Here is a 136,771-nt window from a genome sequence, read left to right on the forward strand (position 1 = left end):
CCAGGCCTTGACTACTCTTTTGGAGAAGAAATTGTTCCTCATGTCCAACCTAGACAGAGGCCTGGAAATCAGAAAGATTCCTAAGTTCCAAGGAGAGCTTGGAGTATAAGAGACTTAAGTTAGGAAAGGGTCTGGAGATGCTTGGGAAGGGAGGTCAAGAGGATTCATGGGGGAAGCAGAAGGACCTCTGTGAGAGCTGCACATGTGGGACTGTAGTCTGCAGGAAACTGAATTTTGCTGGTCATAGTTCAGTGACATCAGGGCCCTGAGGAATATTGACCCTGTTGTGTCTAAGAGGCAGTTTTGCAGTGACTGGGGGAGTTTGTCTCATGGGAGTTGATGTAGGCTGGACAATCAGAAAGTGCTCTGGTCAGTTCATATTCCTACCTGGTAGTATAAAATCATCCTCATTCAATTTGCAGGACCCATCATAAAAAAAAAAAAACTTTACATAGAAATGTTTCTGTCTTACACTTAATGCTTAGACTGGAGGATCTTACAGGTCTTTCCCAACATAAACAGTTCTATGAGGAGCAGCTGAGGAAACTTGGGGTTGTTTAATCTGGAGAAGAGGAGGCTGAGGAGAGACCTCATTGCTCTCTACAACTCCCTGGAAGGAGGCTGGAGTGAGGTGGGAGTTGGTTTCTTCTCCCTAGTATCAGGTGATAGAAGGAGAGGAAATGGCCTGAAATTGTGCCAGAGGAGGTTTAGGTTAAGATTAGGAACAATTTAATCCCTGCAAGAGTGGTCAGGGATTGGAACAGGCTGCCCAGAGAGGTGGTGGAGTCCCCATCCCTGGAGGTGTTGCAGAAACGTGTGGCTGTGGCCATGGTTGTGTTGGGTTGATGGTTGGATTCAGGGATCTTAGAGGAACCAAAATAATTCTAGGGTTCTATCCACCCTCAATTTCAGTACTCTTTTGGGTTTGCCTGGCAGGTCAGCCTTGCTGCTTCCTCCTGCCCTTTTGTGGGATTTCTAAATGTGATTGAAAATGTCAAGCTGCAGAGCAGTTTGCAGCAACAACTGGTGGAAACTCAGTCCTGCCTGCTTGGGCAGCATCACTTTTCTTGTGGTTAGTGTTGGAAGTTGTCAATTGAGGTGCTTTATTTCTTATCCTTTAGGAGATGGCTGCACTCCACAAATGGGTCTTAAACCTCAGAGGGTTGTTGAGCAGGGGCCCAAGCAGCTGAGCCAGGCTGGAACACAAAACCTTGTGGGGCTGAAGTTTGTTCTGATGCTTTCTGTTACTGTTTACAAAGCAGCAGGGAGGAATGAGCCACTTCTGGGAGGGAATGGGGCTGGGGGGATGCTTATAAACTCTGAGCAGCCACTTTGGTCATAGCTTTCATTCAACAACACAGAAGCATGGAGGGAGGGTTGAGTTCTGCTCCAGCTTGTACCTGAGGAAATGGAGCTAGGTGTGTTTGGATGCTTTTAGAAACCCTGCTGATGGTTAAAGCCAGTCACAGATTTTCCTACAGCTTTGTAACCAAACCATTGCAATATTCTAATGCCTGGCAACCAACAAGAGATTGCAGCTCATTATCCTGCTGTTTACAGTAAGCAAGGCGGGTGGCTGAAGAGGGATTTTGCAGTATTTACTATCAGACCACTTTAAAGCAGGTGTTTGCATACTTGCTCTCCTCTGGAACACAACTTCCTCATGGACCTAAAGGCTGAGAGTGAAACCCTGCAAGCAGGCAGCTCCGTGGTGCTTTAGGCAGAAGGTTTAGGCAGGATGTTGAGCTCTGCCTGGTGATCTCCAGGTGAACTGTGAGAGGTAGAGCTGCTCAGGATCCCCTTGCCCAGGCAAGTGGTTAAAGAGGAGGAGGAGGTGAAGGCTCTGAGCATCCTGGAATAGCAACTGGTGGTCTGACTCACCAGCACTTTAATCAGTCAGGCATTCTATTTATTTTTACTTTGGAACTCTTAGATAGACAAGGGAAGGTGTTTTGGTTTTTTCTCCCTCTTAAACACGTTCACTTACAGCAGCACTCGGAGTGGTTTAAGGTAGGGAGGTGTGGTGACTGCTACAGCTCTTTTTTTTTTTTTTTTCTTTCCCTCAGTCCCTTTGACAGAAACTGAAACTCCTCTTTGCTGACAGCTCTGAGCTTGTTTAAATAACCATCCCCCAGGCCCATGCCACAATAATGTGCCTCAAAGTGACACAGCCAAAACCAGAACCATCTGAATTTCAGTTCCATCTGAGACAGGGGCAGGTGAGGAAGCTCGTCGATAGCACCCAGACAGAGCAAGGTTTTGAAAGGGGTTCCATGTGCAGATCTACTCCTTGGGCACCATAAATTCAGTGTGATTGGTGTTTCTGCCAAGTGTATCTTGATTTCTTTGCTGAGATGTGTGAGTTTGGCCAGGGTGTGATGTCTCCATGTGCTGATTTCATCGCTCCTACCCCAGGCAGGTTCTCTGGCCCGCAGACTTGGCACTTTTCTCAATGTTGTTAGGTCTGAAAGGTCCTCAGAAGGTGGTGGATGTTCTTCTTCTCCCTTGACATCCCCTGCTCTAGCCATGCCTAAATTCCTGGCTCATCCCAGCTGTTGCCCTGTTGGGGTGGTCAGCAGAGCAGCATTGCTAAAAGGCTGCTTGTGTTGTGTTGGTACAGCAGTGGCAGCTGCAGGGAGAAGGCTTAACCTGAGCTGATGTGTTGCTCATAAAGCTCTTCTCAATAAGGAAGTAGGAAACCTCACTGAGACAACATGATTTGGCTTCTCTTTTATTTTTTTTTTCCTCTTCAACCCAAATGTCAATGTGAAACTGCTGCTGAACACTCACACTCCAGCTGGGAGGAGAAATCTGCATGCTCTGAAGTCTTTTTTTTTTTTTTTTTTTAATCCAAATTTATGGAACAATCCACTGAAATTCTCCAAAAAGCCATTGGCCCTTAAGGGAGGATTGACCAAGGCAGACCAAGCAGGGACATAGAATGGTTTGGGTTGGAAGGGACCTCCAAAGCTCATCCAGTCCAACCCTCTGCAGTCAGCAGGGACATCCTCCACCAGATCAGGTTGCCCAGAGCCCTGTGGAGCCTGACCTTGAATATCTCCAGGGATGGGACCTCAACTACCTTCCTGGGCAACCTATTGCAGTGTTCCAGCACCCTCCTGGTTCAGAACTTGTTCCTCACATCCAATCTCAATCTGCTCTGCTCTAATTTCAAGCCATTGTCTCTTGTTCTATCCCTGAAGGCCTTTGCAAACAGTCCCTCTGCAGCCTTCCTGGAGCCCCTTCAGGTACTGGAAGGCTGCTCTGAGGTCTCCCTGGAGCCTTCTCTTCTCCAGGCTTGACAGCCCCAGTTCCCTCATCCTGTCCTTGTAGCAGAGCAGGTCTGCCCCTTCTGTCATCTCCATGGTGTCCTCTGGACCCTCTCCATCAGGTCCATGTCCTTCCTGTATTGAGGGCTCCAGAGCTGGACACAGCTCTCCAGGTGAGGTCTCCCCAGAGCAGGGATCCCATGTTCTGCTGTGCTGTGGAGTCTTTTCAGGACTGGGCAGGTGCTTGCATTACTTTTTTTGCCAGCTGTGAGCCTCTTTCTGTATACCTGGGAACTTCATGAAACACAGGAATGGTTTTTAAAGGTCCCTGCTGCAAATAGCTTCCAGTTGAAATAATAGAGTCCCCAAATCCCAGCATGGTAGGGGTTGGAAGGGACCTCTGGAGCTCATCCAGTCCAACTCCCTGCTGAAGCACCCACAGCAGCTTGCCCAGGAGCACAATGCCCAGGGGGGGTTGGAAGCTCTCCACGCAAGGACACTCCACAACTTCTCTGGACAGCCTGCTCCAGGCCTCCAGCACCCTCACACCAAACAAGTTTCTCCAGTTCAGGTGGAACCTCCTGGATTCCAGTTTGTGCCCACTGCCCCTTGTCCTGTTGCTGGCACCACTGAGAAGAGGATGGAGAGGTTGAAGATGCACTGGTTTAGAGAATCACAGCTCACAGGATGTCAGGAGTTGGAAGGGACCTCTGGAGAGCTTCCAGTCCAAGCCCCCTGCCAGAACAGGACCAGAGAATCCAGCACAGGTCACACAAGAACACATCCAGACAGGGCTGGAAAGGCTCCAGAGAAGGAGACTCCACAACCTCTCTGGGCAGCCTGCTCCAGGGCTCTGTGACCCTCACAGTGAAGAAGTTCCTCCTCATGTTGAGGTGGAACCTCCTGTGCTGGAGTTTCCATCCATTGCCTCTTGTCCTATCCCAGGGCACAACTGAGCAGAGCCTGTCCCTGTCCCTTCCTTCCTGACCCCCAGCCCTCAACTATTGATAGACATTGATCAGATCCCTCTCAGGCTTCTCCTCTCCAGACTGAACAGCCCCAGGGCTCTCAGCCCCTCCTCACCTGCTCCAGTCCCTTCAGCATCCTGGTAGCTTCCCTTGGACTCTCTCCAGCAGATCCCTGTCCCTCTTGAACTCGGGAGCCCAGAACTGTATGCAATGTTCCAGGTGTGGTCTCACCAGGGCAGAGCAGAGGTAGAGGAGAACCTCTCTGGCTCTGCTGGACACACTCCTCTTGATGCACCCCAGCACATTGCTGTCCCATGGAGAACAGGATGTAGTGAGGATGTTTGGAAGGATCAGAACTTGTTGTGTTAATAATATTTCAGTGCCTCCTCAATTCTGCCTCCTTACAGGTCCCCACTGACCTTCTCCAGTGTGTTAGCACAGACATTAGCTGAAGCAGGAGCTGCTGTAGACATCAGGCTGCTGGGTCCATGGCACAGCTGCTGCTGTGCTTGGCTGGTGCCTCCATGGCACAACTGCTGCTGTGCTGAGCTGCTGCCTCCATGGCACAACTGCTGCTGTGCTGGGCTGGTACCTCCATGGCACAACTGCTGTTGTGCTGGGCTGGTACCTCCATGGCACAACTGCTGTTGTGCTGAGCTGGTACCTCCATGGCACAACTGCTGTTGTGCTGGGCTGGTACCTCCATGGCACAACTGCTGTTGTGCTGAGCTGGTGCCTCCATGGCACAACTGCTGCTGTGCTGAGCTGGTGCCTCCATGGCACAACTGCTGTTGTGCTGGGCTGCTACCTCCATGGCACAACTGCTGCTGTGCTGAGCTGGTGCCTCCATGGCACAACTGCTGCTGTGCTTGGCTGGTACCTCCATGGCACAACTGCTGTTGTGCTGGGCTGGTACCTCCATGGCACAACTGCTGCTGTGCTGAGCTGGTGCCTCCATGGCACAACTGCTGCTGTGCTTGGTTGGTACCTCCATGGCACAACTGCTGCTGTCCTGAGCTGCTGCCTCCATGGCACAACTGCTGCTGTGCTTGGCTGGTACCTCCATGGCACAACTGCTGCTGTGCTTGGTTGGTACCTCCATGGCACAACTGCTGCTGTGCTTGGTTGGTGCCTCCATGGCACAACTGCTGCTGTGCTTGGCTGGTACCTCCATGGCACAACTGCTGCTGTGCTGAGCTGGTACCTCCATGGCACAACTGCTGCTGTGCTTGGTTGGTACCTCCATGGCACAACTGCTGCTGTGCTGAGCTGCTGCCTCCATGGCACAACTGCTGCTGTGCTTGGTTGGTACCTCCATGGCACAACTGCTGCTGTGCTGAGCTGCTGCCTCCATGGCACAACTGCTGCTGTGCTTGGTTGGTACCTCCATGGCACAGCTCTTGCTGTGCTTGGCTGCTGCCTCCATGGCACAACTGCTGCTGTGCTTGGCTGGTATCTCCATGGCACAACTGCTGCTGTGCTGAGCTGGTACCTCCATGGCACAACTGCTGCTGTGCTGAGCTGGTGCCTCCATGGCACAACTGCTGCTGTGCTTGGTTGGTACCTCCATGGCACAACTGCTGCTGTCCTGAGCTGGTGCCTCCATGGCACAACTGCTGCTGTGCTTGGTTGGTACCTCCATGGCACAACTGCTGCTGTGCTTGGCTGCTGCCTCCATGGCACAACTGCTGCTGTGCTTGGTTGGTACCTCCATGGCACAACTGCTGCTGTGCTTGGCTGCTGCCTCCATGGCACAACTGCTGCTGTGCTTGGCTGGTATCTCCATGGCACAACTGCTGCTGTGCTTGGTTGGTACCTCCATGGCACAACTGTTGCTGTGCTGAGCTGGTGCCTCCATGGCACAACTGCTGCTGTGCTTGGTTGGTACCTCCATGGCACAACTGCTGCTGTGCTTGGTTGGTGCCTCCATGGCACAACTGCTGCTGTGCTTGGTTGGTACCTCCATGGCACACCTGCTGCTGTGCTGAGCTGGTGCCTCCATGGCACAACTGCTGCTGTGCTGAGCTGGTGCCTCCATGGCACAACTGCTGCTGTGCTGAGCTGGTGCCTCCATGGCACAACTGCTGCTGTGCTGAGCTGCTGCCTCCATGGCACAACTGCTGCTGTGCTTGGCTGCTGCCTCCATGGCACAACTGCTGCTGTGCTTGGTTGGTACCTCCATGGCACAACTGCTGCTGTGCTTGGCTGCTGCCTCCATGGCACAACTGCTGCTGTGCTTGGCTGGTATCTCCATGGCACAACTGCTGCTGTGCTTGGTTGGTACCTCCATGGCACAACTGTTGCTGTGCTGAGCTGGTGCCTCCATGGCACAACTGCTGCTGTGCTTGGTTGGTACCTCCATGGCACAACTGCTGCTGTGCTTGGTTGGTGCCTCCATGGCACAACTGCTGCTGTGCTTGGTTGGTACCTCCATGGCACACCTGCTGCTGTGCTGAGCTGGTGCCTCCATGGCACAACTGCTGCTGTGCTGAGCTGGTGCCTCCATGGCACACCTGCTGCTGTGCTGAGCTGGTGCCTCCATGGCACAACTGCTGCTGTGCTTGGAGCTCATTCTGTGAACACTTTCTGGTTTACAGCTCTGAGAACAGCCAGCACTTAACCAGGGTGAGAGTAAAGCCTTGGAGGAGATAAGGACCAAGGACCCTGTAAGGCCTCTGCAAAGGGCCCCTGGTGGGTTAGGAGTGGAGCATCCCCCTCTGTCTGATCACTGCTCCTCAACCTCCCCTGTCCTTGAAATGAGGAGCAGGAGGAGCAAAGTCAGACGTATTGAGGTCAAGAGTTAGAGCTGAACCTAAGAGACCTGGATGAGGGAGAGGAGGTTGTGAAAAGCAGTTTGGGTATGGCCCAGCCACCCTCCAGCTTGATAACCTGAGCCTCATGCTGCACATCCAGAGCTCAGGTCTGGAGTGGTGGTCAGTAAAAGGCTACAGCTCCAGTGTGTCCCACGTGGGTGAATCCCTTCCTTAGTGGCTGTGCTCTGGAGTCTCAGGTGCCCATTTACTGCTCCCAAGCTTCCCTTTTATGTACAGCTGCCCTGTGAAGGGCTGCACATGGCCTAGCCCTGAGACCAAGTGTCCAGATTAACAAGGCTGACAGATGCTTTGGCCTCCCTGCATTGTCCCTGCACCAAGAGCACAGAGATGGGGAGGAACAAACCCCTGCACCACTACAGGTGAGGGAGGGACCTGCTGGAAAACAGCACCATAGAGAGGGGCCTGGGAGTGCTGGGGGAGGAGTTCCACATGGACCAGCTATGTGTCCTTGTGGCCAAGGAGGCCACTGGGGTCCTGGGGTGCATCAACAAAAGCATCACCAGCAGGTTGAGGGAGGTTCTGCTCCTGCTCTACTCTGCCCTAGGGAGGACACCTCTGGAGTATTGGGTCCAGTTCTGAGCTCCTCAGTTCAAGAGAGTCAGGGAACTGCTGGAGAGAGTCCATCAGAGGGCAACAAAGCTGCTGAGGGGCCTGGAGCAGCTCTGTGAGGAGCAAAGACTGAGAGCCCTGGGGCTGAGAGCCTGCAGAAGAGCAGCCCCAGAGGGGAGCTGAGCAATGCTCAGCAAGAGCTAAAGGACCTGTAGAGGGCAAGAGGCTGGGGCCAGACTCTGCTCAGTGGTGCCCTGGGACAGGACAAAGGGGCAAGGGGCACAAACTGGAACCCAGGAAGTTCCATTTCAGCAGAAGGAGAAAGTTGTTTGGTGTGAGGGTGCTGGAGGCCTGGAGCAGGCTGCCCAGAGAGGTTGTGGAGTGTCCTTGTGTGGAGAGCTTCCAACCCCCCCTGGCCACTGTGCTCCTGGACAAGCTGCTGTGGGTGCCCTGCTCTGGCAGGGGGATTGGACTGGATGATGTCCAGGGGTCCCTTCCATCTCCCACCATGGTGGGACTCAGGGATTCTCTCATTCAGAAGAGGGAAGCTTCAAAGGTTGTGCTTCAGAAATTCTTCCCAAGTCCTGTTTGTTTGGGTTTTTTAATTTTATTTTTGTTTACTCCCCACTTCTGCCAGCCACACTTTGTGGTAGGTACCACAGACAATAATTGAGGTTTTGATTCTTTTAAGGCCCTGAAAATTGTGTAGCAGCAGTTAAACCCTGGGCTGGGCTTGCAGCTTGGGTGCCCCCACACAGCCCTCGCAGACCTGAGTCACACATGAAGCCAGCGGGGCCCTGGCGGCTGCTCTGAGGGCACCTGGCCCACAGGAGCTGCCACTTATTTTCCCCTCAGCTTCCCAGTGAGGTTTGTGCTTTGTTGACTTTAATCTCAGGAACATTTCCTGGTTGCTCTTTTCCATTCTGGACTTGCAGCTTTGCTTCTCCCCCTGCCTGTGTCTTGTGGAGCAACTCTGTAGAATTTGCAGTGCCAGGGATGGAGTCGAAGCCTTGAAGGTCCTTGAAGGTGAGCAGAGGGGAAAGGAGGGACAGAGTTAATGCAAATCAGGAGAGAGTGAAGATAAAAATAGCTCTGGAGTTGACAGTTTGGTCACTGGTGGCTTGGGTTAGTCATCTGGCAGGCTCTCCTGCTGCTCCTCCGAGGGATTATTTTACAGCAGTCAGATTTGACATAATTTCTGTGGAGGAGAGGCAGAGGGCTGGGCAGACTGAGTGGGATACTGTCATCAGCTTCTTCTGCACAGCAGCTGTTCTCTGTTTAGCCACTCAATGGAGTCATTGTTGACTTGCCTTGTGTACCTGCCAGGTTGTTAGGTGACTCATTTGCACATCACACCAAGGTTCAGGCACTTGGCTCCCCACGCTCCCTGCCCCAGCCTGCCGTGGCCCTTTGGAGCTCAGTTTGGTGTTTTCCTGATTGAGCTCTGTCTTGCCAGCAGTCTGGTGGAGTAAATGTCCTGTTCCCTCAGGCAGGGGAAAAAAAGGAAGAAAAAAAAGAAAAGCAAAGCCCTGGTGCAGGTTTAAGCAGATGAGCCTCCAAGATGTGCCCCAGCGATGGCTCTGAGGTCTTGGGTTTGCTGCTCTCTGTCACAGAATCACAGCTGGTGGGGGTAGGAAGGGACCTCTGAGATCACCAAGTCCAACCCCAGGGTCACCCAGTGCAGGTCACACAGAACACATCCAGGTGGGTCTTGAAAGTCTTCAGAGAAGGAGACTCCACAACCTCTCTGGGCAGCCTGCTCCAGGCCTCCAGCACCCTCACAGTAAAGAAGTTTCTCCTCATGTTGAGGTGGAACCTCCTGGGTTCCAGTTTGTACCTGATGTTCCTTGTTCCATCACTGGGCACCACTGAAAAGAGCCTGGCCTTCATCCTGACCCCCACCCCTCAATCCCTTTGATCAGACCCTCCTCATCCTCTCTTATGCTGGCTCCATGGTACCTGACAGCAGCTCCTGTTTGCAAGGGCTGCTGAGTTTTCCTGGGTGGTTTAATGATGGAATTGTTCCTTTTCAGCTTTCCACTTGAGCTGTGAGAGGGTCACCATGAGGAAGTGACCTCCACAGTTGAGGGACAATTCAGCATGTCCTGCTTAAAAAGAAAACAACTGACTTAACTTGCCCAGAATCCATGGCAGTGGGATCAGGAGCAAAACCAAAGCCATGCTTCCCGTGGGCTCATGCTCAGGGTGGTTGCAGGGATCCTCCTAATCTCCAAGGATCCTCCTAATCTCCAGGGATCCTCCTAATCTCCCAGGGTCTTCTAATCTCCAGGGATCCTCCTAATCTCCCAGGGTCTCCTAATCTCCAGGGATCTCCTAATCTCCAGGGATCCTCCTAATCTCCAGGGATCCTCCTAATCTCCAGGGATCTTCTAATCTCCAGGGATCCTCCTAATCTCCAGGGATCCTCCTAATGTCCAGGGATCTCCTAATCTCCAGGGATCCTCCTAATCTCCTGCTTTTCACCCCCCCAGTACAGCCCCATCCTGTCCTGTCCCTCTGGCCTTGCTTCCAGTGCTTCTTTCTGCTTCTCACCCCTGGCTCCTTTCCACCTTCTTCAGCACTGCCAGTTGGCCAGGGTTTGGCCCATGCTGGGACTTGTTTGGAGCTACATTTACACTCCCTGGTCAGCCAGCAGCCCTTGCTGATTGACTGCCAAGCAGAGAGGTCTTCTCCAGCACCATCGCTGTCCTCTGCCCTGCAGCAATTTGTCAGAGCTCTCCTTGGCTTCACTGAGGGCTTCAGGAGTTACTGATGATGGAGAAAGAAGGGAAGCAAGGGAGGAATTGTAGGTCACAGGCTTGAGAGCAGCCTTGAAGAGAAGGCCTTAGGGGTGTCAATCGGTGACAAACTCCCCAGGAGCCAGCACTGGTCCCTGGCAGCCCAGCAGGGACTCAGCTGTGTGCTGAGCTGCATCCAGAGCAGGGAGAGCAGCAGCACAGGGAGGGGATTCTGCCCTCTGCTCTGCTCTGCTCAGAGCCCACCTGCAGCACTGCCTCCAGCTCTGGAGCCCCCAGCACAAGAAGGACCTGGAGCTGCTGGAGAGGATCAGAGGTCTGGAGAACCTCCCCTGTGGGCACAGGCTGAGAGAGTTGGGGCTGTTCAGCCTGGAGAAGGCTCCAGGGAGACTTTGGAGCAAACTTCCAGTACCTGAAGGGGCTCCAGGAGAGCTGGGGAGGGATTTTGACAAGGGCTGGGAGTGGCAGAACCAGGGACAATGGCTGTGAGCTGGGAGAGGAGAGACTGAGATTGGAAATAAGGGAGAAAATCTTTCCAGTGAGGGTGGGGAGAGACTGGCACAGGTTGCCCAGGGAGGCTGTGGATGTCCCCTCCCTGGAGGTGTTCAAGGCCAGGATGGATGAGGCCTTGAGCAAGCTGGGCTGGGGGGAGGTGTCCCTGCCCATGGCAGGAGGTTGGAGCAGGATGATCCTGAAGGTCCCTTCCGACCCAACCCATTCTGTGATTCTGTGATTACCTTGTTTCCTTGGAAGGAAAAATGAGAAATGGATCTGAGGGTGACTGAGCACAAGGGAGAAAGCAGTTAGCAGATTTTCTGTGGTGTGGAGCACGTTGGCAATCCTCCCAGCTGCCATCTAGGGGAAATCTTTCATGTCTTCTCTCTCTCTTTTGGAGTTCCCTCTTCTATATGTCTTTACTGGTTGTATTTCACCTACTGCAATATATCCAGAAATAAATCCCTCTTTCATACTGATGCGGGCTCACATTTTTAGTACTGAAAGTAGTCAAAACAATTCTTTGATTAACCTATTGATTATTCAGCTCCTCAGTGGGATGCAGAGCTTTGGTTCTTCAGCTCCTCAGTGGGATGCAGAGCTTTGGTTCTTCAGCTCCCCAGTGGGATGGAGAGCTTTGGTTCTTCAGCTCCTCAGTGGGATGCAGAGCTTTGGTTCTTCAGCTCCTCAGTGGGATGCAGAGCTTTGGTTCTTCACCTCCTCAGTGGGATGGAGAGCTTTGGTTCTTCACCTCCTCAGTGGGATGGAGAGCTTTGGTTCTTCACCTCCTCAGTGGGATGGAGAGCTTTGGTTCTTCACCTCCTCAGTGGGATGGAGAGCTTTGGTTCTTCAGCTCCTCAGTGGGATGGAGAGCTTTGGTTCTTCACCTCCTCAGTGGGATGCAGAGCTTTGGTTCTTCACCTCCTCAGTGGGATGGAGAGCTTTGGTTCTTCAGCTCCTCAGTGGGATGCAGAGCTTTGGTTCTTCACCTCCTCAGTGGGATGCAGAGCTTTGGTTCTTCAGCTCCTCAGTGGGATGCAGAGCTTTGGTTCTTCACCTCCTCAGTGGGATGGAGAGCTTTGGCTCTTCAGCTCCTCAGTGGGATGGAGAGCTTTGGTTCTTCAGCTCCTCAGTGGGATGGAGAGCTTTGGTTCTTCACCTCCTCAGTGGGATGCAGAGCTTTGGTTCTTCAGCTCCTCAGTGGGATGCAGAGCTTTGGTTCTTCACCTCCTCAGTGGGATGGAGAGCTTTGGCTCTTCAGCTCCTCAGTGGGATGGAGAGCTTTGGTTCTTCAGCTCCTCAGTGGGATGGAGAGCTTTGGTTCTTCAGCTCCTCAGTGGGATGGAGAGCTTTGGCTCTTCAGCTCCTCAGTGGGATGGAGAGCTTTGGTTCTTCAGCTCCTCAGTGGGATGGAGAGCTCTTGGCTCTTTTTTCAGCTCCTTGCTCTGAGGTTGGGTAGAACCTGGACTTGGTTTCAATTCTTTAGTTACCTTCAGCAGTCTCCTAAAACAGAATCATGGAACTGTTGAGGTTTGAAGAGCCCTTAGAGATCATCAGGGTTTGAAGCTGCTTCTGCCTGTGAAGGATTCTGACAAGTGATTTGTTTTGGGGTTTGTTTCTCTGTTGTTCCCAGTGACTCTCTGAACCTGTGCAATGGCTGTGATGGGAATTACCTGCCAGGGAGCTCCTGATCCAGCCTTCAAGCAGAAGAAGGAGCTCACAGCTACCAAGGGGCTGAATGAGACAGCAAGTGAAAAGCAGAGCAGTGTTTGCAAAGTGGAAGATTCAAAGAAGGTCATCTTCCACAGTCAGTGGAAAATCCTCAATGATGTAATCACCAAAGGAACAGCAAAAGAAGAAACAGAAGGAGGCTGTGCATCAATTTCTATTATTGCCCAAGCAGAATGTAAGTAACTGTGTGGGCTGCTGCTCATTGAGAAAAAGGAATGTGGCATGCAGGATGAGATTTCACTCCGTTTGCACTCCTGCAGAGCTGAGACAACATCTATTTGTAAGCCCCAGTGGAGTGGAGCTGGGGACACATCCCAGCCTCTATTTAGGAAACTCATGAAACCTCCTAATAATGTGGCAGCATCCACTGAATGAGGCATAAGTACCAGAGCAGCATGTGGCCCTTGCACCTCACCTGCTCGGGCTCTAAAGCTGTGTCCTGCTTGGTCACCTCTGCTTGGCTGACTTCTGAAGGGGATTGGAAAAGGAGTAGGGAGGGAACAGAAGAGAACCAAACTAAAGCTGTCACATGGGAAATAGCTGAAGGATTAGGAGCAGGTCCAGAAGAGGCCACAAAGGTGATCAGAGGGCTGGAGAACCTCCGCTATGGGGGTAGGCTGAGGGAGTTGGGGCTGTGCAGCCAGCAGAAGAGAAGGCTTCAGGGAGACCTTAGAGCAGCCTTCCAGTACCTGAAGGGGGCTACAAGAAAGCCAGGAAGGGACTTTTGACAAGGGCTTGGAGTGGAATGGATTTAAGCTTGAGGAGGGGGATTTAGACTGGAGATTAGCAAGAAATTATTTCCAGTGAGGGTGGTGAGACACTGGAACAGGTTGCCCAGGGAGGTTATGGAGGTGTTCAAGGCCAGGTTGGATGAGGCCTTGAGCAACCTGGGGTAGTGGGAGGTGTCTCTGCCCATGGCAGGGAGGTTGGAACTGGATGATTTTGAGGGTCCCTTCCAAGCCAACCCATTCTGTGAACCTAGGAATCCAGGAGGCAGGGCCAGCTGTGTGCTGCTGGGGCAGGAGGGAGCACAGTGTGGGTGATGTGGTGATGAGTCTGGCTCACTGTTGGCTTTAGCAAGTTGACAGAGCTGTTTCTTAGTCCAGTTGTTACCAGGAGAGACTGTCTGCTGCTGAAGACATCTATTGATGCTCTTTTCTTTCCTACAGGTGAGAACAGTCAGGAGTTCAGCCCTACCTTGTCAGAGAGATCCTTCATTGCTCACAGCAAGCGCTACAGGTGAGAGACCTCTTACCTGAGCACCAGCCCTTGCTGCTGTGTGCTGCCCTCTCCCAGACCACCCTGCCTCAAGAGTGTTTTTCCCACAAACTAGAGAAGAGCAGATTTAGGTTAGATGTTAGGAACAAGGCCTTCACTATGAGGGTGGTGGAACACTGCAACAGGTTACTCAGGGAGGTGGTTCAGGCTCTGTCCTTGGAGGTATTCAAGGTGAGGCTCAACAGGGCTCTGGACAACCTGATCCAGTTGGGGATGTCCCTGCTGACTGCAGAGGAGGTTGGACTGGATGAGCTTTGGAGGCCCCTTCCAGCCCAGACCATTCTATGGTTCCTGTTTGGATTAACTTCTCTCTCAGAGGCCCAGGAAGAGTTTGTCTTTCCCTAAACATCTTCCTCCCAACCCTTTTCTGTTAGGAGAAAGCAGAAGTCCTTCCAGTATCTGAAGGGGGCTACAGGAAAGCTGGGGAGGGACAGGACTGGGGGGATGGAATAAAGCTGGAAGTGGGGAGATTCAGACTGGATGTGAGGAAGAAGTTCTTCCCCATGAGAGTGGTGAGAGCCTGGAATGGGTTGTCCAGGGAGGTGGTTGAGGCTCCATCCCTGGAGGTGTTTGCAGCCAGGCTGGATGAGGCTCTGGCCAGCCTGCTGTAGTGTGAGGTGTCCCTGGCCATGGCAGGGGGTTTGGAACTGGATGATCCTTGTGGTCCCTTCCAACCCTGACTGATTCTATGGTTCTAAGTCTAAGCACAAACCACTCAAAGCACCTTGCCTTGTGCCTGCTGATTTCCTGCCCCTTGGAGCCTTCTGCCTCTGTTTCTGGGTGGTCAGATTTGGTTTAAAATGATTCAGTGATTTTTTTTTTGTTTGGTTTTTTTTTGTTTTTTTTTTTTTGGTTTTTTTTGAGGTTCATAGGTCTGAAGTAGAAGGGCTCCAAGGGAAATTTTTGAGTCTGTTTTAGCTGAACTGCCCTGATGCTTTTGAAACCACATTGCACCATCCTCTGAAAAGCTGTGGGGAGCTTCAGCTGCTGCTAGAAGTAGTCCTGAGAAAAGGGAACTGCTGCTTTTCTGGGGAGGATAAACAAAAGGGCATGAGAGAAGAACCTTTGCTTAATGACAGCAGCAGCAGCAGCAGGGCTGTGAAGAGAGAGTGAAACTGGAAAAGGGAGAGAAATTGTGACAGAAAAACAGAGACCTGGGGCTTGCTTTTCTGAAGTCATCTGGGAGAGAGCCTCTGCTTCATGAAGGAGTTGTGGCCTTGTGGGGCACTCACTGGAGCTTTACTGAGCCCTGGGACTCTAGCAGGCAGCTCCAGCACCCTCTGAAGTGGGTGACTGAGATAGAGGGAGCTGGGTACTGCCTGTCCTGGCAGCTTGCAGACACTGAACCTGGCCTTGCAAGGGCTGTGGTCTGACACTGCCCTCTGGCTTGGAATCACAGAGTCATAGAACTGGTTCTGGTGGAAAAGGCCTCTGAGCTCATCCACTCCAAGCATCTACCCAGCACCACCATGGCCACTAAACCATGGTCCCAAGGGCCATGGCCACAGGTTTCTTGAACACCTCCAGGGATGGGCACTCCACCACTTCCCTGGGCAGCCTGTTCCAACCCCTGACCACTCTTGCAGGAGTGAAGTTGTTCCTAATCTCAACCTAAACCTTCCTTGGCACAATTTCAGGCCTTTTCTTCTCTTTCTATCACCTGACACTAGGGAGAAGAGGCCACTGCAGCCTCCTCCCAGGGAGCTGTAGAGAGCAATGAGGTCTCCCTCAGCCTCCTCTTCTCCAGGCTGCACACCCCCAGCTCCCTCAGCTGCTCCTCCCCAGTCCTCTTCTCCAGACCCTTCCCCAGCTTTGTTGCCCTTCTCTGGACCTGCTCCAGCCTCTCAATGTCCTTCTTGCACTGAGGGGCCCAAAACTGAGCCCAGTACTCAAGGTGCAGCCTCACCAGTGCCCAGAACAGGGGCATGATCTCCATGGCCTTGTCCCTTGAACCCACTGAAGAACTACAGCCTGAACCATTTCTTAGGGAGATTATGTGGGACACAGAGCAGTTCTGTGGCTAGGTTCTGGTCAATGTGTGATCCATCAGCTAGAACCCTGCTTAGGAGATCTTCTGGAGCTCAGTGGGGCAGTGAGGCAGCAGGAGAAGAGAGAGGGCAGTGGTGCTGTGAACACAGCACAGCTCAGTGAAGGCAGGGGAGCAGAGGAGAGCTGCTCTGAGCCAAGAGAGCAGCTGTGGTTTCTTCATTTGAAGATCATAGGGAGGTTCTCCTCCCCCTCTGCTTTGCCCTGATGAGGCCCTACCTGGAATATTGCATCCAGTTCTGGGCTCCCCAGGTCAAGAGGGACAGGGATCTGCTGGAGAGAGTCCAAGGGAGGGCTACCAGGATGCTGAAGGGCCTGGAGCACTGCCTGGGGAGGAGAGGCTGAGAGCCCTGGGGGTGGTTAGTCTGGAGAGAAGGCTGAGAGGGATCTGATCAATGTCTATCAATAGCTGAGGGCTGGGGGTCAGGAGGGAGGGACAGGGACAGGCTCTGCTCAGTTGTGCCCTGGGATAGGACAAGGGGCAATGGATGGAAACTCCAGCACAGGAGGTTCCACCTCAACATGAGGAAGAACTTCTTCACTGTGAGGGTTCCAGAGCCCTGGAGCAGGCTGCCCAGAGAGGTTGTGGAGTCTCCTTCTCTGGAGCCTTTCCAGACCTATCTGGATGTGTTCCTGTGTGACCTGCCCTGAGTGATCCTGCTTTGGCAGGGGGGGTGGATCAATGATTTCTAGAGGTCCCTTCCAGCCCCTGCCATTCTGTGCTTCTGTGACAGGAGCACTTTTATTAAGTACACTTCTGACACCAGATTGCATTTTTACCTCCCCTGTGTCCCCTATAAATCATAGACACAAACTGCCTGAAAGCAACCTGGAGACCTTCAGTGCTTTTCCCTCTGCACTGCCATCTAATCCCTGCTGTTCCTTGCAGGATGTGCAAGTGCTGGGAGCTGTGATGCTTTGCTTCCTCCCCACACCCCCATATTTCCTTCTTGCAATGCCAGATTTACTGCTCTGCCTTGCTGCTGAAGCTGCAGAGGCAACATTGGAAGGCAAGAAGTGATGGCATCATCCTCTGCTTGTTAAAGCTCAGGAGGAGGAATTGCTAATCCTCACTCCTGGTCTGTGGGTGTTAGCTGGGGGTGGGTTTTCACCATCAGAGCTCAGAGACATCATCCATTATCTCCTGGAGGGTAGAAGGATCTACAGAAGGGCCTAGCCAGGCTGGATCAATGTGCCAAGGCCAGTGGGATGACATTCAACAAAACCATGTGCTGGGGTCCTGAACTTGGGGCACAACAACCCCATGAATGCTCCAGGCTGGGGGAAGAGTGGCTGGAAACTGCCTGGTGGAAAAAGACCTGGGCAGGGGTTGTCAACAGCAGCTGAAGATGAGGCAGCAGTGCCCAGGTGGCCAAGAAGGACACCAGCAGCCTGGCCTGGAGCAGCAATGGTGTGGGCAGCAGGAGCAGGGCAGGGATTGTGCCCCTGGGCTGGGCACTGGGGAGGTCACTCCTCAAATATTTGGTTCAATCTTGGGCCCCTCAGTCCAAGAAGGATATTGAGAGGCTGCAGTAGGTCCAGAGAAGGGCAACAAAGCTGGGGAAGGGTCTGGAGAAGAGGGCTGGGGAGGAGCAGCTGAGGGAGCTGGGAATGTTCAGCCTCATTGCTCTCTACAGCTCCCCAGGAGGAGGTTGCAGTGGGGTGGGGGTTGGGCTCTGCTCCCAAGGAGCAAGTGATAGGACAAAAGAAAATGGCCTCAAGTTGCACCAAGGGAAGTTTAGGTTGGATATTAGAAGAATATTCACTGAAAGGGTTCTCAAAGGCTGGCACAGGCTGCCCAGGGAAGTGGTTGAATGCCCATCCCTGGATGCCCTTTAAAGCTGCAGAGGTGTGGTGCTGAGGGCCATGGCTGAGCTCCAGCCTGGGCAGCCTTAGACAACGGTTGGACTGGAGGATCTTTGTGGTAGGTTACATTCTGTCCCGAGCTGGAAGCTCAAACCAGGACAATCTTAAAGGTCTGTTCCAAGCAGAGCAGCTCTGTGATTGTGTTTTGCTTTCCCACAGCCGCTCAGACAGCCTTGACCAAATCCCCAACAATGTGGCCCACGCCACGGAGGGGAGGATGGCACCGTGGAGAGGGAGGCACCGCGGCAGGACGAGGAAGAAACGGCACAAGAAAAGATCCAAGCTGAAAATACAGACAGTGGCTGCTGGCAGGAGAGCTCCCAGGACTCCAGAGCAAGAGAGCTGCACTCCAATTCCTGTCCAGGTGAGAATCCTTCCACTTCCCTTTGGTCCTCTTGGGACCCCTGCAAACTCCTGAGCAGTCTTGGTGGAATTTCATGTGGCCATGGTCAGGTTCCACCTCAGCTCTTTGGTTTTCTTTTCTAGGAGGATGAGTCCCACCAAAACAGTCTTTACAGAAACAGTTTTTGGGCTTCAGAACTTACCAAGGACTTGGTTTATAATCCACTGCCATTTGAGAAAGCAGAGCAAGTGCTGTCCACACTCAAACCCCCTTCCCCCAGGAGCCAGTACAAAGCAGAACTGCACAAGCTGATAAGCCCCATCCAGTGCCTTAACCATGTTTGGAAGCAGCAGTCCCAGAGGGACAGTGTCCCACAGCCTGAAACTCTCCATCCTTTTCCCTACAACATCATACCCCCTCATCTCCCACACCTGGACAGCCCTCTGCATGCCAGGAAACACACTGCTCTGGAGACTTACTTCCATGGTGACCTCAGCTCTCAGGACAGCCAACATCGCTTCTCTGGCCTCAACTTAGAGTACAGCTTCCCCAAATGTGCCACCCAGTCCATCCCAACCAGCTCAGACAAGATTTCTGTGGAAGAATACTTGGTGGATGCCTTGAAGGGGAGTGTGAGCCTTGGTGAGCCACAGAACTTAGCCAGCCTGGCCAAGACGTGGGGAGGAGGTGGCCTGGACCCGAAGGAACAGTTTGATGAAGCAGATGAAAATGAGGGGGTGCTGCTAAATGAGGTGAGCCTCTGAGCCCACACACCCTGTGGAAGGCTGCAGAAGGGATAGAACCTGCAGCCATGTGCTAGCTTCTGGAACAAGCCTGCATCTTCTGAGTGGTTCTTGCCCTGGTTGGGTTTGTTTCCTGAAGGGTGGCTCTGCTTTGTTTGCTCCCTCAGCACACCTGCCTGCTTGTCTGGGGGAGGAGAGGCTGAGAGCCCTGGGGCTGTTCAGTCTGGAGAGGAGAAGACTGAGAGGGGATTTAATAAATGTTTATAAATATCTGAGGGTTGGGGGTCAGGAGGGAGGGGACAGGGACAGGCTCTGTTCAGCTGCACCCTGGGACAGGACAAGTGGCAACTGATGGCAGCTGCAGCACAGGAGGTTCCACCTCAACATGAGGAGGAACTTCTGCACTGTGAGGGTCACAGAGCCCTGGAGCAGGCTGCCCAGAGAGGTTGTGGAGTCTCCTTCTCTGGAGCCTTTCCAGCCCTGTCTGGATGTGTTCCTGTGTGACCTGTGCTGGATTCTCTGGTCCTGCTCTGGCAGGGGGTGGGACTCCATGACCTTTGGAGGTCCTTTCCAACCCCTAATATCCTGTGACTCTGTGAGCCTGTGCTTACTGCCCTTAGAGATGTCTTTGTTTGTCTGAGACAGCCTGGTCCCTTCAGGTGAGAAGGCTGCCAGGTTTTATTGGCTAGAAGTGACCTGGACTGTGACACAGAAACCAGGGATGTGTAGATTATGAGGGTGCCAGAGCCATGTCTGCTGCCTGGGGTAGGAGGCCAGCAAGTTCCCCCTTGTGCCTTGCCAGAGGCAGGGCTGGGGCACAGCAAGTGGTGGGAATTTGGAGGATGATTCATTTTTCCTGAGCTGAGCTGTCCCTTGCCACCTGAAACACCTGAGGAGGACTCTTCCCTGGAATCAGTGTGACCCTGTCAGCGTTGCCAGTGGAGTTCAGGTGTCACTTACCTGCCTGAGAACATCCCCACTGAGACCTGAGGCACCATCTCACTGTGCTGACCGTCAGAAGGTTCAGCTCACACACAGGTGTCTGCACTTACTGCCCTGAAGCTCATTCTGTTTGTAGGATGTAGCTTCATGGTGAGATCCTGTGTGTCAAAGGAATAGTTGGGAGCTCCAGAGCTGTCCAAAGGCTGGGGGCCTCTCTGTGCAGTGCTGGGGTGCACTGCTTCAGGTCAGACAGAGCCCACACAAACCAGGTAGCTCCTCTAAGGTCGTTGCACCTCAAGTCCATGGCAGAAGCCCTTTTGTGGAGGGATGTTTGGAGGTGTGGAGGTGGAGGTGTGGTGAGATGTCTTTGTACTTTCTCTGTAAGCATTGCTGGCTGTCTGTGGAGCTCCACAGCTGCCTCTTCCTTTCCTTGCCTCATCTTCTGTTCTGGTTTTCACTTCCAGAAGCTAAAGCCAGTGGACTATGAGTACCGAGAAGAGGTTCACTGGACCAAGTGCCACGGGTCTCTGGGCATTGGCTCCTTTGGAGAAGTGTACAAAATAGAGGACAAACAGACAGGATTTCAGTGTGCTGCCAAGAAGGTAACTGCCTGGGAGGAGGGGAGGGCTTCCTCACACCAACACACACAGGGAGGAAAAGGCTTCTCCCTGTTTAATCTTGGCAGGAGAGGTCTTAGGGATGTCTATAAATACCTGAGGGGTGGGTGTCAGGGTGAAGGTGCCAGGCTCTTTTTGGTGGTGCCCAGTGATGGGACAAGGAACAGCAGGGACAAGCTGGAACACAGGAGGTTCCACCTCAACATGAGGAGGAACTTGCCCTTGTGGGCAAGAAGACCACTGGGGTCCTGGGGTGCATCAATAGAAGCATCACCAGCAGGTCGAGGGAGGTTCTGCTCCTCCTCTACTCTGCCTTAGGGAGGACACCTCTGGAGTATTGGGTCCAGTTCTGAGCTCCTCAGTTCAAGAGAGACAGGGAACTGCTGGAGAGAGTCCAACAGAGGCCAAAAGATGCTGAGGGTCCTGGAGCAGCTCTGTGAGGAGCAAAGGCTGAGAGCCCTGGGGCTGAGAGCCTGCAGAAGAGCAGCCCCAGAGGGGAGCTGAGCAATGCTCAGCAAGAGCTAAAGGCTGGGGGGCAAGAGGCTGGGGCCAGACTCTGCTCAGTGGTGCCCAGAGACAGGCCAAGTGGCAAGGGGCACAAACTGGAACCCAGGAGGTTCTGTCTGAAGAGGAGGAGAAAGTTGTTTGGTGTGAGGGTGCTGGAGGCCAGGAGCAGGCTGTCCAGAGAGGTTGTGGAGTCTCCTTCTCTGGAGAATTTAAAACCATCCTGGATGCATTGCTGTGTGACCTGCCCTGGATGATCCTGCTTTGGCAGGAGGTTGGACTCAATGATCTCTGGAGGTCCCTTCCAGCCCTAACATTCTGTGGTTCTCCTTCCAGCTGCCATGAGCTGCAGGTACCTTGCTGCACAGCTGCAGTGAAGTGTTCTGTGCTTGTGTCCAAGGGGAGACTTCAAGGTGACAGCATAGGGGGAGAAGAAGCAGATGGAGAAACCTGTGTGTGCACAGAGGGTCAAGAATCCCTTGATTCTTGGGATCCAGAAATAGGTTCCTCTGGCCTCCTAAGTGTGCTTGAAGGGATCTGGGGTTTGGCCAGGAGAGCTGAGACTTCAGAAGAGTTGTGAGTGTGTTGCTGGTGGCTGTCGGGGAGAAGCGGCCGTGGGAGTCATCTGCTTATCTAACTGTCCTCGTTTTGGACATGGCTGGTGCAAGCAGTGCCATGGCAGGTGTTCCTCTGCTCAAAAAGGAATCAAGCAGGGAAGAAAAAAAAAAAACATACAGTGAGGTGTCAGTTAGAGAGAATTTTCCTCTCTGCAGTGAGTGCCACAGGCAGTGCTGGCTCTGTGTCAGGAGGTGCTCCTGTTACGCACCACAGAAGAACCACAGAATGCATCAGGTGGGAAGGGACCCTCCAAGGTCATCTTGTCCAACCCCACTGCAGTCAGCAGGGACATCCCCAACCAGATCAGGTTGCTGAGTTTGACCTTGACTGTCTCCAGGGATGGGGCCTCAACTGCAGGTGCAGCCAAGGATGTGTATTTCTCCAGCAGTTGGCTTAGCAACCTCTTGTGCACCAAGATCTTGTCTTACGATGTGAGAAGTGTGTGGAATCTAACTGGAGTTTGGGGCTGTTCAGTCTGGAGAGGAGAAGGCTCCCAGGAGACCTTCTTGTGCCCTTCCAGGATCTGAAGGGGGCTACAAGAAAGCTGGGGAGGGACTTTTTAGGCTATCAGGGAGTGATAGGACCAGCAAGAATGAAGCAAAACTAGAAGTGGGGAGATTCAGATTGGATGTCAGGAAGAAGTTCTTCCCCATGAGGGTGGTGAGACCCTGCAAAGGGTTGCCCAGGGAGGTGGTGGAAGTCTCATCCCTGGAAGCTTTTAAGGACAGCCTGGATGTGGCTCTGAGCAACCTGCTGTAGTGTGAGGTGTCCCTGCCCATGGCAGGGGGGTTGGAACTGGCTGATCCTTGAGGTCACTTCCAATCCTGGCAATTCTATGCTTCTGTTGACCTGCAGGCAGCCATGGGGGAAGTCAGGGGTGGAGGCAGTGTGACAGTGCAAGATGAGAATGTAAACTGGTTTGAACTTAGCACCTGAAGAGCTTCATCACCTCTGAACTGATGTTTCCCACTTTACTCCCACAGCAAACTTCAGCAAGTGTGTGGGAAGCATTTGTCTGGAGTGCAAAAGTGTTACATGCAAACAGAACTGGGGCTTGTGATGGTCAGCTTAAAATGTTTGCTTTTCCTTCTCTGCCTTGGTCTCAAGGTGATGTGGTGCCTGTGGAAAGTCATAGAATAGCTTAGGTAGGGAGAGACCTCAGAGATCACCAACTCCAACCCCCTTCTCAGCTGGGCTTGGTTGCCCAAGGCCTCATCCAGTTCTGGGCTCCCCAGTTCAGGAAGGAGAGGAAATTACTGGAGAGAGTCCAATGAAGGCTACAAAGGTGCTGGGGGGCCTGGAGCAGCTCTGTGAGGAGCAAAGGCTGAGAGCCCTGGGGCTGAGAACCTGCAGAAGAGCAGCCCCAGAGGGGAGCTGAGCAATGCTCAGCAAGAGCTAAAGGAGCTGTGGGGGGCAAGAGGCTGGGGCCAGACTCTGCTCAGTAGTGCTCAGGGATAGGACAAGGGGCAGTGGGCACAAACTGGAACCCAGGAAGTTCCAGCTGAACAGGAGGTGAAAGTTGTTTGTTGTGAGGGTGCTGGAGGCCTGGAGCAGGCTGCCCAGAGAGGTTGTGGAGTCTCCTTGTGTGGAGAGCTTCCAACCCCCCCTGGGCATTGTGCTCCTGGGCAAGCTGCTGTGGATGCCCTGCTTTGGCAGGGGTTGGACTGGATGAGCTCCAGAGGTCCCTTCCAACCTCACCATGCTGGGATTAAGTGAGAAGCTGGTCTTTCAAAATATCCATTCTTTTTTCGCTCCTAATTAATGGAGGATTTTAAAGGATGCTTCTGCAGACCAGCACCACATCTTCTCAGACCAAACTCTCAGACCAGTGAGTTCTGAGGTGCAGGTTGGACACCTGGCTGCAAGGTGCTTCATTTGACATCAGTAACTGTCTGGAATTAGTGCTGCCTGCTGGGGCTGGAAGGGGACTCCCTGACCTCTCACCACCATCCATAGTGGTTTGAGCACCTGCTCTCCAGACTCTTGGGATTCAACAAAAGCAGCTCTGGCTGCACTGCTGACAGTGCAGAAACATGAGACATCCTTTTCCCACCAGCCCCTTCATGACTCATGTTTTCCTTCTGGCCTTTCACAAATTCTTGCTTTATTTTGCTTGGCTGAACTTAATAAATAGAGGTTTTCTGTGACCCTTTTTCTGTGAGCCAAGAGGTGAGAGTGGCAGTCACTGCCTGTGGCCACATTTCATCTTCCCTCCTGTTTTGGGGGAGTTTGATTTTTGCCAAGTACTTCACAATCCTTAGATTGGTTTATTTTTTTTTTTCCTTCTTCTTCTCCCATGAAAGCAGAAAGCTGAAGTTATCTGTTTGAGGTGTTGAACTCCCTCTTGCAGGACTTGGCCATAAGCTGGAGGTGAATCTTCTTTGGCACAAATTCACTCTGACACACTGAAGGTTTGGGACTCTGGTTGGCCTTGCTCAGAAGTGTTCTGAGACTTCCCACTTAGAATCAGAGAATTGTCAGGGTTGGAAGGGACCTCAAGGCTCAGCCAGTCCCAACCCCCCTGCCATGGGCAGGGACACCTCACACCACAGCAGGTTGCTCACAGCCACATCCAGCCTGGCTGCAAAAACCTCCAGGGATGAGGCTTCCACCACCTCCCTGGGCAACCTGTGCCAGTGTCTCACCACCCTCATGGGGAAGAACTTCTTCCTAACATCCAATCTGAATCTCCCCACTTCTAGTTTTGCTCCATCCCCCCCAGTCCTATCACTCCCTGACACCCTAAAAAATCCCTCCCCAGCTTTCTTGTAGTCCTCTTCAGATCCTGGAAGGGCACAAGAAGGTCTCCTTGGAGTCTTCTCCTCTGCAGACTGCACAACCCCAACTCTCTCAGGCTGTCTCCAGAACAGAGCAGCTCCAGCCCTCTGCTCATCCTTGTGGTCCTTCTCTGGACAAACTCCAGCACTTATTGCTCTACCCAGAGGTTTCTGCTGAGAAAGGTTGTCCTTGTCCCCTGCTGTTACACAGTGTGGGACATCCTGACCCCAGGGTGGGGAGGGAGGATTCTGTTAGGATTCACAGAATCAATAGAATGGCTTTGGTAGGAAAAGATCATTGAGTCCAACCATTCTCTAACTCTGCCAAGGCTGCAGCTAAACCATGTCAGTGTCTTTTGCACACCTCCTGGGATGGGAATTCAACCACCTCCCTGGGCAGTGTTGAGAATCCTTTGAGTCAAGAAGTTCCTTCTAATCTCCAACCTAACCCTCCCTGGCACCATTTCAGGCCATTTCCTCTCCTATCACCTGAGACTAGGGAGCAGAGCCCAACCCCCACCTCACTGCAACCTCCTCCCAGGGAGCTGTAGAGAGCAATGAGGTCTCCCTCAGCCTCCTCTTCCCCACACTAAACACCCCCAGCTCCCTCAGCTGCTCCTCCCCAGTCCTCTTCTCCAGACCCTTCCCCAGCTCTGTTGCCCTTCTCTGGACCTGCTTCAGCCTCTCAATGTCCTTCTTGCAGTGAGAGGCCCAAAACTGAACCCAGGATTCAAGGTGCAGCCTCCCCAGTGCCCAGTCCAGGGGCACAATCCCTGCCCTGCTCCTGCTGCCCACACCAAGGCCACACCAGGCTGCTGGAGGCCTTCTTGCCCCCTGGCCACTGCTGCCTCATCTCCAGCTGCTGTCACCCAGCACCCTCAGGTCCTTTTCTGCTGGGCAGTTTCCAGCCACTCTGCCCCCAGCCTGTTGCATTGCAGGAGGTGGCTGTGAGCCAGGTGCAGCACAGGTGCCCTTGCCCCACAGGCCCTGTGCAGTGCCTATTTGTCTCCCCAGGTACAAGTGGAGCACTTCCGTGCGGAGGAGCTGACGACCTGCGCTGCCTTAACGAGTCCCAGGGTTGTTCCATTGTATGGAGCTGTGAAGGAAGGACCTTGGGTGACCATCTTCATGAAGCTGATGGAGGGTGAGGAATGAGCAGCCACAGCACAAGCACCATTGTCACTGTGGGATGCAGTGGACATTGTCCTCCTCTTCCTCCTGTCCCAGTTTGCCATCTGTTCCTTCTTTGGTGTATGCAGAACGTTCCTAGTGTTCTCCTGGGTGTGTGCAGCCCTGCTGGGGTGTGGCAATGGTTCTGCCTGGGGGGAAGGACACATCTCCAGTCCTGCCTCACCCCAGTTCCAGGTTCTCACTCAAGCTCAGCTCCATCCAGCTGTTTTTAACTCTCATGTTCATTGGCACAGCACCGTATGAAGTGTTTTGTGCTGGAACAGAGGACACTGGCTCAGCAAACCTGGATGTTTCCATTGCCTGCTGCTCCTTTTTCCAGGCAGGAGCATGGCAAACACAACCTGTGAAGGGTCACCCTGGGTGTGATCAAGCTGACATGATCACAGAGTAGTGCTTTTGATGCCAAGCACCATTATGGAATGGGTTGGGGTTGGAAGGGACCTTAAAGATCATCCAGTTCCAACCCCCTGCCTTGGGCAGGGACACCTTCCACCAGCCCAGGCTGCTCAAGGCCTCATCCAGCCTGGCCTTTAGAATGTTAGAGGTTGGAAAGGACCTCTAGAGATCATTGGGTCCAACCCCCCTGCCAAAGCAGGATCACCCAGAGCAGGTCACACAGGAACACATCCAGGTGGGTCTTGAATGTCTGCAAAGAAGGAGATTCCACAATCTCTCTGGGCAGCCTGCTCCAGGCCTCCAGCACCCTCACACCAAAGAATTTTCTCTTCATGTTGAGGAGGAACCTCCTGGGTCCCTGTTGTTCCTTGTGCTATCACTGAGCACCACTGAGAAGAGCCTGGCCCCTTCTTCTTAACACCCACCCCTCACGTATTTATCTCTGGAGCTCAACACCCCTAGGGCTCTCACCTTTGCTCATCACAGAGATGTTTCAGTCCCTTCAGCATCCTTGTAGCCTCTGTTGGACTCTCTCCAGCAGTTCCCTGAGCCTCTTGAACTGAGGAGCCCAGCAATGGACACAATACTCCAGTTGTGGTCTCACCAGGGGAAGGAGAACCTCCATAGACCTGCTGGACACACTTTTGATGCACTCCAGGAGACCATTGGCCTTCTTGGCCACATCCACTGCTGTCCCATGGATAAGTTGCTGTCCAACAGGACTCCAAGGTCTTTTTCCATGGAGCTGCTTTCCAGCTGATCAACCTCTCACCTGTGCTGGTGCCTGGTGGAGTTCCTCCCCAGGTGCAGGGCTCTGCATTTGTCCTTATTGAACTTCATGAGGTTCCCTTTGCCCAGCTCTGCAGCCTGGCCAGATCTCCTTGGCTGCCAGCTCACCCTGACAGGTGTCAGCCACCCCTCCCAGTTTGGTGTCACCACCACACTTGCTGAGCGTAGACTCAATCCACTCCTCCAGGTCACTGATGAAGATACTGAACAAAACTGGAGCCAGTACTGATCCCTGGGGAATGCCACTGGGCACAGGCCTCCAGGTGGACTCTGCACTGCTGATCATGACCCCCAGAGCTCTCTTGCTGAGGCAGTTTCCAGCCCACCTCATGGCCCAGGCACCTAAACCACTTCTCTTGAGGTTACCTATGAGGGTGCTATGCCTTGAACACCTCCAGGGAGGGGACAGCCACAGCCTCCCTGGGCAACCTGTGCCAGTGTCTCCCCACCCTCACTCTCAAGAGTTTCTTCCTCATCTCCAGTCTCAGTCTCCCCTCTCCCAGCTCAAAGCCATTGTCCCTCATCCTGTCACTCCCAGCCCTTGTCAGAAGTCCCTCCCCAGCTTTCTTGTAGGCCCCTTTCAGGTACTAAGCAAAAAGCTTCATGAGAGGGCCCAGAGTCTGTGGGCAGGAAGAAATCTGGGAATAAACCCCAGGAGCAGATCCAAGTGTGGGAGATAAGAGCTGTCAGACCTGGCACTCCTCATCAGAATGAAGGAGGAATTCTGGTGGTGCTGGAAAGAGGACAAAGCTAAGCTAACCTGAGCTCTCTGGGCTCCTTTCTAGGTGGCTCATTAGGACAACTAATCAAACAGAGTGGCTGCCTGCCAGAGGACAGAGCCCTCAGTTACCTGGGCCAGGCACTGGAGGGCTTGGAGTATCTTCATGCTCAAAACATCCTCCATGGAGATGTAAAAGGTGAGATGATGCCCAAGTGCCTTCTTCCCTTTCTCCTACGAGAAGCAAACTGCTGGGAGGTTACTGAGGGGCAGAAGGTTATTTGCCTGGGTTTCAGCTCCACATTTGAAAGCTTAACTGAGCTTAACTGAGCTTAACTGAGTTCCAACCAGCTGGACCCACTCTGTTTGTCATCCCTTTTTCTGCCATCCAGTGGCTCTGACAAACTCTTTGCCCAGGCTGCCCCTGCTCTGGGGTGCTGAGGTCTCCTGGGCAGATAACTGGCAGCTTCTGAGTAGAGATGATTCTAGTTGTGTGCTTGCTTGCACCAGTGGTGCTCCAAAGGAGTAACAGACCTTGGGCTGGGCTCTGAAAAATTGCAGTCCTCTGGGCTTTTGCCTTTTCCTGCATCTCAGTGGGCAGAACACAGAGGAGACTAACTGCAAGCTTCTTGTTGGCAGCGGAGAACGTGCTGCTGTCTGACGATGGAAGCAGAGCTCTGCTCTGTGACTTTGGTCACTCTGCTCACCTCCACCCTGATGGCCTGGGGAAGTGCTTGGTCACAGGTAAGCATTTCTCAAGAGCTGTCCTGCTGGCTCAGGCTGGGATGGTTTCCATCTTGGCAGGAGGCTTTATTTTCCAGGCTTGCTCTTGCTCGTGGTATCACTTCTGTTGTTGCTGTTTCTATGCTGTGGCCACTGCCAGCTGCAGGGAGCTGAAGGGTGGGAGCTGGGCCTCAGCTCCCAGTCTGTTGCAAGAGTCACAGAATGGTTTGGCTTGGAAGGGACCTTCAAGATCATCCAGTTTCAACCCCCTGCCATGGCAGGGGCACCTCCCACCAGCCCAGGGCTGATCAAGGCCTTATCCAACCTGGCCTTGAGCACCTCTAAAAAGGGGACAACCACAGCCTCCCTGGGTAACCTGTGCCAGTGTCTCACCACCCTCACTCTAAAGAGTTTCCTCCTTAAACCTGATCTAACCCTCCCCTTTTGCAGTTCAAACCCCTCACCCTTCATTCCATCACTGCACTCCCTGATGGAAAGTCCATCTCCAGCTTTCCTGCAGGCCTCTTTGTGGAGCACTGAAAGGTCTCCCTGGAGCCTTCTCTTCTCCAGACTCATCAACCCCAACTCAGCCTGGCTTCACAGCAGAGGGCTGCCAGCCCTTGCATCGTTTCTGTGGCCTCCTCTGGACCTGCTTGAGCAGTTCTGCATCTTTCTTTATGGCAGATCCCTAGGCAAGGTTGGGAGGTTGGGTCACCTCCCTGTGGTCCATGGTTCCATGCAGCCCAACCTGTTCCAGCATCTCCCCACCCTGACTGGAAAGAACTTCTTTCTAGTAATGATGTCAAGGTTCAGGGAAACCACAGCAGAAGTGCAAAGCCTGACTCTGGCTTGCTGTGTGACCTCACTGAACAGCTGGCACAGAATCCTCACCTCCACCAAAGCAAAATGCCTCACTGGCTCTTGGGCAGTTGAGCTTTACAGAGCTTCCCAAGGCAGCTGCTGCCAGAGGAGGGTGGGGTTTGTACCACCAAGCTCAAGTGGAGAGGGTCTTGGTTTGCCTCCCAGATTTGCTGGGAATAGTTGATAGCTGCTGCCTGTGTGAGGGATGAGGCTGAGGAGAAGATGAAGCTTCTAAGAGCTGGGGGTTGGGTTGAGGTGGCTCATTCCTTACTGAAACTGCAAAGACAAGGAGGCTGCCTTGGCCTTCCCAGCACATTGGAGCAACTGTGCAGTGAGTTCTCCTTTGAATGTTTTTAGGGAACTACGTGCCTGGCACAGAGACTCACATGGCTCCAGAGGTGGTGATGGGCAAACGCTGTGACTGCAAAGTGGACATCTGGAGCAGCTGTTGCATGATGCTGCACATGCTCAATGGGTGCCACCCTTGGACCCAGTATTACAATCACCCCCTGTGTCTCAAGGTGAGTGACCCAGGGAGGGGAACCTCAGCTCATCCAGGCCAACCCCCTGCAGCCCCCAGGGACAGCCCCAACCACAGCAGGTTGCTCACAGCCCCAACCAACCTCACCTGCAATGGTGCCAGCCATGGGGCAGCTCCCAGCTCTCTGCCCAGCCTGGGCCAGGCTCTCAGCACCCTTACTGTAAAAGATTTCTTCCTTAGATCCATCATAAATCTCCCTTTGGTTTTAAATTGTTGCTCTCATCCTGTCATTGCACTCCATGATGAAGAATCCCTCCCCAGCTCTCTGCTGGGCCCTTGAAGCACTGAGAGGCCACCAGAAGGTCTCCCTGGAGCCTTCTCCTCTCCAGGCTGCCCAAGCCCAACTCTCTCAGCCTGGCCTCCCAGCAGAGGGCTTCCAGCCCTGCCAGCATTGCTGTGGCCTCCTCTGGCCCTGCTGCACCAGGTCCCTGTCTGTGCTGTGCTGAGGACTCCAGAGCTGCCCCAGCACTGCAGGGGAGGTCTCAGCAGAGCACAGCAGAGGGCACAATCCCCTCCCTGCCCCTGCTGCCCACACTGCTGGGGATCAGCCTAGGACAGGGCTGGCTGTGGGCTGGCAGCACTCAGTGCTGGCTCCTGTCCAGCTTTTCCTCCAGCATCTTCCCCAAGTCCTTCTCCAGAGGGCTGCTCTCCAGCCCTTCCTCCCCAAGCCTGGACTGATACCAGGGGTTGCCTGGACCTTGCCCATGGCCTTGTTGAAGCTGCTGAGGTTCACATGGTGCCAGCTCCCCAGCCTGTCCTGAAGCTTTGCTTTGGACACTGATCTTCCCTTACACCTCCCAAACTGTTGTGTTTCACATCTGAGGGCTGTTCCTTTTGTGTCCTGCTCATGACTTCATGGTGACTTTTTTAGCCAATACCAAAGTCTCTCATTTCTGTTGTCAGTTCAGTTGGAGACTCTCAGGGTAGGAAGAACCTTTCTGAAATCAAAGGAAGCCTCTCTGCTCTAACCTCTTTCACTTCCTGTTTGTTACACAGATAGCTAAAGAGCCACCTCCTCTGAGGGAAATTCCACCTTCCTGCAACCCCCTCACTGCTGAGATTATCAAAATGGGTCTGGAGAAGGAGCCTGTGCAGAGAGCATCAGCCTCAGAACTCAAAACCAAGACCAGTGTCGCTCTTGAAGAAGGTAGAGTTGGCCTCTCCCTAAAGCTTCTTCTCTGCCCTGGTGCAGTGGTCAGCTGCTGGCTATGTCCAGGTGATCCTGTGGGCACTATCCCTGTGCTCAGCACATCACCTGCACAGGCTGCAGCTTGGATGTCTGCTTTGGGGGTTGATAGATCTTGGCTGGGTTGATGACTTTTGCCCACAGCTGGCTGTTTCTCACCCAAATAAAGAATATTTCCCTGTGTGCTGTCACCTGCTCCCTCTGCCTTCCCCACTTGAAGGGACAATGTTGAGCTTTATGTGGGTTTCCTGAGGCTGTTTGCTGTGCCTGGGCTCATGTTCAGCCAAAGCCTCAGCTGCATCCAGTAAGCTCAAGCCTGGTGAGCCTGGAGCAGCAAAACTGGGAGCAGAGGTTTGTTGCATCCTGACATGGGGAGAAACTTCTTTGGTGTGAGGGTGCTGGAGGCCTGGAGCAGGCTGCCCAGAGAGGTTGTGGAGTCTCCTTCTCTGGAGACTTTAGGACCCTCCTGGATGTGTTCCTGTGTGACCTGCCCTGGGTTATCCTGCTCTGGCAGGGGGGTTGGACTCAATGATCTCCAGAGGTCCCTTCCAACCCCTGCTGTTCTATGATTCTATGACTGTAGCTCATCCTTGTGGCCCAGTCCTGCCTCTAAGATTGTCTCTGAGTAATTTCATCTTAGTCCTGCTGACAGCTTCTGCAGAGCAGCAGGAATTTATGGAGGAGATCTTCTGAAGGAGTCAGGCAGTTTACAGCAAGATACAGCTTGAACTTGAACTGTGAAGGAAAACGTTTGCCTCCTGTTTGTCTTTATTTGCTGATGTTTGTGTGCTTTTTGTTGTTGTAGTGGGAGGTGTGACAAGCCCCTGGAAAGGTGAATACAGAGAGCCCAGGCATTTATCTCTGCACAAAGAAAACAATCCACAGACCTCCCTGTCCCCTCCAGTGAGCCCAGTTTCTGAGACTGCTTCTGACCCCAAACTGCCAGACAAAGTGTCCTGTGCCAGCCCAGTCCTACCACCACCATCTCTGGAGCAAACAGAGGAGGTGGAGGAGACCCCTTGGAATGTGTGCAAGGAGTTACCAGAGACCTGGGATCCTCCACCTCTCTCCTCCACTCCTCTCCCCCTGAAGAACTGCAGCCATGTGGAGAGAGCCACAACCATTTCAGAGCAAGAGCTTCAGCAGCTGGAAATAGGTGAGCAAGGGGCTGTGTGGGGACTTCAGCCTTTGCCCCTGGAGCCTGCTGAAGCTCCAGCTGCTTTCCTTTGGCCTCCTGACAGTTGTCTGTGGGGTTTGAGCTGGGATGTCATCTTGGTCACAGTTCCCCTCTCCTTACACAAATTGCTAAAATTACCAAAGCACTGAAACATGGCACAAAGGCAGTGGTCAGGGTTTCCTTCCACTCTCTGAACAGTGGCAGCAAACTGAGAGGAGCAGGAAGCTCTCCAAACCCAGCCAGTTTCAGACATCAACAGTGCCTGCAGCCCCAGCTTCAGCTGAACCTGCAGATTTCCAGGTGGAATTCTTTTACTAAAGGCCTAAACCTCCTGGATGGGAGAGGTCAACTCAAGCAGTGCAGTTAAACTCACTCTGCAACTGTTTGTTCTGGGCCCTGCAAATCCCACAGCCACCAGCTAATGGATTTGATTCCCAGCATCAGTCTAGAGTGTGGAAACCAGCAGGGTGAAGATCAGTGAGCAGTGATCAGCAACAGGGCCAAGGGCTGGGTCCTGCACCTGGGTCACAACAACCCCCAAACTCCAGGCTTGAGGCAGGGTGGCTGGGAAGTTGTCTGGCAGAAAAGGACCTGGGGGTGCTGGGTGACAGCAGCTGAAGGTGGCCAAGAAGGCCTCCAGCAGCCTGGCCTGGAGCAGCAGTGGTGTGGGCAGCAGGAGCAGGGCAGGGATTGTGCCCCTGGACTGGGCACTGGGGAGGCCAAACATTGAGTCCTGGGTTCAGTTTTGGGCTTCTCACTGCAAGAAGGCCATTGAGAGGCTGGAGCAGGTCCAGAGAAGGGCAACAAAGCTGGGGAAGGGTCTGGAGAAGAGGGCTGGGGAGGAGCAGCTGAGGGAGCTGGGGGTGTTTAGCCTGAAGTAGGGAAGGCTGAAGGAAGACCTCATTGCCTCCCTGAAAGGAGGCTGCAGTGGGCTGTGCTCCCTAGTCTCTGGTGACAGAAGGAGAGGAAATGGCCTGAAATGGTGCCAGGAGAGCTTCAGGTTGGAGATGAGGAAAAATTTCTTTGCTGCAAGAGTGGTCAGGGATTGGCACAGGCTGCCCAGAGAGGTGGTGGAGTGCCCGTCCCTGGAGGTGTTCAAGAAACCTGGGACCAGGGTTTAATGGCCATGGTGGGGCTGAGTTGCTGGTTGGACTGGATGCTCTTAGAGGCCTCTTCCAACCCAAACAGTTCTGTGATTCTATGAATCCACTTGCACTGCCCCAGTGTAACTCAGCCTCTGATATTTTCATCTCCTATTTTCTGGTCTTTGTAAATAAATGGAAAACTTCAAGCCTGGAGAAAAATGTCTCACAATGTAACTTGTGATAGAGCTGAGAAATGGCATCTGGGGGGTTGCTGAGGGCCACCTGTCCTCTCAGATAGCTTTGGAGCTCCAGCAGCTCTGTCAGGGCTGGGTGTGAACAGTGTGAGGCACTGCAAGAGCTGCTGTGGATGGGTCTAGAATGAAGACTGGTGGGTGGCATAACAGGCAGGAACTGGGGAGGTCTGGGAGCTAGTCCTGTCCTTGGCACTTTGCATGGCACTGCACAATCCAGCTCCATCCTGGCCCAGTTCCCTCTTTGCACAGCAGTGGCCACAGCCCCCCCTGAGCCTGAGGACTTGTGTTTCACAGACACTCACATCAGTGTTCATTAAGTGGTGCTGAAGAGGGGAATTGATTGGTGTCACAGTGATGAGAGCAGGGAGGCATGGAAGGAACCACTGGGAATGGCTTCAGTACCTAAAAGGGGCTACAGGGAAGGGCCTGTGGTGAGAGGAGAAGGGGAAATGGTTTGAAACTAGAGCAGGGGAGATTTAGATTGGACATTAAGAAGGAGTTCTGTGCTATGAGGCTGGGGAGACACTGGACCAGGTTGCTCAGGGAGGTTGTGGATGCTTCATCCCTGAGGTGTTCAAGGCCAGGCTGGATGAGGCTTTGAGCAAGCCTGGGCTGGTGGGAGGTGTCCCTGCCCATGGCAGAGGGGTTGGCACTAGGTGATGTTGAAAGTCCCTTCCAACTCAAGCCCTTCTGTCTTCCTTCTCTTTCCTTTTGCTTGCAGAGCTGTTTCTGAACAGCCTCTCCCAGCCCTACTCTCTGGAGGAGCAGGAGCAGATCCTGTCCTGCCTCAGCATCGACAGCCCCTTCGTGTCGGATGCCAGCGAGAGGGTGAGTGCTGATGGGTCCTGGGCTGGGGCACCCCCTCTGGGCTCTGGAACCTCTGACCAGGGGGCACCTGAAGTTACTCAGCTTTGTTTCTTGGTTTTGACACTTTTTTACTGGAGAGCACCTTGGGAATCACAGAATCACAGACTGCCAGGGGCTGGAAGGGACCTCAAAAGCTCACCCAGTCCAACCCCACTGCCAGAGCAGGGTCACCCAGGGCAGGTCACACAGCAACACATCCAGGGGGGTTTTGAGTATCTGCAGAGAGGGAGACTCCACAACCCCCCTGGCCAGCCTGCTCCAGTGTTCTGTCACCCTCACAGTGACAAAATGTTTCCTCCTGTTTCCATGGAACTTCCTCTGCCTCAGCTTCCACCACTGCCCCTTGTGCTGGCATTGGGCACCACCCAGCAGAGTCTGGCTCCAGCCTCTGGGCACTCACCCTGCACATCTTTATCAACAGCAGTGAGGTCACCCCTTAGAAGAAAGCTTTGCTCTTGGCCACTGAGTTGTTCTTTAGTTTGCTGCCCAGCACAGATCCCTTTCCTCCAGTTGCTCTCCTCTGCTGTATGCTCATAGTGAGCATCAGATGTGTGAATCTGGAGCATCTCAGCAGCCTGAGGAAGAAGCTGAAGAAGCAAAGATGTCCCTGCCCATGGCAAGGCCTTTGCAACTTGATGATCTTTAAGGTCTCTTCCAACACAAAGCATTCTGTGACTCTGTGGTGAGCTGCTGGGCAGCCCAGGGTCGTCTTCCTGGCAACAGCCACTGAAGGGATGTTTAGAGAACAACCAGAAGAAGAGGCAGAACAAAGACCCTGCTCTTGGATGTTCATTCCCAGATTCATTCTCACTCTCCATGAGCTCTTCTTTTAGGCCATGCCTTGCAGTGACTGACACACTCTGAGTTACTTAAACACTAAGACCAAGGGCAAGGTCCTGCAGCTGGGTCAGGGCAATGCCAGGCACTGATACAGGCTGGGCAGGGACTGGCTTGAGAGCAGCCCTGAAGAAAAGGCCTTGGGGGTGCTGGGGGAGGAGAAGCTCAGCAGGAGCCAGCAGTGAGCACTTGCAGCCCAGAGAGCCAAGCAGAGCCTGGGCTCCAGCAGGAGAAGTGTGGCCAGCAGGGCCAGGGAGGGGATTCTCCCTCTCTGCTCCACTCTGCTCAGACCACAGCTGGAGCTCTGTATCCAGTTCTGGAGCCTCTGTTCCAGGAAGGATCTGGAGGTGCTGGAAGGTGTCCAGAGAAGGGCCACGAGGATGAGCAGAGGGCTGGAGCTGCTCTGGAGACAGCCTGAGAGAGTTGGGGTTGTGCAGTCTGCAGAGGAGAAGGCTCCCAGGAGACCTTCTTGTGGCCTTCCAGATTCAGAAGGGGACAACCAGAAAGCTGGGGAGGGAGTTTTTAGGGTGTCAGGGAGTGATAGGACTGGGAGGGTGGAGGAAAACTAGAAGTAGGTAGATTCAGATTGGATGTTAGGAAGAAGTTCTTCCCCATGAGGGTGGTGAGACCCTGGAACAGGTTTCCCAGGGAGGTGGTGGAAGCCTCATCCCTGGAGATTTTTAAGGCCAGGCTGGATGTGGCTGTGAGTAACCTGCTGTAGTGTGAGGTGTCCCTGGCCATGGCAGGGGGATTGGAACTGGCTGAGCCTTGAGGTCCCTTCCAACCCTGACAATTCTGTGGTTAATTTTCTCTGCTCTGGGGTGTTCATGAGGTAAGGAGCACCAATGGCAAGCACTGAATGAGCCTTGCAGAACCAGAAAGGACAGAAGCCCTTCAGTCACTGCTTTCAAAGACAGAAGAAGTTCAAAATCCTTAAGCCTACCATCTGCAGGAGTCACTTCTGACTGCCCTCAGCTCTGCTGCCTGCTCCTGCTCCTCTTCGCATCCTTTCTGACGGGTCTGGGCAGAGTTCTGGGCAGCATTGGCTGGTGTGCAGTGGGGGAGGTGATCCTGCTGGTGTTTTTCCCTTGGATCTAACCCTAATGTTTAATTTGACTTTTCAACTGGTGCTTTACCCCTGGGTTGGTGTTGTCAGATTGACCTTCTGGGCTGACTCTGAGCTAGTGGAGACCTCTCCAAGCAGCACAGCACTCTTGGGTCTGTGCTCCTCGGGTGTTTCTTGTCACTTCATGGCAGCAGAATTTTATCTGATGCTTTATTCTCCTGTCACTGACTACAACCAAACCCTCTGTTGTCACCCAGCTCTTCAGCTGGTTATTGGGTTGACTGTTGAGAAGATCTTCTTAATGCCTTCAAGCAAGGGGCAATGGCTTTGAGCTGGGAGAGGGCAGATTGAGACTGGAGATTGGGAGGAAATTCTTCCCAGTGAGGGTGGGGAGACACTGGAACAGGCTGCCCAGGGAGGCTGTGGATGTCCCCTTCCTGAGGCCAGGCTGGATGAGGCCTTGAGCAAGCTGGGCTGGTGGGAGGTGTCCCTGCCCATGGCAGGGGTTTGGAATTGGATGAGCTTTAAGGTCCCTTCCAACCCAACCCGTCCTGCGATGCTGTGAAACTGTTCCTTGCTCTTCATTCCCAGAGGGCAGGTAAATGCTTTGATAACTCAAGGCCCAACCTTACATCCCTATGGATTTCTGCTTTTGTTTTTTTTTTTCTCCCTGAGGTTATTTTAATGTTTTCATCCCATGCAAGCTCAAAGAACCAGAGAACCATTTCGCCTGGGGAAACGACCTCAGAGGGGATTTTGAGCCCAACCATTCTCTACCTCCACCAAGCCTGGTGCCTAAACCCCAACTCCTTTCCTTAGGGAGCCTTTGACAAACTTTGTGCTCGCTTCTGCAGAACTCCATGAAGGCTTCTCATAGCTTGAGGGACACGATGAGCTCTGGGATTCATTCCTGGAGCAGCCAGGCAGATGGGCAGAGCTTCAGCTGGAACAACCTGCGGAGCCGCGGGCGGCACACGGACACTCCCAGCTACTTCAACGGTGAGTCTGAGCTCCTCAGCTCTGGGTACACTCCCAAAGGTGCTTACAGGGGCTGCAGCAGGGAGTCCTTGAGCTCCTCTTATCCTCTTCAGTTGCTGTGTCAGCACAGACCCTAAAAGCGAATGAGTTGTGAAGAATGGCGGAACAGTTTGGGTTGGAGAAGATCTCCCAGCTCGTGGAGTCTGACCTCCAGCCCAGCACTGCCAGGGCACCACCAAGCCATGGCCCTCAGCACCACATCTGCACAGTCCTCCAGGAATGAGACTCCACCACTGCCTTTCCCTCGGCAGCCTGGGCCAGGCATGGACAACCCTTTTGGGTTGAAATTGTTTCTCACATCCAACCTAAACCTCCCCTCGTTCAGCTTGATGCCATTTCCTCTCTTCCTGTCACTTGTTACTGGGGAATAGAAACCAACCCCCACCTTCCCTGGCACCATTTCAGGCCATTTCCTCTCCTTCTGTCACCTGAGACTAGGGAGAACAGCCCAACCCCCACCTCACTGCAACCTCCTCCCAGGGAGCTGCAGAGAGCAATGAGGTCTCCCTCAGCCTCCTCTTCCCCACACTAAACACCCCCAGCTCCCTCAGCTGCTCCTCCCCAGCCCTCTTCTCCAGACCCTTCCCCAGCTTTGTCTCCCTTCTCTGGACCTGCTCCAGCCTCTCAATGGCCTTCTTGCAGTGAGAGGCCCAAAACTGAACCCAGGATTCAAGCTGTGGCCTCCCCAGTGCCCAGTCCAGGGGCACAATCCCTGCCCTGCTCCTGCTGCCCACACCATTGCTGCTCCAGGCCAGGCTGCTGGAGGCCTTCTTGCCCCCCTGGGCACTGCTGCCTCATCTCCAGCTGCTGTCACCCAGCACCCTCAGGTCCTTTTCTGCTGGGCAGTTTCCAGTCACTCTGCCCTCAGCCTGGAGCATTCCTGGGGCTGTTGTGACCCAAGTGCAGCACCCAGCACTTGGCCTTGCTGAACCTCATACAAGTCTGCTCCAGGCACAGGTGGGTGGAAGATGCTCAGGTCTGTGTAAGTCTGGTGAAAACCAGAGCAGTTCCTGTCTGGCTCAGCTTTGAGCAGCTGCCATGTGTGAGGATTGAGGCTTACTAACCATAAATGTCTGCAAAGTAGTTTTGAGGGCACATTGTGCAAGCCCATCCCTCTCTTCAGCTGCCTCGTTGCTAAATCCAGCTCAGCTCTGTGAGTCACTGTTGTCTTCTGCAAGCCTCCAAAGCTCAGCAGAAGACCTACCCAAATTAAATTGCTTAATGACACCACCAAGTCCTTCAGCTGTATCTGCCTTGCAGTCAGGTTTTGTCTGTTGGGCTGTGAAGTCACCAGGATGCCTCCAGCAGAAGCTAACAACTCCTCTTGCATGTTGCAGGAGTGAAAATCCAGATCCAGTTGCTAAGTGGAGAAAATTTACACATCAGGGATTTCCACAGGACAAAGGTGGGAGACATTGCCACTGGGATAAGCAGCCAGGTGAGACACCAAGCTGGGAGCTGAGTGCAGCATTTTGTCTGAGGAGCAATTCCTTCTGTAATAACTTAAAACCAGAGACCCAGAAGTCCATTCAGTGCCCCTGAGGACACATTTCTGCAGCAGGAGGGTGGTGAGAATCTGGAATAGGTTGCCCAGAATGGTTGTGGATGCCCTGAGCCTTGACAGAATCCTGACATAAATTACTAGAAAGAAATTCTTTCCAGTCAGGGTAGTGAGATATTGGAACAGGTTGCCCAGGGAGGCTGTGGCTGTCCCCTCCCTGGAGGTGTTCCAGGCAAGGTTGGATGAGGTCCTGAGCAAGCTGGGCTGGGGGGAGGTGTCCCTGCCCATGAACTGGATGAACTTTAAGGTCCCTTCCAACCCAAACCATTCCATGATTTAGTGACACAACATCAGTGCAGCTAGGAGTGTGATACCAGAAGGTGTTTTCTGAATCATAAACCATTGCTGATTGTCCCAGGGACCACTGGGATCTCCATCCAGAGAGATGAGTCTCCACTTTCTGGTGGAGTCATAGTCACAGAATCATTTAGATTGGAAAAGACCTTTAAGATCATCCAGTCCAACTTTAACCCAACTCTGCCAGCTCACCACTAAACCATGGCCCAGCACCACATCTCCCTGTGATGCAACTTAAAAATCCTTCTCCTCAACCTGGAGAAGAGAAGGCTCCAGGGAGACCTTAGAGCAGCTTCCAGCACCTGAAGGGGCTCCAGGATTGCTGGGGAGGGACTTTGGATGAGGGCTGGGAATGGCAGGGTGAGGGACAATGGCTTTGAGCTGGGAGAGGGAAGATTGAGACTGGAGAGGAGGAAGAAATTCTTTAGAGGGTGGTGAGACACTGGCACAGGTTGCCCAGGGAGGCTGTGGCTGTCTCCTCCTCTGCTGCAGGTGTTCAAGGCCAGGCTGGATGAGGCCTTGAGCAAGCTGGGCTGGGGGGAGGTGACTCTGCCCATGGCAGGGAGGTTGGAGCTGGATGACCTTTAAAGTCCTTTCCAACCCAAACCATTCTGTGGTTCTATGACCTCCCAATTCCTTCTCTCCCTAAAGGAGAGTCACTCCCTGGCTGTCTCCAGGAGCAGCACTAGCAGCTAAGGAAGCAGGGTCATGGCTGGCTGTGATGCATCTCACTTGTTAGGTTGGAGGAGCTATTGGCAGGCTCCAGTGAACCTCACTGTGGGGCTCTTTGGCAGTTCCTGAAAAAAACTCCTGCATGTTTGTGGGGCTGTGACTCAGCTGAGTGGGAAATGTGGTGATCATCTCTAAACAGAGAGCTTGTGGAGATCCAGCAAAGGTTTGAGCAGTGCTGCTGCTCCTTGGCAAGCTTTGCTCCTTGGGCAGCACAAAGCAAAACTGCAGCAGCCTGAGAGGAGCTCACAGTGCCCCAGCACAAGCACCTCAGGAGCCACCAGCAGTGAGCAGAAGCTGGAGTGGGGCAATTGAGCAGCAAGGTGAATGCTCCCAAGAGCATGTGGGAGATGCTTGCTTAGGAGAGAGCTGTGGGATGAAGGCTCTGTTCCAGCCAAAAGCAGGGCAGGAGGTTAGGATGTTCCTGCCAAGCACAAGCCTCTCTCCAGGAGCTTTTCATAGAATCACAGAATGCTTTGGGTGAGAAGGGACCTTTAAAGCTCATCCAGCCCAACCCCCTGCAGCCCCCAGGGACAGCCCCAACCACAGCAGGTTGCTCACAGCCCCAAACAACCTCCCCTGCACTGGTGCCAGCCACGGGGCAGCTCCCAGCTCTCTGCCCAGCCTGGGCCAGGCTCTCCCCACCCTCAGTGTCAAACATTTCTCCCTTCTCTCCATTCTCAATCTCCCTCTTTCACTTCCCAACCATCCCCCCTTGTCCTGTCACCTCAGGCCCTGCTCAAAACTCTGTCCCCAGCTTTCTGCTGGGCCCTTGAAGCACTGAGAGGCCACCAGAAGGTCTCCCTGGAGCCTTCTCCTCTCCAGGCTGCCCAAGCCCAACTCTCTCAGCCTGGCCTCCCAGCAGAAGGCTTCCAGCCCTTTCTGAGGCCTGTTCATACCAGCATTTCCTTCCCTCTACTGCCTGCACCTCCTCCCACTGCACCCTAGAGCCTCATGAGTGCTTTCCAGAAGCTCACTGAATGGGTGGCTGGAGCAAGCCCAGACTGTTGGCTGGCTCTGACAGGGGGATGTGATGTCGTGACAGGGACTTGAACTGCTGCTCAGATCTGTTTGTTCTGCTTCCCAGATCCCAGTCCCTGCTTTCAGCCTGGTCACTAAGGAAGGGCAGCCAGTTCACTATGACATGGAGGTCCCTGACTCGGGGATCGAGCTGCAGTGCACCCTCGCCCCTGACTGCAGCGTCAGCTGGAGCTGGCGAGTCAAGCACGGCCGGCTGGAGAACAGGCCCTGAAGACACTCCTGCCTTGGAGGGTTTGACCTTGTCAGAAGAAGGAATTGCAGAAGCTGCCAAGCACCCCTGCCATGGAGCACCAGGAGCAGTTGCTGGTGTTTTGTGCTGCAGTAGGATAGTGGTCAGCAGCTCGCTGCTCTCGGGCCTCACTTCTGTTGTCTGCTCTGATCCGGTTCCAAGACACCTCCTGAGCTTAGATGTTCCCCAGAAGAGTGGGAATGACTTGTTTGGGTGTGAGTGTTCGGTTGAGCTTAAGACTGGTGGGTGGAAATTCCTGCTTTTCAGAGGAATCTGGTTGTGCTTTTCAGGAGAAGAGGGGGATGGGGTGAGAGCTGCTGTTCCTCAGCTGCCCAGGTGAAGCCGGCAGCTGCTGGGCTTGCCCGAGGGAGGAGGTTCAGAGCATCTTCAGTGGTTGTGCTGAGGGGAGCTGGCTGACTTCCTTGTGGCTGGAGGAGAAACTTCAGGTTTCTGTAGGCTTTGGGTAGCATCCTCTCTACCTCAAGCCTTTTGCAGGGGGAAAGTCAACAGCAGTAAGTAGCTGGGTTCTTGGTTTCACCTCCCACCCTTCCCCGCAGGCGCTTCCTCCTTCAGGCAGCAAAGAACTTTGTTCCCAGAAAGAGCTTTGCCTGCAGCTCTCATCTGCAGGTCCCCTCCCAGCTCAGGAGCTGCTGCTCACTCTCTGGTGTTGCTGCTGGCAGGTGGGACAGGAGAGGGGCTGGTGTTCCCTGGTGGCAGGGTGGAGGGCTTGCCTTCCTCCATCCTCTCTGCACCACTGACCTGGGACATGGGGAGGTGAACTGCCCCAGCCAGGCAGCTCCCCTTGGAGGGCCAAGGGGCAGCAGTTCTGTCAGCTTAGACAAGGTCTGAGTGTGGAGCTGGCTGGTGGAGGCCAGGACCCCAGTTGTGTGTGGTGTGTGAGCCCAGCCTGTCTCCACCACTGGGGGCCTGGCCCCAGGCTTCCTGCTGCTCCTCTGACAGCAAAATGTGTAGAGGGGATGTGGTGGGCAGCTGGGCCCAGAGCACCTTCAGCCCTGAACTGGTTTGTACTCATTTGTGAGTTTTTTGGAGTATGCTGAAACTGCAGGGGTCAGGTTCAGATGGGGAGAGGGGGGACAGCCCTGCTGCACCCCAGAACAAGAGCAGGGGGAGGAGGGAGCTGTGGGGGTGCTTGTTCAAGGCTGGAGGTCCCTGCACACCTGGGCATGGCTGTCCCTTGATGCTGTGCAATGGCTCTGCCAGAGCCCTGCCACTGCAGTGACCTCTGTGCAGGGACTGCCTACCCCCAGCCTGAACAGAGGAACAGCTCCCAAAAAAAAGCGAGGTGGTGGCTCCAGGCTGCTTCTGGGGGACACCAGAGGGCAGGGATGTTGGCAGCTTTCTCAGGTGAGGTTCAGTTAGGAAGTAGCTGGGACAGGTTCCACTCTGGTCCTGTTTGAGGACCAAAGCTCCCTGAGCAGCTGCTGCTCTTCCCTTTGGTCTCCCAGCTGGTTTTGATGCAGCAGGCAGAGCTGAAGTTGGGATGGAACCAAAGAATGGAACTCTTGAGGGAGACCTGAAACCTCTCACCACTGTGGGTGTAGTTTTTATAGCACTTTTTGTTCTGAAGCACTTAATCCCTTGTCCAGAATAGGCACCGAATTGTGTCTGAGACACCACAGGATGAGCTTTTAGTAAACAGTGAGCACATTAGGCACAGCTCTTCCAGGAAGGAGTGGGGGGAAAGGGGAGGTTGCCTCCATTTCTTTTGTTCACATGCCTTAAGCTACTACAAATTGTAAGCTCTGGAGCAGGCAGGATGAAAAAAGCCTCTCCACAGGGTTCCCAGGAGCTCCTGAGCAGACGTTGAGAGCAGCACCAAGCAACCTCCCCACGCCTGGCATCCTTCTTAGGCTTCCTCTGGGGAAGGAGGAGGTTACATCTAGGAAGAGGCTGTTGGTGATGTGACACAGAGCTGTTGGTGCCACATGGCTGCTGGGGACGAGTCAGTGCCAGAGCCTGGTCTGCTCCCTTCCCAAAGGCTGCACCTGGTGGCTTTGGCTTCGATGGACCAGGGGAGGTTTGTCCATCAGTGTTAGACTCCCAACAAGGGTGGGAGGCAGCAGCCCACTGCTGCCAGGACTTCTGAGCTTCATCTGTAGCATTAACCTTCATCTCAGGCCACCTACAGGGATGGGTGAAAGCACTTAACCCTTGTGAAGCCAGAATGTCTTTGGTGGGCAGATGGAGATGGCCAAGTTCTCCTGGCCTCTCGCACCAGCACCTCCCTACTGTTTCTTTTGTCCTTCAGTCCTATTTTGCTGCCACCTCAAGTGAGAAATGGAGGCTGCAGATTTTCACCTCCCAGTCTCCTAGGTGACAGCTGGGCCCCAATGGGTGGGGAAGATGCTGCTGCTCATCCCACAGGCCAGTGGTGCTTTCTTCCCACCCTGAGATCTGCTTCTCCTCCCAGGAGGATCTCCAGGGCTTCCATGGCTTTGCTGCCTACCAGCTGGAGTTCTCCTCAGCTCTCCCATGCTGCCAGGAGTTTGCTCTCCGTTGGGGTGGTCATCTTGGTTGTGACAAGCACCCAAATTCCAACTTGCAGATCAAGGCTGGCTGGGCAGCACTGACAGGAGAGGAAGTCAGGAAAGGTTTTTGTCATCCGTGCCAGAATTTGGCCACAACTGTGTCTGATGACCTAAGTGGTCTTTAGTTCTTAGAGCTGAGGCTAAGGTTAGGCTTAGAGCCCTACTTGTGGGTAGGGAGGACAAATAGCAGTCAGGGTGACAGCCACCAGTGGCTCTTCTCATGTAGCTCCTTCCCAAAGGCTGGGAGAATCCCTGTGGGCAAAGCAATGTGAGGCTGCTGGTGCCTTTGGGCTGGGCAGTCCTGGGGTGGGTGAAGGTGCTGGGATGGGCTTGTGCTGATCCAATGACACTTTATAAAACTGTGATTTCTTGAAATTAAGGGTTTGGACCTGCATTTTCACAGGGAAAACCACAAAAAATAAAGCTGGGGAAAAACAAAACAAAACAAAAAGCTTCTTTGTTCTCCTTGCTGGTGGTTTGAAAGTGTCCTGGAGGAGCAGGAAGGGAACCCTGGCCTGGGTGAGCTCTGCCTGGTGGCACCCAAGTTTTACGGGGTGAATTTCTGGCTGTGAGGACAGATCTGAGCTCAATGTTCTGCCATCTCTGTCAGCAGGCAGATTGTTCCTTTTCCTCCTCCTCCTCTCCCACTGCAGAGGGAGTTGCTGTACTGGGAGCTGCTGAATCTTGCCCTCAGCAGTGGGAAAAGTAGGTCTGGGATGGAGAGGGATACCAGGACAGGCAGGGAGAGCTCTGGAGACTCACCCACACCTGTCAGCAAGTCCTGCTGCTGCCTGCTGGGGCAGGAGCTGTTTGTCTCCACTTGGCTGATGTGTTGCTGTTCAACCAGCACCACGGACCAGAGGTGTGCTGGTGGCTTTGGGGTCACAGCATCAGAGGCTCACAGGATGTTAGGGGTTGGAAGGGACCTCCAGAGATCACTGAGTCCCATCCCCTGCCAGAGCAGGGCCATGGAATCCAGCACAGGTCACACCCAGACAGGGCTGGAAAGTCTCCAGAGAAGGAGACTTGGGGTCATGTCAACCCCAAGCTGAGAGGGGGAGGTTGGGTAGCAGGTTCCTGTGCTGTGAACACAGAGACCAAAGCAGATGTCCACCAGCACAAGTGGGTGTTTGGTCACTGGCCTTGCCTGTAAAGATCAGCTTAGGGAGGCACCAGGCCACCACGAGGTGATCTGTGAGGACTCAGGACCTGAGCATCCTCTGCTGACCTTTGCCCTGGACCTTGTGCTGGATTTAGCCTCTCCCTGAGCCATTTAGTCCCCCACACTGTGGGTGGCAGAAGCTGTGGCCTCCTCACCCAGGGAGCCCAGCAGAGACCCACAGGTGGGGTCTGGTTGCCTCGTTAGGGACATTTGTGTGGTAAGAGGTGGCAGTGCCCTGTGGAAGAGCCTCAAGGTCTGGCTTTTCCCTCTGCTTTTCCTTCCTGTTGCCCTGTGGCCCTCTCATTCCTCATATTTTCAGCCATTAGATCAGCCCTGCCTGGAGGCTGCCAGAGCTGAGCAGAGCCTTGCAGTCATGGGCAAGGCAGAAACTTAGCAATGCTTCCACTTAGCAATGCTCAGAGGAGCTTGGTCATCACTCCTGGCAGCTGTTCCTCTCAGAGGTCACATGTTGAGAGCAGAGCAACAGGCAGAGCCACAGAATCATCTTGGTTGGAAGAGACCTTTTAGATCATCAGGTCCAGCTGTTAACCTCTGCCAGGGCACCACCAAACCATGGCCCTCAGCACATCTCCACGGCTTTGAAACCCCTCCAGGGATGGGGACTCCACGTGGGCCAGGCCTTGACAACTCTTTGGGGGAAGAAATTGTTCCTCATGCCCAATCTGAACCTCTCACAGTGTAACTTGAGGCCATTTCCTCTTGTCCAGTCACTTGCTCCTTGGGAGAAGAGCCCAACCCCCACCTGGCTACAACCTCCTCTCAGGGAGCTGTAGAGAGCAATGAGGTCTCCCCTCAGCCTCCTCCAGACTGAGCAACCCCAGTTCCCTCAGCTGCTGCTCACCAGCCCTCTTCTCCAGACTCTTCATCAGCTTCTGGACCTGCTCCAGTCCCTCGCTGTCCCTCCTGGAGTGAGGGGCCCCAGGATTTGAGATGTGGCCCCTCCAGTGCATCCCTCCCTCCACCCACTGCAGCATCTGCCCCCACACAAGCTTCTCACAGCCACACTTTGTCCTTAGAGTTGGTTTATTACCAGGTCTGCTTTAGATTTTCCAGGCTCTCCATATATAAAAATAATGTCTAGAAATCAGCAGGTGAGGATTTACAGCTCTGGCCTGAAGGCATTGATAAGTTACACAGCCAGGTCCCTCCCCTCAGATCCCTCTGGAGCCTGGGGGTGACCCGGAGCCGGGTGGCGTTTGGCAGCTTTAATTACAGCAGGAGCAGAGGCTGCTCAGGCTCTCAGCAAGGACCTGCCCTGGTCCAAAAGCTGGGGCTGGTGAGGACGTGGGTGGCACCTGGTGCCCTCAAAAAGGTAGGTGGCACCTGGTGTGCTCCAGAAGGCAGGTGGCACCTGGTGTCCTCGCAGCTGGGCGGGCGGGGGCCGAAGCAAAAGCACAAAGAAGTTAACTGCAACAGAGCAGAGCATGGATTCACTGCTGGGCAGCAGGGCAGGGGAGGATCCAGTCCAGTGCCTTGTCTGGAGGCTTCTGCAGCTCCATAGGTTGTGTCCTGAGGGGCTTCAGCAGTGACCCTGCAGCAGCTGGAATCAGGGGGGGTTGAGGGGCTGGAGCTGCCCAGCACCTGATGCAGGTCACATCCTAAAACTGCTGCCTAAAGCTCCCCAAGGTCACTGTTGTCCCCGAGAGGCTCCAAGGGGCAGAGTTGGGAACCACCTCATACAGGTTTGAGGGCAGCAAATCCCTGAATCTGCTGCTGCTGGGTGCAGCTACAGAGCCTCCCCTGTGATGGAAGAGCTCAGTGCTGCTCACCACAGCTTCAGCTGAGACCCTCTGTGGGGGTGTTCCAGTCCCTGTGGTGAGGAACAGCCCAGTGCTGCTCACCACAGCTCTGCAATCCTGGGGAGACCCTGGGGTTCCAGTCCCTACTCCCACATCACAGAGAAGTTTTAAGGAAGACATAAAATGGCTGTAAAATAGCACCCCTGCCAGCTCCTGGGGTTCGGGAAGTGCCCAGGGTGGAATCGTTGCAGCAGGCTCCTTGCTGCAGAAGAGAAGCAGCTTCCGCCTGCTCAGCTCTGCAGCAGAGGACACGGGGCTCAGTGGGCAGGAGGAGCCAGGGGAGGATGTGCAGAGGCTGCAGCACCCCCGGCTGACACCCTCCCTGCAGTGGGAAATCCAAGGCACCAGCAAGCTGAAGTGGGGCCCAGCAGGGCTGACCCCCAAGCCAAGCATGGAATAGAGCAGCTCTGGGATGGGGATGGGGGATGGGGCAGCCTCTCTTTCCCTACCAAGACAAGGTGGGGCCCATTCTATGCTCCCCCCTCCCTGGTCGTACCCAAGGGGGTCCCCGGGGAGGCGCCCAGGGGCATAGCTAAGCAAGTGCCACGGATCCCTGCGCCGGACCCGAGGGCAGGCAGGGTGGGAGCGGGCACCGGCCCTGTGCCCCGCGTCGGCCCGGGCTGCTGGGCTGGCATCCTCTGGTCCCTTCTGCGTCGGGAGGAAGGTCCTGCCCTGCTCCTGGTGGCTGCAGGGCCGGTGCCGGTCACAGCGAGATGTCCGGCGTCGTCTGCAGGCTCTGCCCCCCGGGCCGCCGCTTGGCGCTGCCGCGGCTCTTGTCGGCTCTCCGGTAGGGATTGTTCCGCAGATCTGCACCGGGACACACGGCAGAGGCTCAGCTCCGCCTGCCCACCCCGACCGGCGGGCACCTGGTCACCCACCACCCCCGGGGTCACCCATCTGGGGACCAGGATGCTCAGGAGAAGTCCGCGACAGAGGCAGCAGGGACAGGAGGAGCAGCAGCATCTGCCGACGAGCAGCCTGCAGGACCTCATCCCTCGTACCCAGCGCCGTATCCTGGGGCTGACGCCGTGCTGCCCCCGGGGCTGGCGGGGCAGAGGAGGGTTGATGATTGTTACATAGCCCGGGGCGACGAGGGGCCGAGAAGCCAGGAGGGTGGCACCGCCTGGCAGCCCCTGCCCCGCCCCCCTTACCTACAGAGGACTCTCCTCGTTGAAGCTGACGTCGCAGAAGAGCCTGGACGAGCGTTTGCCCGTCCGAGCCGTGAAAGGAACAGATTTCAGAGCTGAGCAGAGCCACCCAGAGCGAAGCCAGGAGGAGGAGGAGGAGAGAGAAGGAAGAAGCAGAAGAGGAGGAAGAGCTATGAGACAGGGCAGAGAGTGCTTGGCAGCTGTGCTAAGTCCAATGCCATCTGGGATGGGAAGGTGCCACAGGTAGGTTTGGTCCTCAGGATGGGGCTTGGTGGCCCTCCAGCTCCAGACTGCGACAGTGCCTGCAGCCTCCCATCACCAAGGGTCTCTCCAAGGGCTGTGAGGGGACATTCACCTGAAATGATGTCCTCGATGGCTCCATCCTTCTCCTCGTAGATGAGAGGCTCCTTCACCAGCTGCCTCTTCTTCAGCTCTGCAATCATGTCCATCTGCTGCCGCTTGGCCTTCTGCATGGGCAGCTGTGGTTGGGGACAGTCAACAGCGTTTGCACTCAAACAGGTGGGGCACCCCTCCCAGCCTGCCCTCACCAGGACCTGCTTGGCCCTTCCCCATCATGCAGAGACATGTGGGACCTTCACCTCGGGCTGCTCCTCGTGGGGGCTGCCGGATTCTGCCTCTTTGGCTGCAGCTTCTTGTTTCTTCCACAGCTCAATGTCCTGCTCTGCTTTCTGGGGGAGGCACAGGGAGTGTGTGCTGAGCTGGGGGAGCTACTGCTGCAGGACTGCAGCCCCCACACTTCCTCCCCTCAGCAGCCCCCAGCTCAGCCCAACCCAGCTCCAGCACCTCCAGCCACCCCAAGGGACATCACTGAGCCCCAGGATCTCTCTGTCCCATGAGCCCCCAGCCTCATGTGTGGCTTTTGCTGATTACCCCAAGGTGGGATCAGACCCCCCCCTCGACTTCACATCTCCTCCCCACCCCCAGAAATGGGTTCCCCTCCTACCTTGTAGGCTCTGATGAAGCGCATGAACATGGGGAAGAAGGTGGTGGGGGGACTGGTCTTGGGGTTCTCCCCAAAGTACTCCACAGCTGCCTCGTATGCCTCCTGCGGGCAGAGACACCTTGGTCCCTGGGGCTGGGGCCCAGCAGCAGTGCCCCATCACCCACCACCTCTTTCCAGCCTCTCCCACATCACCATCCCCCTCCATATCACTCCCAGATCTCCTGCTGGAGCCGTGTCCCAACCAGGAGCCTCCCTCATGGGGCAGAGGCATGAGCAGAAGGCACCCTGGGGTGCCCCCACACAGCAATGGAGGGGCTCAGTCCTGCCCCACAACCCCCAGCACCCACCTTGGCAGTTTTGCTGTCAGCCTGCAGCTTCTCCATCACCTCAGAGTTGACCTTGAGGAAGTCCTTGAGCACAGGGCTGTCATCCTGCCGCATGAACTCCTTGCGGGTCAGCTCCATGCCCTGCTGCAGGCTCCGCACGTCCTGCAGCACACCCTCCAGGGAGACTGCGGCAGGGGGAGAGGTGCCAGGGTGAAGGCAGGCTTGGAGAGTTCCCATGCCAGGGCTGCAGCCCACCAGGATGCCCCCAGCCCAGTGCCCCTGGGCTACCTGTGCCTGCCTTGTCAAGGAAGTGCAGCTCGGCGTGGAAGCCGCTCAGCTCTGGGTACTTCTCCGTCACCACCCGCACCAGGTAGTGCAGCAGGGTCTGCTTGCGGTCTGTGGACTTCATCTCCAGCAGCTGGGAGACAGCAGTGTCAGCCCCAACCCACAGCCCACCCTCCCCACCTCCCCCTGCTCAGGGCAGGCTCTGGTGGCCCTCCATCCCCATGGCAGGTCCTGCATCCCTCCATCCACACAGCTGGATCGCAGCTCACTCCATGCCCATGGCTGGTTCCCACATCCCTCCTCCATCCCCAGCTGCTCCTTGCATCCCTCCATCTCTCCATACTTGATCTCTGCATCCTTGCCACCCCACAGCTAGTTCTGGTGTATCTCCATCCCTTTAGCTCTGTCCTATGCCTCTCCAAACCACAGAGATGGTCCCTCCATCCCACCATTTCCACAGCTGATTCCTGTGTCATTCCATCCCCAGGACTGGTCTTTGCATCCCTATAGCTGTTCTCCATCCCTCTCCAAACCCTAAAGGTGGTCTCTGCATCCTCCATCCCCACAGGAGGTTCCCATGTCCCTCCATCTCCACAGCTGATCCTGGTGCCCCTCCATCCCCATGGTTGGTCCCTGGGCAGTGATAGGGCCAGCAGACAGGACACCAGGACACAGGGACACAGGACACCAGGACACAGGGACACAAGACACAGGACACCAGCACACAGGACACAGGACACCAGACACAGGACACAGGGCACAGGACACCAGCAGACAGGACACCAGGACACAAGGACACCAGAACACAGGGACACAGGGCACAGGACACAGGACACCAGGACACAGGACACCAGCAGACAGGACACAGGGCACAGGACACAGGACACCAGGACACAGGGCACAGGACACCAGCAGACAGGACACCACGACACAGGGACACAGGACACCAGGACATAGGGACACAGGACACCAGCAGACAGGACACAGGGCACAGGACACAGGACACCATGACACAGGGCACAGGACACCAGCAGACAGGACACCACGACACAGGGACACAGGACACCAGGACGTAGGGACACAGGACACCAGCAGACAGGACACAGGGCACAGGACACAGGACACCAGGACACAGGGCACAGGACACCAGGACATAGGGACACAGGGCACAGGACATCAGGACACAGGGACACAGGGCTCAGGACACCAGGACACAGGGACACAGGGACGCAGGGCTCAGGACACCAGGCAGCTCCAGGCCAACCCTACCGCGTCCAGGCTCTGCAGCCGGAAGCCGTAGGCTGCCCCACGCTTGCTGCTGTTCATGTAGTTCCCAAAGGCCAGGACGATCTGCAGAGACAGGAGTGGCTCAGGGACACAGCCTGGCACGGATGGGGCACCCCAGGGCACCCATCCCAGCCCCACATCCCCCCCGTCAGGGCCACCCCACCCCAAACCGCTCACCTCGAGGATGTTGCGCAGTTTGCTGGAGGACTTGAGGGACATGGAGGCGGCGATGATGGCATTGAGTTGCTGCGGGGGGGCAGGAGAAGCTTCGTGAAGCTGCCGGCAGGGAGGCCGCCCCCCGGCAGACCCCCGCGGCCACCCCCCAGCACAGCACCCACCGGCATGAGCAGCTGCGCCGTGTCGCCGAAGCTGCCCAGGAAGATGAGGACGTTCATGCGCTCGGCCAGCCGCGGGATCTTGCTGAAGCGCATCATGAACTGATCCTCCTCGGACAGCTCCCCGGCCGGGCGCTGCTCCCGCTCGAACTTTCCCAGCTGCGTTCGCTCGTACTCGGTGGGTAGGAAGCGCATCAGCAGCTCCAGGAAGTCCAGGCTCAGGGCTTGCTGGTCGTACCTGTGGGTGGTGGGAAACCCCCAGCACGGTCAGACCCTGCAGCAGGTCCCTCGACCTCCCCCCTGTCACCCACACCTGGTTCCCATCTGCCCTCCAGCCCCCTGGCTGGTCCCTCCCTCCAGCTCTCCGTGTCTGGTCCCCACACAGAATCATAGAATGGTTTGGGTTGGAAGGGACCTCCAAAGGTCATCCAGCAGCACAGGCTGGTGGTTGAGTCACCAGTCCTGGAGGTGTTTAAAGGTAGTTTGGATGTGGGTCTTGGGGATGTGGTTTAGGGGTGAACCTTGTAGAGCGGAGTTCTGGGTTGGACTTGGTGATCCTGAGGGGCTTTTCCAACCTGAATATTTCTGTGACTCTCTGATTGTGTGGTTCTGTGGTTCTGTGATTCTGTGACCAGTCCAACCCCCTGCAGTCAGCAGGGACATCCTCCACCAGCTCAGGTTGCCCAGAGCCCTGTCAAGCCTCACCTTGAATATCCCCAAGCATGGAGCCTCAACCACCTCCCTGGGCAACCTGCTCCAGTGTTGCACCACCCTCCCGGTGCAGAGCTTGCTCCATCCCTGTGTGCCCACAGCTGGTGCCATCACTCCAACCCCAGCACACCCCACACTGGCCTGTGCCCAGTCTGCTCCCCACCACAGAGCAGGGGCACTCACGTCTCGATGGCAGTGCAGATGTCCTGGACGCTGCGGCCGCCCTTGCGGAGGGTGATGGCCAAGTTCTTGGCTCGGTTGGACTCCATCAGGGTCACCTTGCTGGGAGCCTTCTGTGTGGCCTTCGCCTTGAGGGCACTGATGTCCAAGCCAGGGCCCTGTGCCTTGGTCTTGAACTGCTCCTCGAAGTCACTCATGTCCAGTTCCTGTGGGGACGCAGGGCTGAGGGCACGGCAGGGAGGTAGCACAGGACATGTGGGTTGAGGATGTGCCCAGAGGACCAGTACAGGGCAGAGAGCCCCAGACAACCAGTGGCAGAACAAGAGGACACAGTCTTAAGCTGTGTCAGGGGAAGTTTAGGCTCGAGGTGAGGAGAAAGTTCTTCCCAGAAAGAGTAATTGGCCAAGAGATGTGCTGCCCAGGGAGGTGGTGGAGTCACCATCCCTTGAGGTGTTCAAAAAAAGCTTGGATGTGGCACTTGGAGCCAGGGTTTAGTTGTCAGGAGGTGTTAGGGATTAGGTAATAGGTTGGATTTGATGATCTCTGAGGTCTTTTCCAACCTGGTTGATTCTGTGATTCTGTGAGTGAGAGGATGACAATGGAGTAAAGGGAAGAGGTCAAGATGAAGGGATGAGGACAGAGTAAGGTGAAAAGGACAGGGACAGGACAAAGACAGGGACAGGACAAGGAGAGGGACAGGACAAGGAGAGGGACAGACCAAGGGGATGGGGAGAGGGTATGGAGAGTATGAGGCCACCAGAGGATGAAGATGAGGAAGAAGGCACAGACAGCACACGAGGATGAGGATAGAGCAAGGGGTCAAGGATGAGGTGACAGGAGAAAGATGGCAGATCCCACACTGTGCCCCTCCACGGTGCTGACACAGATGGGTACAAAGTGGGCATGGGGCAACCTCAGGGCAGGTGCTGCACGGACTGGGGCCCTGACCCAGCCAAGCACCCTGCCCCAGGACCCCCCAGGCCTGCTGTGTCCTCACCTGCAGCACCTTCTCGTCGTTGAGCTCGGTGAAGACGGTGCCATCGATCTGGCTTGGCTTCAGTGCCACCCAGTTGAAGACAGGCATGCGGAACTTGGTCTGGATGGGCTTCTTCACCTTCACTGCAGGGTGACCAGGAGGGGGCACACGTCATGGGGTGGGGGCGTCCCAAACCCACCCCAGGGTGTCCCCAGCCCTCACCTGGGGGACATCCCCACCGTCCCTGGGCCACACTCACCTGGACCACCAGCAGGGTTGGGGGCACCTGGCCCATCTGGGATCTCCCCACTAAGGGGTGGGGGTGGTGGAGGTGGGGGGACAAGACCTCCCAGCCCCCCTGGGAGTGGGGGTGGAGGGGGTGGTATTTGGGCACCCGGGAGTGGAGGGGCTGGAGGGGGACAGGTGCCCGTGGGCAGTGGAGGGGCAGGAGGGGGTGGCGGGGGACCAGGTTCAGCCCCTGGCAGCGGTGGCGGGGGTGGAGGGGGAGGAGCTGGAGGGGCAGGAGGAGCGGGAGGGGGAGCTGGGGCTGGATCCGGAGCTGGAGCATCTGCAAGGGAAGAAGAGGTGAGTGAGGTGGTGGCACAGCAGCACACAGTGCCACCAACACATCTCCTCTGCCAGAGAGTAACTCGGGGTCCCTGGGCACATCCCCATGCCCCCACCTCAGTTTCTCTGCCCAGAGGCATTCTGTCCCCACCGGGCCGGGGACATCACAGGTTGCCCTCATGCCCCTGCCCCATGCCCCCGCCCCACGCCCCTGCACCCACGGTACCTGTGTCGGTGACGGTAGTAGCAGTGGTGGCAGCGGCAGCGGTTTCGGCGGTGGCCGCAGCCTCTCCGGGAACCGCGGGGGCTGCCGGCGTTTCTATGACGACCGGGACGATCTCGATGGCGACGTCCCCGTCGGGCCCGCGCAGGATCTGCACCAAGCCCTTCTCCTCCAGCTCCACCAGCCGCCGCTCCAGCGCCAGCCGGTAGCAGTCCTGGGGCTGCGGGGCCGGAGGGCTGGGCGGCCGCGGAGGGCTCAGCTGCTCCTGCGGTGGTCACAAGCCCAACTTCATCACCGCCGTCCCCACCGCCGCTCCCCTCCAGTCCCGCTCCCACCGGCACCCATCCCTTCCCCCCGCAGCGCAGCAGCTCCCCTGGGCGCTCACCCGCAGCGCCTCCAGCTCCCGCCGCGCCTGGCTCAGCTGCTTCTCCAGCTCTGCTATCTTGGCCATGGAGTCGTTCTCCGCATGCTGCAGCTTCTCCGTCAGCTGTGGGGGACGAGGTGGCATCCCCTCAGCCCCAGCCCTCCCTCCGGGCTTGCGTCAGCAGCCCCTGCCCACGGCGCCCACGTCCCACCTGGCCGATGTGCTCCTGCAGCTCCTCCATGTGCTCCAGCACTGCTGTCTTGGTCTCTGAGTCCTCCAGCATGGCCCCCACGTCGAAGACGTTGTCCAGGTAGGCCTGGATCTGCACCTGCAGCTTGTCGCTCTCGGTGAGGCGGAGGCTCTGCCAGGGGACAACCGGCGGCACCGTCAGGGCCCAGGCGGTACCCCCCCGGGCGCCCAGCCAGCCACCTCCAGCAGCAGGGCAGGGCCACCCACCTCCAGGTACTGGTCCAGCCCCAGGTGGGTGAATTCATACTGCAGGAAGACTCTGAAATTCATGTTCTCCACTGAGTGCACCACGATGTTGATGAACTGCATGCAGGCCACCTGCAGGGTGGGGACAGCTTCAGCACGGCCACCAGCACAGCCTGGTGGCACAGATGTCCTTGGCAGCATGGTGCCCTGGGGACTGCACAGTGGATCAGTGCCCCTCAGGGAGATGGTTCCTCTGAGGAACACGTGGTGGTCTCACAGCCCTGGGGACACGGGGAGCTGGGGAAGGACCAGCAGCTCAGCAGCCCTGGGGGACATGATGGCCTGGGGACAGTGTGGTGGATCTGCAGCCCTTGGGGACATGATGGCCTGGGGACAACATGGTGGCTCAGCAGCCCTTAGGGACATCATGACCTGGGGACAGCATGGTGGCTCAGCAGCCCTCAGGGACATGACGGCCTGGGGACAGTGTGGTGGCTCAGCAGCCCTCAGGGACATGATGGCCTGGGGACAGGATGGTGGCTCAGAAGCTCTTGGGGACAAAATGCTCTGAGGACAGCACAACAGCTTGGCAGCCCCTGGAACATGACACCCCCAGGGCAGCCTGGTGGCTCAGCCACCCCTGGGGACACAGTGGCATGGGGACAGCAGGGCAGGACCCCCAGCAGGCACTCACCATGAAGTCGATGTTGGTGTCCTCATTTCGGAAGTACTCCATCAGCTTCTCGAAGCGATTCTTCTCCCCGCAGACCTGGGGTGGGAGCAGAGGGGTCAGGCTAGGAGGGACTTGGCCAGGGTGGGCACGCAGAGGGGTGACAGGGCAGGAGGCACTTGTCACTGATACCATCCCATCCAGCTGGGATGTGGCCCTGAGGACATCAAGTGGTGGGACGGGCACTTGCAGGGTGGAGGGTGCCCTGATGGCACGAGGCTCTGCCACACGCAGGGAAACTGAGGCACAAGCCCAGCCAGAGCACCCAGCCAGGGTGTCAGCATGTCCCTGTGTCCCCACTGGGGACTCACCTCCTTGAAGTTGTCAAAGGCAGCCAGGATGATGTCATGGCCACCCCGGACCAGGCAGACAGCAGCCAGCAGCTCCAGAACCAGAGCCTTGGTCCTGCGTGGACATGGAGTGGGTGAGGGCCACGAGGTAGGCAAGGGGACAGGGGGTGTGTGACAAGGGATGGGTCTTACCTGGCACTCTTGTTGTTGAGGCTGAGGGTGATCTCGTTGACACAGGCTGGGTGGTTCATCACCAGGCTGAAGCCAGACTTGGGGATAAAAGGAGCACTAATGTCCCCCAGTGCCTCCCGCTCCGGGCCCTTGGGACATCCCCACGCCACATCCCCGCCAGACACGAGGTTGAGTGAAGGCGTCCCCGAGCAAAGAGCATGGAAAACAGGTCCCACCTAAAACCCCGCCCCTGAAGATGGGCACTGCGGGGGCTGGAGGCTTTCGGGGAGCCCCAGGTGGGTCCCCGAGGACTCTGCCCTGTCCCACCTGGTAGTTCATGATGGCACGGAGACACATGATGCAGAGGTGGACGTCGTCCTTCTGGCTGACCAGGCGGGAGTTCCTCAGAGCCTTCTTGCTGTGCGAGGGGTTCAGCCTGGGCAGGAGAGAAGGTGGCTGAAAGCGGGCCGGGGGCGGCCGAGGGGGCGCAGCACAAGCGGGCAGAGGGCAGCGCACGGGTGGGTGGCAGCGGCGGGGGGGGAGATGACACCAGAAGACCCCCAGGCGGTCGCGTCCCCGTGGGAGAGGCTCCCACGCCCATCCCGGTCTAGAAGCCCTCAGGGTGGTGGTGATGGGGTGGTGGTGATGGGATGGAGGTGCTGGGATGGGGGTGGGGTGCCCCTCGTGCCCGCGGCTGGTCTCAGAGGCTCACCGGGGCGTGTGCCAGCTGCCGGCTGACTTGGGGCTACTGTCCCCATCGCTGCCCGGGGCGTCGCAGGGGACACCAGGGTGGACGTGGCGGAGGAGGGTGTGAATGTGCTGGTTCGAGAGGCAGCAGCTGGAGGCACGTTAGAGCCTGCAGGACAGGAGGGAGAGACGGGGCTCCCGCGGCGCCCCGGGGACACCCAGGCTTGGGGACACAGCTAGGGGACAAGGGCTGGGACCCCCTGCAACGCTTCCACGTCACTCCTGTCCTGTCCCTGGGGACTGGAGGGGGCACCTTGGCTCCTCCGGTGCTGCTGACAGGCGGCGAGGGACCCCCACGGTCCCCACGGTGCCACATTAAAGCTTGGGGTGACTGTGACGGGTTGGACCCTGGAACCGCCCCCCCTGCCCACCGGGGTTGCCCCGCAGGAACCATCTCCAACACTGCTGACCAGCAGTGGGGTCCACTGGGGGTGTCCCTGTCCCACCGGCACTCCGACCCCATCACCTACCGTCAGCGCGTCCCCCGGCAGCGTGCAAGAGAAGAGCAGGGTTAGGAGGGGGCTGCAGGGATGAGCGGCACCAAGCGAGAGCCACCGGGACCGGGACCGGCCGCGGGGACGCAGACCTGTTCCTCCACGCCGGTTTTAAACCAGTGGGGTGACATTTGCTCCCCAAAATCTTGAACACCCCCAATTTTTTTTTTTTCCTTTTTGATGGGTTTTACCCACAAGGATCCCAAACCGTTTGAGGCGCAGGGCTGGGGGCACTGCTCCAGCCCCGGCAGGGTTTGTCCCTTGTGCGCAGGCACCGGGATGTGGCTTTGTGTCCCCGAACCAGTGTTGGGGACCCGTTTTGGGGAGCAGGCCTGCGTCTCCCTGCCGAGCCCCTCTCCGAGCTGGGGGTGCAGCGAGGCAGAGAGCAGGGGGACACGGCGCGGGGACACAGGGAACAGGGGCCCACGCGGTACCTGACGGTGAGGTGCCGCACTTTGGAGGAGCCCTGGGTGGGGGACGAGGAGCTGCTCTTGCTCAGGTCCTCCAGCGATCTCTCCAAGCCCTTGCCCTTGTCAGAGCCTGGGCTGCCGTTCTCTGTGCTCTCCATGTCGTACCTGGTGGCCCGCGGGGACACAGGGATGGGTGAGACACAGCACCCCGACTCTGGCAGGCACCCCTTTGGGGCTCCCAGGGCCGGGGATGTGGGTATGGAGACGCTGGGGACGCTCTGCTCAACCCCAGCAGTGCTCTCTCCTCTCAGTAGTGGGAGAGAGCATCCCAAGGGCCGCTGCCCCCTCCCCCCAAGCACAGGAGTCCCAGGGCCGTGGGGAAGGGACACGGGTGGGGACGTACGCGACAGAGCACTGGGCGAAGGCAAGGTACTCCAGCAGCACGTCCAGGCCCTTGTTCTCCTCGTTGAGGAACTCCTGGACCCACCTGAGGGGTGCAGGGGGTCAGTGAGTTCCACCAGCCCCTCCTCACCTTCCCTTCTCCTCACCCAGGCCTCCTCTGGTCAGAGAGTGTTGGACACTCTGGGCACATGAGGTGGCATTTCTCCAAGGCAGGTGGGTGCCATGGTGACCTCCTAGTGCCCAGGGGACATAGCCTGAGGGCTCTGCTGCCACCACTGCCATCTCAGCAGGACAGCCCAGCTATGAGTGGGAGGAACATGGCTCAGCACCCACCCACACCACCAGGGGCTGAGGGGCCAAGGTGGGGACTGGCCTCCTTCCTTGCACCTAGGAGGTATCATGGTGACAGCCACCTGGCAGAGCCTCACAGCACCCACAGCACAACCAGCTGCTTCAGCACCCACATCCTCCCACCAGAGCCAGGCTGAGGGGCAGGATGAGGCCACCAGCCTCCACATCCCGTTGCCACCCCCACAGCCAGAAGCCACCATCACACCAGGCCCTGCCAGAGCGATGCCAGGGCCAGCAGCAGCACCTGGGTGGCCTGAGGGCACAGCCCAGGTCCCTTCCTCACCCAATGTAGTTGGTCCTCAAGGAAATCTCCAGCTCCCGCAGCACTTGCGTGGACTCCTGCACTCGCCTCTTGAACTGGGGGGGCAGGGACAGCTGTTGGCACCATCCCCACTCCTCACCCAGGCTGGGGACAAGGAGTGGGGGGGGCAGCCCTCACCTTCCTGCTGACACCTCCTGTGTCCAAGCAACTCTTCAGCTTCTGGATGTAGGCGGAGGGTGGATTTTTCACCTGGAAACGCTCCTGCAAGCCCCGGAGAGAGGATGAAACCAGGCCACCCACTCTTGCCACAGGGACCTGCCACCCTCCCTGTGCCAGCCACCACGTCCCCATGTCCCCTCTGTGCTGCAGATGGCTGTGCATCAATGTTTAATGAGGTTAATAAGGCACTGCCTCGCTAACAGAGATGGATGTGCCAGGCTGGTGCCCACGTCATGAGTGGCACCTGGGGACAGGGATGGCACTGGGGACACTGCCACACTCAGGCCTCACCTGGTCACAAATGAGCTCCCACTTCTTCTCATTGTCATACTGGTTGAGCAGCTTCATCTTGTCCGGGGGCAGGTTCATGGAGTTCTGTGGGGTGATGAATGTCAGGGCTGGGGGGCACCCCCCAGGGCTGTTGCACCCACAGCTGGCCCAGCACTGGGTGTCCTTCAGTGGTGGGATGATGGGGACACCAGTGGGGGGATGAGATACTGGTGGGACAATGGGGACACTAGTGTAACAATGGGGGACAGTGGTGGGATAATGGGGGACACTGGTGGGACAATGGGGATACCAGTGGGAGGATGGGGACACTGGTGGGACTATGGGGGACACCAATGGAAGGATGGGGACAGCAGTGGAACAATGGGGGACATTGGTGGGATAATGGGGGACACTGGTGGGACAATGGGGACACCAGTGGGAGGATGGGGACACTGGTGGGATGATGGGAACACCACCATTCCCAGAAAGTTAACATCTCTCCAGCCATGGATGGTTGCTGATGGCTCCATCAGCAATGTCCCCACCCAGGGGTCCCCAAACAGGAGGTCATGGGGTGCTAATGGAGGACAGAAGGGAAACTGGAGCTATCCATCCTTGTCACGAGTGCACACTGCTCCCAGCCTCAGCCAGCCCAGTCCCAGCAAAGCCACTCGGGGTGAGGGACAGGGACAGGAGCTGGTGGCACAGCTGAGGAACCAGGAGCCTGAGCCCTGCTCGGGGGTGATGGTCACCCCCAGGTCCCCTCACCAGTGGTGTGTGACCACCCTGGCTGGTGAACTCAGTGCTTCTTCCCAGACATGATGTCAGGGCAGGGGCTGGCGTGCCACCACCTCCCTCCCTGCCCCCATTGCATAACCCCAGTGCCAGCACCCCCCCGGGGCCACCCTGGCAGGACGTGACGCAGTTTCCGCCCTCCCAACGGCACCAGGCAGCTGCCAAACCACTCTGTGCCACGGCCAGGGGCTGGGGGGGGGCCCAGGGGCAGCTCCTGTCTCTGGGGTGCTCGGGGACACAGCAGATCCCCAAGGGACACCATGGAATGCGCATGGAATGACCAACAGAGCCTTTAGTGGGGCACTCGCTGTGGCCTGGGAGCTCAGCTTGGGTCATGGACAATTTAATTCCCCAAAAGAGCCATTTGTGGTGATCCAGCCCCCAGGGGAAAGCAGGAGCTGAGGCTGCTGCCAGCCTGGAGGGCCCTGCCAAGCTGTCACATTGGCACAGGGAGGTGATGCACAGCACCACGTCCCCCCTTACACCTCTGATTTTGGGATCCCCTGATGTTGGGGTGTGCACACCCCTGGGTCAGCCACATCCTTGGGGAAAAGGCATCTGCCAGGGGTATGGCTGCCCACAGAGGAGCAGGTCCAAGAGGAGAGGTGCCAGGGTGGCGGGCAGGAGTGGCAACCTCGGCGCCTGCCTCCACCAAGGACCTGCCCAGCTGCTTTTGCAAGGAGCCAAACCCAGGAGGTGTGGGTGGAGAGGAGCCAGCCCTTGGCTGGGTCCAACCAGGGGATGGCTTTCATGGAGAGCCAGGCAGGGAGGGTCACATTAGGCTGTGAGGACAGAAATAGCCTTGTGGTGAAGCCAGCAGAGCTGGAAGGTAGGTCCCAGGCAAGGTGGCAGCAGCACTTGGATGTCCCCTTGGCTGGGGAGCTCCATCCCTACGGTCACCAAGATGCCATCCCTGAGCCAGATGAGACCAGGAGAGTCAGACTAAGGCACAGGGCTGGGACTAGAGGGATCACACACACAGATACTCCTGGCAGCATCTGTGGTACCCTCCGTGAATCACTTTGTTGGGTCACCAGAGAGGGGATGGTGGCACCTGCCATGTGGACCACCGCTTCCAGGGACCACGTGTGGCACCTGGAAAAACCAGGCCCGAGCATCAGCAGTGGGACAGGACCTGCCACAGCCTCCCTGCCACAAGGATGCTGGGGACATCCCTATGGAGGTGGCATTGCCACCTCTTCACACACAGGGCTGGGCGGGGGGCAGGATGTGGCACGGGTTGGGTACAACCTGGGTGGTGGCTGCACCCACGTGGTGCTGGCAGGGGGAGGAAGTGGCTCTGCTGTGGTCCCCAGCAGCACCAAGACACTGGTTCTTGTTTCCTGCTGGGGAGGGGGGAGGAGGAGGTGTGGGGCAAGGCAGCAGCCCAGCACCCTGGAGGTGACAGAGGAAGGCCTTAGTCCTCTTCCTCCTTGGGGAACAAGGATGGAGGGGCCACAGAGACTTGTCCCCAGGAGCCACAGCCCACCCCTGGCACCCAGCACCTTTGTCCCACCCCTAGCACCCAGCACCCTTGTCCCGTCCCAACCCAGCGTGGGGCTTCCCCACCCTGCCCCCTCAGTCTGGGAGCAGCATCACAGCCACCTCACTGAGCAGATGCCACCAAACGGCCCCCACCAGCCCTGCTGGGACACGAGGTGCCACAGAGCCCATGACACCATCCCACCAGCCTGTGGCTGCCTGGGACCTCCTATCTCAGGGGGGGTTGCTGTGGGGTTGAGCTTCCAACTACAACCCAGAGCGAGGTGGGGGCAAGGCAGCACCCACAGCATTTTCCGGTCCAGAAGGGACCTCCTCATCTCGCAGAGCTGCTGCTGGGGCTGGGGGGGACGGAGCTATGCTGCGTGTCAGGCACCTTTGGTTTGTTCCACATACCAGCCAGCAGAGCTGGGCTGGGCTGGGCTCTGCACCAAAGTCCAGCAGAAGCTCTCACAGCATCCTCTACAGAAGTGTCTGCAAGACACAGGTGGGCTGGAGAGAGGCCCAGGCTGAAGCCATGAGCCACGTTCCTGGGGCACAGCAGGATGAGTGTCCTCAGAGCAGGGGTGGAAAGTCTCAGTGGCACATGGCACAGGAAACAGCCCCAAGACAGCAGCTGAGGGACTTTCATGTCTGGGGACTTCCAGGTTGGCCGTGGGAAGGACTAACATCACCTGGGCTGGTGGCCAATGCACCACACCTCCCCTAGGGTGGTCCATCCCTTGTGGCCATGGAGCACAATGCTCCCACCCAAGGGAATTTGCAGCCTGTCCAGCCCCATAGCATCAGCCTCCCATGATGTCCCCTCCAGTGACCTTGAGTGTCACCAGAGCCATCCTTCTGCCTCTCCTTGAGGCTCAGCACTGGCACACACCAGGATCAGGCTCTCTCAGCCCCCAGGTGCAGGAAGCTGGGCTGGGTCACACTCTTAGGACCAGCTCATCCCTGCAGGATCCAGCCAGGTCCCAAACCCACTACATGCCAAGCAGAGCCAAGCTGGTGGAGGAGCAGACTGGTCCCTGTTGATGGCCAGATTCTGCTGTGAGGAGCAAGGAGCAGCTAAGGGGTGGTGGCTGTTGCTCCCAACACTGTTTTAAGACCAAGCAGAAGCTGCTCTCAGCACAGGGTGGGGGGAATGAGCCTGATCCAGCTACAGTGCACAGATCCCTGCTGGATACTCCCACACCTGCCCCACACCTGTACAAGGTGGGATCTCTGCACGCACATGCACCCTCAGGTTATCCAGGTCTGGATTTGGTAACGTGGGGGCCTGACCCAGTCACCCAAGGAGGATCTTTGAACTGGGATGTCCTCCTAAATCAGCCAGAGCTGGATCCAGCCATAAGGGGAGGGCCTGATCCAGCCACCTGGGGGAATCCCTGCACCAGGACACCCTCCCTGTGCAGCCAGAGCTGGCTTCAGCTCTCAGGCCACTTCTCTGCCTATCCAGGACACACCTCCCATGGGGACCCCCCCCCCCCCCATAGCTCCCAGTCAGACCTGGGCACCGGAGTGGGGCCAGGCTGGGGCAGGACCCAGCAGAAAACCAAATGTCAGTTTTCTTTCCGGGTTGAGCTGAGGTCGACACTGCGGCCAGGGCCCACTGGTGACCAGTTCCACCACTGGGGCCAACAGCACATCTGCAAACATCTGCAAACATCTGCAAACATCTGCAGCAGTGATGTTTGCCGTCCTCTCCTCTAGATCCCGGGAGAAGCAGCAGCAAAGCCCCTGCCAGCGGCTGGAGCAGCCCCATCCTCACCAGTCCCTGAGCCCACAGCTCCAGCAGGATCCCTCCCAACTCACCCTCCACTCACAAATCCACTCATGGAGATTCCCCATCTCCACCTCTTAACTTACAGAGTGGGGAGAGTCCTGGCTGCTCCAAGTAGGAGCATCTGAGCATCCCCATCCTGGCAGCTCCATCCCAAAAAAGCCACCTCGGCACTTCCAAGCCACTTGGCATGGGGACAACCCTCCCATCGTGCTGCCAAAGTGGCATCTGCCACGGTGCCCTAGCTGGGGAGAAGCCAACTGTTGGGGAGTAAAAGGAAATTCCCTGTTTGCTGGCACACCACGGGTTCAGGATCCCCTAGACTCCACCACTGGCTTTTCTGCCAGGCTTTGCCCCACCAGTGCTCCCAGTTTGGGGTGCTTTGCACCAGTGTGCTCTCACAGCATCATCATGACCACGGCAACCTGCTGGATCAGGATCATGCCCAACTGTCAGATTCCCAACTTGCTCCCTCACTGCCCTCACAAGCTCAGGAGGTAGAAAAGTTGAATCCCAAGTCAAGGAGCAGGGTTGGGTGGGTGAGAGCAGGGGGGCCCCGTCCTCCCCTTCCCCCAGGGGTCCTGCTGCCCCCGGGCCATGGGAAGGGGGAAGGGAACCTGTGCAAGGAGGAAGCGAGATTGGGACAGTGGATTTCACAAGACAGACGCTTCCCGTCTGGCCCAAGCCCAGCCCCTGGCTGCCCCCAGCTCCCAGGAAAGGGCTTTCCCTCGGGATGGAGGAGGTCCAGGTGGCACAGGGCATCTGCAGCATCATTTTCCCCTTTTCCCATCGTTTTTTGGTTAGGATTCCCAACCTGCCCTCACCCAGCCCGTTGTAAGCTCTGTTTCCTGAGGCCTCACAGCAGCAGCAGCAGCGGAAACACCCTGAGGTGCTTCCTCAGCCACCCAGCCACCCGTCCCCTGCTGCCACCACTGCCACAGCACCCAGGAGCCATCACAGGCACTGCCACTCCACCATCCCTGCGCCCCCAAGCCGATGGGTGTCCCATGGCCAAGTCCTCCCTCTGGGGGTCCCACACGGACCGGCGCCTCGCCGAGCCCTTCACCGTCATCCCGTCGCAGCCGTGCCGAGCAGAGCTGCCGGCGGCAGCGGCCGCGATGCCCATCCCTAAATAAGCCTCTAAACGCCACCGGATGAAATCCTTCCCAACAGCCAGCGCTCGGGGCCGGGATGCTGGATCCCAGCCAGCAGATCCCGGCGTACCGGCAGCCGGGCGAGATTTGCCGGCAGCCGCTCACGGCACTGGGCCGGCAACCAAACGCCTTCCATCTCCCGCCGGGGGATGGATCCAGGCATTAAAGCAGGGATGGTTTAGTGTTTGGTTTTTTTTTTTTGCCAGCTCCCAGCGTGAAGCTCCGGGATGTGGGATGGAGCCGTGTCCCGGTGGCACCGCGGCCGGCCTGGCGAAGGTCACGGCCAACCGACCCCGCTCAAGGACAGCAGCGAGCGGAGCGGGAGCCGATCTCCCGCAGCTCCAAACGCTCCAAGGAGCTGCCATCCATCCATCCATCCATGCATCCCTTGGGAATGCGGCTCCGGCAGCGCCCGGGTGGCTTTCCCGGGAAGAAGAGCAGCGAGGAGGAGGAGGAAGAGGAGGAGGAGAAGGAAGAGGCGAGCATTGGCCATCCGCAGCACCGGGCGCCTGCGGCACGCTGCCGGCCCCCGCCATGGCCGAGCGTCCCCGGGGACACCCCAAGAGTTCAGGGCTGGGTCCTCCGAACTGTGGGAGCCCTGGGGCGGTGGCACCGGGTGGGGGATGTCCCCGGGGAAGGGATGAGCATCTTCGTGGGGGACAGGGAAGAGGGGAAATTAGTTGCAGTAATAAAATAATAATTAATAAGCAATTTTAAACCGAGTATGAGGAAATAATGCTGATGAACATCCTAATAAAGATAATGGATATCAGCATACCATAGCAAGGGGCTGTAGTAGTAATAATAATAGTGAAAGGATGATAACGAGGCTGATAATGATGGTGATAATGCTGCTAATAACGCTATTAGTGCCAATAATAAAAAGCCTGGGCAAGATTTCGGGGTGTCTCCCCCGCCGCAGGGGTCCTTCCCCTCCCCATCACCTCTGCAAGCTTGGGGGGGTTGACCAGCCCCTCGCAGCAGGTCCCCCCAGCCCCACTCACCAGGACGTGGCCGAAGCGCTCCTCCAGCTCGGCGGCCCCGGGCATGGGTTGCCGGGCGGGCGGCGGGGCGGCGGCGGTAACGGTGCTCGGGGCGAGTCCCGGCTGCCGGGGGTCGCGCTGCTCTCTCTGCTCCCGCTGCTCCCGCCCCGCCGTGCCCCCCCCTTCCAGCCCCCCGGCCGCGTTGCCCATGGCGGAGCGCTGCGGGCTGCCCGGGGGCAGTTTGTCCTGAAACGCCCCCCCCGGCCCCGACTCCGCGACTGCTGCTCGGCGCCGTTCGCAACTTCTCCGGGTGCTCTCCGGCGGTGAACGCCCTCAGCCCCCGCCCCCCTCCGCCCCGAGGCCGGGCCCGCCGCTAACCGGCCCGAGAGGGGCCGCCCCGCACCTGCCAGGGCCCCCTCCCCGGGGCACTGCGGTGAGCGACGGGGACGGGAGAGCCCCGTACCCACCGCCCCCAGTCCTGCCCCGGCGCCGCCAGAGGGTTCTGCTGCCTCGGGTGCATCGCTTCTTGGTTTATTTTATTTTATTTTATTTTATTTTATTTTATTTTATTTTATTTTATTTTATTTTATTTTATTTTATTTTATTTTATTTTATTTTATTTTTTATTTTTATCTTATTTTTATCTTATCTTACCTTATTTTAATTTTTTATTTTATCTTTAAATTTTTTCTTTTAATTTATTTTATTTCAGTATTTTTTCTTATTTTGCTTTTTAATTCTAAATTAATTTAATTCATCTTATTTTAATTTCTTTTCATTTGCTCATTTACATCCAAGTCTTTTATTTAACTAAATGTTTTTTATAATTTTGATTTTATTCTGTTTTTATTTCACTCAGGGGTTTTAACATCTTGTTTTTATTTTTTAATTTATTTTATTTACATCTTATTCCATTCTGTTACTGATTTTAATTTTTATTTCAATTTTTTCAAATTTTATTTCTTTTTTTAAAAAATATTTTTCCTTTCATTCTTTTATCTTGCTGCATTTTTATCTGATTGTTTATTTCATTTACTTTACTTTTTAGAATTATTATGTTTTTTTCAATCTTTATTGTACTTTTTTTTCCTACTACATTTTTAGTTTATTTTATTTTCAGATTTTTTATTCTATTTTTTCAAATTTTTTACTTTATTGTACTTCAATTTTCCATCTTATTTTTTATTTTATTTTACTTTGTACACATTTAAATTTTTGGTTTCTTAATTTTACACTGATTTTTTTAATTTTACTGACATTTTAGAGTTCTTTCATTCTTAAGTTTTTATTTTACTTTGGTTTTTTATATTACTTACAATTTGTTGTATTGTCATTTAATTTTTTTAAATTTTATTATTTTATTTTACTTTACTTTTTATTTCATTTACTATTTGTTTTGTTTTACTTTTTATTTTGTTTTGTTTTATTTTTTATTTTATATTATTTTATATTTTATTTTGTTTTGTTTTATTTTTTATTTTATATTATTTTATATTTTATTTTAATTTAATTTAATTTAATTTAATTTAATTTTCTCAGGGGCCAAGGTGCTCAGTGCTGGCATCCAGGAGATGCTGAATTCTCCCCTTCTCAACCTGGCCACCCCAGGAGGGCAGCTGAGGCTCCTCATGTCCCTGGGCAGCATGCACTGGGCAAGGACCTCTGGACTGTGTAACCCCAGGTTTGGGGTTCCAGGGGTGGGCACAAGGCTGGCACAGCATGGGCAGGACACAATGACCCTGCCAGGGGCAGAGCCTCATGGCCAGGCATGCTCCTGCCCTCCCACCAGCCAGGGTCAAGAGGGTGTCAAGAAGGGTCCAAACTCTTCCCAGTGGTGCCCAGGGACAGTGGACACAAACTGGAACCCAGCAAGTTCCACCTCAGCATGAGGAGAAACTTGTGTGGTGTGAGGGTGCTGGAGGCCTGGAGCAGGCTGCCCAGAGAGGTTGTGGAGTCTTCTTCTCTGGAGACTTTCAAGCCCCACCTGGATGTGTTCCTGGGTGACCCTGCTCTGGCAGGGGGGTTGGACTCCATGGTTTCTGGAGGTCCCTTCCAACCTCTACCATTCTGTGATTCTAAGAGCAGAATGTGCAGCTGGGGCTGTGACATCCAGACCCACCCCATCAAATGTGCAGCTCCAGCCTGCTCCCTGCCCTGCAGAGCAGCTCCTCAGGGTTCCCAGCACTGCAGCAGGAATGCCCATGGCTGCCAGCTGCAGCCAGGACACAAAGCAGTTCCACCGAAGTTTGGAGAGATTCAGCAAGAGGTAGTGAGGTTCGACCTGGACAGGCTGCAGAGGTGGCACCATGTGAACCTCAGGAGCTTCAACAAGGCCACGTGCAAGGTCCTGCAGCTTGTCAGAGCAACTCCTGGTAGCAATCCAGGCTGGGGGATGAAGGGCTGGAGAGCAGCCCTCTGGAGAAAGGCTTGGGGGTGCAAAGCTGGACAAGAGCCAGCACCAAGTGCTGCCAGCCCAGAGCCAGCCTGTCCTGAGCTGATCCCCAGCAGCATGGGCAGCAAGGGCAGGGAGGGGATTCTGCCTTCTTCTGTGCTCTGCTGAGACCTCCCCTGCAGTGCTGGGGCAGCTCTGGAGCCCTCAGCACAGCACAGACAGGGACCTGGTGCAGCAGGGCTAGAGGAGGCCACAGCAATGCTGGCAGGGCTGGAAGCCCTCTGCTGGGAGGCCAGGCTGAGAGAGTTGGGCTTGGGCAGCCTGGAGAGGAGAAGGCTCCAGGGAGACCTTCTGGTGGCCTCTCAGTGCTTCAAGGGCCCAGCAGAAAGCTGGGGACAGAGTTTGGAGCAGGGCCTGATGTGACAGGACAAGGAGGGATGGTTGGGAAGTGAAAGAGGGAGATTGAGAGTGGAGAGAAGGGAGAAATGTTTGACACTGAGGCTGGGGAGAGCCTGGCCCAGGCTGGGCAGAGAGCTGGGAGCTGCCCCATGGCTGGCACCATTGCAGGGGAGGTTGTTTGGGGCTGTGAGCAACCTGCTGTGGTTGGGGCTGTCCCTGGGGGCTGCAGGGGGTTGCCCTGGATGAGCTTCACAGGTCCCTTCCCACCCAAAGCACTCCATCATTCGCAGGTTGCACTGAGATTTGCTGATGTTCAAGATCTGGGGAGAGATCTGCTGAGGGATGGGTGGAGAATGGATCCAGGTGGGATCTTTGACCCCATGGTCTACTATGGGCTGGAAGCCCCCACGCAGCACCAGGCCAGACATCAGCATTACTGCATCCATCCGGCTCCCTGGCATCTCCTCTTGGGCAGGACCTGCTGAGGCCCTGCTGGGACTAGGGGAACGTGCTAGACCTGTTCTGCCAACCTCTGCTGGCCTCTGCCAACCCAAACCATGGCCTGGGGATGAGCAACACGAGCAGGAGGCTGCCATCACTCCCCAGCTGCCCGTGGCACGGTGCCACATCCTCCTCCCCACCATCTCCAGGGCTTTGGGAGGTCAGAGAGGAGCTGCAGGCAGCTCAGCAGCACCAGAATTGGGGTCACCCACATTTGGGATGGTTCTGCTTTCCCAGAGCTCAGCTGGCAGCTGGAATCTCTTTGTCTCATTAAATTATATTTTTGTAGCTCATTAACTATTCTGTGTTTAATTCCCTGATCCTCGTTGTTGAAGGGCAGCTTTGGAACCTGCTACAGGGGTCAGAGATGGACACTCCACTGCTGCCCCTGAGGTGTGCCCAAGAGGGCAGATGTCACCAGGACCATGCATGAGGACCAGGGCTTCACTCAGAGAGGTCCCATGCCCAGGGATGAGGCTCTACAATGGGGCAGGAAATCTGTGGGGACCCCCATGGTCTGGATCCCCCCCATGAACATCCCACCCATATGCCAGGGTGAAACCTGGGTGCTGTCAGAGCACCCACAGCCATGCTGACAACACCTTCCTGACCACAGCTTCCCAGTGGGAAGCATCAGGGTTGATATCCCAGCTGGGGAATGCTGGGTAGAAGTGGAGACCCCCATGCAGGACACCTGGCATGGACTAAATCTGGTGAGAAATGAGCACTAGGACATTGGGCCCAACTGGGCCAGGCTTTGATCTCAGAAGTCCCACTAGGTCTCTCCTGATTTGGGGTGCCAAGAACAAGTGCAATGAAAGCAGCAGGCAGGGCTGGGCAGGATTGGGTTTCCATGAGGGACAGCTGAAGCTCTCCATCCCCAGGAGAAGCAGGGCCAAGGCTGAGGGTACCATCTCCTGGCCACAGTGAGGGCTGCAGTGGTGGGAGGAAGGCTGTGAGAGCAGGGCATGAAATGAGGGCTGAGCATGAGAAAGGATAGGGCTTGTGCCCCCCCTTTGTCTGGGGAGGTGCTTCATGAGAGGTTTGGGGTTGCACTGATCCCCATGGGCACCAGCCAAGGTGCCAAGAGGGAGCCCAGCACTGGGTTTTGGGGTCCTTGGTACAAGCTGGACAGAGTAGTCCTTGCCCCAGCAGTTCCAGGAGGACTGGGAAGCACCTTGCTCACTTCTCATCTCAACCCCAGAGACTGAGATGTCTCCAGAGATGGCAGAGTGCCTGTGGTCTCTTGATTGGAGGAATTCATGTCTCTTATCTCCTCCTCTCTTGGGCTAGCCACACATGGCCCATCCTTGGGGTGATGATTGTTGAGCTCTTGTGACCACAAAGAGCTTCCTGACGCCCTAGCTGGCAGCTGGCCAGGTCCTTTGAGAGGTAAGGACAGAGGGCAGCCTGCTTCACCCAGGGGTCTTTGCTGAGACAACTTCATCACAACCTGATGGTCCTCCACCACTTACAGCTTCTCTCCTCCTTGGACTTTGCAGCTGTTGCTGCCAACTCTTCTCTCCTTCCACCACTTCTCCGGTGTTCGACTCATGCTCCGTGAAAGCTTTCATCTGACAACCCAAATGCCACAGAGGCTGCTCACTTCCTGCTCTGATAGACCTTAAATCAAAAAAAAAAAAAAAGAAAAAAAAAAAAAGAAAACCCCCAACCACCAAACCCAGTCTCAAAATGACTCAAATAATTGTCATCAGTAGGAGCCCAGAGCTCGTTGAGTTTCCATCTTAATGTTGACTTCAGGTCAAGCTTAGCTTTGTTTCCTTAATTAACTTCGCCTCACTGAAGCCTCTCAGGCAGGACTTCACACTCCTCTGGTTTTATTCCCCCTAAATCTGTCATTCCACCCCAAGGAAAAAAAAAAACCAAACAAATCCCATTCCTTGGTGTCCAAGTTCCTCAGCCGTACCTTAGACCTAGGCTGTGCAGCTCAGAATAAACCCAAGATGAGGATCTTGGCACTGAAGGATTAAGCTCCAGACACTTGAGGGTATTTGGAAAGCTGACCCCCCCTCTCATGTACCTCCAAGGAGCTGGGCCTGGAGGCATCTGGGAACCATTTCTTGAGGTTCCTCAAGGACATTCCTCTTCCTTTCTGCTTCATTGCAACCTCATGGCTCTCCACAACTCCCTGAAAGGAGGCTGCAGTGAGGTGGAGTTTGGTCTCTCCTCCCTAGTACAAGGTGATAGAAGGAGGTGAAATGGCTTCAACTTGTGCCAGGGGAGGGTTAGGTTGGAGAGGAGGAAAAATTTCTTCACTGCAAGAGTGGTCAGGGGCTGGAACAGGCTGCCCAAGGAGGTGATGGAAGGCACCATGCCTGAAGGTGTTCAAGAAACCTGTGGCCATGGCACTTGGGGCCATGGTTTAGAGGCCATGGTGGGGTTGGGGTGAAGGTTGGACTGGATGAGCTTGGAAGGCTTTTGCAAGCCAGACAGCACAAGTGCTGCTCAGACAGAGCTTATCTGCAGAAAGTCCATTGGTGGACATTCAAGATCAGACTCAACGTGGCCCTAGGCAGCCTTGATCTTGTGGGAGGTGTCCCTGCTGACTGCAGGGGGGGTTAGACAAGATGACCTTTGAGGGTCCCTTCCAACCTGCCACAATCTGTGAATTCTATGATGCTATCATGGAGGTTTTCTGATGACTCAAGGCCCTGCTCTGAAGCTGTGTGGCTGAAGTGAAGGTCAGCCCAAGAGAATTTCCTGATGGATGGATCAAGATGTTAATTCCTTTGCCTCTGAGCTGCTGAGATTGGATTTCTATTTTCAGCACTGCTGAATTTCTGGGTGGCTGTGCTGAGGCCCAGGTCTGTCTCTGCTCTTCATTTAGTCCACTCATTCCTCAAGAGCACCTTTTAATGTGTCAAGCCATGGGAAGCAGTGGAAGGAGAAGAACCTTTTGTCTTCTGCCTGTGAAGCAGCTGCTGCTTTGGTAAATCAGCTTTTCCAGGCTGCAAGAGTTGGGGCTGTCAGTTGGTGACAAACTCCCCAGGAGCCAGCAATGGTCCCTGGCAGCCCAGCAGGCAGCTGTGTGCTGAGCTGCATCCAGAGCAGGGAGAGCAGCAGCACAGGGAGGGGATTCTGCCCTCTGCTCTGCTCTGCTCAGACCCCACCTGCAGCACTGCCTCCAGTTCTAGGGCCCCCAGCACAAGAAGGACCTGGAGCTGCTGGAAAGGGTCTAGAGGAGGTCACAAAGATGATCAGAGGGCTGGAGAGCCTCCCCTGTGGGGACAAGATGAGGGAGCTGGGGCTGTTCAGCCTGGAGAAGAGAAGGCTCCAGGAAGACCTTAGAGCAGCTTCCAGTACCTGAAGGGCTCCAGAAGAGCTGGGGAGGGACTTGGGACAAGGGCTGGGAGTGACAGGATGAGGGACAATGGCTTTGAGCTGGGAGAGGAGAGACTGAGACTGGAGAGGAGGAAGAAATTGTTGAGAGTGAGGGTGGGGAGAGACTGGCACAGGTTACCCAGGGAGGTTGTGGCTGTCCCCTCCCTGGAGGTGTTCAAGGCCAGGCTGGATGAGGTCTTGAGCAAGCTGGGCTGGGGGGAGGTGTCCCTGCCCATAGATCTGGATGATCTTTGAGGTCCCTTCCAACCCAAACCATTCTGTGACTCTGTGAAAATCCAGGACTGTAGACAAAGCTCTGGAGCCCTGGGAGGTGGAGCTTCAGGGCTGTGTGGAGTTTGGAAAATAGAGGAAGATAAACATAGTTCCCAACCAGAAATATTTGGGTAAGGTCAGATGGGAGGTGGCTCATCAAGGGATTGATGATACACAAGGGCTGTTTGCTTATCAGCTGCAGCTCAGAGGCATTCAGTGCCTTCCCAAGGGACGTGTGTGAGCTGAGAGCCTGGGGAAGGAGGAAAACAGGGAATAATGGGATGAGAGAGAGGAGCAGGGGAGGAAAAGATGGAATAATGGGAAAGGAGAGATGAGAAGGGGAGGAAAACATGGAATAATGGGAAAAGAGAGATGAGCAAGGGAGGAAAAGATGGAATAATGGGATAAGAAAGATGAGCAGGGGAGGAAAAGATGGAATAATTGGAAAAGAGAGATGAGCAGGGGAGGAGAAAGGGCTTCCTCACACTCCCTCCTCAGTTCCTCAGGGAAGGGAAAACAAATGCTATGGAGAAAACATGGAATAGGTTTGCTTATTTCACAGGATCAGAGGATGTTAGGGGTTGGAAGGGACCTCTGGAGAGCTTCCAGTCCAACCCCCTGCCAGAGCAGGACCATAGAATCCAGCACAGGTCACACAGGAACACATCCAGATGGGACTTGAAAGTCTCCAGAGGAAGAGACTCCACAACCCCTCTGGGCAGCCTGCTCCAGGGCTCTGTGACCCTCACAGTGAAGAAGTTCTTTGTTTCTAAGCAGCTTGGAATCCACTTCTCCCACTGAAAACATGGGAGGCAGGGCAGAAAGCAGGTGAGCTCTGTCAGGAGGTGTCTCCTTTGGCTGTTAAGGAGCCAAGGTCAAAGAGCCTCCCTCTGAGGAGTGACCTACAGCATTGCCAAGAAACAAGAACATCAAGGTGGCCTCAGCATTGTTAGGAGGTCAGCTCTGGTGAGGCCACACCTTGAGGATTGTGTCCAGTTTTGGGCACCTCAATACAAGAGAGATGTGGAGGTGCTGGAGCCAGTGCAGAAGAGGGCAAGGGAGCTGGGGAAGGGCCTGGAGAATAAATCTGATGAAGAGCAACTGAAGGAGCTGGGGATGTGTAGTCTGGAAAAGAGGAGGCTGAGGGGAGACCTCACAGACCTCTACAGCTCCCTGAAGGGAAGTTGTGGAGAGGCTGCTGCTGGTCTCTTGTCACAGGTAATCAGTGACAGAACAAGAGGGAGCAGCCTCAAGTTGCCACTGGGTAGGTTCAGACTGGACAGTAGGAAGAATTTTTTCCCAGCAAGAGTGGTCAGGGATTGGAATGAGCTGCTCAGGGAGGTGGAGGAGTCACCAACCCTGGAGGTGTTTCAAGGTGGTTTGGATGTAGGGATGTGGTTTAGGGGTGAACAGAGTAGAGCAGAGTTCTGGGTTGAACTTGGTGATCCTGAGGATCTTTTCCAACCTGAATGTTTCTGTGAGGTCCCCAAAAGGATATTTGGGCAGCTGGTTCCACCTCACGTACCTCTAAGGAGATGGACTTAGGGGGTGTGTGGACCACCAGCTTCTAAAATTCCTTCTCAAGCTGTATCTGCTGTGTCCAACAAGGGCAGACACCAAGACAGCCTGGGCAGAGCCTGTTACAACCCCAGCAAGAGAGCTCAGCCTCCTCCTTCCCCTGGTCAGATGGACCCAGCAGCAGCCATGTGGCTGTCATGAACAGGAACAGGTTTTTGCCACAAAAAATTCCAGTCAGGCCTGGGTGCTGATAAAGCCTCATCAGCTGGGGAGTCACTGCCACCACAGCAGGACAGGAAGGTGACAGCAGCCCTCCCCCTGAGCCCCAGGGAAAGGCAGATAAGAGCCACACAGTCCCCCAGCCAAGGCACCGCAGACACTCCACTTGTGCTGCCACCTCCGGAGGCAGCAGAGGCAAATCCTGATATGGAAACCTCCTGCCCTGGTGGCCCTCAGCTCCCTCAAGGGTTCAGCAAACTCTTCAGAGCAGGTTTGTCCTGACCAGCCCAGCAGCAGCTCTGGAGGTTGGTGCTCTTCTCATTCGTGTCCCAGGAGCACTCCTGGGCAGAGCTCGCAGCTGTGTCCTCCCCCTGGCTGTGAGAGTGGGAGGCGTTGGGGCTGTTTGGTAAAAAGAACACTTTTCTCCTACCCTCTGATGACCTCACCCAGCCTTGGGGGAGGAAGAGGATGGCTGAAGCAGTGCCTCAGAGGTGTGTTGTTTGACATGGCTACACCCTGGCACTGGGCACAGGGCTGGACCACTCTGAGCAGGGCACCTTTACAGGTCCTCTGGCACTGGAGAGCAGCTCCCAGCCCAGCTTCCACAGCAGGCAGGTTTTCACACAAATCACAGGATGGTTGAGGCTGGGAGGAACCTCTGAAGGTCATCCAAGTCGCTGCCCCTGCTCCAGCAGGGTCACCTAGAGCAGGTTGCCTCAGGCTATGCTTAAGCAGTTTAACATCTCCAGGAATGGAGATCACACAACCTCCCTGGACCACCTCCCCCACCAGTTTAAAAAGTGTTTCCTGAGGTTCAGATGGAACCACCTCTGGTTCATGTGGTGCCCATAGCCTCTGGTCCTGCCCCTGGGCAGCACTGAAGAGCCCAGCTCCATCCTCTCTGCACCCTTCCTTCAGGGATTGATGTAGTTTGAGGTCTCCCCTGAGCCTTCTTCTCCAGGCTAGGCAGCCCCAGCTCCCTGAGCCTGTCCTCAGAGCTGCTCCAGTCCCTCCATCATCCTGCACTGAACTCTCTCCCCTGTGTCTATGCCTCTTTTATACTGAAGACTCCAGAACATGCCACAGGCCTCCAGGTGTGGACTCACCAAGGCTTAACCAAGGGCAGGGAAGGATCAGCTCCCTCCACCTGCTGGCGGTTCACACCTAATGCAGCCCAGGACACCATTCACCTTCACTTCATGCTCAGCCTGGTTGCCACCAGGACCCCCAAGGCTGGGTGTTCCCCAGCAACCCCCTGGTTTGCTATTCCCCAGGGGCAGGGCTGGGCCCTTCCTGTTGAAGAAGAGAGGGTTCCAAACCCTAACCTTTTGCCCAAGGCACCTCCTGAGGAGGAGGTTGGAGGTCACACAAATTTCAGTCCCACTTGGCCCAGAGTTGGCCCAAGAAAGGGAGAAACCACAATGCCCAGGGCTCACCACGCCTGTAGGCTCAGGACATGCCAGCCCCCTTGATGACACAGGAAGGCCACCAAGGGCTGCTCCTATACCTATCCCCACTTAATCCCTCTCTCTCCAGGGCCAGCATCTGTCCTGGAGAAGACAAAAGTGGTGGCCCAGATTGGAGGGGAGAGCTTGGTGCCAGCTCCCAATGGGTGGGCAGAGCGTGGGCAGCTCTTTCCCACCCCTCCCAGTGATTCCAGGGGAGAAAAATAAAAGGAGCAGCAGAGGAGGTGCAGAGATCCTGGGTGCTTTACTGGTTATACAGGCAGGAGCACTGTCCCTTGTTGGGGACAGCAGGCATGGCTGTCCCCACTCCAGCACAGAGACACCATGGGGCCCCAAAGTGACCACCCCTAGGAGAGGAGCCCTTGGGTCTGGGTCTGCCCCTGGCTGGCTGGATCATGGAGTGAGCTGTTGGAGAGGTTTCTATCCCCTCTCACCAGCCACCTTTGGTGGTCCAGGACTAAGGTGGCACAGCCACACCACTCTCTGCCACTCCTGCAGCTTCAGTGCTCCCACCTTCCTCCTCCTCCTTCTCTGGGTCTGTCAGCAGCTCTGAGAAGCTGGGACCTCTTCTGGGCAAACACCCAGGGGCTTGGTCCTCCTCTGGGATGCAGCTCAGGTCTGTGTGCAGATAGACGGAGAGGACAGTGAGGATCCAGCTAAGTTCAACCTCCCCCCTCTGCTGGGGGAGCAGATGTGGCACCCATGGGTCAGATTCCATGGGATCAGTTCTGGATTCCATGGATTCCAACTGTGCAGAGCAGAAGGCACCTGCTGCAAGGCTGCATCAGAGAGAGCCCTGCAGGGGTGAGGCTGGAGAGGACTTTGGGGCACTGAAGTTGGCCTGGAGCACAAATGATAGAGTGGGGACATGCCTGGGTGGCACCAGGGCAGGCTGGAACAAAGGTGGAAGAAGCTGCCCAGGAGCAGGTGCTGGAAGTGACAAAGCAATGAGAATGGGGTGGAGGAGTGCATTGGGGATGATGCTTCAGGGGCCATCACCTTCCTCATCCTGAGCCTCTGACACTTTCCTCTCTGGGTTCTGGGACAGCAGAGTCAACCTGTTGAGGGCTAGCAGAGCTTTGCCTGTTTTCTGGAAGAAAAAAAACAATAGAGAAGGAGCAGTTGAGCCCCACCAGAGCCACCCCCATGCCCACATCCCCATTGCTGCCCCAGGTACCTGCCACTTGCGACGCGTCAGGAACTGCTTCATCCTCTCCTTGGACAGCAGCTTGGTGCTGCTGGGCTGGGGGTGCTGCAGCCAGGGGTGCAGCAGAGCTCCCCTGCTGGAGAGGCGGCGGCTGGGGGCAGACAAAGTGCTCAGGGAAGTGCTTCTCCACCATCACAGGCTCAGCTGCTGGGTGAGACCACCATGGAGCATCTTCTTGGCACCCCAAAACCCAGCCCAGCTCCGGCTCGGCAAGCCACGGCCACCCCCCAGGTCTCACCGGGGGTCCTTCTGCAGCAGTTGGCTGATGAAGTCCTTGGCTTGCTGGGAGATCTCTGAGAAGGTCTCCTCCTCGAAATCCCACTGGGCAGCTGTGATGTTGCTCAGGGTCTCCATGTCGTTGTCCCCCTGAAATGGGGACTCCCCACTCAGCCTGCAAAGGTGGCACAAGGACATCAGTAACAGCTCAGCCCCCTCCAGCCCCCACCTGCTGCTCCCAGCAGAGCACTCACAGGATGTAGCAGATGACACCAACGCTCCACATGTCCGTGGAGAAGTCCACAGGCTCAAAGGCCACCACTTCTGGAGCCATGAACTCAGGGGTGCCATGCAGCACCTTCACAGGGGTGTCTGGAGCTGCAGGGAAGATGAAGCAAGAGTCCAGCAGGGACCTCCCTGGGGCAGGTGTCCAGGTTGGACAGTAGGGGAAAAAAAAAAAATAAACATCACTGAAAGGGTTGTCAAGCCCTGGCCCAGGCTGCCCAGGGAAGTGGTAGAGTCACCATCCCTGGAAGTGTTTAAAAGCCATGGAGATGTGATGCTTGGGAATATGGTTTAGTGGGGGACTTGGTAGAGGAGGGTTAATGGTTGGACTTGATAATCTTGAAGGTTTTTTCCAGCCTAAAAGATTCCCTGATTCTGCACACCAGCACTTGTTGTATGTTCAAGTCCCTGTGTCCAGATGAAGGTCTGGGATCCATCACAAGTCCCTTGGATGCTCCTGGAGCATCCTGGACCCACAGCAACAGGGTCTTGGGAGTCTCCACCTTGGAGGCAGGACTGAGGATATGCAGGTTTCCCCAGGAGATCTTGTGGTCAGCAGGAAGGGTGCTGATGTGGTGCCCCGGGGCTGCCTGTCCCAGGGGCACGGAAAGGAGGATGCCAAGCTCCTTGCTGATACACTGAGTCAGCTGTGTCAATGGCAGCCCCCACCCCAGCTCCCCAGGACCCCCACTCTTGCTCACCCAGCTTCCGTGCCAAGCCGAAGTCGACGATCTTGAGCCAGTGGCTGCCGAGGCTGACGCAGACAATGTTCTCGGGTTTGAGGTCGAGGTGGACAATGGCCTGGCCATGCATGAACTGCAGCCCCTCCAGGATCTGCCTCATGTACTGGGCACTGCTGGGCTCTGTGTGCTCAAAGTCATCGTCCACAATGCGCTCAAAGAGCTCCCCACCTGCCACGCTGCAGGAGGACAAGGTGCTGGAGACCCTGCTGAGGGCTACCAGGTCTGAGGAGAAGCCCTACCAGGGAATCCAGGCTTAATGCTCTGGGAGCATCTCACCATACAGATCTCCAGGGTCTGCAGGTTCTCCATCCACCCTAGGCCCCATACCAGTATCCCACAGTGCAGGGCCCCTTCCCACGTGCCACACTGGGGGAGGACCAGGTGCTGGAAACTGAGGTTTAGCAGCTCTAAGGAAGGGAAGCCCCACTAAGGAACCCATCCTCAGCAATCTGGGAGTATCTGCAGGGACAGGAACAGGGGCAGTGGCTTCAAACTAGAGCAGAGCAGATTTGGATTGGATGTTAGGAACAAGTTCTTTACTATGAGGGTGGTGGAACACTGGAACAGATTACCCAGGGAGGTAGTTGAGGCTCCATCCCTGGAGATATTCAAGGTGAGGCTCAACAGGGCTCTGGGCAACCTGATCTAATTGGGGATGTCCCTGCTGACTGCAGAGGAGGTTGGACTGGATGAGCTTTGGAGGTCCCTTCTGGCCTGGACCATTCTATGATCCCACCACCCATACCTTCAAGGTCTGCACCTTCCCCACCCACCCTATGCCTCATGATGCAGAGCCCCTCCACATCTGCCACCCTGAGGGAGCTCAAGGTGCTGAAGACCACACTGAGCTTCACCCACTCTGAAGAGAAGCAGCCCCACCAGGAAACTCAGGCTCATCACTCTGGGAGCATCCCACTACCCATACCTCCAGGGTCTGCAGGCTCCCCACCCACCCCCATGCCAGCACCCTATGGGGTAGGACCCCTCCCCACCTTCGATGTTCTCCCTGGCAGAGCCCAGCAGTGTTCCCACCACCCCCAGAGTCGGCTTTGTGCCCCGCACTCACTACTCCATCACCATCACCAGCTCAGCAGGGCCCTGGAAGGCGGCGAGGCACTGCACAAGGCGGGGGTGGTGCAGGAGGTTCATGAGCTCCACCTCAGCCTGAGCTGCCTCCTGCTCCTTGGCCGTCCGTGTCCGGAAGTATTTCCCAGCCCGGATTTTGCCAGTGGCTTTTTCCTGCAGCCTGTACACCTTCCCAAATTTTCCCCTGGGACACAGCAAGGATGAGAGATGGAGGAAGCCATCCCCACCACCATGGGCCACCCTCAGGTGGTGGGGATGTGGGGTGGTCACTTACTCTCCCAGTTTCTCCAGCTGTGTGTACACATCTGAGACCTTCTCCTGGCTGTTGATGACCACATGGCAGCATTCAAAGGGCTCTTTGCCTTCTGGGAGGGATGGAGCAGAGAGGTCCATGCATGGATCCCTCAAGCTTTGGGGACCAGCTGCCTGCACTTCCTCTCAAGTGCTAATTTCTGTGCCCGCCCAATTCCATCCCAGCTCAAGCACCCCCCCTGCGGGGGCACAGGGCCAGGAGCTGCTGCCACAGAAGCTTCTGGAGCAGCCCAGCACCCTGAGGAGCAGTGTTTGGGACACAAAGTGCTTTTAAAATCGACAATCTGCGTGAAACAAGGCCATTGAGCAGGATGGGATGGAGACTGGTGTCAATCTTGGGGGGGAGGGAGCACACCAGTGCTGGGGACCCCCTGCACTTCCCCCAAGACATCTCAAGGGCCCAGCCATACCTTCTGCCTGGGACATGGTGGCACCAACAGCTCCTCACTGGGTGTCAGCACAGCTGGGACCAGTGCTGGATGCAGCCCTGAGGCTTCCAGCAGCCCTGTGCAGGGGGTGCCGAGGCAGGAGATGGCTGTGTCCGGAGCCCCAAACCTTCTCCCTGCCAGAAGAGACCACCAGCATCTCTCCACCCCCACCCACACATCCCACCCTATCCAAGAGCTGACATCTTGTGGGACCCAAAAGAGACCCAGACAGGGCCAAACCCCACTTGGTCCCTTCTCAGACAGCGACAGCCTCCCCCCAGCAGTGCCTTGGGCTCAGAGCCGATGTTTTCCTTCTGGCCCATCCTGCAGCCAGGAAATCCCCAGGAAAAGCCACACTTGTAGGGCAAAGGACCCATTTCCTTAGGGATGTCTCCTCCCTCCTCCAGTCAAGCACAAGTTGGAAGAACAGGGAGATGACACCCAAAGCAGTAGCAGCACCTGAACCCCAACACAAGAGCCACAGCACCCACCTGTCACAGTCCAATCCTGTCCTGTCCCACGCCACCAGCAGGTCCCTGATTCTTCCCAGTCACTGCAGAGCCACCAAGGAGCTGGAAGGAAGAGCTGATGCTGGGGGTTAAGGACCACCAGGACCACACATATGGAGGTGTCTCAGAGCTGTCTCCAGGCTCAGCCAGGAGCATCCCTCCTGGCCCAGCACTGGGAACAGCCCCAGCTCTCCCCTCCCTTTCCTTCCCAACGGAGCGTTTCCGGACTTGGGGGATAAACAACCACCAGCACTATCGCTGAGCCCTCCCCAAGCTGTGCCCAGCTCCCAAACCCCCCACTTAGCATCATAGAGGATCATAGGTCTGCAGTGTGGGGTCTTGGTTGGAGAAACCCCAGGGAGGGAACCTGCAGACACACAACACTTCATCACCTAGCAGAGCTCAGCCCTCCCACAGGCAGCCAGACTTTGAAGCCTCTCCCGAGCTAAACCCACCAGCAGCCCAGCCCCAGCACACCTCCTCCTCCTTCCTCACCCATGGGTGGGTTCCTGTAGAGGGACAGAGCACCCACACCTGCTCCCAGCTCCACCTGCCGCCAGTATCCTACCAGAGCCATCACTCTAACCCAAACCCACCCTGGGCTTCCCTGGCTAGAGCTCAGCTCCAGGCCCAGGGAAGCCAGGATGAACGTGAAGGGGAAGCTGTAAAACTCCTCTGGGCCTCTAAGCCCAGCAGCTTGGAGCTAAAATGGGATTTTCCAGCTTTTCTCTCCCAAACGTGGGGCTGTGCAGCTGCTCTGGCACTCAGTTTCCCCAGCTTCCACGGGAATCACCATGGGAATCAGGCCGTGATTTCCTCCCGGAGCTGCCTCCAGACCCAGGGATCAGGCAGTGGCACTCTGGGGGGGACCCACTCCCCAGGAAGCCCTGTGTCACAGCACCCCCCGCCGAGCAGAGGGAACATCACCCTGGAGTTACCTGCTGTCCACAGTGGGGCCGGCAGCTGCTGCGTGGCTCTGCCGGCGCTGGCAGCCCTGTCCCTGTCACCGCTCCCACGCTCGGTGCAAAGTCCAGGGCGGACGGCAGCCTGTCGAGGATGAATGTCCCCAGCGCCGGGGCGGTGGCAGGGCCAGCCTGGCCTCGCCTCTCACTCGGTCACCGTCACCTTGCCACGGGCGAGGCAGAGCCGTGGGATGGGGGTGCCGTGGCCGCGGGAGGGTCCCCTCCAGCACAGTGCTGGCTGCTCCTCGCCCGGTGATGCTGTCGCTGAGCTCGGCTCGACCCCGCTGCGATATCGACTGCCGCCGGGGACAGGAGCAGGACACGGCGGTGGCCTTGCCGGGGACAGGCAGTGGGATGATGATGGTGATGATGGTGGCCTCATCCTGCCTGCCTGGTGAGGGGTAATGGGGACCTGGCTGATGTCTGACACTGCTGGCCATGGCTCCTGACCTCGCTTGGCTCCGGGTCCCTCCCCAGGGCAGGATGAGGCCATACAGATGGTACTGGGCTGCTCCCAGCACAGGGAGAAGCAGGATACGGCCCAGGCTTGCGAGGGATCCCAGCAGCCACTTGATGTCAGTGTTGGTCTGGTGCTGGGCCTGGAGAAAAGCAGCAAAAATGAGCACAAAAAGGGGCAGGAAGGGAAGAAAGATTTGGGGTCCGGGGGACACCTGGATGAATGCCAGCACCCTCCAGCCCTGCGAAGACATGCTGGGATCCAGTGCTTGGCTGGAGGGTGAATCCCTCAGGAGCTGCTTCCCACCCCATGGATGGAGAGTTGCATCCCTAGGACACCCACATGACATCAGCACACAGTTCCTGCAGATGCCATGGGGCACCTGGGTGACCCCAGACAGTGCCCACCAGCCTGGGCACCATCCAGGCTCAATCATCCAGGAGGTGCTCCCATGGGTCTGGAGGCACCTCCAGAAGAAATCACAGCATTATATCCTTTTCATTGCCACCAACAGACAGGTATGGGTTTTTTTTCCTGGCATCTGATGGGGATAATGAGTAGCTCATGGCCAAGACCAGGTCTGGAATTATACATCCATTCCCAGCTCCATCCTTCCATCACTCAGCATCAGAAGTTATCCTGCTCCAGCCCTATACTGCTCCTATACTTCCCACAGGAGCAGAACCTGGCTCAGCCTCCCTCAAGCACACAGAGAATCACAGAATGGGTTGGGTTGGAAGGGACCTTCAAGATCATCCAGTTCCAACTCCCTGCCATGGGCAGGGACACCTCCCACCAGCCCAGGCTGACCAAGGCCTCATCCAGCCTGGCCTTGAACACCTCCAGGGAGGGGACATCCACAGCCTCCCTGGGCAACCTGTGCCAGTGTCAGGAAGGACAGCGTTTGATTTTCAAGTGCTAAATCAGATTTCCCTTCGACCTCACCTTCTGGAGCATCCCCAGGAGTTGAAGATCAACATCAGGAAAAAAACAAAAGGATTTTAAGCAGCTGAGATAAATGAGTCAGCCTAAGGATGGCCCTTCCAGCTTCAAAATGAACCTCATTACCAACAGTGCCTCATTTAACAGCCACCAGCCCCTGGTCCTTTGCCACACCTTTGAAGGGGATGGTGGCCCCTCCAAAACGTCCCATGGTGTGTTACCCACCGTGGTCATCCTCATCTTGTGCCTTATAAAAATAATCAGTTAATAAAATTGATTAATTAATCATTAGTTCTCACTCCTGGGCACCCATGGGTTCCTGCTTGGGTCATCCAGTTGTCCCTGTCTGCTCCAGGAAGCCCCCAGTAAAGACAGGATGAAATTTCCATGACCCCAAACCTGCTCATCCTCCCCACTGGGTGCCCCAATGGCCACTCCTGGCTCACCCCCTACCCCAGGCAGCCCCCCAGCCTTTGGGCTGAGTCAGGCCCCCTTTGTGCTGGGTTCTGGGTGGATTTAGCTGTCTCTGCTTTTTTTGTAGGTCCTACAATAAACGGTGTCACCACAGGGCTCAGCCAGCAGGCCTTGATGCTGGGTGACAGCATGGCCTGAGGGTCAGAGTCACCTCATGGGGGTCTGAGGGATGGCTCAGTGACTCCAGGGGAGGACACAGTGCCTGCTCCCCATCACACTACAGGGACACAGCACTCTGCACTGGGGCCAGGCATGTGGGAACAGGGGTGAACATATGGAGGACATGGGGACATAGAGAACATGGAGACATGAGGGGACATGGGGTGCACAGTGAGGGACTCGGAGGACAGCAGAGACGCAGAAGAACACAGAAGAGACACAGGAGAGGCAGGGAACACTGGGGATGGCATGGGACATGGGAGACACAAGGGCCCATGGAGGGCAGATGGGGGGGAGTCAGACAGCATGGAGATCACAAAGGACATGGGGGACACAGAGGGACACAAGAAGCACAGGAACACCAAGGACAGGGGCACATGGAAGGCACATGAAGGGTCTGGGGACACCTGGGGGCCACTGAGGGACATCGGAGGGGCACACAGGGGACCTGGTGAGACATGGTGGGGCGGGGTTGGGGGGGCACAGAGGATGTGGGGACACAAAAGGGGAGGCAGGAGGACATGGGGGACATGGAAATCTCAGGCGACAGAGAGGCACCCCAGAGACGTGGGGACACACAGGGACACAGCGGACAGGGATGTGCCAGGGCACAAAAGGGCACCCCAGAACCGTGCGACACAGCAGCAGACACATGCGGCGGAGGCGGCACTGGTGGGGCGGGGCCAGGCACGGCGTGAGCCGAGCGGGGGCGGGGCTGGCCGTGCACGCGCTAAGGGCGGAGCTAAGCGTGGGGAGGTGGGGCCAGGGTCGCGTGCAAGGCAGTGGGCGGGGCCAGGCCGGAGCACACGTGGCCGCCTCTGGCGCCCCGCTGCGCCCGGGGCGGGTGGGAGCAGCTTGGTACTGGGAGCACTGGGGGAGAGGGGCGCTGGGAGCATTGGGGGAGAGGGGCGCTGGGAGCACTGGGGGAGAGGGGCGCTGGGAGCATTGGGGGAGAGGGGCGCTGGGAGCACTGGGGGAGAGGGGCGCTGGGAGCACTGGGGGAAAGGGGCGCTGGGAGCACTGGGGGAGAGGGGCGCTGGGAGCACTGGGAGAGGGACACTGGGAGCAATGGGGGAGAGGGGTGCTGAAAGCACTGGGAGAGGGGGTGCTGGGAGCAATGGGGGAGAGGGGTGCTGGGAGCACTGGGGAATAGGGGTGCTGGGAACATGGGGAACACGGGGAGAGGGGTGCTGGGAGCTCTGGGAGGTGGGTGCTGGCAACACTGAGAGGTGGGCATTGGTAGCACTAGAGGAGGTGGGGACTGGAAGCACTGGGAGATAGAAGCACTGGGGGCACTGAGACATGGGCAGTGGGAGCACTGGGATTCTGAATGCTGCGAAGGGGGTGCCAGGAGTACTGGGTGTGAGGTGCTAGATGCAGGGAGCACTGGAAGATGGGTACTGGGAGCACTGGCTAGTGAGTGGTGGGTGTAAGGAGCTGGGTCTCTGGTGCTGAAAGTGCTAGGACACAGGTGCTTGGAGCACTGGGGTGCTGGGGAGATGGATGCTGGGTGTGTGGTGCTGGGAGCATTGGGAGATGGGAATTGGGTGCAGGGACTGCTGGGTCCTTGGGCTGGTAGATGCAAGGTGCTGGGAGCACTGGGAGATGAGTGTTGGGTATTGAGGAGATGGGTGCTGGGTAGATGGGTGTTGAGGAGATGGGTGCTGGGTAGATGGGTGCTGGGAGCACTGGGATGTTGAAAACTCAGGATTTGGGATGTGGATGCTGGGAGGTAGGTCCTGGGGAGCTGGGTGCTGGGCACTGGGAGGTGGACTTCAAGAATTGGGATGATGGTGCTGGAGAGCTGGGTGCTGGGAACTGGGGTGCTGAGTGCTGGCTGCTGGGCACTGGGTGGCCAGGCTGTGGGAAGTGGGTGGCAAAGCCATGCTGGTGCCAGGGCATGTTTCACATTGGCTTTGGCTTGAAGAGAGGAATAGAGCAGAGCAAACTGCACTGGGGTCACAGGCTGGGCTTTTGGTGTCCTGGGGACAGCTGTGGGAGCAGCCAAGGGCACCCAAGAGCAGTGTGCAGGCAACCTGTTCCCAGGCAGGGCTTTGTGTTCCAGCCATGCCACCAGTGGTGCTGCCCATGGGACCCATTTGGCTGTGCTGATGCCAGGAGGGGCACACATGTGGCAGCTGGGTCTGGGCTCTGGACAGATTCAGGGCTGCAAAGCTGTTTGCAGAGCTCAGTGCCAACGCTGGATCCTTTCACCCCACCCCTGCACCAGCTGCTCAAGGCTTTGCTCAAGCTCAGGCTGGCCTCAACAAGCAGCTCCCTGCCCCAGCCAGCCCAGCAGTCACCCAGCTTCATTCAGGGCAGCTGTATTCTGGGCCTGTGCTGTGATAACCCTCTCTGACTGCAGATCCAGACCCAGATCTGCTCTGGAGGGAGACATCTCCCATGTCACCAGTTTAAATCCAGCCAGAGGCACTTTCCCCCTCTGCCAAACATGCCCAGAGCCTGGGGGCAAACCCAGCCAGGTCTGCCAGCCCACGGGGGGCCAGTTCTGCAAGATCATGGCTGTACAAACATCTGATGCCCTAAAATATTCCTAAGAGGCGTGGAAAGGGTCATGGCACCCAGGCTTTTGGGTGCCACAAAGAGCAAGTGGACCTCTGGGTGCCAGACTAGGCAGTGACTGCACCCAGACCCAACTCACTGTGCTCAGCTGGACACCCTGGGGCATGGAGGAGGCTAAAACACAGCTGGAAAGCACCAGGAGGTGACAACAGGAAGAAGTTCTTTACTATGAGAGTGGTGAGACATCGGAATGAGTTGCCCAGAGAAGCTGTGGACACCTTATCCCTAGGCGTGTTTAAGACCAGGCTGGATGAAGCTTGGAGTGGGAGGTGTCCCTGCCCATGGCAGGGGAGTTGGAACTAGATGACCTTTAAGGTCCCTTCCAACTCAAGCCATTCTATGATTCTGTGATTCTGAATACATGAGGGGGAAAAAAAAAATCAGTCTGGAGCTATAAGCCACAAAACCCCTCCAGCCTCAGCAGCTCAGGGACCACCCAGTCCCTGCATGGGGTTGGCTGCCAAAGCCTCCAGCTCCTCTGTGCACGCTGGAACCCCCAGCACGGCTGGGACCTTCAACCTGTTCCTCCAGCAGCTCAGGAACAGGCCTGACGATGCTTGCACGGTGCACAGAGCACCCTGAGGAGCAGGATTGCCTCCAGATCCTTACTGCAACCCCACAGGTCCAAAAATAACTGCACATGGCAGCCTGGGAGAGCTTCAGCAGCAGCCCTGCTGTTCAATGCACCACGTAAGGAGTGACCGAGGGGCCGGAGCTGGGTGCTGGCTGACTCGTGGTGTGGCTGTGCCAGGACAGCCGTGGGCTGGCAGATAAGTTCCAACACCCCAGGAGATGTGGCTTATCAGCACACCAGGGCTGCTCCCCTGCTCCTGCAAACCCCTCCGTGTCCCTGCCTTGCACTCTGCTTGGGCAAGTGCAGGAGCAGGCAAGGGGGGGCCCATGGCACCCACACCCATGACCAAGGGGGGCTGTGGTGGGGCTCTGACCCTCTGAAGGCAAAAAACCCCTGAAAATGGGACACGTAGGGAGCCAAGCCCCACGTGCACTAGTTGGAGACCACTGTGTCTTTGAGTTGCCAGTGTCAGAGGTACCAAAACCTTGCTCTTGACACAGAAAAAAAAAAGACAGCAAAACAGGGGTCCTCAGGCTTGTAGAGCTTAGCCCACCCAAGAAGAACACTCACTGTGAGCTCAGGGTATGCCAGGGGGGTGCGAGGAGTCCCCATGCCTGGGGAGCATCATGGGAAGCACGGCTCTGCCTCTCTCCTATTCCCTAATGAAAGCCCCAGCATCTCCCAGGCAGGGAAGGGACAGGGACAAAACCCTTGGAGCAAGCGAGGGGCTGCACCAGGCCCCTGGCACTGTCTCAGCCACTGCAGAGCAGAGCAGGCCTGGGCCTCTCGCTGGCTGCTGGCCCTGCCTGCGCCTCCCAGCACAGCCTGGCGCTGCCACCCCGGCACTGTGCCTGCTGGGAACAGGGAGAGTCCCAGAGGTGCTGGGGGCTCCCAGTCCTGGTCCAGGGATGACAGTGTGGAGCTCCCTTCCCAGGGTGTGGCACCAATGTCCTCCCAGCCTCCTTCATAGCCCCCCTGGGTCTCTGCAAAAAGGATTCCTGCCCCTCATTGTCCCCCGAATCTACAGCAGGGTTGCTCTGGGAGAGTCAGAGGGGGAGAGGTGCATCTATCCCCTTCCTCCCCCCACCCAAATCCCAAGATTCAGCCCATTTTACACCTCCACATCCCCTTTTCCATTCAGGAACAGCCAGGCCATTTCCAGCACCAACCCTGCAGCTGGAAGACATTCAGCACAATTAACCTTCCCTCGTTCCAAACACACCACTGAGAGGGGGCTGTGGGTATCATGTTTGTGATTTTGGGGTTTACTAGCCTAGAAAAAACCAAAACCAAACCAAAGCTCTTTGTCTTTTCACAACAGCAGAACCTGATTCAAAAAAGCTTCAAGTGGCTGCACAGGCAAATCCCCTGCCTCATTCTCTCCCACATCACAAAGGTACACAGCCTGGGCTCAGCCTGCACCATGCTTTCCTCTGCCTTCATATACAGAGCTTCTTTTTTGTTTTTTTTTTTTTCCCCAATATGCAAAATTTATTAATTTTCTTTTGTCCTTTTTATGTCCTGAGCCCCACATGACAGAATATTCCCTTGAAGGCTGAAAACCCTGCTCATAACACCCAAGCACAGTCACTGAAGCTGCCTGCAAGGAGCAATCCTTTGGGCAAAATCTGAGGGAGACACTTGGAAAAGCTTCTGGAGGTTGCTCTTTGGGTCACTCCTCTCATTGAGCACCAGGATGGAGCTGAAGCTCACTCTGGGAGTAAGAGTTGGCAGAGTTGGAATTGTGCAGAGAAGTGATTTGGGGTGAGAACCATCACCTCCCCAGCACACTCAGCTCTCACCCTGCTGGGGACCACAATCCCCACGGGGAGACCTGTCTGCTAATTGCTACCCGTGGCTGCTAATTGGGATCAATGTTTGCCATCCAGGGACAGCTCTGAAGGAGGAGAGGGGCATTTAAGAGTTAAGCTGCAGCTGCTTGAAGTAGAAGGCCTAGAGCCGGGCACCCCTCTTTAGAACCACGATACCCTTTGTGAGCCGGGCACCTTCTCTTGGAGCTGGGGTCCCACTCTGTGCGCTGGGAACCACCCACTCGAGACAGGCACCTTCCGGGAGCAACCCCCCCACACACGCACACACCCAGCACAGGCCACCCGAGCGCGGCCTCGGCCGGCTGGGCCACTGCCGGGCCGGGCAGCACCCAGGGCCAGATTTTAATGTCTTCATCCCTGCCAAAACCTTCCTCCAAGGAGCCCGACAAGCCCCGATCGCCCCATGGAGAGGGGCAGCTCCAGGATGGGCCCGCAGCGCCCGCTCCCCACCACCCTGAAAGGCCCCTTGTGATATCAGCGGTCTGCTGGAGGCTGGAGCTCACTGCACCGCGATAGAAGCCTCACTTCTAGGTCCCCCACGGCGCTGGCAGCTGGGCCAAGCCAAGACAGAGGGCATCAGACCGAGACCGGCCACCCCTTTTAGCCACCGGGCGGCTCCGCCCGCCACCATGGCAACGCGCCGCTCGGCATCATGGGACAACAAGTCCACAGCTACGCCCTCTGCGCCACCGCGCCGGGGCAGAGGACTACAACCCCCATAAATGCCCGCGGTGGAGGCGCGCCCCGCCTCTTCCTTTACGACTTTCGCTTCCATTGGCTACGCCAAGCCGTCAGGCAAGCTGCACGGCCACATCTGATTGGTGGAAGGGCTGCAGGGCCGAAGCACCGGCTATGGCGGCCGAGCGGGCGATGGGGGAGCGCTGGCCGCCATTTTGTGTGTGCGGAGGACGGCTCCGGGCCTAGCTGTCTGCCGCGGAGGCGGGGGGACGCGGCGCGGCGAGGTCGTGATCGGCCGGGGACCGGCGCTGCGGGTTTCTGCGCGGCGGAGTCGAGCCGAGAACGCGGGGCGGCCCAGCCGGGCCTCCCTTTCCCCGGGAGCAGAGCACAGTTCTCCCTGCCGGCCCTGAGGTGGGCGGCGACGCCGCGCCTGCCACCGGCCGCTCCCCCGTCAGGGCTCCGGGGACGGGGGGAGCCCATCTCCTGCCGGGAACTCCTCGTCTGGAGCCGGTGGAGTCTAACACCTCTCATTGGTCTCGTCTGGGGATTCCGCGGCCTCGTCCCTGGGTCTGAGTGCGCAGAGGAACGGGAGAAGGCCCAGCCCAGCCCATCTCGGCCCGGCCCGCCTCAGACTTCCCTGCCTTGGGCTCCGCGAGTTCTCACATCGTGGCTGCGCTCACAACTGGGGCCATGGCCCCAGCCTCACCGGCGAGACCGGAGGAGGGGCTGGGCGAGGGGACTGGAAGGAGTATTTTGTAGCAAGCCCTACATTGCCCGGTGTTCGAACGTTGCTGGGCAGCAGCAGCCCGAGCTCCCTGCAGGGCTGGTTACTGAGGGCACCCCACCCCCAGCCCCCCAGCGGGAGCAAAGTGGGGGAAAAACAGCGCAGTTCGATATTGGAAGTGGAATTCGGGTTAGGAATCCCATTTTCTGGGTGGGTGAAAGCAGCTCATCGTCCTCCATGCCATCACACAGCACCACGTCGGGAGGGAAAAAAAAAAAAAAAAACACGACAACCCAATCCCACGGATTTAATCCTTTGTTTCACACATTTCAGTCAAAACACGGCCAGATTCCCAGAGGGGGTTCTCCCGGGCTGGATCCAGTGGATCACATTTAACATGGCCTCCCTTTGCCTGCTGCTGCTGTCTACCGAGGCACCAATTACTGCTGTGGCTTTGGGAGAGACTTTAAAAACAAAAGCCTTTGCCTGTTGCCAGGGCACAAGGGGTAACTTCTCAAGCTGATAATAAACTGGAGCGAACCTTGTCTCTGAGTTATAAAAGCCACTCCTCTGGCTGCTGGAAAGAACCCAGTGGGGATTTTTTTCCCCATGTCAAGAAAAGCCTGTTTCTTTTTTTTTTTTTTCTTTTTTTTTTCCCTAATAATTTTTTTTAACCCTCTTCAGCGCTGCTGAGTTCCTGAGCTGAGAGCAGCCTCTGTGCTGCCTTTCCTGCTGAGGTGTGGGGCAGCTGGTGGTGAGCCCTGGGGTTGAGTTGCTTTGGTTGTGTTGCAGGCTGAGCCCCCTCAGCTGCCTTTTCTTCCCTCTGCAGAAGGCAGATAATGCCAGCTCATCCCCTGGTATTAGTGGGACTTGGTTTAGATGTAAAACAGTGAGATTTTGGAGGCTTTGGGTGTAAGTACAGATTGTGCTGTCAAATTTGGAGTCCTCCAGTTTAAAACCAGATTATTTTACGTGTCTGCACTTGCTGGGGCTTGGGGGTTTTGTTGGGTTTTGGGGGTTTTTTGGATTTTTTTGAGAAGATGCTTTATTGTTAAGGCTCTGCTGGCAATTTTTGACTCTTGCCTTGCTTTATTAGGTCCTGAACTCTGAAGCTTTGCATTTTCCTAAGTGCTGCATTCTCAGAGCTGGGAGCTTTGTCGTTGGGTGCCTTTGCCTCCTCCTGGCAGTGGAAGATCTTATTTCAAGCTGGTTTTGCCAAACTAAGCAGGGTTATGCTTCCTTGTGCCTACCCAGGTTGGCAGAGGGTGTTTTGTAGGGTGGGGGCAGGAAGGGAGCAAACACAAAGAGCCTGACCCTAACTGGGGTTTGGTTTGTTGCAGATGGTCCAAACCCACCCACCCCACCCCTCAGCTTTTGGCCATGGCCTCATCGGTGAGCACCATGAACCTTCCTGGTGTGCAGGACTGGCTGTGCTGCTCTTGTGACAGGAGAAGATGGCCAGGATATCCCCAGCAGCTGGGTAGGTTTGTCCTTGGGACATAAAGAAAATGAAGTGCAGTTGGTGCAGGTTTGGTGGCAGGCAGGACAGGAGCATTGCTGTCAGCTCTGGGCCCCTGCTTTATACAACCTGGGACATCAGACAGCCAGGAGCTCAGGATTGCTGTGCCAGTCAGTCCTGGCAGTCTGCTGCTTCAGCCTTCTCTGGGCTGTGAGGGAGGCAAAGCTCCACACTGGTGTCAGGGGGCAGGATTTGGGTTTCGCTTTGCACCGCCCTTGTGCCATGGCTGCTGGGCTGAGCTGCTTCCTATTTTTATTTGCTTGCAGCCAGCAGCATTCTCAGGGCACTGCTTTGCCCTTCTGCTGCCTTGCCCCATGCCAGGGTGGTCCTAACCACAGCTGGGATGTTCCTGTCCCCTTTTCTCCTGTGTTGGAAGTGTTCAGAGCCAGGTTGGATGGGGCCGTGAGCAACCTGGTGTAGCAGGAGGCGTCCCTGCCCATGGCAGGGGGATAGGAACTGGATGGTCTTTTAAGTTCCTTCCAACCCAAACCGTTCTGTGGTTCTGTGATCCCTTCCTTTCCCCAGGTCAGAAGTGGGAAACCCTTGCAAGGGCAGGAACTGTGAAAGCCCTTTAGCCATAAAGCCCCTCCATGCCCAGTGTTTCCAGGACTGATTGCCACAGAGCTGGCACTGGCAATGCCCTCCTGAGCCTCTTTCCACCACTTGGCCTGCTGGAACAGGCAGCAGCTGGCCAGGCAAATCCCCACTGCTCAGCTCCACAGCTGGGACAGACAGATCCCCACTGCTCAGCCCCACAGCTGGGACAGGCAGGAGGTGGGACAGGCAGGAGTTGGGACAGGCAGATCCTCACTGCTCAGCCCCACAGCTGGGACAGGCAGGAGTTGGGGCAGACAGATTCCCACTGCTCAGCCCCACAGCTGGCCAGGCAGCAGCTGGCCAGGCAGATTCCCCTCAGTGTGGGCCCTGTGCAGCCCATCAGGGAGCTCTCGGGGTGCTGCTGTGCCAGCAGCCTTCCTGGGCTCACTGGTGGAGCTGGAACAAAGGCCAATTGGCTCAAATAACCCAGGAGAGCCCAAAATGGTGGCAGGCAGGGAAGAGATGTGCTTCAAAGGCTGGGGAGGTGCCTTGCCCTCCAGGGAGGTACTTGCCCTCAACCAGTTAAGGCAGCACACTGCCTCCTCATCGGGAGGGACTAATTGCTGCCCTCAGATCCCACATCACAGCAGTGCTGCCCAACCTTTATCTCTGTTGATCTTCAAGATTTTATTTGTTCCTCTCAAAACAGCTGAGCTGCACTCAAGCTTGGCTCCTCCAGACCAGGTCTGAGCCTGGCTGCAGAGCTCAGGAGACTCAGGTGTGCCAGGGAGGAGAAGCACAGACAAGCTGCCTCCTGTCCATCACTGAGCCACTCAGGGGGCACTGCTCTGTGTCTGGATGCAGGAGCTGGGATGAGCCTTTGCAAGGGGATGTGCAGTTCTGCAACACCTCCTAAGCAGGTATCAGAGCTAACCTGGGTGATATGAGGACTCATTTTCATGGAATAAAGCAGGAAAAGTTGGTGGAGTCAAAGAGAGTTGATTGTTAAGATGCTTTTGGGGGGGGTTGGAGGAGGGTGTGTGTGTGTGTGTGTTAAGTTCTATTTGTTATAGCATTTACAGAGAAATTAAATAATTTATTCCTAGGAGTTAAGTGTGACAGGTTTGGGGTTAAGTAGATAGAAGCAAACCCTGCGGGGGCACTAAACTGGGAAGAGCATCACTGTGTAACAGCTGCTGTGCTGTCTGACCACGAACATTCCCTTGCATTCAGCCTTTCACACCAACCAGGTGCTGGGAGCTGCTACCCATGGAGTGCAGCCCCCACTGCCCTCAGTCACCTGCAGCTGTCCTGCCCCAGAGGAGAAGGAAGAGCAGGGATACAGAGTAGCTCTCTCCGGGGAGCAGAGCCGGGGCTGAACGGGGCTGGGCTGGGCTGTCCCAGGAGGTCGGCTCCCGCCGGACTCGCAGCCTCTGGCCGTGCCGTCGGCCTGGTTCCCGGCGCTGCCTCCCTCCGCAGCCGCACCGAGCGCTGGCTCTCGCCGATGATGTCATGGCACAGGGAAGGGAGCGCGGGCGGCTACCGAGCTCTTGAGCAAGTAGCCCTCCGACAGTTTCTACTTGCCCTCCCCTTGGCTGCCAGCGACTGCCCGGGGCTGAGGGGCTTGGCCAGGCTCCAGTTAAAAGGCTGCCTGAGCCCCCAGGCCAAGCCCCTCAGGCTGCCCTGAGCCCCCCGGTGTCACCCAAAGCCACCTGCACTGCCCACCCCAAGCACAGCAGTGCTGGGGACACCTTTGTCCCCTCCTCCCCTCGGGCTCCCCCAGTTCTGACACTGAAGCTGTTTTCTTCTCCACACTGCAACCCGGGGAGGGTTCACTCACTGCTGCCCTGGCACAAGTTTCATCACCACACTCCCGGCTTGATCCCCTTCAGTTACACCAGAACAGGCTCTGCTCCCCTCTTTACTTCCCCCCTTTGCCTGATTTCTCCCCAAAAATCCCACAGCTGCTGGAGCTTTTCCTCCTCCTCCTTCCCCTCTCAGGTACAGCAGCAGCTGAGCCATTGCCTTCCACCCACCCCATCCCTCGTCAGCCATTTCACAGGCCAAGTGCTGACTACCAAAACTTTTCCCTGGGCTGCTCCAAAACTTTGAAGTTTGTTTTGGTATTTTTTTTTTCTTTTCACTTGTAGCTTAAAATGAAAAAATTAAGGAGTTTTTGCTCACATTTCAGCAAACTGACCCAAGTTCTTCTAAACCTGGAAGGAAACAGTTAAGTAACATTTTAAGGCCAACAAAGATATTTTTGGTTTACTAATATATCAGAGAGGCATTAAGAGGTGGTGCAGTAGGAGCTGGTATCCCTCTTCCAGGTGTTTTTAACTATTTCAGGTCATGGAACAGAATTAGAACTGAAATAAAAGCAGAGTCAAAAAAAAACAACAACCAAAAACACAAAAAACCCAAACAGAAACCAAAACATATTTAGTGAGGAAAAGAAAGAAAAGAGTTAAGTGGGGAAAAAATAAATAGCAAAAAGGGTTCAGTAGGGGGAAAAATAACAACAAAAAAAGCTTAAGGGAAAATTAAAAAGGGTTAAGTAGGCAAACTACAGAACACCACCATGGGAAGACCCCAAAACTTCTTCCCTCCTGGAATGCTGAATCTCCTCTAGAAATCACAACCAAACCCATTACAGTTATGAGGAATTAAATTTATTAGACCTCTATATTTTTTTAATAGTCAGTTTGGGCCAATTTACAGCTTTTCTGGGGCATTTTTGTTTGGTTTTTGTTTAGACACAAAAAAAAAAAAATCACCCCCCCACCCCCCCCAACATCACACATATATCAGCCTCCCCCCTCCCCCCAGCCCCCATCCCCTCCAGGGGACCTCCCCGCTCCCCAGCTGCTTTATTCCCGTTAAAAAGGGTCCACGCCGTCTCTGTACAGCTGTATAATGTCACCCCCACCTCTGTAAAAAGCCAGCCCCCCAAACCCTGTCCCCCCACCCTTCAGGGTCACTCCCCCAGCTTGCAGGGGTCTTTCTCCTGGCCGGGCAGGTCCTTCTCTCTCAGCAGCTGCAGGTTCTCCGCTCTCAACCTGTCCACCTCCAGCTCCAGCTGCCGCACCCGCGCCGTCTCCGCCGTTTCCCCCCCGTGTTTTTTGCTCTCCATCCTCAGCCGGTTGTTCTCCTCTTCCATGCGGGAGAGACACTTCTCCAGCTCCAGGTACTCCTTCACCAGCTCCTGCTTGCTCATGTTCTGCAGGCTCTCCACATGGTACCGCTCGTAGGTCTCCGAGAAGTCCCTCTGCAGAAACTCGCTGCCGTCCCCCCCCATCCCGTCGCTGCCCCCGTCCTCGTCCGCCGCCTCCTCCAGGAAATCCTCCTCGCTCGTGTCGTCCGACTTGGCGGCGGCTCGCCGCGGGTACAGCCCGGTTTTGAGGTCTGGCTCCTCCTGGTCGTGGTCCTCCATCAAGAACTGGGTGGTGTTGTAGGGGGCCACCGGCTGCCCCTTGGCGAACATCTCTGCGCGCAGCCGGGAAGCGCGGAGGCTCTGCCGCTCGTCGAACTGCTGCTTCTCCTCCCAGGTCAGCTTCGAGTACGGCTTCCAGCGCCGCTTTTTCTTCGACGGCCGGCGACGGTGCTTCTTCTTCACCGGCAACTCCTCGGTGCGACCCACCGACGACCGGCACCGCGGGCCCAGGCCGGGACGCACCGCTCCGCCCGCCGACGGCCGCCCCTCGGCGCCGCCCGCCGCTGCTGCTGCCACCGCCTCCTCCGGCCCGGAGGGCGGCAGCTGCCCGGCCTCACCGTCCGCTGCCGGCGCGTCGCCGCGCTCGGGCTCCGGCTGGGGCTCCTGTTCGCCCCGGGGCTCAGTCTCCGGCCCCGGTTCTACGGGGGCCGTGTCGGCCATGGCTCTCAACTCCGCTCCCTCAGGAACCGGCGCTACTCCCGCCGCATGGGGCCAACCCCCCGCCCGCCCCCTCTCCGGCCGCCCGGGGCCGCTGCCCCTGGGGTCACTGCCACCGGTCGCCGAGGGGTTAACTCCGCCGGGCCCGCCCCCCCGCGCGCATGGCACGCGTCGCCGCCTCCCTCCCACCTGTCCCCGCCCCGCGCCTCAACCCGCCGCCACTACCGCCTGCTCCCGACTGCCGCTCCCCGCCCGCTCCCCGGCCTTATATCGCCGCGCGCGCCCCGCCCCGCCCCGCGCATGCGTGCTGCCCGTTCCGCCCCGCGGACGGCGGCTCCCGCAGCGCTCCGCCTCCGCCGCGCACCCGCCGCCGCCGCTACCGCTCCCTGTGCGCGGGTGGTGCCGCCCCGCCGCCAATCGGCGGGCGTGGAGGGCGGGCCCGCATGTCTCACCCCGCCCCCTGGCCGCTGCAGAAGAGCGGTCGCGACTGGTAGTATTGGACGTCACTCGTGCGCTGCGCGGCCAATCCGAAGGGGCTGGGGCGGGTCCGGGAGGTACCACGCGCGGAGGGGCGCCCCCTTGCGACCTTCAGGGCCGCGTCGAGGGCAGCGCCTGGGCACCCCCCCCCGCTCCTGGTCTGTGGCGCGGCCCGAAAGGAGTCCCCGCGGCGCGGCGGAGTCTCCGGGCCGTGCTGTCACTTCTCGGGCCTCGGCCCAGCCCGGCCATGGGGGGGCTGAAACGGGTCGGGATGGGGCGAGGCCTTGCGGACGGCGCATGGAAGGGAATGGGACGAAGAGGGTGGGCGGAGGAATCTTGGGGCTGGGCTGCGTACGGTAGCCGCATCCGCGCGGAGGAAGATGTAAACAAACGCTGATGGGAAAGGAGTCCCGCCTTAAAGGTGCCGTGTCCCTTTCTGCTGGGCTGGTGCGGAACTGTGCTCCTAGGCGCTGGGTCCGCGAGGGGGTGGGGAGAAATGGGGTGGGGGCGGCGGTGGTGTCAGCGTCGTCCGGTGCGGGAGTTTGGTGCTGGTCCTGCCTCCCCCACAATGTCGATGTCACCCCCGTTATGGTCCCCGGGAACCCACGGCTGGGGGCGGGGCCGGGCCAGCGGGGAGCCACTGGGTGGGGGGCGGAGGGGGCAGGGGGGCCACTGCTTGGTGGGGCAGTGAGCGATCGGGGGCTGCTATTGAGGGGCTGTGCCTGCGGGAGAACATGGGGAGGGCCACCCGGTGGGACACTGCCTGAGGGGTTGTGGGGGAGCCGTGGGTGGGGATGGCCACTGGGTCAGCCCGGGGACACACACGGACGGCGGAGAGGCTATAGGGGGATCCATGTCTGGGGAAGAGAACACGACTGGGGCGGTCACACGGGAGCCTACTGCTGGGGGGGGTATGAGGGAACCACCATGGCTCACACTGCCACACATGGCCTGGAGCCTCACGGGACGTGGCTAGCCCCCGGGGGATCCGTGGCCAAGGAGAATGACAGCCCCCGGGAAGGGACGGGGACACTACGTCACCCCCTATGGTAGCAGCACCGGGGAGGCCCTCCTCTGTCCCCGGGCATGGCCTGGGCCCTCCCCAGCCAAACAGCAGCGAGGCTTGGCGGGGTGCGGCTGCTGGACCCTGGTGGCGAATGGAGGGGTCCCCAACTGCCACCCGCCTCGGGCAGGAAGCTACCATCTGCCCAGGCCAGAGGGGATGGGACCGAACAGTGTCCCCCGGGTGCCCTGTGACAGCACTACTGCTGGGTCCCCGAAACCAGGCAAGAGAAGCTGCTGGCAGCAGCCTGGCAGCATCAGAGGCCTGGGTCTGAGACGGGTGCTAGGAACTGCCCCTACCTGTCCCCCCTCTCGTCCCCCCTCCCTGCCAGTTCAGAGGTGGCACTCCCACCAGCCTCGTGTGCAGGAGGGGAACGGGAACCAGGGTGGGAGGGGAGTTTGGGTTTGTGGACAGTACCCCACACACTGGGGACCGGGCAGCTGCCACCATAGCGCTCTGCTCACTGTAGGGACAAGGGTAGGGTGGCCAGGCTGTAGCAGGGTGGCTCTAGTGACAGCTGTCCCCTCCCTGCGGCAGGGCACAGGCAGCCAGGCCTGGACTGAAAAGGCAACTTTAATTCAGGCAGGTTTAGGTGGTCAAGCTTGTCATGGAACCGGGCTCCGGGCATAGGGACCGTGGCTGTCCCCTGCCACCAGCCCAGTGCCAGGAGCACGGTGCCAGCAGATCCGTCTGTGGGCAGCAGCGAGGGGATCCCCTGGGATCCCATCTGGGGCGTGGGGGTGATGCCACGTCCCGATCCCCATGGGCAGCCGGTCCCTCTGCGTGCCGACAGTGCTGGTGAGACCCTGAGAGTGACGGTGGCGATCGGCGGTGCGCGGTGGCTTCCCCTCCTCTGGGCTGGGGTCCCGGCCCACAGCAGCCCCGTGGCTGGGTGAGGCGATGCCCTCGGCGCTTCCTCGACTTGTGCCAAACAGGATGGGGAAGGAGGAGGGGTGGCAGCCCCCGGGTTCGGGGCTGGCGGCAGCAGGAGGGGGCTGTCACCTCTTCCTGCCCTGCCAGCGCCGCAGCAGCCACTGGGTGAGGAAGGGCCAGGTGGCGAGGAAGAGCAGGATGCGCAGGGTGCGTGGGGAGATGGCCAGAGGCCACGCGGACGCTGCCTGGTGAGGGGCCAGAGAGAGAGGGGGCGTAGGGAAGGGGCCAAGGATGACACTGGTGTGACCAAACTACCCCCACACCTCCCACTGAGAGGCATGCAGCAGCAGGCCACAGTCACAGCCTGGCAGTCCTTGTGGCGTCTGTCACCGTGTGGGGATCTTACATCAACGCTGCGGTCTCTGGTGCCAGGATGTGTCCCCGGGGATGTCACCTGCCTCCTGCTGAGGGACCCTTCCTCCCCACACTACATTTCCAGCCTCCATGGGCTGCCGAGCAGTCTGGGACGGCAGGGCCGTGATGCAATCAGTGTCACTACGCAGTGCCTCCAACTCACCTGCAGTTCCAGCGGCTGGCCAAGGTCGGCCTCAGCGGTGTCCCCCTGCAAGACAGGAGGGGTTGGGGTGCAGAGAGGGGTGGGCACCCCGTTGCAAACCCTGTGTCTCCGAGAGGGGAGCTCCTGTGAGAGATCTGGCTGGGACCCCAGGAGCAATAGGAGTGATGAGGACAGCAGCTCCCGGCTCAATTCCCTGCCCACACCCCAGCTCCCTGCCTGCCCTTCGGAGGTGATCAGAGCAGCACCAGCCCCTGCCCCACTGAGATATGTCACCAAACGCTGAGGTCCCCCCACACCTGGTCCACTCGAGGCTGACTGTTGGCTGGAACTGGAGCCCAGCCCTGCTGGCCTGGCACACAGTGGGACAGGCATCGTGGCCCTGCCAGTCCCTGCACGGCACAGCACAGCATGGCACGGTGCCTACCTGTGCGGCGGTGAGCGCCTCCAGCTGGCTCAGGTGCTCCAGCACCTGCCGCATGTCGTCCTGCAAGGCTTGGATGGTGCCAGCTATGTGGGTGTCCAGCTCCACCAGCAGCCCCTGACTGAGCTCAGGGCTGCTCCCAGTGTCCTGCTCTCCCCCAGCAGGCTGCAGGTCTGTGGGGCACAAAGCCAGGCACCTCTCAGAGGTGGTGGGGCAGGCACATGGTACATGTGCTCCCCCGGGGCCCCTGGGGTTGGCATGGTCCCTGCTGCACACCAACAGCAAGCAGTGGAGTCTGTCAGGTGCCTGCTCTGCCCCACAGGCTGCCCACACCACAGCCCAGCTGCACACACCAGTGCCAAGCCTGTCCCCAGTGACACAAACTACCATGGCCCCACAGCACGGTGCAGGTGGCAGTGGGTGACCTCTAGCCCACTGCTGTGATGGGTGCACAGATCACCTTGCTTCACCTGGCACCAAATGCCAGGCAGGATGCTGTGCCAAGCCCTCAGGCTCAGCAAAGGCCCCAAACCCACTTGGCAAATGCCCATTTAACCAGCACTGCAGGTGCCAGCTGAGCAGGGCCCTGCCACCAGCCCCGGGGGACAGCCCAGCCCCACCTGCTGGACCTCGTTACAAGTTAACTCCCAAGGTCAAGCAGCCCAGGAGGGGGGAAAGATAAGGGTGAGTTGACAAGTGTGCTGTGCCCAGGTGAAATGCCCTCTGTCCTATGGGTGAGGATGGCAATGCCACCCTGTAGTAGAAAGGCACCTGGGGTGTGACTGGGGACAGCCACAGAGGCTGGCAAGAGGTTCTCTGTCCTCTCACCCCAGAGGCACAGCTGCAAGGGCCTGGCTGTCCCCAAATGCATGCAGGAGTCCAGAGTCCCCAGGATCCATGGCCCAGCACCAGCCACTGCTCCCCAGCACCACCCACATCCTTAGGCACTGGGGCAAGGATGTTGGCAGCAGGGACCACAGGCAGGAGCTGGGTGCAGGACACTGGGGATGTGCTCCCTGCTCCCCTCACAAGCATCCCCCAAATGCAGGCAATTTAGTACCACTCTGGGGACAGACAATGTGGGGGACATGTCCTAGAGTGGTCACCAAGCTGTTTGGGGACCAAGAGACGCTATGGGGATGGTTCAGGACTCCCTGCAGCTACTGCCTGACCCACCCCGGGGCATGAGAGCCAAACTCTGCTCCCCTTGGAGGCTGCTGCCCCCCAGTGCTCAGCCCTGCTTGCCTGGAGGTGGGGAAGTGCAGCAGGAAGGCAGGCAGGGGCCAAACCCTGCACCCACCTCTCTGGGAGCCAGGGGCTGTGAGGCCAGCGCTGCTCCTCCCCTCCAGTCTTCTGCCTTCACCCTGACCAGCACCGTGGGGCCTTGGGGGCTCAGGCCCAGGCTGGATGCTGCTGTTTGGGGTCAGAGCCAGGGGCTGCCCAGCCTGTACAGGCAGAGAGAACACTCCTGAGATCCTCACTCCCCTCCCCAGGGAAGCAGAGCCACAGCAGGGGACACCAGGACAGTGGTAGGGCCTCTCCCCCTTGCCCTACAGTGGCAGCTTTGGTGGTGGAGGGTGTGTGGGGCTGAAGGAAGCCAAACTCCCACTGGCAGCAGCAGTTGATGCCCAGGTTGGGAGGTGACAGAGCAGAACTCCCCCAGGGGAGCACAGGGCACAGGCTTGAGCTGGCAGAAGAGCTCCAGGGAGAAGCCAGGCAGCCAGGAGCATCCTCCCTCCTGCCCACAGCATCTGCTGAGCTTTGGGTAGCACCTCAAGAGCAGACAGCTGCCAGTGCCAGAAGCAGAGAGCAGAGCAAGTGGCAGGGGTGCAAACCAGGTGCCCACACCAGCCCCAGCAGCCCACTGGTGTCCTGGTGGAAAAAGGGGCACCATGGGTGGTGCTCGGACACACTGAGCGGTCCTCAGCCTCCCTTCAGTGACACTGACCAGGTTCCAAGAGCGACACAAAGCCCCCAGAGGCTCTGGGAGTCTCACAGGTGTGCCAGTGCCATAGTGGGGAGCTGACAACAGAGAGCTCTGCCCGTGCAGCATGGGCATGACAGGGCTGGCATGGCAGGGCTGGCAGGGGGCACAGCCTCTGCTGTGGGGCAGCTGGGGCCCAGCGCTCCCCAGCCCTCCATTACCTGCTCAGGCTCCATCTGCTCCAGGGTGTCACAGAACACATCCCCCTCGGAGTCGCTGGTTCCCGTGCCAGCCTGGCGCGCCTCGGGCACTGCCAGCCCCAGCCCACCTGCTGAAGGGAAGCACAGGGCTCAGCTGCGGCCTGGCCCCCACTGCAGGGCAGCTCTGTGCACGAGGCAACAGGCTGGCAAGCAGGCAGCACCTGTGTGCACCAGGACAGGCAGGAGGAGAAGGAAACTAAGGCACAGACAGGGAAGGAGTTGGCTCTGTTGCCACCACCTGGATCATGCCCATTAAGCCATGCCCCTTCTCTTGCCCACTCATTCATGGGCAGGCACATGCCAGTGTGGTGACACTTGAGGGTGGATTTCTCTGCCCATGTGTGGTTCCCACCAGCCAAGAGCTTGGCAGAGCAAGGAGCCTCTACAACAGGGATCATGGCCCCTGCTGCTCTGGCAGGGAGCAGGCACTGGTCATACCATGCCAACTGCCACCACAGTGACAGCATGCCCTGGGCACAGGCAGGGACACTACCTGGCTCCCTGCACGCTGCCAGCCTGGGTGAGATGAGGATGGGCACAACCTGGCCACAGGTGCTGGCTCAAGGCCCATATATGCTCCCCAGGGGACAACAGGGGGGGAGGAGGGGACAGCCCCCTGGGGCACCCCACACAGGGCACAGTGTGAGGCCCCTCCAGGCCAGGGGAGCCCCATGTGCCCTCCAAGGAGGCACACAGTGCTGGGCGGGTGAGTGAGAGGCTGACCAAGAAAAAGCAGGACTTTGCCATGGCACAGACAGGGCAGACTGGGGCTTGGCACCATGGGTCCCAGAGCAATGGAAGGTGTGGATGTGGCTCGAGCTAAGGGAGAAGATCTCCAGGAGCACAGACCTTCCAGGAAGATGTCTTCCCAGTCCACAGGCAAACTCCTTTGCCTTCTCACTGTGCCCCTTAGCACAGGGAAGAGCAACACTGAACAGGGTAACCTCAGGGTTACCCTGGCATCCAGCGTGGCACAGGGAGCTTCACCTAGGAAAAGCTCCAGCTGGCTGTGAGTCAGGAAACGCCTGCAGCACCAGCAGGGCTGGACCAGAGGTGCCTGAAGCTGTGTAGGCAGATGGAGGCCCAGTCCCATTGCCAGTGCCTCCTCTGTAGGGTCTCTGCTGGGTGCTGGCCACACCAGGGAGACCAACCTGGCCCATGCTGCCCAATCTGTTGCTCCTTGGGCAGGGCATCGTTGGGGTGCTCCAGAGCTGGGCTGCTCCCTGTGTCGTCCTGGCTGGGCTCAGCTGTCTGCTTCTGACTGCCTGCATGGAGGGAAGGGCAGAGAATTAAAGGTGACTCTTGCAGTGTGGGCTCAGCACTTCCCTCCTGCCAGCACAGCCTGGGGACATGCAGACACAGGGCCACTGTCCTGCCAGGCTGGCCAGCAGCCTCCAGACACAAGGCAGAGGGGTCAGTTCTTTTTGCCAATAGCTGGGAGTCGGTTGGCAGCATCTACCCTGCCCTCTCACTCACCCAGGGGTGGCAAGAGAGTCCCTGTCCCAAGCCCCCTGTGGCAGCAGGCCAAGGGCCAGCAGCTGGGTAAACACCAAGAAGTGACAGGTGACAGCCAGTGTCCCCTGGCAGGGCACAAGCAGAGCCTAATGCAGGAAGCACTGTATGGGGACAGTCTTGTGTGGGCAATGCACACTGCCACCACCTGCCAAGGCTTCCAGCAGGCACCAGCACCCCAGGGAGGGCTCCAGCCCTTGCCCTCTGCCCTGTGGAGTCCATGGGGTTAAACCCAGCTACGTTTCCAGTGGCCCCTGGGGACTTTGCTCCTTGCTCCTGGCTAGGCAGGAACGTGGCAACCTGCCCTGCCTGTGCCTTGCCAGCACATCCTTGCCTTGCCCAGCACAGCAGACCCACAGCTGGGGGACCCTCCCTAGCCCAGCCCAGGCAGCTGAAGCCCTTCAGTGTGGGGACAAATGCAGCCCCCACCCTGCACAGGGGTCAGCAGCAGGGCTGCTCTGGCTTCAAGAGCAGACCCCCATGCCCACAGGGCTGGCAGAGCAGCACTGGGGCTGTTTGTTAAGGGCTGAATTGTTGGTTCCCAGTTGCCTTGGACTCTTGGCCTACATGGATAAGATGCTGGTGAAAGCAATGCTGACTGGAGAGCCACTGGAACTGAGTCATTCATGATTTGGCATCCATGTGACACCTTACAGTGTGCTGACCTTGGAAACAATCAAAACCAAAGCTGCTTGGACTCCCCTCGTGCAGAACCTCTGCCCCCAGAAGGCTCCCAGCCTGCCATGCTCTGCTCCCAGCCCCTGCAGCTTCCCCTTCCTCCCCTGGATTGTCAGTGAGGAAAGCTGCAGTTACACAAAACCTGAAGGTTAGAGAACCTTAACCATAAATGACTCAACAGCTCAAGACACTCAAGGGTTTAAGCCACTGAAAGGGACCTAGGAGAAAGATGAGGAGAGGTTGTTTAGAAGGGCTTGTAGTGATAGGACAAGGGGCAATGGTTTGAAACTAGAGCAGGGCAGATTTGGGTTGGACATCAGGAGGAAATTCTGCACAATGAGGGTGGTGGAACAGTAGCACAGGTTGTCCAGAGATGTGGTTGAGGCTCCATCCCTGGAGACATTCAAAGTCAAACTTGATGGGACCCTGAGCAACCTGATCTAGTTGGAGATGACCCTGTTGACTGCAGGGGGGTTGGACAAGATGACCTTTGAAGGTCCCTTCCAACCCACTGGGTTCTACAATTTGATGAAACCACTGCTTTAGGCACCTCAAGATGGTTCACTACCAGCTGTAGACGGAAGTGCCAGAGCCATCTGTAAGTGACACGAGCTCAGGGTGATGCTCCTAAGCAGGTAAGGACCAGGAATTTAGATCCAGCTTTGATGTTTCAGAGACAATAAATTCAGTTTGTTTGCCTTTTCAAGGGATTCAGCATCAAAATGGAGAACAAAACTGACGGGGCACCACAGGAAGGAGCAGCCATCCTGAGGCCAAGCTTCACAAGCAATGTGTTTTTGCTGTCCTTGTTGGAAGCAGGGGATGAAAGCAGCTGCCAGCTGTGGGACAGATGCCTGGGGACAGGCAGGGAGCAAGTCCATTTGTCAGAGCTCCTCTGACATGAGCAAAGCACTGACAGTTTATACAACTGCTGTGGATTCACCCCAGAGCTCACCCACTGCTCAGCTCATCCACTGGAGGTGTGGCACAGCCAACCCTGCAGATGTGCAGCCAGCAGGTTTGCTCTGTAGTGGCTGACCCCTTTCTGAACCACCAGGCCCAGCCCTTTGCTCTCTTGGATGTGTCTCACCATTAAGATACACCAAGGACTGCTCTGCTCCAGGGTGGGACAGGTCCCCAGCCACCTCCCAGCAGGAGGCTGCAGCCACAGGCATGGAAAGAGCTGAGAAGGAGCTTTCTGTAACACTAGGTGATGCCAGTAATCCCATTTCTCAATCCTACTTTCTCCACATCTACTCTGCTGCACAAACTGGCCAGCCTGCTCCCATGTTTACATCAGATGACCCAAGCTCCCTGTTCAAGCCTGCCCTGCCTTCCCCGGAGGTGGGCCAGCGCCAAGACGAAGCAGAGCCTCCCTGCTGCAGTTCTCTGTGGAAGCTGATCCCCTGCTCCCAGCACAGTGACTCAAGCCAAGAGCTGTTTGGAAGCCAAATCTCAAGTTCTTGCCTCAAAGGCTTGCAGAAAGAGAGAGAGAGGGCCCAGAGTGAAGCAACACCTGTGGCATTTGGAGAGACACTCGTTTGGTGGTGTCCAAACAAGCCCCTCAGCTGCAGCTGCTCCACGGCAGGTAGGAAGTGGTGCCCAGCCTGTCCCCTGCTCAGCAGGCAGCAGCAGGAGGTGCCTTGGGGAAGAGCAGAGCCCTGAGGCAATGGCTGCACCAGTGCAGAAGCAAGCAGTGAGCAGCAGGAGCGATGTGCCCAGAGAAGAAGAGTGTGGCACAGGGTGAGGGATGTGCCGGGCACAAGCGGGGCACAGCGGCTCCCACTCACCCCCTTTCCTCTTGAAGAAGGACTCGGGGGGCCGGGGCATGTCGTGGATCACCTCGTAGAGCGGCTCAAAGTACCCAAACATCTCCTTCGAGGTCTCGTCCATGGGCACCGTGTCAATGATCTGGGGAGGGATGCAGCTCGCAACATGCAGCACCCAGCGCCCAGCCCACCCTCGCTCTTCCTCCCCGGTACCTTTTGGGCCACCTTCTTCATCTCAGCCACGTAAGCCGCCATCGCCTCCTCCTTGGACATCTTCCCCAGGCTGTGCCAGGCATCCCTGCGGGCGATGGCAGCCGTGAGGCGGGGAGCGCGGGGCCGACCCGGGCCCGAAGAGGATCACCCCAACGCCCCGCCACGGGCCTTACCACTTGTACCGCCCGATGGGGTCCCAGAAGCCGGGCCTCGGGCCTTGGCAGCACCCCGCCGTGGCCTGCTTGTAGTAGCTGTAGAAGCGCAGCATCTCCTCATAAGAGGGTCGGTACGAACCTGCGAAGGGACGAGGCCTCAGCGGGGACGCCGCGGCGGCAGCTCCCGGGCCCCGTTCCTGGCCCCGTTCCCGGCCTCACTCCTGGCCCCGTTCCTGGACCCCACTCACCGCTCCGGGGCAGCCCTTGGATAACCTGAACGGCGGCGCGGAATTGAGCCCCGCAACTCGGCTCCTCCACGTCCATGGCCCCGACTCCAACACCGGCACCGCTGCGTGTTCCTCTCCGTAGGGGGAAAGCTCTGAGGCCTATCAGCGCCCTCCTTCCATCGACCGCTTCTCGTTCTGTCCAATCAGCTCTCCGCTTCCGAAAGGGGCCGCCCTGCCCCTTTCCCGCCCCTTCTCTCCTCACGCTCCGTAGCCAATGGTGGAACGCCGACAGAGTGCCCCCTGCTGGATGAAGAGAAGAAGCGACGCAGCCTAGGGGTGCCAGGGTCCGTCACCCGGCGGCGACCCCTTGTGGACTAGAGGAGGTACTGCAGAGAGTGGGGACCGGCGTGGCGCGGGCAGTGACACCAGCACTGTGACCGTGCGCAGGGACAGCGCACCCGGGATAGTGACCATGCACCGGGACCGTGCACTAGGACAGTGAACCGGGACAGTGAGAGTGCAGTGGGACGATGCCAGTGCAACAGTGAAGTGGGGCAGGGCGCTGGGACAGGGACCCTGACCACCGGGGCAGTGACAATGTGCTGGGACAGCGAACTAGGACGGGAAGCCTGTACCAGGACAGTGCACTGGGACAGGAGAGGTACACGGGGCTGTGCCCCAGTGCTCTGGGACATTGCATCAAGGCACGGGGTGATACAGAGGGACAGTGCACTGGGACACTGCACACGGGGACACTGCATTGGGACAGCACATGGGGACATTGCAGTGAGACGTTGCACTGGAACAATGCACTAAGGCACCGGCACACTGGGATATTGCACTCAGGCACTGCACTTGAACAGTGCACTGGAACACTGCACTGGGATCTTGGAGCACTGGGCAACTGAGACACTGCACTGGGAAAATGCACTGATGTGCTGGGACAGTGCAGTGGGATGTTGCACTGGGACGTTGCACTGGGACACTGGGATGTTGCACTGGGACAGTGCCGGTGGGGCACTGTGCAGGGGCACGGTCCCATTGCATGGGCAGGGCCCAGGTGGGTCAAACCGAGCAGTTAATTATGTTAATTATTATGGAGGTTCATTGACTGTGAGGTGACGCACAGGCAGAGTCTGGGCTCCCCGAGGAGAAGCTTCTTCACCTTTCCTTGAAGGCAGGGTGCTGTGGGGACACAGGTGATGTGGGGTGACACAGAGCTATAAGGTGCCCTGGGGATATTATGGGGATCGCTGGGGATGGCTTGAATCCAGCCCTCTCCCAGGATCCGCCCAGATCCCTCCCTCTCCCAGTGCTGGATGCTGGGAGGGACACCAAAGCAGCTCTCACCAGCCTGTGCCACACTTTGTCACCCTCCTCACTCTGCTTTTCCCACATGTTGGGGGAGTTTCCTTAATCCCACCTCCAAATCCCAAATCCAAACTGGGGGACACATCTCCCCCAAACTCTCTTCTCCTCATCCCACATTCCCTGGGGGAACAACTTCTCTCTCTGTTTCAGCTCCAGCAGAAATCGCAGCCAAGCCCCGGGAGGCTTCTGCCGTGGCTCTGACTCAGGCTTTGGGGCTGGGCCGTTCCTGACTCGCTGCCAACCCCAATCGCATTCCCGGCTCGGAGCCGTGATTCACGGGACACGTGCTCTGCCATAAGCGGCCGGGAATGCGCAGCTCCTGCTCTCCCTGGATTCCTTCCAAGTCCCAGGCAGCCAGGCTGGGAGGGAAGGGGGCAGCTGCAGCCTCCCCTTTTTGCTGTGCAATTTCGCAGAGAGGGGCCGGGGGGGCTGTGGGATTGACCCCGCTGGGGCCGATGCATCCCTGCGTGAATGAGAGGAGCCAGCAATGGGCACTGGCAGCACAGAAGGCCAAGGGCAGCCTGGGCTACATCCAAAGCAGCAGGGCCAGAGAAGGAGAGAGAGGATCCCGACCCTCTGCTCTGCTCTGGGGAGACCTCACCTGCAGGGCTGTGTCCAGATCTGGGACTCCCAATACAAGAGAGACATGGACCTGATGGAGAGGGTCCAGAGGAGGCCACAAAGATGGTCAGAGAGCTGGAGACCCTCTGCTATGGGGACAGACTTGGGGGAGTTGGGGCTGTTCAGCCTGGAAAAGAGAAGGCTCTAGGAAGACCTTAGAGCTGCATTTAAATATCTGCAGGGGACCTGCAGGCAGGCTGGGGAGGGACTGTTCAGAAGGACCTGTGGGGATAGGACGAGAGGCAATGGTTTGAAAGTGGAGCAGGGCAGGTTTAGGTTGGACATCAGGAGGGAGTTCTACACAGTGAGGGTGGGGAGGCACTGGACCAGGCTGCCCAGGGATGAGGTTGAGGCTCCATCCTGGAGACATTCAAGGTGAGACTTGAGGCACCTTGGGCAGCCTGCTCTAGCTGGAGGTGTCCCTGCTGCCTGCAGGGGGTTTAGACAAGATGACCTTTGAGTGTCCCTTCCAGCCCAATGCAATCTATGAATCTGTTCCCAGCCATGCAGTTCCCACAGGATCAGAAGGCCTTGGAGCAGAGCTGCAAGAGCATTTTTGGGGGTGCTGTGGCCTTGTTCTCTGAGGGGTTTCAGCAAAGCGGCTGAAGAGGTTCACTGTGTTCCACCTCATCCCACACAGGAGGTGACATCAGCCCAGGCTGGGCTGGCCCTGGTGAAGAGTCCCTGTGAGGGTTGTAATCCCTGCCAAACACAGCCAAGGGGCTGCCCAGATGTGGCCTGAGCTGGCCAGATGTTGCATGGGTCATGCAAGTCTCGAACTGCAGCACCTAAGTACTGCCCTAGGGTGCCCAGGTATCACCTAGGGTGCCCAGAGATTGGATCTGGATGCCCAGATGTTGCTCCAGGATAATCACAGACCACACAGGGTACCCAGATGTTGTCCCAGAATGCCCAAATGTTGTCCCAGAATGCCCAGGTACCACCTAGGGTGTCCAGATGTTGCCCTGGATGTACTCACATGTTGCTCCTGGATAACCAGTGATCACCCAGGGTGCCCAGATGTTGCCCTGGGGCCCTAGGTGTTGCCCTGTATGTACCTGTGTTGGTTTAGGTGTCAAGATCTTGCTCCATGACACTCGGATATCATCCAAGATGCCCAGATGTCACCCCAGGCTGCCCAGATGTTGCCAGGAGTGCCCTCATATTGCCTTGCACATACAGATATTGCTCTATGATAACCAGAGACCAGGTAGGATGAGCAGATATTGGCTTGGGTATCCAGATGTTTTCCCAGGACACTCAGATATCACCCAAGATGCTCAGGTACAACCCCAGGGTGCCCAGATATTGCCGTGAGAGCCCTGATATTGCCCTGCACAGACAGATGTTGCTCCAGAATAACAAGAGATCACACAGTGTGCCCAGATGTTGCCCCAGGTGCTGCTCCAGGATACTGAGATATCACTCAGGATGTCCAGCTGCTCTAGCTTGTCCAGATGTTGCCCTAGATGTCCAGACACTGCCCCAAGTATCCCTTAGCCTAGGGTTCGGTCCTGGGTCCAGTTTGGTTCAATATCTTTATCAATGACCTGGATGAGGGCACTGAGAGTACCCTCAGCAAGTACCTGATGATACAAAGCTGGGAGGGTTGTGCTGCCACCCAGCATGACCTGGACAGGCTGAGAGCTGGGTGCAGGCAAACCTCAGGAAGTTTAATAAGGACAAGGTTAGGGTCCTGCATCTGGGGAGGAATATCAGCAGGCACCAGGACAGGTTAGAGGCTGCCCTGCTGGAAAGCAGCTCCATGAGAAAGACCTTGGAGTGCTGGTGGGCAGCAAGAGACAACAATGTGCTCTTGTGGCCAAGAGAGCCAAGGGGATCCTGGGGGGCAGTAAGAAAGGTGTCCAGCAGGGCTAGGGAAGTTCTTCTACCTCTCTACTCTGCCCTGCTGAGACCACAGCTGCAATCCTGTGTCCAGTTCTGGGCTCCCCAGCTCAAGAGAGACAGAGACCTGCTGGAGAGAGTCCAAGGGAGAGCCTCAAGGGTGATTTGGGGACTTGAGCATCTCCCTGTGAAGAGAGACTGAGAGCCCTGGGGGTGATTCGTCTGGAGAAGAGAAGGCTGAGAGGGATCTGATCAATGTTGAGGGGTAGGAGGTAAGGGGAGGGTCCCAGGCTCTGTTGGGTGGTTCACAGTAGTAAGCCAAGGAACAATGAGTTCAAACTTGAACAGAGAAGATTTCAGCTCAACATGAGGAGAAACTTCTTTGGTGTGAGAGTGACAGAGCCCTGGAGCAGGCTGCCCAGGGGGGTTGTGGAGTCTCCTTCTCTGGAGACTTTCCAAACCCACCTGGATGCATTCCTGTGCAGACTACCCTAAGTGATCCTGCTCTGGCAGGAGGGTTGGACCTGATGATCTCTGGAGGTCCCTTCCAGCCTCTGATACACTGTGATAGTGTGATATCATCGAGGGTGCCCAGGTGTTGCCCTACGATACTCAAGTATCATACAGAGTGCCCAGTAGCTACCCCAGAGTGCCCAGATGCTGCCCTAGGTGTCCACGAGTTGACCCAAGATAATCAAGTATCACCCAGGATGCTCAGATGTCACCAAGGGTGCCCAAACATTGACCCAGGGTGCCCCAATGTTGCCCTAGGGTGCCCTAGGACACCTCTATCTTGCCCTAGGTATCCAGATGCTACCCCAGGTTACTCCAGAATCACCCAAAGTGCCCAAAAGTTGCCCCAGGGTGCCCCAATCATGCCCTAGAGTGCCCATGCGCTACTGATGGCATCTCCAGATGTTGCCCCAGGATACCCTAGTATAACCTAGGATGCTCAGATGTCACCAAAGGTGCCCACACATTGACCCAGGGTGCCCAAATGTTGCCTTAAGCATTCAGATGTTATTTCATGTTGCTCCAGTATCACCCAAAGTGCCCAGAAGTTGCCCCAGGGTGCCCCAACCTTGCTCTAGGGTGCCCACATGCTGCTGTAGGCATCCAAATGTTGCCCAAGGACACTCTGGTATCACCCAGGAGCCCAGACGTTGTTTCAGGTTGCCCCACTTGACTGGGTCTGGCAGCTGTTGGCAGTGCCAGAGCAGTGCCCCAGCCCCGTGTGGAGCCACTGCCTCAGTGGAGATTTCCTCTCCCCCTGCTGCATCTCCCAGTCCCACAGTCAGCTCTGGGGTGCCCTCCCTGTCTCTGTGGCCACCATGGATTGTGGCAATATGCCATGCTGCCTGGTGGGAAAATACCTCCTGTGGTAAGGCTGTGGCAATGCTGCAGGCAGGGTATCACAACCTGGCTCGGCCACCCCTCATCAGCTGGGACCCCAGAGCGTATCACATGAAGGGAACCTCCTAGCACCAAATTTCTTTTGCCATTTGGTGTATTTTGAGGAGAGAGACTAAATGGAGCTTGCAATTCTGGCCTAGCTCTTTCCTGTCACCAGTTACAGCCATGTCTAAGCAGGTGGAAAAAAGCTGCTTTACAAGCCGCACAGAGACAAAGAAAAGCATGGGGGGCTAATACATGAAGGGAACCTCCTAGAACCAAATTCTTTTTCCATTTGCTCTCTTTTGAGGAGAGACTCTAAATGGAGCTTGCAATTCTGGCCTAGCTCTTTCCTGTCACCAGTCACAGCCTTCTCAAAGCATGTGGAAGAAAGTTGCTTTACAAGCCGCACAGAGACAAAGAAAAGCATTGGGGGCCATGCCATGAAGGGAACCTCCTAGCACCAAATTCTTTCTCATTTGGTCTCTTTTGAGGAGAGAATCCAAATGGAGCTTGCAATTCTGGGCTAGCTCTTTCCTGTCACCAGTTACAGCAGTATCTAAACATGTGGGAAAAAGTTGCTTTACAAGCCGCACGGAGATAAACAAAAGCATTGGGGGCTAACACATGAAGGGAACCTCCTAGCACCAAATTTCTTTTTCTATTTGCTCTCTTTTGAGGAGAGACTCTAAATGGAGCTTGCAATTCTGGCCTAGCTCTTTCCTGTCACCAGTTACAGCCATGTCTAAGCATGTGGAAAAAAGTTGCTTTACAAGCCGCAGAGAGACAAAGAAAAGCATTGGGGGCTAACATATGAAGAGAACCTCCTTCACAGGATGTCAGGGGTTGGAAGGGACCTCCAAAGATCCTCCGTCCAAGCCCCTGCCAGAGCAGGACCAGAGAATCCACCACAGGTCACACAGGAACACATCCAGACAGGGCTGGAAAGGCTCCAGAGAAGGAGACTCCACAACCTCTCTGGGCAGCCTGCTCCAGGGCTCTGTGACCCTCACAGTGAAGAAGTTCCTCCTCATGTTGAAGTGGGACCTCCTGTGCTGCAGTTTACATCCATTACCTCTTGTCCTATCCCAGGGTGTAGCTGAGCAGAGCCTGTCCCTGTCCCTTCTCCTGCCCCCCAGCCGTCAGATATTTATAAACATTTACTAAATCCATTCTCAGTCTTCTCCTCTCCAGACTAAACACCCCCAGGGCTCTCAGCCTCTCCTCCCCAGGCAGTGCTCCAGTCTCTTCAGCATCCTTGTAGCCCTCCCTTGGACTCCGTCCAGCAGATCCCTGTCCCTCCTGAACTGGGGAGCTCAGAACTGGATGTAATATTCCAGGTGAGGTCTCACCAGGGCAGAGTAGAGGAGGAGAATCTCCCTGGATCTGCTGGACACAGTCCTCTGAATGCACCCCAGGACCCCACTGTCCTTCTTGGCCACCAGGGCACATTGCTGTCCCATGGATGCTGTCCACCAGCACTCCCAAGTCCTTCTCCACAGGGCTGCTCTCCAGCAGATCCCCTCCCAGCCTGTCGTGCTGCAGTTTATTATTCCTTCCCAAGGGGAAGGTTGGAATGTGTGAAAAAGGAGGGATTTGGGGCAAAATCGTGCAGAAGCTCCCCTGGGCACATGTGCAGGCACAGCTGGACAGCTGTGTGTGAGCAGCTGTGTGTGTGCATGCAGAGGTGTGCACAGCTGCACACCTGCCTGAGCACCCACGTGTGTCTGCACACACAGACAGAGGTGTGCACAGCTGCAGGGGGTGGGAGCTTGTGCACAGATGTGGCTGAACACACAGCAAGGCCAAGGGCTGGGTCCTCATTTGGATTACAACAATCCCAGGAATGCTCCAGGCTGGTGGCAGAGTGGCTGAAAACTGCCCAGCAGAATAGAACCTGAGGGTGCTGGTCAACTGAAGATGAGGCAGCAGTGCCCAGGGGGGCAAGAAGGCCTCCAGCAGCCTGGCCTGGAGCAGCAATGGTGTGGGCAGCAGGAGCAGGGCAGGGATTGTGCCCCTGGACTGGGCACTGGGGAGGCCACAGCTTGAATCCTGGGGTCAGTTTTGGGCCTCTCACTGCAAGAAGGACATTGAGAGGCTGGAGCAGGTCCAGAGAAGGGCAACAAAGCTGGGGAAGGGTCTGGAGAAGAGGGCTGGGGAGGAGCAGCTGAGGGAGCTGGGGGTGTTTAGTGTGGAGAAGAAGAGGCTGAGGGAGACCTCATTGCTCTCTACAGCTCCTTGGGAGGAGGCTGCAATATGGGGGGTGGGCTGTTCTTCCTAGTCTCAGGTGACAGAAGGAGAGGAAATGGCCTGAAATGGTGCCAGGGAGGTTCAGGTTGGAGATTAGGAAAAATTTCTTTGCCTCAAGAGTGGTCAGGGATTGGCACAGGCTGCCCAGGGAGGTGGTGGAGTCCCCATCCCTGGAGGTGTTCCAGAAATGTGTGGCCATGGCCCTGGGGCCATAGTTTAGAGGCCATGGTGGGGTTGGGTTGCTGCTTGGACTTGATGATCCTGGAGGCCTTTTGCAACCCAAACAATTCTATGGATGGACACATGGAGAGCCACAGAGACACAGACATAGACACACAGCCACACACAGAGGTCTGCACAGGCGCATGGAGCTCTGGCACTGGGACCTTCCTCTCTGCCCTGCCCATGCTGCTGCCAGCCTCCAGGTCCTGCTGCTGTCCCAACTTTCTGCCCACTGCCCATGGGGTGGGGACAGGCTGTGGCCCCTGATGGGATGGCCCACGGGTGCCCACTGTCCGCAGTTGCGATGGCAGAGAGGGTGTCGTGGGTCCCCCAGCCCCAGATAGGTGGAGAGGGTCCCCAGAGTCCCTACCGGGGTGCCACCAGCAGCAGGCAGCAGTGCCCTTGGGGCAGAGAGTGAGGTGTCCCCTGGGCCGGTCCCCGGTGCAGGAGGACCCCCTGGAGAAGATGAGGACCACCGAGGGAAGATGAGGACCCTCGGTGCGTTCCGGGTGTGGAACAGCCCTCGGGGTTACACCCAGTATCTGCTGTCACTCCCGGGGCCGTTCCCCGGTGCAGAGCACCTCCCTGGGTGCACACCGGCACTCCGGGTCGTCCCCCGTGCAAACCGATGCCCGTACGGACCCGTCCCTGGGCAGACCCGACCCTGGCAGGGTCTCATGCCTGTACATACCGGAGCTCGGTGCAGACCCACCCCGGCAGCCACCGTCCGGCCCGGGTCGGCACAAACGGTTAACACCGCGGGGCCGGAATGTGGCTCCTCCCGGTACCTCCTCGCGCCCGGCCCCGGTCCCGGCGGGGCCGCCCATTCCTAGCCCAGCTCCAGCCCAGTCCTCCGCCACCGCCCAGCCTCGCTGCACCGGCCAGGGGCACCGGGAGCACCGCCGGAAACAGGAGCCCTGGGGCACAGCGAGCAACAGAAGCAGCGGGGGTACCGGCGTACCGGGTGCACCCAGAGTACCGGAGATACCAGGGGTAAGGGAAGTACTGGGAGTACCGGGAGTACCGGGACCCCAGACCCGCACCATGATCTGCGGCAGGAAGGCTCGTCCAGCCGAGCAGCTCCGGTCGCCTCTGGATGGCTCCCGCCGGTCCGGCAGAGCCTTGAAGAAAATGGGTGAGTCCTGGGACTGGTTCCACCGGGGGACACAGGGCAGAAGCTCCGGGGGAAGCTGTACCAGCGGGGGCTCAGGAGGAATCTTCGGGGCAGAGAGGGCTTCGAGATGGATGGGGATCCCCATGACAGGGAAGGGACCCCCACGGCAAAGAGGGGTCCCTGTGGCTGGGAAGGGTCCCCAAGACAGCCAGAGTCCTGCGCAGGAAATAGTCCCCGCGGCCAGGAGGAACCCCATGGCAAGGAAAGGTCCCCTGGGTGGATGAGGTTCCCATGGTAGGGAGTGTCCCCAAGCCAGTCAGCGTCCCCGTGCAGGAAATTTTCCCCATAGCTGGGTGAGGACTCATAGCCAGCAGGGTCCCTGTGTCAGGGAGTGTCCCCGAAGTGGATGCAGTCCCCCATGGCAGGGTTGAGGAGGGGTCGCCGCGGCCACGAGGGTCCCCATGCCAAGGGGTGTCTCCAGAGTGGGTGGGATGCCCCATGGCAGTGATCGGTCCCCATAGCCAGGAGAGTCCCCAGTGCAGGAAATGTTCCCGAGGTGGTTGGTGTCCCCAACAGCAGGGAAGGGTCCCCTTGGCTGGGAGAGGTCCCCAGGGTAGCCCCAGAGCAAATATGTATTGTCCCACAAGTTGAGGGGCAGGGGAGCTATGATTCAGCCACACAATAGGTGGCAGGAGACTTCCTGCTGCTTATTGTCTCAAGGCTCAGCTCCAGCTCCCTGGGACTGTCCCCTGACTCCCTGCCTCAGTTTCCCCACACCCGGTGCTGCAGCAGCACTGCTGGCCCAGAGCCCTGCTGGCCCAGAGCCCTGCTGGCCCCCAAGAGCTGCCCGTGTGGCATGGGCAGCGCAGCGAGCGCCGGGAGGGTCAGGGTGTGCCTATGGCACGGCCAGGTTGCATCCTGCATGGGTGCTGAGGCAGGGCCAGGGCTGGCCCCGTGCCACCAAGGGAGGGTTTGCTGACCCATGCATGGCTTTGGGCATGTGGCCCTTGGCCTGGAGCCACACGGCTGAGTGCAGCCATGTGTGCTCTGTCCCTTGTGTCCCTGTGTCCCTCTGCCCCTTGTGTCCCTGTGTCCCTGCACCCCTGGGTCCATGCACCCATCTGCTTGTGCATCTGTGTGTCTGTGTGTCCTGGCATCCCTACCTCCCTGTATCTGTACATCCATGTGTCCATGCATCCATCTGTCCTTGTGTCCATGTGTCTATGCATCCATACATCCCTGCTTCCATATGCATCCATGTGCCCCTGCATTAGTGCATCCCTGTGTCCATGCACCCATATGTCTGTCTGTCCATGCATCCCTGTGCTTGTTCATCCATATATCCGTGTGTCCTTGCACCAGTGCATCCATGTATCCATCCAACCCTGCATCCATGTATCCATGCATCCCTGTGTCCGTGCATCTGCACATCCACCTGTCCCTATATCCATGTGTCTATGCATCCATACATCCCTGCTTCCCTATGCCCACGCATCCATGTGCCTGTGCATCAGCACATCCATATGTCCATGTGTCTGTGTGTCCATGCATCAGTGTATCCCTGCACCCATGTATCCATACATCCCTTTATCCATATATCCAGGCATCTACACATCCCTCCATCCGTATGTCCACGTGTCTGTGTCCATGTATCAGTGCATCCCTGCAAGCATGTATCCATACATCCCTTTATCCATACATCCAGGTATCTACACATCCCTCCATCCATATGTCAGTACATCCATATGTCCATGCATCCATGTTCCTATGTGCTTGTATCCATGTGCTCACATATCCATGCATCCAGATGTTTGAGCATCCACCTGTCTGTGTCCTTGCATCACTGCATCCATCCATCCCTGGATCTGTATATCCATCTACCAAGATATCCCTGCATCCATATGTCCGTGCATCCTTGTATCCATATATTTATCTATCCACATGTCTATCTATCCCTGCATCCGTGTGTCCATGCATCCATACACCTCTGCACCTGTGACCCCCATGTGCCATGTGGACATCCAAGCACCCCTGTGCCCATCTGCCTGGATCCATACATCCATATGCTCTGTGTCCATGTGTCCATGTGTCCATGTGTCCGTGTGTCGGTGCCTGCCCTCCCAAAGTGCCCTCTGCTCTGCACTGTGGGCAGGATGTCACCAGGCAGGAGGTGGTGGCAGCTGGTGGCTGTGTCCCTGAGCCTGTGTCCAGTTTGGGATGTCCCTGCTCAGCCCTGAACCTGCCATTCCCAGCCCAGGAATGGCAATGTCTCAGCCTGGAGCAGGAACTGGGCACTGGGGTCATTCCCAGTACAAACTGGGAGGACATAGCTGCTTTGGGGAGCAGGAACTGGGCACTGGGGCTGTTCCCAGCACAAACTGGGAGGAAATAGCTGCTTTGGGGAGCAGGAACTGGGCATTGAGGTCATTCCCAATACAAACTGGGAGGACATAGCTGCTTTGGGGAACAGGAACTGGGCACTAGGGCTGTTCCCAGTACAAACTGGGAGGACATAGCTGCTTTGGGAAGCAGGAACTGGGCACTGGGGCCGCTCCTGCCGTTCCTGGGTCCCTGGCGTTCCTGGGAGGACATAGCTGCTTTGGGGAGTAGGAACTGGGCACTGGGGCTGCTCCTGCTGTTCCTGGGAGGAAATAGCTGTTTCTGGAGAATGGTCGGAAGAGTCCCGGCCCTGCCGTGAGCCCGGGCATGGGCCTGCGGGCCCCCCGAGGCCACCCTCTGCCAGCTCTGCCCTGTGCTCCCCGTGTGGCACCCAGGTGGCTTTGCTGGGCTTTAGAGCTTGGCTCGGCTGGGTGAGTGCAGCTCAGCCACTGTGCTGCCCTGCCCTGTGCCCACCGACTGCCCACACCGTGTCACACCCGTGCCCAATGGCAGTGGCTTGTCCTGTCTGTCCTCTCCTGCCTGCCCTGTCCCATCCCACCCTATCCTGTTTGTCCCATCCTGTCCTGTCCTGTCTGTTCTCTCCCATGCCATCCCATCCTGTCCAATCACATTACATCTGTCCTGTCCCATCTATCTCATGATGTCCCATGCAGCCCTGTCTGTCCCATCATGTCTTTCTCATCCCATCCCATCCCATCCCATGGGATGTGGGGGGATGCACACTCACAGATGTACACCAGCTCCTCACCCACCTACCCTCCTGCCCAGTACTCCCACTACCCCTTGAGGGACTCCAGTGCCTCCCAGTGCCTCCCAGTGCCCCCCTGTGCCCCCGGTAGCTGGGCAGGGTGCCCACGGGCTGGTGCCCACGGGCTGGTCCCCGCAGGTCTGACAGAGGATGAGGATGTCCAGCGGATGCTGCGGGGGTCCCTGCTGCGGAAGATCAAGTCCCGGGGGGTGCCCAGGGAGCGCCTGTTCCGGCTGCAGGAGGACGGTGCCACCGTCTGCTTCGAGGGACGCTTCAGGGGAGCTGGCTCCCCGCAGAGCTGTGAGTGACAGTGTGGGGACTGCCCCCCAGGGGCCTGGGGACACAGGGCCTTGAGCTGCAGGGAGGGACTGAGACCTGGGCAGGGCCCAAAACCCACCCATGGGCACCTGGGCATGAGCTGGCACCCAGAACCCCACCCAGGACCTACATCCTCACCTGGGACGCAGACCACAGCCCAGGACCTAGACCCCTACACAGACCCCGACTCAGGACCCAGACTCCAGCCCAGAACCTGTACTGCATCTCCTTCTAAGATCCTCATCTGGCATCCAGACCCTACTTCAGGACTTAAACCCCTACCTAGGACCCAGGACCCAGATCCTCATCCAGACCCCCACCTGGAACCCAGACTCCAGCCCAGAACCCAGATACCACCCCAGGACCCAGTCTGCCATCCAGAACCTGGACCCCCACCCAGAATGCAGCCCCCAGCCTGGGCCACAGGCCCTCACCCAGGTCCCAAACACCCATGTGGGACCTGGACCTCAACCAAAGATGCAATCTCCACCCCTAGACTTGGACCCTTACATGCAACCCAAGCAACCACGCTGGGTCCCAGATCCCCACTCCAGGACCCAGACCTGCCAGCCTTAACCCCCACCTGGGATCTGAACCCCATTGTGGGCCCAGATCCCCACCCAGAACCCAGACCCCTGTCTGGGACCCAGACCCCAGTCCAGGAGGACCCAGATCCCACCCAGCAGCCAGACCCCAACCCAGGACCTACACCTCCAGCCTGAAAGCCATACCCTGACCAGAGATGTTGGACCCCAGCCCAGAACATGGACCCCCATCCAGGACCCAAACCCATCCAGGACCCAGTGCTTCCCAGTGCATTCCATTACATTCCAGTGCACCCCAGGCCTCAGCCTTCTCCATCCCCCCAGGGACCCACATGAGGTCCTATCTCAATCCCAGGCACAGTCTGTGCCTGCTCCCAGCATCACCACTTGCTTTACATCCTCTCCTCTGGGATGGGTGCCCAGAGTTGGCACCGCTGCAGGACTGCTCCATCCCCCACCTCTGTCCCTGGCCCCATCCCCGCGCTGCGGGGATGGGGCCAGGGACAGAGGTGGGGGATGGAGCAGTCCTGCTGCAGTGCCAGCTCCTGTCTCGCCTGGGATTAGTGAGTTAAGCCCAGGCTGGGCATCAACAAGAGCCAAGCCCTAGTCCCTGGGTGGGGGGGCAGGGGTGCCCCTTCCATGGTGCTCCTGAGGTGGGGGGAAATGCTGAGGGACCACCCCCACGAGTGGCTCCCATGTCCCCCTGTGCCTGCAGTCTCGGTGCTGCACGTGGAGGGGGTGCGCGAGGGGCACCAGTCGGAAGGGCTGCGCAAGTTCGGTGCCACCTTCCCCGAGCACCACTGCTTCACCATCGTCCTCAAGGGCAAGCGCAAGAACCTGGACCTGGCAGCCCGGGGTGAGGAGGATGCTCGCCACTGGGTGCAGGGCCTCACCAAGCTGATGGGACGGCTGCAAGCCATGAGCCAACCTGAGAAGCTCGACCAATATCCTTTGCTGGAGCTACAGAAGCGTGGAGACAGGGCGGGGACAGAGGTGGAGGGGTCTGGAGCACAGCCCTGTGAGAAGAGGCTGAGGGAGCTGGGGGTGTTCAGCCTGGAGAAGAGGAGGCTCAGGGCAGACCTCATTGCTGTCTACAACTACCTGAAGGAAGGCTGTAGCCAGGTGGGGGTTGGGCTCTTCTCCCAGGCAAGCAGCAATAGAACAAGAGGACACAGTCTCAAGCGGTGCAGGGGGAGGTTTAGGCTTGAGCTTAGCAAGAAGTTCTTCCCAGAAAGAGAGATTGGCCACTGGGATGGGCTGCCCAGGGAGGTAGTGGGGTCAGTGTCCCTGGAGGTGTTCAAGAAAAGCCTGGCTGAGGCACTTAGTGCCATGGTCTGGTTGATCAGTTAGGGTTGGGGTGATTGGTTGAACTTGGTGATCTTGGAGGTCTTTTCCAGCCTGGTTGATTCTGTGATTCTGTGATGCCAGCTGGTTTCCTTAGCCTGGCATAGCTGGATCCATGGGGTCCTGCAGCGAGCAGACAGGAACAAGGACAACAAGATGTCCTTCCGGGAGGTGAAGAGCATGCTGAGGATGATCAACATCGACATGGATGATGTCTATGCCTACAAGCTCTTCAAGGTATCCATCCTGTGCTCCATCACTCCCTGTCCCCTGCTGCTGGCTCCTTCCCTGCCTTCCCAAGAGCAGAGAGCTCATCACACCCAAAGCCACCCACTGTCACCCGTGGTTGGGTGCCATCATGATGGTATGGGATGAGCTGGGCTGCCCCACTACTCTGTGGGTCCCCAAGCTGGGACATTTCCCCCCGCCATGGGATGCTGTCCCCATGGGCATCTCCTGAGGTCCTTTTCCACCTGGGGAAACTGAGACATGGAGCTCTGCTCCACTCCATCCCAGACTGAAGGGTCGGAGGGCTCTGGGTGGGGGGGACAGAGGGGACATGCCACTCACCCCAGCAGGCACAACCCATGCCCAAGCCCTCAAGCCAATAACTGAGCTCCCCCTAGCTCAGCACAAGCTGCCAACCCGAAGGGGCAGGCAGGAGGAGGCAGGTGGTGGCCATACCCCCTCCCCAGGGGCAGAGGCCAGTCTGTGAGGCTGAGCTCTGGTCCCAGCAGGACTGCGACCACTCCGGCAATGAGCGGCTGGAGGGCAGGGAGCTGGAGGAGTTCTGCCGGCGGCTGCTGCGGCGGCCGGAGCTGGAGGAGCTCTTTGGGCGCTACTCAGGAGAGGACCTTGTGCTGTCAGCTGAGGAGCTGCAGGACTTTCTGCGGGAGCAGGGCGAGGATGCCAGCCTGTGCCAGGCACGCACCATCATCCGCACCTACGAGCTCAACGAGAAGGGTAGGGCTGGGCACTGCCAGCACTGCGCACAGTGCTGCTGGCAGCGGGGCTTGGGTGCTGCTGGAGCCAAGGCAGATCATGGAGGGGGTGGGGATGGCGCTTTGCTTGGTGCTGTCACCCTCCAAGGTGGTATGGGGTCCGCCACTCAACACTTGGTTGAGTGTCCTCCTGTCCCCTCCCCAAGGCAGCAGCAAGTGTCAGTGGTGGCCTGGATAGGTGCTGGGGAATGTGGCGTTGTGGGGACAGAGCACATGACGGTAGGGATGGGCAGCAGGTGGACCTCCATGGGCGATGCAATGCCAGCCCTATCACAAATACCACACTGGCAGGGTATCACCATGGCTGGGCTGGGGTGGACAGGGTGCTAGGAGGACAGGTGACATCATGGGGAGGATGGAGGAACTCTACATCTCTTGGGTGTCACAGCATTACTCCTAGGGTAGATGTGGCACCAGCAGGATGGCAGACATCCATGTGGAGATGGGACACCAAGGGGACCGTGAACATGGCACTATGAGGACAGAGGATGTGAGGGTAGGGGACAAGGAACCTCAACGCGTCATGAGTGCCAGGTGAATGTGGCACTAGCAGGACGAGCAACACTATGATGGAGGTGGCATGCTCAAGGGAACTTGTATGTCCCTTGGATGCTACAGTGCCAGGTCTGAGCTGGCAACAGGGAACATCCAACTGGGGACAGTTGCTGGGTTGCCACCTTGCCAGCAATGTGCCAGCCCTCCATGACACCCCAGCGTTGTGCCCTGCAGCCAGGCAGCAGGACCTGATGATGCTGGATGGCTTCATGATGTATCTGCTCTCGGCCGCTGGTGACATCTTCAACCAGGAGCACACCAAGGTGTACCAGGACATGAGCCAGCCCCTGTGCCACTACTTCATCTCCTCCTCCCACAACACCTACCTGACCCGCAACCAGATTGGTGGCACCAGCAGCACCGAAGCCTACGTCAGGTGGGTGCCCGTGGGCAGGTGCTCCACACCCTGACAGTGCTGTGGTTTGGGGAGGTGAAGGGAATCTGCAGAGGCAGTGCAGGCACTCAGTGGTGCAGTGGCAGTGCTGGCACTGAACGGTGCAGTGGCAGCACAGGCACTCAGCGGTGCAGTGGCAGTGCAGGCACTCAGCAGTGCAGTGGCAGTGCAGGCACTCAGCGGTGCAGTGGCAGTGCAGGCACTCAGCAGTGCAGTGGCAGTGCAGGCACTTGGCGGTGCAGTGGCAGTGCAGGCACTCAGCGGTGCAATGGAAGTGCAGGCACTCAGTGATGCAGTGGCAGTGCAGGCACTGAGCGGTGCAGTGGCAGTGCAGGCACTCAGCGGTGCAATGGAAGTGCAGGCACTCAGTGATGCAGTGGCAGTGCAGGCACTGAGTGGTGCAGTGGCAGTGCAGGCACTCAGCAGTGCCATGCGCTGGCAGGGCGCTGATGGCTGGGTGCCGCTGTGTGGAGCTGGACTGCTGGGAGGGCTCTGCCGGGGAGCCCATCGTGTACCACGGCCACACCCTCACCTCCAAGATCCTCTTCCGAGACGTCATGGAGAGCATCCGCGACTACGCCTTCAAGGTGAGCCTGGTGCCGCGGCCCTGGGTGCTGGGTGCTGGGTGCTGGGTGCTGAGCGCTGCCTGTCCCTGTCCCCAGCAATCTCCCTACCCTGTGATCCTGTCCCTGGAGAACCACTGTGGGCTGGAGCAGCAGGCCACCATGGCTCACCACATGAAGGCCATCCTGGGGGACATGCTGTTGACACAGCCGCTGGAGGGGCAGGACCCCCACAGCCTCCCGTCCCCAGAGGTAAGGCCACCTGCCCACCCCCCACCACGTCCCCATGTGCCCTGGAGCCCTCACCTCAGCCCTTCCTCCTGCAGCAGTTGAAGGGGAAGGTCCTGGTGAAGGGCAAGAAGCTGCCAGAGCCATGGCATGAACCCCAAAGTGTCACCTCCCATCTGGATCCTGAGGAGGAGGAAGATGAGGAGGAGGAAGAGGAAGAGGAGAAGTTTCAGGAGGGGAGCAGCCGGCAGGTAAGGAGCTCTGCCAGGGGACCACAGCATCCCAGGGGTGCTGGAGAACCATGGAGGGCAGGTAGTGTTGGGAGACCATGGTGTCCTAGTGGTCCTGGAGAACTGTGGTGTCCTGGTGGTCCCTAACCCTGGCCCACAGTGTGCCAGCAGTGCCCCTGGTGGTGGTCACCACCCCCTGTCTCAGTGCCATGGTCTGGTTGATTAGTTAGGGTTAGGTGACTGGTTGGACTTGCTGACCTTGGAGCCCTCTTCCAACCTGGTTGATTCTGTGTGATTCTGTGTGTGACTCAAGCCTACTGTGCTGCTCTCTTCCAGTCACTGCAGTCGCTGCAGGAGATGAGACCTTTGCAGGTGGGTGGCATGGTGGAGCTGGGTGGGCTCAGGGTTTTGGGGCAGTAGTGGCTGTCACTGCCCAGCAGAGGGGACAGAACTTGGAGCCTTCTGAGCTTGAACCTTCCTCTTGCCCCACTGGGCTGGCTGCTCCATTTCTGGGGTCTCCATCACCTCCAAGGTGACCCCTTGGGATCTCCGTTGCCTGGGGGATTGTTCTCCATTGCCTCAGTTCTCCATCACCTCAGGGTCTCCATCACCTTGAGGTCTCTATCATCTTGAGTTGTCCATCACCTTGGGTTCTCCATGACTTCAGGGTCTCAATCTGCTTGGGTTCTGCATCGTCTCGGGGGCCATCACTCTTGGCCTTGGGTTGTCCATTGCTTTGGTGTCTCTGCCACCTTGGGTCCCAACACTTTGGGGGTCTTCATGACCATGGGGGGTCTCAGCACTCAGCATTAGTGGGGGAGGGGGAGGCTGCAGGCTCTCAGGCAGGCAGATGGCCACCAGAACCAGAGTGGCCCTGACACCACGGTGGTTCCTGCAGGCCAAAGACGCATCACAGGTGGCCCCGGAGCTGTCAGCCATGGTGGTGTACTGCCAGGCTGTGCCCTTCCCCGGCCTGGCACATGCCCTGCGCCACCCCCGGCCCTGTGAGATATCCTCCTTCAGCGAGAGGAAGGCAAGGAAGCTCATCAAGGAGGCAGGTGAGTGATGGGACAGGGACAGGGGTGGGCACAGAGTGGCTCCATGCTCCTGCCTGCACTGGGAGGAAGGATGGGGCTGAGAGCTCTGCCACTGGGGTGGCTCCGTGGGTGATGGTTGGGAGCATGGTGGCCATGGCTGGGCTGCTATCACCTGACTGGGGCCTGGTGACAGGGTCTGGGGCCAGAAACCAGAATGAGGGTCACAGGTCCCCAGATCACAGGTCTGGGGTCAGAGCTTGGGATGTGGCATCTGTGTCCAGGGGCAGGTCTGGAGTCTGGGATTAAGAAATGGGTCAAGGTCCAGGGACTGAGATCTGGGGTCCAGGTCAGGATTTAAGGTCAAGGTCTGAGGCCAGGTTTGGAGATCCAGAGACAAGTTCTGGAGTCCAGGGTCAGGATCCAGAGTCAAGGTCCAGGCTGGAGTCCAGGGTCTAAGGTCCGGGATCAGGTCTGGGATTTGAGGTTTCAGTTCAGAGTCCAAGTTCCAGGGTCAGGATCTAGGGTCAGGGTCTGGGATTTAGGCTTTGAGTTCAGAGTTTGGGGTCCAGGATCAAGAGCCAGGGTCAGGGGTCCCAGGATCAGGGTTCAGGGTCTAAAATCAAGGTGTGGTGTCAGGACCCAGGGGCAGTGTCTGGGTTCCAGGGCTGGGAATAAGATCTGGGTCAGCTTCCAGGGTGTGAGGTCTGGGGTCAGGGGTCCAGGGTCAAGCTCCAGAGCTGGGGTCTGAACCCAGAGGTGAGGTTTCAGGGCCTGGGTCTCATTTCTGGCTCTGGAGTCTCTCAGCTGGGCAGGCTCCAGCCATGTCCCCAGGAACAGGGGTGTAGGCAGGGCACCATCATCCCCTGGCAAGGCCTCTCAGGAGCACCCATAGGTGCCATGACCCCACTGAGCTGTGGCACCCCCCAGGCCCAGCCCTGGTCCGGTACAACACCCAGCAGCTCAGCCGCGTCTACCCCCTGGGGCTGAAGATGAACTCCTCCAACTACAACCCCCAGGAGATGTGGAATGCTGGATGCCAGCTGGGTGAGAACCCAACAGCCCCTGGGGCATGCCTGGTACCCACCCTGGAGCCGTCACTGCCCCTGACACCCTGTCCCCTGTCCCCACAGTGGCCCTCAACTTCCAGACACCAGGCTACGAGATGGACCTGAACGCTGGGCGCTTCCTGGGCAATGGGCACTGCGGCTATGTGCTGAAGCCGCCCTGCCTGCGCAGCCTCCCTGCAGAGGGCTCCCACAGCCTGGTGCTGCACGTCAGGGTGAGGGCTCCCTGCTCTCCCTGGCCCCATGGCTGGCTGGGTGCCACCCACATCCCTGCTGGGTGACGCTCGTCGCATTCCCATGCTTGGCCAAGTGCCACCTGCAGCCCTTTTTCCCTGGTGACATCAACCCCACAGCCAGCCAAATGCCACCCACGTCCCTTCGGGGTGACACCAACCCCATGTCCAGCTAGGTGTCAGCCATGATCCTTCTGGGTGACACCAGCCTCACATTCAGCCATGGAACACCCCATACCCAGCCAGGTGCCACTTGCATACCTTCTCCTGGGTAGCACTGCCTGCTGCCCAGGCCAAGTGCCACCCATGTCCCTTCTCCTGGGGACATCAACCTTGACCCTGCACTCAGCCATATGCCACTCATGCCTCTTCTCAGGGGTGGCAACAACCACCTTCCTCCGCTCCACCCCATCCCCATTCCTGCTGAGATCAACCCTGTCCCACATCCAGCCATGTGTCACCCATGTCCCTTCTCCTAGGGACACCAACCTGGTGCCCACATCCACCCATGTGCCTCCCATGTCCCTTCTGGGGACACCAACCCGATGCCCACATCCACCCATGTGCCACCCATGTCCCTTCTCCTGGGGACATTGACCCTATCCTCACATCCAGCCATGTGCCACCCATGTCCCTTCTGGTGTCACTAACCCTGTCCCTACATGCATCCATGTGCCACCCATGTCCCTTCTGGTGACACCAACCCTGTCCCCGCATGCAGCCATGTGCCACCCATGTGCCACCCATGTCCCTTCTGGTGACACTAACCCTGTCCCACATTCAGCCGTGTGCCACCTACGTCCTTCTGGGGACACCAACCCAGTCCCCACATGCGTCCATGTGCCTCCCATGTCCCTCTGCTGTGGCCTGCCACTGGTGGTGCCCCAGCACGCCCTGTCCCCAGGTGATCTCTGCACAGCAGCTGCCCAAGCTGCACCAGGAGAAGGGCAGCTCCATCGTGGACCCCTTCGTACGGGTAGAGATCCATGGTGCCCCGGCAGACTGTGCCAAGCAGCAGACCCACCACAAGCTCAACAATGGTGAGCACCTGCTGGGCCACCATAGCCTGGCTACTGGTCCCTGGGGACACCCCAGAGCACCTGGACCTCAGGGACACCCAATCCCTGGGGACACCCTAGGACACCCTGATTCCCAGGGCACTCCAAGGACACCCCAGGGCACTTGATCCTCAGGGGCACCTGATCTCCAAGGGTACCCAAGGCCACTCTGATCCCTGGGGACACCCCAGAGCACCCTACCTCCTCCTTCCCCAACAGCATACCCCAGCCCAGCCCCAGTATCATCCCAGTTCCCTCAGTTCAGCTCATCACAGCTCAGCCCCACTATGACCCCCATTCCCCCCCAGTAATGCCCTGCCTGGCACCAGTATGGCCCCCATTCTCCAGTATAGCCCTGCCCAGCCCCACTATGACCCCTATTCTCCAGTATAGCCCTGCCTGGCACCAGTATGGCCCCCATTCTCCAGTATAGCCCTGCCTGGCACGAGTATGGCCCCCATTCTCCAGTATAGCCCTGTCTGGCACCAGTATGACTCCCATTCTCCAGTATAGCCCTGTCTGGCACCAGTATGACCTCCATTCCTCCAGTGCACCCCACCACAGCCCCAGTACAGCCCCGTCTGGCCCCAGTGTCATCCCCCTTTCCCCAGTCTGCCCCAGTCCCCACACACCCCAATGCAGGATGGCAGCTAAGCTGGGGCAGGGGTGAGCAGTGGGCAGGTGGAGCAGGTCCCCACAGCCATGGCAGAGGGTGGCTCCGGTGGCCCTGGCAGCCACAGTGGCCCTGGTGGCAGTGCCCACCCCCTGCTCGGTGCTGCAGGCTTCAACCCGCGCTGGGAGGAGACTCTGAGCTTCCAGCTGGGGGTGCCCGAGCTGGCCCTGCTGCGCTTCGTGGTGGAGGACTACGACAGCACCTCCTGCAACGACTTCGTGGGGCAGTTCACCCTGCCCCTGGCCAGCGTCAGGCAAGGTGGGTGGATTTGCCTCCCCTGCCTCCCCAGGGATGGGCACAATCTGCTGCCACCCCTCTCAGCACCCCTCTCTGTCCCCAGGCTATCGTCACATCCACCTGCTCTCCAGGACCGGAGCCTCCCTGTCCCCTGCCACCCTCTTTGTGCACATTCGCTGTGAGAGCCTCTGAGCAACCCCTGAGAAGGGCACCGTGTGCCCGTGCTGGGAACAGCAATCTGCTCCTCCATGGGCTGGGCACCCTCCTGAGCCAGAGCCCCTCCACTACCTGCGCAGGGACAGCCTGGGGACACCTCTCACCTGGCCATGGTGACAGCAGGGCTGGTTGGGACATCCAAGGAGGTAGGGGACCCCTTCCATGTCCCATAGTGCCACCCCCCCACCGTAGTGCCATCCCATTGCTGGCCTCTGTGCCCTGCTAGTCCTCTCCCTGGCTGTCACCCCAGGGGCACAGAGATGCTGTGAGCACCAGGACAGAGTGGCTGGGCCATTGATAGCCCAGAGCAACCCCAAGGGGGTGACATGGGTGACAGCAACCCCTCAGATGTCACCACCCCCAGCCATGCTCAGTCCCAGCCCCACCCTGGGCTGCCAGGACAGTGCCATCACCACGAGGTGCTGATCACAGAGCCGCAGGGGCTGGAAGGGATCTCTGGAGATCACTGAGTCCAGACTCCCTGCCAAGGCAGGGTCACCAGAGAAGGTCACCCAGGAACACGTCCAGGTGGCTCTGGAATCTCTCCAGAGAAGGAGACTCTCTGGGCAGCCTGCTCCAGGCCTCCAGCAGCCTCAAAGAAGTTCCTCCTCATGCTTAGATGGAACTTCCTATGGTCAAGGTCCCCGAGGGGACCCTGCCACCATGCAGACCCCAAGAGGACACTGCCACCACCCACCCCATTGTGCCCACAGGGCTGAGCTCCTCCTTGGCTGGAGGCCACATCCCCACCCCTGTTCCAGCACTGGCCACAGTCACAAAGTCACAGCCTGGTGCCAAGCCAGTGGAATAAAGGTTTTATTGTAACAGAGCCTGACCCGGTGTCACTGTCACCTCCTGGGGCCCCTTGGGTGGCAGGGGGAGAAAGCTGAGCCCACCCCCAAACACAGCACTGCCCCAGGGAGCTGCTAAGCACCCCTGGGTGCCAGGGTGAGCCTGTTGGAGAAGCCTCAAAACTGCCATGAGGACATGAGGAGGGTCCTGCTGGACACATCCCACCCACACCCAGCCCCTGCCAGCCCAGGACACTGGGGGCACAGAAGGGGACACAGAGGTCCTTGCATAGGTGACAGGGGACCCCAAGCAGAGGGAATGCAACGGTGCTGCCCGTGGGGATGTGACAAGCTCCTGGTTCCCTACTGAAGCTCTGTGGGTCCAGGCTGGGGTGGGCAAAGCCCCTCAGGATCCAGGCTGCAGCACAGGGCACCACAGGGACACAAAGGGACAGGAGGTGCAGGAGTGCATAGATGGCCTTGGCGTGCAGCTTTGGAAACCTTTGGCTGAGAGCTCAGAAGCAGCTTGGAGCTTTGGTGAGCACGGTTCATGTCCTGGCAGGAGGTGGCAGGCTGCCCAGGTGCTTGTTCCATGACATCTCTTGCTGGGATAAAGGTTTTCCTTGAGAGAAAACATTTCCTTTACCTCGGAGCTTCCCACAGCAGAAGGTGAGCACAAGCCTGGTGGAAGAGGCACAGGGTGGCTGGAGAGGCTGGAGCCCTGGGGGTGTCACAGGGCAGTCACTCAGAGCACATCCAGATTGCCATGCATCCAGGGAAAAGCAGCCGAGCAGAGCCCCGAGGTGCAGTAGTGCCGATGGCTTCATCCCCCTGACTCCCACAGCCCCGGGAAGGGTGCAGAGGAGTGACCCTGAGGAGTCCGAGCAGAGCAGGATGTGCTGGAGGAGCTTTGGAAGCAGCAAGGAGGAGATGAGTCCCCTCCTAGGTCTTCAGGCATTGCTGCTTCTCGGCTGAGCCCCGGTGAGCAGCGAGGGCTGGAGGCTCCAAGGCTGGGGAGGAGAAGGGACAAAGCACCGATAGCCCTTGGGCAGGGCCGGGGCCATGCTCCCTCTCCAGGCCCCGCTGGGAAGGACAGGAGGGAGCCAAGCGGGGTGGGACGAATAGCGCAGCAGCGGCCGGAGCCCAGCAGAGCCCCCAGGCAGGCAGGAGAGAGCTCAGCTGCCCCTGGCGCTCCAGCACAGCGAGGGGCACAAGCAGCAGCTGCCTCGGTTGGCCCTGTCGAGAAGAGTCAGGATCCAGCGAGCCGGAGGTGGCCTTCAAGCAGACGAATGCGAGTGAGGTCAGTTGGGACCAGGAAAGATTTAAAATATATATAATATATACTTTTATTATTCACCCGTTAACTCCAGTATAAGCCAATCATCAGCTAGCTTCAGCAGTTACATTCCCTTGATCACGGCTTTACGAGGATGCAATTAAACCAAAACAAAGGAGGCCGCAGGCTGGCAGCGGCGCCGGGCGGGGACCCCCAGGCTGCTCCGGTGCCACCTTCCCCTGGCACAGCTCCGGCTCCAAGAAGGACGATGGCAGCACCTCTGCCGGGCATGGCTCTCCTGGCAAGGGCTTGCTTACTGCAGCACCAGTCCCACCTGGGGGGCAAGGAGACAGCAGGTCAAGAGGTGGCCAAGTGCCAGCATTCCCTGCCCATGAGCTGGCTGGCAGGGCTCAGCTGCAGCTGTGAGAGCTTCCATCCTGGCTTTGGGAAAAGGGCAACCAAGCTGGGGAAGGGTCTGGAGAACAGGACTGGGGAGGAGCAGCTGAGGGAGCTGGGGTGTTTAGTGTGGAGGAGGCTGAGGGGAGACCTCATTGCTCTCTACAGCTCCCTGAGAAGAGGCTGCAGTGAGGTGGGGGTTGGGCTCTGCTCTTTAGTCTCAGAGGCTAGAAGGAAATGGCCTGAAATTGTGCCAGGGGAGGGTGAGATTGGAGATGAGGAAAAATTTCTTTGCTACAAGAGTGGTCAGGGATTGGAACAGGCTGCCCAGGGAGGTGGTAAAGTTCCCACCCCTGGAGGTGTTCAAGAAATGTGTGGCCACGGCACTCTGGGCCATGGTTTGGTGGCCATGGTGGGGTTGGGTTGACAGTTGGCCTTGATGACTTTGGAGGCTGCTCCCAACCCAAACCCTTCTGTGATTCTGATTCAGTTCTGTGTGGGAGCAGGGAGAGGCCTGGTTGTGTGGCTGCACAGACCCAGCCCAGCTCTCCTCTGGAGAGGTGGCCAGTGTTTGGGGTGTGCCATGGCCAGGCAGCTTTGATTCACAAACCCACAGTGGTTTTAAGCCAGTAACAACAGATTTGGGGAGAAGCTGCTACCCCAAAGCCTGGTACCAGGACAGGCCCCACTGCCAAGTGCTCTGCAGCTGCTGTGTGATGAGACATTGCTGGTGACAGGTCCCAGGCTGTGACGTGCTGGAGCCACAGGCAGCCCCACCATGGGGCAGCAGCTCCCTGCAGCTGTAACCCCTCAGCTCTCCCAGGGAGAAAAGGGTTTGCTGGCACCTCCCAGCAAGCCCTGGGAGCTGTTTGAAAGGCAGAGTGAGGCTGGTTTGAGGCACATTGGCTTGCACCCAGAGAGACAGAGCTGGCTTCACACCCTCTGCCAAGGGATCCAAAGCCCTGTGCCTGCCATTAAGGCATTTATTACCTGTTAATAAATTGAATTAATTAATTAGCTCTGTAGCACAGGCAGACTACAGGAAGCCTTCTGGCTCTGCAGCCCCCTGCTCCCCAAGGTGGCTGAGGACTGGGTAGATGCTTAACCACATCTTCAGGCTGGAGATGAACTTGGGTGCTGCTGAACAAGGGCACAGGGCAGGCAGAGGAGGTGCCCAGAGCAGCTGCGTGGGGAGGGAGCTGCTGCTGGCTGTGGGGACAGGGTCCTGCTCAGCACTGACCCAGCAGCCCTCAGGGTCCCTGGAGGGGTGGTTGTTTGTCTCACCCCACCAGGACAGACAGACATGCAGGCTACGTGGGGACACCTGAGTCCTGTGAGTGCTCCCAGGGCACAGCCACCACTTCTGCTCTGGTGAGGCCTCAGCTGCAGTGCTGTGTGCAACTATGGGAACACAAGAAGGACCTGAAGCTGTTGGAGAGGGTTCAGAGGAGGCCACAAAAATGATCAGAGGGCTGGAGAACCTCCCCTATGGGACAGGCTGAGAGAGTTGGGGCTGTTTGGCCTGGAGAAGAGAAGGCTCCAGAGAGACCTTAGAGCTGCATTTCAGTATCTGAGGGGGACCTGCAGACAGGCTGGGGAGGGACTGTTCAGAAGGGGCTGTGGGGATAGGACAAGGGGCAGTGGTTTGAAACTGGAGCAGGGCAGAGTTAGGTTGGACATCAGGAGGAAGTTCTGCACAGTGATGGTGGGGAGACACTGGACCAGGCTGCTCAGGAATATAGTGGAGGCTCCATCCTGGAGGCATTCAAGATTTGGCCCTGATCAACTTGATCTAGCTGGAGGTGTCCCTGCTGAGTGCAGGGGGTTTGGACAAGATGACCTTTAAGGGTCCCTTCCAACCTGGTGCAATCTGTCACTGTTACAACCACCAGTGTCACATCTGTCACCCTGCAGACCTCTGCCTTCTGTCCCTGGCCTCCTGCCAGAATGGGAAAAGGTCATCTGTGCAGATATGTGTGAGGTTAGGGACTCTGGACCTGCACTAGCCCAAGAGTAAGCCCAGCCTGGGTGGCCCAGTGGTGACTGCTCCCCCCTGGGGACATCCCCTGCACAGGCACAGCAGAGCCACCGCTGCATGTGACACTGCAGTGACAGCAGCTGGGAACACAGAGCTGTGTGTGACAGCAACCTCAGCTCCTTGGGGGCAAGCCCCCTTGCCCTGCACCCTGGGGACCCCACAGCACTCACCTTCTCTGGTGCCATGCTGGGACACTTCCAATTGTAAAGGTAATACTGCAGGTTCCCGTCCCCGATCCCAAACTTCAGCTTCTCCAGGAAGGTTTTGTTCTCCATCAGATCCAGGGCGTTGAAGACGTCGAATCCCTTCTGCACAGCCAGGACATGGAGACAGGCAAGCCCTCAGCTCCTCCTGCTCAGCTGCTGGAGGGCTTCCTCCCACCCATCAGCTGCATCACCTCTCTTCTCCTGCCCAGCTCTGCAGCCCTACAAGAAGGGGCTGAGGCCAGCAGGGAAGATCTTGGCAGTGACTAAACATCCAGGGAGGATAGGGCAGGGACTGGGCTTGGCACTGGTGAGGCCATGCCTTGAATATTGAGTTCAGCTTTGGGCTCTCGCTCTCAGAAGGACTTTGAGGTGCCAGAATGTGTCCAGGGAAGGGCAATGAAGCTGGGGAAGGGTCTAGAGAACAGGGCTGGGGGAGGAGCAGCTGAGGGGGCTGGGGGTATTCATAGCCTGGAGAAGAGGAGGCTGAGGGGAGACCTCATTGTGCTCTGCAGCTACCTGAGAGGAGGCTGGAGGAGGTGGGGGTTGGTCTCTTCTCCCAAGGAACAAGGGATAGGACAAGAGGAGATAGCCTCAAGTTGCCCCAGGGGAGGTTTAGGTCAGGCACAAGGAACAATTTCTTCCCCTTGAGGGTTGTCAAGGCCTGGCCCAGGCTGCCCAGGGAGGTGGTGGATTCCCCATCCCTGGAAGGGTTTCAGAGCCCTGGAGATGTGGTGCTGAGGGCCGAGGGTTAGTGGTGCCCTGGCAGTGCTGGGTTAGGGTTGGACTCCATGAGCTGGAAGGTGTTTTCCAATCCAACTGATTCTGTGATTCTGTTGCAGCCCCACACTGGTCTGGCTCATCTCAGCACCTCTGTGTGGCCATCCTGGCTGGCTGGGGATCTGCCAGGTGCTGCCTGTGCTGCTCTGGGAGGAGCTAACCCCCCCCTGCATTTGTCAAAGGCTTTTCCAACCCAAACAATTCTGTGATTCTGTGCTGTTCCCACCCTCCCTCCAAGCACTGTGGACAGATCCCAACAGTGCTGGGGCAGACACTGAGCTCAGCTCACCTCTAGCTGGAAGGTTCAGGCTACCCCTGGATCCCTCTCCTGGGCAGCAGAGCAGCTAGGGATGGGGGTTGTATGTCCCTGGTACAGGTCCTGCCCCATGAGCAGCCCTGGGCACAAACCCAAGGGTGGCCAGGTGAGCACTGAGCTGCTTGGTGCCCACTGAGCTGCCTGGGGAGCTTGCTGGTACCCAGGGAGATACGCAATAAAGCTTCCTGATGCCCAGGGATATGCCCAGTAAAGCTTCCTGGTGCCTAGTGAGCTGCTTGGTGAGCTTCCTGGTGTCCAATGAGACACCCAGTGGAGCTTCCTGGTGCCCAGGGAGATGCCCAGTCAGGCTTCCTGGTTCTCAGGGAGATGCCCAGTCAAGCTTCCTGGTGCCAGGTGAACTGCCTGGTGAGCTTCCTGGTGCCCAGAGAGATGCCCAGTGAAGCTTTCTGGTGCGCAGGGAGATGCCAGATACCCAGGGAGCTGCCCAGTGGAGCCTGCTGGTGCCCAGGGAGCTGGGCAGTGCCCAGGGTGCCATGGCTCACCGACTTGGCGAGTATGAGAGCATCGCTCATGAGGTCGAGCAGCGGCGTCTGGGTGTGGACATTGTAGAAGGAGTAAGCAGCTTTCAGGCTCTTGTGGGTCGGGTGGTTCATGATGGTGGAGGGCAGTGTGTAGAAGCTCAGGAAGTCTGTCACCTCCCCTGGGGCGCTCTGGAAGCCAGAAGTGACATCTCAGCACAACAGGGCCAGGAAAAGAGTCTGCCCAGAGCCTTGGAGGGGCTTCACTGGGCTGAGTGATGCACAGGCTGCATGCAAGGGCAGCCCAGGATGGAGAACCATCCTCTAGCAGCTCAAACCTCTCCCACGGAGACAGACAGACTGAGAGAGGTGGGGCTGTTCAGTCTGGAGAGGAGAAGGCTCCAAAGAGCTCTGGAGGACTTCTGTGAGGCAGAGCTCTAGGCTGACCTCCCTCATTCAAGAAGTAGCCTTCAGAGCTGCTGACTACAAGACTGAGAGAGTTGGGGTTGTTCAGTCTGGAGAGAAGGCTCCAAGGAGACCTTCTTGTGGCCTTCCAGGATCTGAAGGGAGCTACAGGAAAGCTGAGGAGGGACTTTTGAGGGTGTCAGGGAGTGATAGGACTGGGGGGAATGGAGCAATACTCAAAGTGGGGAGATTCAGATTGAATGTCAGGAAGAAGTTCTTCCCCTGAGGGTGGTGAGACACTGGCACAGGTTGCCCAGGGAGGTGGTGGAAGCCTCATCCCTGGAGGGTTTTAAGGCCTGTCTGGATGTGGCTGTGAGCAACCTGCTGTAGTGTGAGGTGTCCCTGGCCATGGCAGGGGGGTTGGAACTGAATGAGCCTTGAGGTCCCTTCCAGCCCTCACAATTCTGTGATTCTATAAACCTCCCACCCTGGAAGATCATCTCACTGCTCAGAGCAGTAACCTTCCTGGACCACTCTCCCAGCTCACCACACATTCTGCCAGGGGAGGCAGCAGCAGCTCAGGAAAAGACCTTCCTCATCTTGCTCCTGCCCCTCACCTCTACCACGAAGGTGTCGATGATGTTCTCCTGAGGTAGGAACCAGTGCTCCACCTCCTCTCGGCTCATGACAGGCGTCAGGTGGAACTTCTCCAGGTACTCAGTCAAGAGCTTGTGCACAGCAGAGACATCTCTGTGCTCCATGGGCCGCAGGCCAGGGGTCTTGGGAGTCTGCAGAAAGGGAGACAAAAGGTTTGTGTGGCTTGCATGGGGGCTTTGATCACCCAAGGTGTTACAGGTTCAGGGATTAGTGTCCTAACTGTAAAGAAGTTTTCACAGAGAATTCAAGTCCAGTGGGATGGACAACCTCAGCAGGAGGGTGCTGAGACACTGGCACAGGTTGCCCAGGGAGGTGATGGAAGCCTCATCCCTGGAGGTTTTTAAAGCAAGGCTGGATGTGGCTGTGAGCAACCTGCTCTGGTGTGAGGTGTCCCTGCCCATGGCAGGGGGGTTGGAAGTGGATGATCCTTGAGATCCCTTCCAACCCTGACAATTCTGTGATCCTATCTCAGAGAAGCCTGTGGTAGTTTTAGGCTATGCCTTTAAAATTTTTCACAGCTCTTGAACAGAAAGTAGTAAAATGCAAATAAATCACTACTGGGTGTAAAAAGGAAAATAAAGATAATTCTAAACAATCCATTGGAGAGAGATCTCCCATAAGATTTGGTTCCCAAACAATCTCTCTCTCTCTCTTCCTCAGGCTGGGAGATGCTAACTCTGTGCCTCTGCTTGACCTTGGCTGCACTGTTGTGACTGCTATGAACTTCTCTGCTTCTGTCTCTTGTCCCTTGTGTACAGGGGGTAGGGGAGGAGGCAGGGAAGGGAGAAGCTGTTCCAGCTCCTCTGGTCTCTTGGCTAGGGGGGTCCTTGTGCTGTTTGTTACTTGTAAATCCCTGTAAATATTGTAACTCCTGTACAGTTTGTACCCACTGAGTGCATTCCACTGTAGATTGTAGCTCTGCTTGGAGATGGAGCTTCCATTTGCTTCCACCTGAGCTGGTCTGGCAAAGTTAATGTTGAGGGGTGTGGGGGGGTGGAATTTCACAGAATGTAAGAGCTGAAATTTCTTCCATTTCATGGGTTCTGCAAATTTCTCTGCAGTTTGGGAGCACAGCTTGTTCTCTCTCTTCTGTTTTTCTCCTCTTTGCCTCCTTTCTGAACTTTGTTTTCACCTTTCACCTCTCCCCAGCCAATCGTTGTTTGGGCTGTTGGCAAGAACAGTGGCTGGGAAGAGGGGAGAGAACTCAGCTGGTACACAGCCCTCTGGGGAAGGGTTTGTGTGCTCCTCTTGTGGACAAGGTGGGGTCTGTACAGGGGGATAGCTGAGCTATTGCCTGGTTGTATATGTACTGGTAGATGTTTATTACCTTTTGTATTTAATCTACTTCTGTATTCAATCTACTTCTGTAAACATTATCTGCATTTAACTGCCAAATTCTGAGCCTGTGTAGTTGTTTCCCTCAGAGGGCAAATTCCACATTCTGGTTGGTGTAAACCCACCACCCAAGGGCCCTCTGACAAGCAACACAGAGATGTTCCCTGCTTAGATCAGCCCTTTTCCAGTCCCACAAGCCAGCACTCTGCCCCCTAGCCCTGCTTGCCCAGCAGGAGGGATGCAATCAGCTGTGACACCAATAGCAGAGACCACAGAGCAGCACAGGGGATCCCAAAGCCCCCACGAGCCAGGCCAAGTCCTGCTGGAAGTGGCCTCCTGCCCACCACCAACACAATATCTCTGCTTCCCTCTGGGTGGTCTCTGCTCCCACTCACAGCAGTGAGAGGCTGGGAGATATGCCCCAGGCAGCCCAAGGACTCAATTTTGTTATTTTGGACTCAATTTTTTACTTCAGACTTGGGATGGCTCAAGCAAAGCCCAGATCAAGCAGCACAAACTGTCCCTGGCTCTGAGGTCCTGCACAGCCACAGGCAGGTACAGAGAGCAGCTGGTGCCTGTGCTGCCCAGCACCAAAGCAGAGCTCTCCGACCCAAACAAGCAACTCTGACCGACAGAAGGGAGCCAAGAAGGTCAGGGAAGGTGGTGGCAATTTTAATGCTTTGTTTGTTTTCTCTCCTGTATCCAGCTGGGGAACTTCCCCAGCAGGACAACAGCAGTGACAGAACCACTCAGCCTGAGTGAAGAACGAGAGACTAACCCAACCCAAGGTCACTGCCAGGCCGTCTTTGGGCAGATGAAGGCTGTCACATCTGCCTTCTCCTTTTACCAGGAGGACAGGATATGACTCACCACGAAACAAAAGCTCACAGGGTCCTCTAGCTGCAAGAGTTTGCCCTTAAAATGCAGGTACCCAGGGAAAAAAAACAGAGAGAGATGAACCAAAGTATGACGGCGCCACAGGGCCCTTCAGCACACGAGGCCAGCCCTAGTTCTGCAGGCAGAGGACTCGAGGTTTGTGTCTCCCAGTTCCCAAGCCTCACCCCCTGCTCAGGGAGGAGCAACTGCTGAGCTCCCAGGCCTGGCTGGCACCCACCTCGGGCAGGCGGTAGAGCTTCATGGTGCGTTGCATAGTCATGTTCCTGCTCAGGTGGGAAAACTTCACCTCGATCAGCTTCCGAGGGTTCAGGGACCGGTGCCAGTACCTGCAGAAACACTCAGGGTGAGAGGCTTGCTCCTGAGTGTCATGCTTTGA

General features: G+C 57.2%; 7 protein-coding genes across 7 annotated transcripts in view; 2 read left to right on the forward strand and 5 right to left on the reverse strand.

Annotated features, from left to right (window-relative positions):
* Positions 1-12,524: 12,524 nt before the first annotated feature.
* Positions 12,525-40,904, forward strand: MAP3K14 (mitogen-activated protein kinase kinase kinase 14). Its single transcript, XM_054396477.1, has 15 exons — positions 12,525-12,777; positions 13,772-13,841; positions 17,952-18,156; positions 18,279-18,887; positions 20,285-20,422; positions 25,351-25,480; positions 27,498-27,629; positions 28,070-28,174; positions 29,372-29,535; positions 30,552-30,702; positions 31,547-31,897; positions 33,979-34,085; positions 36,882-37,026; positions 38,403-38,503; positions 40,740-40,904. The coding sequence occupies exons 1-15, from the start codon at positions 12,525-12,527 to the stop codon at positions 40,902-40,904; spliced, it is 2,826 nt and encodes a 941-aa protein (XP_054252452.1).
* Positions 40,905-47,156: 6,252 nt separating this feature from the next.
* Positions 47,157-64,895, reverse strand: FMNL1 (formin like 1). The gene is given in 26 exon segments (XM_054396479.1): positions 47,157-47,260; positions 47,957-48,068; positions 48,186-48,290; positions 48,566-48,667; positions 48,913-49,076; positions 49,180-49,309; positions 50,446-50,526; positions 50,641-50,709; positions 50,802-51,036; positions 51,693-51,895; positions 52,687-52,808; positions 52,919-53,232; positions 53,506-53,767; positions 53,822-53,942; positions 54,031-54,180; positions 54,276-54,386; positions 54,949-55,023; positions 55,296-55,389; positions 55,467-55,543; positions 55,773-55,881; positions 57,121-57,261; positions 57,500-57,583; positions 58,133-58,242; positions 58,283-58,372; positions 58,622-58,705; positions 64,828-64,895. Coding segments are annotated over 26 exon segments (3,294 nt in total). The 5' UTR covers positions 64,873-64,895.
* A 10,451-nt stretch (positions 64,896-75,346) lies between these two features.
* LOC128978545 (myosin light chain kinase, smooth muscle-like) lies at positions 75,347-79,304 on the reverse strand. The gene is made up of 9 exons (XM_054396483.1): positions 79,176-79,304; positions 78,728-78,818; positions 78,434-78,637; positions 77,326-77,543; positions 76,594-76,717; positions 76,362-76,514; positions 76,094-76,214; positions 75,916-76,006; positions 75,347-75,534 (listed from the first exon to the last, which is right to left on the reverse strand). The coding sequence occupies exons 1-9, from the start codon at positions 79,189-79,191 to the stop codon at positions 75,374-75,376; spliced, it is 1,179 nt and encodes a 392-aa protein (XP_054252458.1). The 5' UTR covers positions 79,192-79,304; the 3' UTR covers positions 75,347-75,373.
* Positions 79,305-94,110: 14,806 nt separating this feature from the next.
* On the reverse strand, positions 94,111-95,017 carry HEXIM1 (HEXIM P-TEFb complex subunit 1). Its single transcript, XM_054396429.1, has one exon. The coding sequence runs from the start codon at positions 95,015-95,017 to the stop codon at positions 94,121-94,123; it is 897 nt and encodes a 298-aa protein (XP_054252404.1). The 3' UTR covers positions 94,111-94,120.
* Positions 95,018-97,159: 2,142 nt separating this feature from the next.
* Positions 97,160-105,260, reverse strand: ACBD4 (acyl-CoA binding domain containing 4). The gene is made up of 11 exons (XM_054396431.1): positions 105,185-105,260; positions 104,955-105,075; positions 104,782-104,866; positions 104,590-104,710; positions 101,761-101,874; positions 100,571-100,680; positions 99,726-99,870; positions 98,429-98,598; positions 98,005-98,049; positions 97,557-97,672; positions 97,160-97,475 (listed from the first exon to the last, which is right to left on the reverse strand). Exons 1-11 carry the CDS (start codon positions 105,258-105,260, stop codon positions 97,160-97,162), a joined length of 1,419 nt encoding a protein of 472 aa, XP_054252406.1.
* Positions 105,261-113,633: 8,373 nt separating this feature from the next.
* Positions 113,634-126,798, forward strand: PLCD3 (phospholipase C delta 3). The gene is given in 18 exon segments (XM_054396478.1): positions 113,634-113,716; positions 113,718-113,765; positions 113,809-113,999; positions 117,265-117,426; positions 118,705-118,933; positions 119,441-119,570; positions 120,071-120,296; positions 121,064-121,265; positions 121,726-121,870; positions 121,946-122,098; positions 122,173-122,325; positions 122,641-122,676; positions 123,203-123,362; positions 124,269-124,385; positions 124,472-124,620; positions 125,543-125,678; positions 126,478-126,627; positions 126,710-126,798. Coding segments are annotated over 18 exon segments (2,559 nt in total).
* Positions 126,799-129,193: 2,395 nt separating this feature from the next.
* NMT1 (N-myristoyltransferase 1) overlaps positions 129,194-136,771 on the reverse strand; it is a 27,108-nt gene continuing 19,530 nt past the window's right edge. Inside the window, exons 8-12 of the mRNA XM_054396482.1 lie at positions 136,613-136,721; positions 134,124-134,294; positions 133,126-133,293; positions 131,494-131,631; positions 129,194-129,223 (exon numbers count right to left, since the gene is read on the reverse strand). Of these exons, the coding sequence (XP_054252457.1) occupies positions 129,203-129,223; positions 131,494-131,631; positions 133,126-133,293; positions 134,124-134,294; positions 136,613-136,721 (607 nt within the window). The 3' untranslated portion in view covers positions 129,194-129,202. The remainder of the gene's footprint in view (positions 129,224-131,493; positions 131,632-133,125; positions 133,294-134,123; positions 134,295-136,612; positions 136,722-136,771) is intronic.

The sequence above is a fragment of the Indicator indicator genome, chromosome 37, assembly GCF_027791375.1.
Source record: "Indicator indicator isolate 239-I01 chromosome 37, UM_Iind_1.1, whole genome shotgun sequence".
NCBI classification, from domain to species: Eukaryota; Metazoa; Chordata; class Aves; order Piciformes; family Indicatoridae; genus Indicator; species Indicator indicator.

What these genes read in the sequence shown, in the direction of transcription:
- LOC128978545 (XM_054396483.1), bottom strand. An exon ending in GGTGTCATCTGCTACATCCT is followed by an intron (nt 76,515 to 76,593) that starts GTGAGTGCTCTG and finishes CCACCTTTGCAG; the next exon opens with GCTGAGTGGGGAGTCCCCAT. An exon ending in TGACGCGTCGCAAGTGGCAG is followed by an intron (nt 76,007 to 76,093) that starts GTACCTGGGGCA and finishes TTTTTCTTCCAG; the next exon opens with AAAACAGGCAAAGCTCTGCT.
- HEXIM1 (XM_054396429.1), bottom strand. Translation starts at nt 95,017, where the DNA reads ATGGCCGACACGGCCCCCGTAGAACCGGGGCCGGAGACTGAGCCCCGG.
- ACBD4 (XM_054396431.1), bottom strand. Translation starts at nt 105,260, where the DNA reads ATGGACGTGGAGGAGCCGAGTTGCGGGGCTCAATTCCGCGCCGCCGTT. An exon ending in CCAAGGGCTGCCCCGGAGCG is followed by an intron (nt 105,076 to 105,184) that starts GTGAGTGGGGTC and finishes GTCCCTTCGCAG; the next exon opens with GTTCGTACCGACCCTCTTAT. An exon ending in CGCTGGCAGGGCAGGAAGAG is followed by an intron (nt 97,476 to 97,556) that starts GTGACAGCCCCC and finishes GTTTGGCACAAG; the next exon opens with TCGAGGAAGCGCCGAGGGCA.
- MAP3K14 (XM_054396477.1), top strand. Translation starts at nt 12,525, where the DNA reads ATGGCTGTGATGGGAATTACCTGCCAGGGAGCTCCTGATCCAGCCTTC. An exon ending in GCTCACAGCAAGCGCTACAG is followed by an intron (nt 13,842 to 17,951) that starts GTGAGAGACCTC and finishes GCTTTCCCACAG; the next exon opens with CCGCTCAGACAGCCTTGACC. An exon ending in ATCACCCCCTGTGTCTCAAG is followed by an intron (nt 29,536 to 30,551) that starts GTGAGTGACCCA and finishes TTTGTTACACAG; the next exon opens with ATAGCTAAAGAGCCACCTCC.